This window comes from Silene latifolia, chromosome 6 (assembly GCF_048544455.1).
Source record: "Silene latifolia isolate original U9 population chromosome 6, ASM4854445v1, whole genome shotgun sequence".
NCBI lineage: Eukaryota > Viridiplantae > Streptophyta > Magnoliopsida > Caryophyllales > Caryophyllaceae > Silene > Silene latifolia.
In genome coordinates, this window is record NC_133531.1 from 3,695,291 (window position 1) to 3,838,266 (window position 142,976).

The following is a 142,976-nucleotide window of genomic DNA, read 5'->3' on the forward strand; positions in this document are numbered from 1 at the left end:
TGGGTCAAGTGATGATACAAACCTCCAGCAAATTCAAGAGAGTAATGATCGAATCCTAGCCGCGATAACCCAAATGCAAATCACTCAAGAACAAACCTATGACCGCCTTGAGCTTATCGAAGGCCGCATCTTTGATGTAGAGGGAAAGCTGCCTCCCATTTAAAGTGAAGTACTAGGTTTTTCCGATGACGAGTCCAAAGATGAGAATCCTCTCATGGGGACAACCGCAGCTGAGAAAAGACTCCAATACCTAGAGGAGCAATTGATGTACCTTAAGGGGGATGACATTTACAGGGAGAACAATCGAAAGTATGAGGCCGTCAATTCCAAATTGCCCACTAACTTTAGCATGACGGATATCCCTAAGTTTAAAGGACATGAGAACCCTTTGAACCACATCCGCGCCTTCAAGGACTACATGTCTATCAAAGGCATCAAACCCGAGATGTTCTCAAGGATCTTTCCTTCATCTCTTGACACCATCCCAAAGCAATGGTTCTACACTTTAGATCACAAAAAGGTCGCTACTTGGGAAGACGCCGCCATTGAGTTCTCGAAACAATACGCGGATAATGCCGAGATCCAAGTCAACATGCGCACTCTAGAGGTTCTTACCCAAAATGACAAGGAAGGATTCACCGACTTTCTAAGTAGGTGGAGGAAGACTAGTACTCAACTAGTAGAACGCCCAGATGAGGCCACTCTTGTGGAGAAATTCGTGGACAATCTCAAGCCCATATATGCCAACCATTTGAGATATCAAAACATCAAGACTTTCAAAGATTTAACCGTGTTGGGGACACGAATTGAAGATGACATCCGCAAAGGGCTCTTGTCCAAAACGGTAGGTCGAGGATATCAAGGGTCCACAAGTCGTTCATACGGCTCTACTAGCAAGACCGACGAAGTTAACCTTCTCGAGCCATCCAAGAAAACTAGCCCACCAAGGAAGTTCACAAACCTTGGGGACACGTACTCAATGCTCGAAAAGGCTAATGAAGCAAGGCAAACTCCAACCCATTGGACCTACTCCCGAACCCGAAAGGAAGTCCAAGTTTTGGGATGAAAATTCCCTTGTGAATACCATAGGGGCAAGGGGCACGACACGAAAAAATGCTACAAATTGAAACATGTGCTTCAAGATATGATTGAAGATGGTCGGCTTCCAATTCCACCAGGAGGTAAGCCCAACAACACTCAGAATCCTCTTGGAGTTCTAGTGATTACAAGTGACGAATCTACCTTAGATTGCTCACATCTCATTTCTCCCACCGAAAATGAAATTCATGCAATTGAGAAAGAAAGACTCTACTCTACCATCTCCCCTACCATTTCCGACTTCATCGCATGGGCAAGGAGTGTAGATAGACAAGTGTGGGAACTAGAAAACATGGTAATGATCTTACGCGATCCCAAGGCAACGCCTAAAGAACGCATACCATTGACCTTCTCTCAAAATGCCACTATGCAAGAAGTAGTCACCGTGGTCGACAAGCTAGTCGATCAAATCATACAACTAGAAAGCGACATCATGAGAATGAGGGAACTAGCCGCAATCAATGGGGTTTGGGCCGATGACGATGAAGACGAATACCTCATTGAAAACTCTTTGGTAAAAGAGATAGTCCAAAATGGCGAAGACCAAGATGTGGATCACCTAACTCGCTCGGGCCGTCCATACCAAAGTACTACTCAAAACAGTCCAACCAATGTCATCACACCAAATGACAACGAAGACGACCCCACCGACCATTTGCTCAAGCAATTACAAAGAACCAAGGCTGATCTTTCAGTCTGGCAACTAGTGGCAAGCTCATTTCCACACCGCCAAGCTTTACTGCAAGCTTTGGCCAAATTGAATGTAGCGCATAACTCTACTCCCGAAGATGTAGTCAACTTGGTCTTCCAAGAATCACCGAAGTTAAGTAATCCTATTACTTTCTCAGACGAAGACTTGCCACCTTTTGGCGGTAGTCACAACCTTGCTCTATACATCACTGTCATCTGTCTAAAGAAAAATGTGCCAATGACCTTGGTAGATGATGGCTCCGCGGTCAACGTCATACCCCTCAAAACGGCATATAAACTAGGCATGAAAGAGTCGGATTGGACCCCTACAAGTCAAGGCGTACGCGCATATGACGGTACGCGACGAAAAGTGGTTGGACTTGCTAGCCTAACCATAGCCACGGGACCAATCGAGCGAAAGGTCAACTTCCAAATAGTGGACATCGAAGCTTCATTCAACATACTTCTGGGAAGGCCTTGGATTCATGCTTCCAAAGCGGTAACATCCACCCTTCACCAAAAGATCAAGATCCCACTCAATGGCAAAGTTGTGACAATCACTTCGTCGCCTATCAAGGCAATAATCGAGAAACAGTCAAGCAATCAAGTCCTTGCGGATCCCATATACGAACTTGGGGGCTTCCAAAGTGTAAGTGTCATAGAAAGCGAGTTGGCACCCTTATACTACAATCCCTACTCTAACTTGGTGGTCAATCACATACTCAAGAATCAGGGATACTTCCCTGGAATGCCTTTGAACCCAATTCGGAAGAACACCTTCGCGCCATACAAGAAAGGCAACTCATCAAGAATACCACTTGGACTAGGGTACAAACCCCACAGTGAAGAAGTTCTCGAAATGCTTGCTCAAGTCCAAAATCGCAAGTATGTAGGAGTCCAAATGAGGCCATATCTCCCCACCTTAAATGGATACTTCGTTCAAGAAGGAAGTTCGGAACTCTATCACGGGTTTCCCGAACCTTGGCATTACCTCGAGAGGAAGTTAGCCGGAATCGAGATCTTTCACGATTGCTACTTTATCCCTCCAGAAACGGTCCCTACCGTCAAAACCCGTCAAGCACCTTGCTTAGACGAACAAGCTGTTAGCCTCCTGTTTGGGGAGGACCGATTTGTTAAGGCGCGCAGATGAGATCATTACTACAATACTTCAAGACGATCGCTTCAACCCCACCGCGTTAATCACGTAAATCGATACAAAGCAGCAGAAAGGATGGAGAAAATCAATCAAATGGACCAACAATCAAGGAAAACTCTTCAAGCTCACCTTTGGAGAAGGAGAGATGTTCAAAGAAGAGCCGAAGACGACGAGTTCGAATCGAGTCGGAGTCGGAGTCGAGTCGAGTCTAGAGAAGTCATTAGAGAGTCTACTCCCGTCGTCATCCCCACTCCTTTCGTTTCTCCTAGCTTACTTTCAAGTAGTCACAGTAGTTCGGGAAATGCCCCAACTATCGTTTTTGCCGCCACCGACCATGGATCGGTTGGCTTCTTTGTTTCAACTTTACTCAAATCTTAATATGAATAAATCGGGTTCTGCTTACTCTTTGCGTTATCTTGAGTGCAATTCTGTTTATGATGATACCGAGGATGACCAAAACCCAGAGTTGACCGAAATACCTCCCTACGTAGCCAAAGAAATACTACAGAAAGGGAAGGGGGACCAGAATTGAGGACACCGAACCCATCAATGTAGGAACCGAACTAGAACCCAAAGAACTTAGGATAGGGACTACCTTGAGCTCTACCGAACGGGCCGACTTCATAGACCTCCTAAATGAATTCAAAGACGTTTTCGCTTGGTCCTACAAAGACATGCCAGGGATCGATAGGGATATCGCCGAACATAGAATTCGATTAAGCCTGGTTTCAAGCCCGTAAAACAGAAGCTTCGACGGATGAGAACAGAATGGGCCCTAAAGATCAAGGAAGAAGTTGATAAGCAATTCAAAGCCGGGTTCATCAAGGTTTCCGAGTATTCTGACTGGGTGGCTAACATAGTACCCGTACCCAAAAAGGATGGGAGAATTCGAGTTTGTGTTGACTTTAGAGATTTGAACAAAGCAAGTCCGAAAGACGACTTTCCTCTACCCCACATCGACATATTGGTGGACAACACTGCAGACCACGCTTTGCTATCCTTCATGGATGGATATGCGGGTTATAACCAAATCAAAATGGCCATGGAAGACATGCACAAGACCGCGTTCGTCACCCAATGGGGAACCTATTGCCATACAAGAATGCCATTCGGATTGATCAACGCCGGAGCTACATACCAACGCACCGCAACTACACTCTTACATGACATGATGCACAAAGAAGTTGAGGTATACGTAGATGACATGATCGTCAAATCCAAAGAGAGAGAGGGACATATTGCGAACCTTCGCAAGTTCTTCGCAAGGCTACGGAAGTACAACATGAGACTCAATCCTCAGAAATGCACATTTGGGGTAACATCTGGCAAACTCCTAGGATACGTCGTTAGCCAACGAGGTATAGAAATAGATCCCTCGAAAATCAAAGCTCTGATTGAAATGCCACAACCTCAAACAGAAAAAGAAGTCAGAGGATTCCTGGGAAAAGTTCAATACATAAGTCGATTCATATCGAAACTTACAATGATTTGCGAGCCTATCTTCAAGAAACTCAAGAAGACAGACCACACCATGTGGGATGATGATTGTCAAAAGGCGTTCGACAGAATCAAGGAGATATTGGCTAAACCACCAATGCTCATGCCACCACAACAAGATCAACCTCTTGGTTTGTATCTCACGGTAGAATCAAAACCGCCATGGGTGCCATGCTAGCTCAAACCGTAGGAAGTGAAGAAAGAGCTATTTACTATCTAAGTAAGAAGTTCTTGGAATACGAGTGCAAATACTCACAACTCGAAAAGACATGCCTCGCTCTTGTGTGGGCAACAAAGAAGCTACGCCACTACATGCTTAGCTACTCCGTCAAAATATTCTCCAAGATGGATCCAGTCAAATACCTCTTCGAGAAACCTGTCCTCAATGGACGCCTAGCAAGATGGACCATGATGCTCTCAGAATTTGACCTCAAATACGTGCCACTAAAAGTAATAAAGGGTCGCGCCGTCGCCGAATTCTTCGCAGAAAATCCCATCAACGACGCACAAGCCATCGATACTTGGTCATTTCCCGACGAGGATATACTTCAAACAGATGTAGACTCCTGGGACCTATACTTTGATGGAGCATCAAACCTAAGAGGATTTGGGATAGGAGTGTTGCTCATTTCTCCCGAAGGTGAGCATACACCGATCTTTGTCAAACTCGACTTCGAGGTGACAAACAACGCCGCAGAGTATGAGGCTTGTTTAATTGGACTACAAGCGGCAGTAAGCTTAGGCATCAAAAACCTCCGAGTGCATGGAGATTCGTCACTAATCATCAACCAAGTTACGGGATCTTGGAAAATCCGAAGCGAAAGCCTAGCACCCTATCAAGCTAGGATTGACCAAGTCGCTCAATTCTTTGATCACGTAACCTACTTGCACCTACCTCGGGAGGAAAATCAATTTGCAGACGCTCTTGCGAAACTTGCATCTTTGATAAATATGCCGGATTACATGATGGAAATGCCTTTGTGTATCGAACGACGGTCGAGCCGCTTATGTCCATCAAATTACCGATGAAGAAGAAATCGCACAGGAACCCTGGTTCCAAGCAATCCTGAACTTCAAGCTTAATGGTACCTATCCACCAGATATGGACAAAAGGGGACAACGAGCTATACGCCTACTAGCTTCACAATACGTCCTCATGCAAGGAGAATTATACAAAAGAACACCTCTTGGTGTAGTCCTACGTTGCCTTGATCATTCACAGGCACGAAAAGTGATGGAAGAAGTCCACGACGGAGAATGCGGTCCTCATATGAGTGGACCTATGATGGCAAAGAAAATCACACGTCTAGGATACTATTGGACCACAATGGAATCCGATTGCATCAAATATGTGAGGCATTGCCACAACTGTCAAATCTTCGGGAACGTACAACACGTCCCTCCTTCGTTGCTCTACACAATGACATCTCCTTGGCCATTCTCCGCGTGGGGAATCGACATAATCGGGAAAATAACCCCAGCAGGAACAGGAGGTCACTGTTTCATCCTAGTAGCAATTGACTACTTCACCAAATGGGTAGAAGCGGCTTCCTACACCGCTCTCACGGCCAAAAATGTAGCCAAGTTCATACAAAATAACATCATCTGCCGATATGGTTGCCCACATGAGATCATCAGCGATAATGGGTCCCACTTCCAAGCCGAAACCGAACAGTTGCTAGCCAAGTACAAGATCAAGCATCATCACTCATCGCCCTATAGACCACAGACTAACGGCGCGGTAGAAGCGGCTAACAAGAACGTCGTCACAATCCTCAAGAAAATGACCGACAATTATAGAGATTGGCCAAGCAAAATACCCTTCGCTTTGTGGGGGTATCGAACATCCGTCAGGACGCCCACTGGGGCTACTCCTTTCTATTTAACTTACGGCATGGAAGCCGTACAACCAGTCGAGCTAGAAATACCATCCTTGCGCATCCTACTAGAGAGTCAGATCCCTGAAGCCGATTGGAAGAAAGATAGATACGAAGAACTCATCCTCTTGGATGAACGTAGGCTTCGTGCCTTACATAATGTCCAAACATATCAAGCACGTATCAAACGAGCTTTCAACAAAAGGGTTAGGCCAAGAAACATCAAAGAAGGAGATTTGGTTCTCAAATCGGTCAGAGCTCTTTTACCTGTCGACCCAAGGGGGAAATTCAAACCTAATCGGGCCGGACCATATCTAGTCAAATCCATACTCCTGGGGGTGCGGTTAGAATCACAGACCTAGATGGGAATGAATTCTCAAACCCCACAAATCTCGACCAATCGAAACGATACTATGCCTAGGATAGAAGAAACGCGCCTCGCGTAAACCCGCGTGTCGCTCTTGCGGCACTAAATAAGCGGCCCCTGGCCCTTTTGAATGTCACTATGCTCTTGCATTTTGGTAAACTTGTCATCCTCGTATCATCAAACAAACTAAATTCGCACCTCCAGAGTAAGCAAAAGCTCATGCTTATTTTCTATGTTCATTACGAGCTCTTGCTTCGAACAATTATTCTTTTACATTTACTCGAACTACGCGCAAGGGTTTGATTTCACTTTTAAGTGAATACGTAGGCAATCCTTCACGGGATTCAACCCACCATTTTATTTAAAATGTAAATAGAAGGACATTTGCATTGCATTTGAAATTCGACAAGAATAATTAAAGAAAATCACAACGGTTTCGTAACCACTTAACCTTTTGTATTTCATTCAATTGCTAATAATAATAATACGACAAATAATAAAAATCGACTAGGCTAGGATTCTAAAAATCCCTCCTTTTATTACAACAATAATAATAATAATCAAATAATAATAATAAGACTTGGGCTATTCCTCCATCTTTCCCTTGCCTTTGTCGTTCTTGTCATATTTCTTGTCACGACCTCGAGCCGGCGCCTCGCACCACTTCAGACCTAATCACCAACGGTCTTTCTCGAGGCCCGACTCTTCCATTCTTGCCAACCACCACCTCTGCGACAGGAGTAGTCTTCGATTTCTTCGAAGGATGAATGACTTGGAACCCGGCTTCCTCTTCTCCTTGATCGATGCTTCTCCTTCTCTTTCTCTCCCTCGCGCACTTTGTAGTCAACGGGCTCGCGCTTCCTCGATCTTTCGCGCTCTTCCGAAGTTGCGGCCTTCCTCCACCTCAGATAAGAATCCGACACCCACAAGGCATTGGAGGAGAAGCTCAAGAACCACATATTTCTTTGGGCCCATTTCATAGCCCACTCTCTTCGGCTCTCTGTAGTAAGCGCCATAGCGATCATGGGAACGGTGTCAAGCACGGGAATCATCCGCTTCAACCCGACTTGCCTCATCAATCTCTCGGGAAGATGAATACCATGAACTCCAATCCGGGGGATGCGCACGGACCTAGTAGGATCCAAAGAAGACACTCCAGAGACGGACTTGAGGTGCCACCACGGACAACCCACCGATCAAAGGGCCATCATCAGTCTTCAGCTTGTTCTTCCAATAATCGCAGACCCGGGTAAAATCCACCATGTACAGCCGTGTCCTCATCGAAATCATACGGGCATGATAGGAAAGTGCATGAACTGGGGGCTCGAGCAATCGGAGACGTTCCATAAGCCAAACCTACCAAAACAGGTATTAGACACCCAAAAAAAAAAAAAAAAAAAAAAAAAAAAAAAAAAAAAAAAAAAAAAAAACGAAAAAAAAAAAAAAAAAAAAAAAAAAAAAAAAAAAAAAAAAAAAAAGAAAAAAGGAGGGTGTCTTTTTACCTGTAAGATGACGGGACTCCCCAAAAATGGAAGATCGCGGTTGGATTTCCTATTATCCAAGCCCAAGATAATCTCCCCTAAGCACAAGCAAGCTGGGCTCCTGCGCAGCTCCATTTGCTCAACGAGACCCAATAGGCGGGGATCACCTCTCAAATCTTCATCAACATGTCCCCGAAAGACGTAAACGTGAAGCAAACAGAAGCCAAATGCTCTCCTTCTAGCGACATAAAGAGACAGAGGGTCGGCCCCGTTGATGAATCGATCCATAAAGTCCAAAGCATCCGCACGCCTTTCGAAGTAACAAGACGATCTACCTCAAGCCTAGTAAGTCCAAGCAAATCTCTAAACTTGCTCTTATACCCTTGTGAAGTGGAAGGGATGGCGGGGTAGATGTTCGGGGTCCCACCCGCCAATAGCAGCAATTTCCTCTGGAAAAGGACAAATATCACCTCCGGGAACGCGAAAACATGATAAATTTGGATCCCAATAATCAAGACATGCATCTAAGAACGGTTTTACTACCTTAATGAGTTTCAAACTCAACAAAGACCCAAGGTTGTAAGCACCCATGTCATGTTTCTCAATATTCGAAAACTCGTTAGTCCATTCCTTCAAGCGAATTTCTAGGGTATTCATGATGATAATTTTCTCTTGAAAATTTATGGGGAGTTTTATATGTGAATCGACGAAGAAGAGAAGGAAGAATCGTATGATTTAAAGCTTCATCGACGCTTCTATTTATACTAATTCTTTGTTTCCAAAATCATCGTAACCGACTGCTTGGGAACAGGCGCGGCACTCTTTGCGCCTCTTCAAAGAGACGCGGCTCGTCTTGCGCCTCTTCCCTAGCATCACTTCGTGATTTCGCGTTTGGATCTTTCCTAATTCTATAACCGAATAATTTCCTATTCCTACGGGATTTTATTTTGGTAAATCCGCGAAATTTACCATGCTCCAGGTTTCCTTGATCCATGAACGCGCATTTCGAGGCGACGTCGGCATTTTCGGCCATTTTTTCTCACACTTTTATATTTAGTTTTCATTTTAATTCCTTTCTTTGATTCTTTTCTTTTTCATTTTCACTTTTATTTAATCATTTCACTTCTATTTTCTTCATTTTCTAACTTATATATTTCTTTTTTCTTTTTTTTGCGGGGGTAACCCTCCCTATCGTCCGGTCATTTCCGACAAATTTTTTTGCATTTTCGCGTCCTTTTCGAGTCTCATTTTGCACCAATTAAAGGCCTTATGCGTATATAAAAATGTAAATGAATGTGTTTTTCTATGTGAATTTTAGAAAGCATGACGGTGCAAACCGTTGTCTACCAAACTTGTCCAAAAGCTAACTCGAGATACAAAAAAACACAACCCAGCAGCAAAAGGCACTCAGGCCATCGTATATACAACAAAAAAGCAAATGTACGAGCAAACTGGGGGCTTCGCCCCAAACAAATCCAAGTCTAAACAAACTGGGGGCTTCGCCCCAAACAAGTCCAAAAATGTTCAAAATCAAGACTACAAAGACCACGCAGACATTCTGCGAGCACCCTCCAACTCGGCAACCCTCGCCATAAGAGCGGCAATCTCGGCGTCCCGAAACTCGAGCTCCCTCGACAAACGAGCCGTCTCCTCCCGGGACTGGGCTAGCTCTCGCTCCAGCTCACGATCGGCCTGAGAACAGCAACAAGTTGGCTCATGTCAACCAATTCAAACAAAACTGGAAATCAAAAAGTCAAAAGAGATCCAACAAGGTTCATACCTGACGACCTCGACCGCCGACAAGTGCCTCGATGGCTGTAGCTCGTAGCCGGTTGGCCACCCTCCATAGTGCCACGAACCGAGATGGCGCGACTGCGTTTCAAAAGCTTCTCGAAGAACCGAACAAGTTTAATCAAATGTGTTCTTACACAAAAAAAAAAAAAAAAAACTATGCAAAGTAAAAGCTCACCCTCCGAATCGATCGCCGGTCGTCTAGGCCAAAGATCCGTCACGGCTCACGTCAAAATCACGCAACTCGGAGATCGTCGTCCTCCCGGTCGCGTCGGTGTACTCGAGGGTCTCGGGATACACTGGGGGCTCGATGCCCGCCGCCTCAACCTCCTGCAAAGACAAGTAAGCTTTCATTAATCGATGATCCTTCATCGTAATTCCCGAAGCCAATCAAAGAGAAATAAAAGGATACTCACCACTACCGCCGACGCCAACCTCCCGTAAAGGAACGCGAGTAGTCCTCACCAGCGCAGAAGGAGGTCATCGCCACCGGCACCAGCCAAGTCTGCCTCCCTCTCAGCCTCAGAAGGCTCCCTGAACATCGTCCTCGGAGGGTCAATAGGAACCGTCAATGCACCCCGAGAGCACTGACGAGCCAAACGCTCGCCTAAGTACCACACCGGACCCATCGACGTCCACAACAACAGCCGACTCGGGCTCCTAGGTCGAAGGACCTCAGCAACAAAAGGAGGTGCCTCGGCATACTCCGCCCAAGGTCTGGGCACCCACTGTGACAAGATAAAGACAGAGATCATTCCTATGATCAGATGAAGGGAAAGAAGTAAATGCATACAAACGGGATACTCACGCTGCTCAGCTGAAGGGCGTTCACATCCCGCCGGTAAACATTGTGAGAAGAACGCTTGCTCTTCGTCCGGCACATGACCCAATCCCTCACCACGGGATAGGCCCTCTCCAGCGGCTCCGTCCTCTTGGGCGCGAGGCCCGGGAAGTAAGAGTACACCCACGCCTGTAAAACGGGATAACCAATGACGATCTTTCGATCTTTGATAAAAGAAAGGAATTTATTTTGGTCCAAAGGAAGGTTCATACCTCCAACAGTAGCCCAGTCCGACGGCGCGGGAGAAGTCCCCTTCTCCATCAACTCCGGACGAACCATGGCCCTCATGAAGCGGATGAGGACCGCAAAACCAGCGGTGACCCAGTCCCAACGCCCTAGGGAGCTCAGGTCAGCAAGAAAGGGAAGAAGCTTCGTCGACAGCCTCTCACCCTTGTCTCCGAGGTAAATCGAAGACAAGAACCACCAAAGCCACAGACGAGCCCTCTGCTCAGCTGTACAAGGAGGAGGAGCCGTCTCCCTCCCATCGATCACCACCGATCTGGGGTCTTCCCGCGAAGTAATCTCGAACATAGGTACGGGTACCAAACCCGCATCGCAACAGCCTTCGGCGACAGGTTCCAGCCGATCAACCTCCTCGCCTCGGCCGAATCCGCTCTCATGCCAGTCTCCGGCCACACCATCTCCTCAGTCCCGCACGGCAGACCAGAAATCATGCCGTAATCCTCCAAGGTGACTCCCACCTCACCAAAAGGCAGGTGAAACGTGGAAGTCGTATCCCAAAATCGATCCAGGAAAGCGCGGACCAGGCTAAGGTTGGCCCGCAACTTCCTCTTCACGATATCCCTCCAGGACACTGAACGGAGGAGGACCGAACGCTCCACGCTCAATCATGGCCCTCTCCTCCTCCGACAGCCGCTCGTAGTGCTCCATCGCCGTCGTGTACCCCGAGAACGACCGGATATTCCCGGCCTCCTATTATGATTCGAAATAAAGCTATCTTTAGTTCTGAAGTGAATTTGAAGGAAATTTGAACGAAAAACAGAAAGAGGATAAGTAATGAGTTAGGGAATTCCTATTTACCAAGCTCTTTCGTCCGTAGGACAAGTGACCCTCTGCAGCCCACACAAGGTGTCTACTCTCCCAAGTCTCAGCCCACGCGGGAGCTCCTCTCAGCTGACGACCCCCTCGTCCGAGGTGGGCCCGTCGCGGAATCTCCTCCTCATCAGCAACCTCCTCCTCAGGAACCTCGTCTGCAGCAGCCATCACCGCGTCGGCGAAAGTCTGCTCCAAAGCCTCCTCAACCGTACTGGCGTCAACCTCCATGGGAGTCCTCCCGGAAGTGGAAGCATCATCACCTGCAACATTAAAGCAAGTCCAGGCCGCATCACGTGATGGCAAGCCTTTGTTAAGTAGCTATTTCGAGCCTTCAAGGCCCGGAAGTCGCCCATTTCTGGCCATCCTTGGCCATATTCTCACCAATTCAAGCACTCATGTGACAAGTTGGGTCAAGCCAAGTCAAAGTCAAAGCCTAGTTCCGGGTTCGAGTCGAAAATTCGGCAGCATTTCGCTATAATGGCGGTTATGCCCTAGAAAGGTGCCCTGCAAAAGTTGTCACCAACCAAAATTCCGAGATGACAGGAAGTTTACCCGTCACCCAAGGGTCCCAAATATCAAGTTTCATCACAAATGGGCAATCCTAAGGCCATTTTCGAAGCCATTTTCGATCTAGCTGTGAAACCGTCTTAAAATTCGCTCAAGGGCTCAAAACTCGATGAAAATTCAAAGTGAATACATGGTTATGTTCCTAACATTGCCTACTATCCATTTCTAGCATCAATTTGGCAAAGCAAATCCATTTGGGGGAAAAGCCCCAAATTTTCGAGTAAAAGGGTCGAAAACCCTAATGTTTGCGGCTCAAAATTCGACAAATACGGGTGATTAACGCAAGATTAAAACACATACCTCGATTAGTCATATTTCAAGCAAGCTTTTGAATCTAACCTTGACGGAAATGGTGAAGATTTGAGAGAGAAATTGAAAGATTTGTGTTTCGAAATAATGAGATAAAACCCTCTGATTTCGCGTTTTTACGCAAGAATTGTCAAATTGGGGAAAGGACGCAGCAGGCGCTGCGCCTCTTCCAAGAGACGCAGCTCTTGCTGCGCCTCTTCCTTTTGTTCCCTCCTTACGAATTTTCGAAAATTCGTTATGAGTTCGTTATTTGTGGGCCCATCTTTGGTGCGCCTCTTCCTCGATGACATTTTGTATCATTTTGGTCCGTTTCGACGATTTTTCTTCGTTCCGGCCCGCATTTTATCCAGCGCGACAATATTTTGCAGTATCGTCCAAATTCATTTTATCCCTCGCAGCAGTATTTTGCAGTATTGCTCATTTTGTTTCGGCGCAGTGGTATTTTGCAGTACCGCTCACTCAAGACCTTCTTCCCCGACGATCAAGATGTCCCTAATCGTCGGTGTATTCCCCAACGAGAGTTTGTTTGAGACCAACGCAAGCAACTTCAACCTCAAGTTTTCTTGCCTGAGTTCGCTTGAGACCAACGCAAGCGGATTCCCCCCAGCAGTTTCTACCGACGTCCTGCTGCTTTCAACATTTCTTGTTTCCCCGCGAAGTTCGATTAAGTCTCAGGTATGGTCTCTTCCTATGGCTGGCGAGCTTCCTTACGTAGTCTAATGGACTTTAAACGACCCTCCCCGATAGTCGACAGACTCTAAAATGTTCCCGACGACAGGTCCTTGGCTCAGACCCCTTGAGCCGCCTCGCGTCGCCATAGTCGTCAGGTTGTAATCTTCGATTGACCTGATGGCTATACTTTGACTTTCGCCTTGTCCAAGCCTCAGTCAAAGTGGGGGCTCTGTAGACACCTCGTTTCTGCACCCCTCGCAAACCACCCGGTGATGATTGGGCCGCATGTTTGGTTCGCGGAACGATTAGTGACAGTTCGTAAGATTATCGTCAAGTGATTGCTCAAAAATTAATGTCAGCCTCTTAGTTGTCATCCACGTCCCGATACGGTCGTTTTGTGAGAATTAGAGTACATTCGAGTCCGGTCAAAAACCGTCTCCATTTTTTCGATATGTTTGTAAAATCCCGAGTCAGAATGTTCTGGAATGTTCCGGATATTTCTATTCCATATTTCTCAAATTTTATCTTTTGGCAAATAATATCCCGTAATATTCAAAAGATAATCGAATTAAATCCGTCCTACCATAACTAAAACACGGAAATCTTTCTTAAACAGGAGGAAACCTCCTGGGAATAGACGCAAGCAGTGTCTTTGCGCCTCTTCCAAGAGACGCAGTGGGCCGCGCCTCTTCCCAGGCCCTTCTTTGCATGATTTACGTATCTTTTTTTATATCTTTCCGAGATTCACTTCCAAAGAGTCTCCGAAACCCTATTCCTCCGTGTGATTAGTATAAATAGGAGCTTTCGTTCCTCATATTTCTCACGCGAGTGTCCGCCCTTCTCTTCTCCCTTTGCATTCTAGACTTTGTTCTTACTAATTGGCGCCTACGTGCTTGAACATTCGACCACGTAAGCTCGGATCTTCCGGTACCACCTCTCCGTTGCATGACCGACCAATTTGACCACTACACTTAATCAATCTAATTAATCAATTTGTTCAATCGTTTTCCTCTTACGAGGGCACTCTTTCCTTGCATTCGCGTCGAGCATCACTAATCGATCTTCTTAGTTCTTCTCGTTTCGTCAACATGTAAGTCTGAGGGTGTATAATTCTCTTTATTTATTGTATTTTGTTTATCGTATAACAATTGTAAGATTTATGTCGAACACACCATTAAAACCGATTTCTAAAAACCATCTTTAAAACCTTTTTACGGATTTCGGTGAGATGAGACGAAGAGAAAAGACGCAAGAATCGCTGCGCCTCTTGAAGGAGCGCAAAGACACTGCCGCGCCTCTTCGTGAGGCCGCGCAGATTCTCGCTTCTTTTCTTCTTCTCCGTCCTCTCGTAATTCGTGTTTGTGTTTGTTTTATTTGTTTCTTTTTGTTCATTAATTCGTTCATCATAATAACATATCAATTCACATGTATATAATTGTTCATTCATCATTAATATGCTTAATTCATCATTGTTCCGACTTAAATCCTAGATAATCAATATTTACGGGTTTTCGTCATTAATATTCAAATCTGGGTTTTAGAAGTTCAATTTCGTTCATATTGAGTTTCTGGAATTCATCGTTGATATATTTGCATCCATATTCATTGATAATTCGTCATGTTTAGTTTCATTCACCGATGTCACTAATTAATCGTTCATTAACATCGACCCTTCACATAATTAATCCGTCTAATTTCCGTCTCATTCATGTTTCATTGTTTATTGCTTTCATGACCATCATTCATATGTAAATAACATGCTAATCACTTTCATCCGAGTAATTATTGTCGTAATCAATCATTAAATTAACAATTGACATTAACGGTTCATATTCGCTTCACCAGAACTCACCCTTGGAACAGACGCAAAGAATCGCCGCGCCTCTTCCAAAGGGCGCAGATTCCGCCGCGCTTTGTTCCGGATGAGTTCTGTCTCTGAACTTCCTTTCTGCCTTGACCTATTTAGTTTACGTATTAATCAACTAATATTCGTATGATCACGCTAATATCTGTTCGTTAATTATTTCTTTTATTCCTTTCTCTCAAATTATCCGTTTTAAAGGTATTTTCGACATAAATCGCCTATTCCGATGTAATTAATGTAATTTTCATTATTGCAATTCATAGTTATTGTATTTCTCTTATTTGTATGTTTTCACATGTAAATCAAATATTAAATCCAACTTCGACCCAATTGTGTGCTAATTACGTGTCAACCGACTTAGTCTAATTCTCACATGTTAGGATTAAAACTTGGATGTTGCATTGCATGCATATAGCCGACGATATATCAAGTACGAATAAACTCCCTAATCATTAGTAGAGGCCGCTATCGAGGCGGGCGGGATTAGGTGTTCGATCAAAAGAGCTTCCTAATACGTACCCTCACCCCTTACTCCAGATCTCCGTGAGCACCCGTGTTCATTGGCATCCACGAGAGTCATTCTAGACATAGAATGCTAAGGGTAACGATTGCTTAGTGTTCATGTCACTACTTTGTGTCCTGACATGACACGAGGTATTCGAACGGTTCCAATTTCCCATAAAAATTGGTGGCGACTCCTTACAAAATGCAAACGCTTGTTTTCGAGCCCCTTCGTCCCAAGCGCCCCCGTGGGCGGCCCGCTGTCCACACCTCCCTGCCATCCTTTTGGCGCTTCATGTCTTAATGTTGTAATTTTTGTTGTTCCTTCTTTTTTGTTAAACTTTGGTAGGTTGAGCTTAGGCTATCCCTATGGGGACGGCCGTCGACTTTATTTTGTCTCACTTGTAAACATTTTCAATGAAGTTTGTTTATTTGCCTTCGGCTTGGCCGAGGCTTTGATCTCATCCTCCATTCAGTTGTCTTCTTACGTTTTTAAACATATTGAGCGTTTTTTTTCGTTTTACCTTCGGCTTGGCCAAGGCAATTAGATTGCGTATCTCAACTGTACTTAAACGTTTTTTAGCATATTGGTCGTGCCCTCTGCTGCACCTGAACAGGCCGAGGTAGCAAGATTCACGTTTCCCAATTTGCTCAGCAACATGTTGGCATGTCGATCGCTTCCTCCTCCGCTCTCGGTCTGGCCGAGGCGGTCAGATTTGCGCTTTCCACCTGCTGTTGTAAACATGTTAGCATATCGGTCGTTTCCCCCGTCACTCCCGGCTTTGGCCGAGGCAATCAAGGTTACGGCTCGACTACATTCGTATCTATAGACATATTGATCGCTTCCTCTGCAACTCCCGGATTGGCCGAGGCGATCAGTTGCGTTTCTGTTGTACTTATACGTTCTTAAGCATGTTGGTCGCTTTCGCGAGTATCAACTGCATTTGTAGTGACTGCCCGGCTTTGGCCGTGGCGTCTACTTTGGTACGACTACGGAGGGGACAAGTATTTCGATGGAAAACTTGGATCACTCTTCATAAGGTATAATCACGCGTTGGGGTGCCCACAACAGTCTCGGACACCTCCGCCGCTATACGAAATATTTCCTAAGGTTGTCTGTGTTCCAATGGCTCATTAAAGGCACACCCTCCATGTCTGTCAGCCGGTATGTCCCCGGCCCCATTTCTTCAACCACCCTGTAGGGTCCCTCCCAGTTGGCCGTCATCTTACCATGGATGTTTCCTTTGTTGGTTGCGACCGACTTTCTCAGGACTAGATCTCCTACTCTCAAGTCCCTTTTGTGGACCCTACGGTTGTAGGCTCTTCTCATTCGGTTTTGATATACTGCCAAGTTGAGCCGTGCCGTATCTCGACTTTCTTCGACCAGGTCTAGGGAGGCTCTCATGCCTTCTTCATTAATTTTCGACTGGGTTAAAGGTTTGCGTTCTGAATGTCGGCACCGCTGCTTCAATTGGCAGGACGGCCTCAGACCAATAGACTAGGTGGAATGGGTGCACCTGTTGCTTCTTTCTCCGTGGTTCGAAGGGACCACGGGACGCCGGGTAATTCATCAGCCCATCTTCCCTTTAGATCTTCAACCTTCTTCTTCAACCCGTTCAGTATTGTTTTATTAGCTGCCTCCTTTGCCCCGTTGCTCTGAGGGTGGCAGACGGAGGAGTATGCAAATTTGATACCGAGCTCTTCCAACCTTTTCATCACCATGTCGCTCCAAAACTCTCGGCCGTGGTCAAATACAATGACTTGGGGTAACCCAAAACGAGTTATGATGTTCTCCCAAATCACCTTTCTTACGGCCGCCGTGGTCTTGGCAGTACCGCGACATGCCTCGACCCATTTGGTGAAGTAGTCAACGGCGACAATCGGGTACTTCCTTCCTCCGGAGGCCGTCGGAAATGGTCCTAATAAATCCATCCCCCACTGTGCAAATGGTAGGGGATTAAGTACTAGTTGCGGAGTCTCGGGAAGGTGCATGTACACGGAGCATGCATCGACAATTCTTGCACTTCTTGGTTTTTGCCCGGAATCTTTCAAGCATGGTAGGCCGTAACGCCCGTAAGTAGCCGGCTCGGAGAGCTTTGTGGGCTAGCGTTTCGCCCCATGTGATGTCCGCAGATGCCTTCGTGAATCTCTGTCAAGTATAAGCCGCGTACCGGGCCGACACATTTCAAGAGTGGTCTTATTACGGACCTTTCCGTACAATTCTCCTTCGAACACTAAGTACCTTGCAGCGATCCTTCTTATCTTTCGAGACAGATCGCGGTCCTCCGGCAACTCTTTTGTCGCCTTGTATTTCATTATCGGAGTCATCCACGTCGTCTCGGCTCCGATGTCGCCCACCATGCCGACGGTCTCAGTGATGCTTTTAGCATTTTCGATATCCACCAAAGACGGTTCGACCGACATTTTTGATGCTTGAACTGGCAAGTTTTGAGAGAGCGTCGGCTCGGTTGTTCTCGGACACTGGGATGCACCTTTGTATTTGGAAAGATTTCAATTTTGAGGTGTCGCTTTTACCCTCTCCGGTACCTTACCATCCCATCGTCTCGAGTCTCATACTCTCCTCGGATTTGATTAGTCACTAAGAGCGAGTCTGTTTTCAACACAATATGCTCCGCCCCGGCAGCTCTAGCTAACTCGACTCCAGTTATCACCACCACATATTCGGAGTCGTTATTTGAGGCCGAGAAGGTAAACTTCAAGGCGTACTCAAACTCGTTTCCGTTAGGGCTGATGATAAGGATGCCGGCTCCTGAGCTGTTCGCCGTGGAGGACCCGTCGGTATACACTTCCCACACGCAGGGATGTGATTCTTCTTGATACGTGCACTCGGCCAGGAAGTCTGCAAGCGCTTGCCCCTTTATTAAAGGCCTCGGCTTGTACTGAATGGCAAAGCCGGAGAGCTCCACTGCCCATTTGATAAGTCTGCCGGATTTTTCGAATTTTTCTAATGCTTTCTCCAATGGCTGGTCGGTTAAGACCGTCACGGGATGTGCGTCGAAGTAGGGTTTTGACTTCCTTGCGGCAACGACGACGGCGAGGGTCGCCTTTTCGATTAGTGGGTAATTTCTTTCGGCGGCCAGCAGTGTATGGCTGATAAAGTAAATTGGGTATTGCCGCTTATTTTCTTCCCTGACGATTACGCAGACCGACCGTGGCCGAGGTAATCGCTAAGTATAGATATAGCGTCTCCCCAGCGTCGGCTGGACAGGGTCGCGCAGTGTCGAAGGTGGGCTTTCAGTTGCCTGAAAGCCGTGCTCTGTTCCTCCCCCCAGCTAAAGTTTTTATTCCCCTTCAGCACTTTAAAGAACGGAGTGCTCTTGTCGGCCGACCGAGAGATGAAGCGGGCGAGAGCCGCCATTCTTCCGGTCAGTGTCATAACCTCTTTTCGATTTCTCGGCTCCGGTAGGTCTAGTATTGCTTTGACTTTCTCCGGATTGGCATCAATTCCCCTGGCGCTGACAAGTACGCCGAGGAACTTGCCGGCCCGGACACCGAAGTTACATTTCTTTGGGTTAAGCTTCATTTTATATTTCCTTAGTGAACAAAATGTCTCGCCTAAATCGGTTAAGTGCTCGCTGTCAGACTTGCTTTTTACAATAGCATCGTCGACGTAAGCCTCGATGTTTCGCCCTTTTTAATTTTGGAACACTTTGTCCACCAACCTAGTGTAAGTTGCGCCAGCGTTCTTCAAACCAAACGGCATCATTTTATACATGAATGTGCCGTGACTGGTGATGAATGCGCATTTAGGCATATCTTCTTCGGCCATAAATACCTGATGATACCCTGAGAAGGCGTCTAGCAGGCTTAGCATAGTGTAGCCTGCCGTGGCGTCAATTAAACCATCTATTCGAGATAAGGGATAACAATCTTTAGGGCACGCTTTATTAAGATTGGTAAAATCAACACACATCCTCCACGCCTCTGACGATTTCCTCACCATTACAACATTTGCTAGCCACTCAGGGTAAGTACAAGGCATGATAAAGCCCGCCGCTAATAATTTGTCTATTTCAGCTTTGATGGCCTCATCCTTCTCGGCCGAGGAGTTCCTCATCTTCTCGCTTGACCGGCCGAGCGGTGGAGAGTACGTTCACCTTGTGAACGATCACCTCCCGGCTCACGCCCGACATCTCGGCACTGAGTATGCGAAGACATCTTTGTTCTTCCTCGCAGGTCTAGGATATCGGCCCTGAATTTTGGCTCCAGTTGTTGACACCGACGATTACGGTGCGCCCGGGTCAATTTCCACTTCCTCGGTCTCGGCTCCTTCGACCATGCCGACATTAGTATTCATCGGTTCGCCCTCCCGCCGCAAGGATGAGCTCTTCCCTTTCTCCGATTTCTTCGCCACTTTGAGGGATTGCATGTTGCACCCCCGGCGTACACTTGGATATTGACTATTTCATCTTTTTCGTCCTTTGAGACGAGCTTTTGTGCTTCCCCCCGGTCCGAGACGTACATCAATGTCGGGGCCCGGATGGACATCACTGCATCGGCCTCGCTCAAAGTGACCCGGCCTATGAGAACATTGTAGACAGACGAACCATCGATAACCACGAACTCAGATAAAACATTTTTAGCCGCATCCCCTAGGCCGAACATCACCCGGCATCTGATTGACCCCTGGGGTACCAGCCGGCCCCAGAGAAGTCAGTATAAGCGGGTTAATGCGAGGGCTCGGGTCTCCAATTTTCAGACCGAGATTAAGAAAGCACTCCCGAACATGATGTTCGTGTAGGCGCCGTGTCAATCAGGCACCTTTTGACCAAGTGGTTGGCTATATCCGGGTGGACTACAAGCGGGTCGTTTGTGCGGGGCGACTACTCCCTCGTAGTCCTTCTTTCCAATGGTTATATCGGGGATGGTGGAAGCGGGGATGTTTGTTTTAGGCACAAAATTGATGGCTTGGTATAACTCATTTAGGTGCCGTTTGTGCCCATTAGCTGACCCACCGTTCTCGTTTCCCTCGATGACAACCTGGATTACTCCCATCCGTTAGAAAAGCGATTTTCTATTCGCCCGTCGGCGCTTGTTCCTGGGCCTCCAGCTACATACTTGCTGAGGCCCCCTTTCGGATTAGCTCTTCGATGGCGTTCCTTAGATGTCGACAGTTGTCGTTTATGGCCGATGTGGTCGTGGTACTCGCAGAATCGGCTTGTGTCACCGTCCCCCTCGCCTTGGGGGCCTTGCCCACTTCTGTCCATCATTCTTGCTTAGGGTAAAGACCTCGGCTGGAGAGGCGACCGGGGGGTGAGACTCTGTACCGCTTCGGTAGTATGGTCCCAAACTCCTTTGGCGCCCGCCGAGTGTGTTTCCTATTATATCTCTCGGTAGCCGTGACCTATTCCCGTCACGACGACCTTCATCTATGTTGTCCGCGCTCTTCCTCTCTCGGGTGCCCCGGCTTCACGTGGCCTACCCAAGTTTTGTGATAGTCTTCCACCTTTACGGCTCGGTCGGCCATCTTTCTGGCGGAGTCTAAGTTGAGGTCTTCGCACTTGATCAGCTCGTTTTTGAACTCGCCTTTCGGGAGGCCTTTCATCGCCGCAAGGCCGCCGGTTCGGTGTTCACTCACGGATCTGCCGAACCTTAGCGTCAAATATTTTCACGTAGCTTCGGAGGGACTCGTCCTCCCCCTGTCGGATAGTTAGGAGATCTGATGTTTCCACGACCCTTCTCTTGTTGCAAGCATACTGGGCTATGAAATTGTCTCTCAGGTCGGCATAACAGTATACCGAGCCATTAGGTAGCCCCTTGTACCAACTCTGAGCCATCCCATGCAGGGTCGTTGGGAAGACTCGGCACCACACCTCATCAGGCTGCTCCCATACCGACATGTACGACTCGAAAGCCTCGGCATGGTCGGTCGGGTCGCTATCCCCTTTGTATGATAAGGGCGGCAGCTTCAGCTTAGTCGGCACAGGGATCTCTAGGACATAGGTACTGAGGGGCTGTCTGACCACGTGTCGAATGACACGCGGCGATCGGCTCCTTGCAACCTTTGTCCGGCTTATCTCCCTCTGGCGGGAAGGGCTTCTTGTCAGACTTTGGTGAGTCGGACTTCTTTCATTCCTTCGGGGCTGGCCTCGTTGTTGCCGCGGCGATGCTGTCCTCCCGCAAGTGGGGGAAGGACTCAGGTCTGCCACTGGCACCACGGGCTCTGCTGCCGTTCTAGCACGCCCAGCTCCTTGTATCGCTCCGGACAAGTTGTTCGGGGTCACTCTATGGGCCCTGGTCACCTGTGGATGCGCTGCCGTCCCCGTCGTCGTGACAGGGGTAACCGGCGTACTACCCATCAGGTCCAGGAATAGCTTTAATTTGGCCGCATCGACCACATGTTCCATGACAGTGACTTGGTCGGTAGGCAGCGGTGTTTCTGGCTCTTTCGGCATCCCGGGCGCCGTGTCAGTGACTCGGCCGGTGGGGGACTGCCCGATCTCGAGTACAGAACGTGTCATCCTGGAATAATGCAGTTCCTTCACTCACAATTTCTTGTTGCTTTGACATCTTCTTAGCTCGCTGAATGGTTTTTTTTTTTTTTTTTTTTTTGGTAATGTAGGTGACTAGCTTTTAGTACGTCTTCCCCACAGACGGCGCCAATTGTTCCGGGTGTAATTCCGGAGCAGGATTGTGACCACTTGAGCTTGTATAATGATGTCGTTGCTCGTCTCTTCCTTTCACTCTTTCTTGTAAAGATGAACAAACTGAGGGCTCGGCTTGGGGCCGAGCGTACTCACTCCGATGCTCAAGTCAGTAAACTTAGAGAGATAAGTTGTATGTTTAACTTGGCAAAGTATATTGTAGAGAGATAAGGGAGTTTTATACCAGATTTTCCAGTGTATTTCTCAATGAGAGATGTGGAGTATTTATAGACTTTCACCTTTTGTCACGTAGTGGCCAAGTGGCGTAGCAGGTGGAAAGACTATCTTACCCTCGGCCGAGGGACCCATGACAGGCCGGCAGGTCTGGTTGACTCCATGCCGAGGGGACTGGATGCGAGCATACGGATATGCCTCTCGGCCGGCTAGTTGCCGAGCCGAGACCCAAGTGACAGGCCGACAGGCTTTGTCGGTTAGGCCGTTTTTCTTTTGACTTGCTGTCTTTTAGCTTTGACCTTGGTCAATATGTTGACTTGGTCAGCGGGTGCAGAATATGTTCCATCAGTTTTAATTATTATAGTTTGTGTTTTAATTATTATAGAGATAGAGAATTATAATGTTTAGTTTTTGTTTAGTTTAATAGAATGTAATCATTTAATGGTTTAAATAACACCAAATTAATCATCAACAAATTTAGAGGTGATCAAACAGCCAAGCTAATCGACCCGATTCGGCCCAATTAATCCGTCTTATTTCAGTCCAATTGAAGCAAGACTTATTGCTTGATTTTAGTTACTTCATTTTTTCAAGCACACTCTTGACTGATGGTACCCTTCATTCCTCAAATAACAAGCTTATTAATGGTTTAAATAACACTAAATTGACATTCATCTTAATTATTTTTATTTAAAATTATAATTAGTACATCTACCCATTATTTAAACATAAAATTACCATTTAAAACTAATTATAAAAAAAAAATATGTTGATAACCTGACCCGACACTGACCCGCTAATAACCCGACCCGACTTGCCACCCGTTGATGACCCGACCCGAGGATGACATAATATGAACCGACCCAACCCGAAGCCGTCATTCACCCGACCCGAGGATGACATCACATTCCAAAAAAATAGAAAAGCTTTTAGACTGTTAGATCCTGCTGTCCAATCGGACAAATGACCACTCATTTTTTCTTGTGGGTGTTGATTTTCGCAGTACGCATTTTACTCATCGTAGTACACCATTGACAATTATACCCCTTTTATTTTTCCTTCCATTTTCACTCTCTAACTTCACTCTAATATATTCTCTCTAATTTCATAAACCTACTATTGAGACGGATGTTGTCAACTTTGAAGGAGGGGATATGTCGCTGCCACTGGGGATCCAGTGGTGGTGTTGCACTGGTGGGCCACGGTGGTTGTGTGGGATGATGCCATTGCATTGGTCACGGTGTTAGGTGTTCTACTCACTACATTGGAAAAAAAAAATTGAGATATAAATTCGTTCTTCGCTCATCTGCAACTTTTCCATACTAAAATCATAATGGTGCATTAATTGGGAAAGCTTTGGTGCATTACGTACTGAATTCTTGATTGAGAAAGTTTTAGCATTACCAAATAGAAAAATCAAACCATGTACTACATACCAGACATATTGTAAATTGAATAAAAATGAAGAAAAATCCAACTATGTACTATGCAACAACCAACAAACCCAATCATGTCACACTAAGTAGCCTTTAATCAATTTAGACATAAACCCTAATTAAAAAGGAATAAAACTATAAGAAAGAGCAAATTAAATTACAATAGGAGATTAATGAATTAAATACTTGATATTCATTCGAATAATCGTTCTTAACTGAAAAGTTTTAAGGAGATTTGAAGAAGGTTAAGGTTTCAACAATAGAGAGAAGGTAGAGAAAATTAGGTTTGATGATTTTTTAGTTAAGGGTAGACAAATGGAAAGTTTAGTGCAAAAAGTACTACCATGAGTAAAAATCGTACTGCGAAAATATATTACGTTTCTTGTTTGTTTATTTTTGAACATTTTTCACGTGACCTACAATTTATGTGGTCAAAATAAGAGCTCAAACATGTGAAATGCTGATGCTGGACTTAATGAGTATGAATTGAGCACATGTACACACGGTAGTGGCGGCCGATTACGAATTTTTTTGACAAGCTTATTGACATTTTTGGGATTATTTCAAAATTATTGAGGACAATGAATTTATGTTATCATTTTGATAGATTTGAGTGAAAGTCGTTATTTGAAATAGCGGCTTCAGTCATAAGTAAAATTTTGAAGGAGTCATGGGGTTACCATAAGATACTAGGTTTGAGCCCTAAGTAGTGATACTAAAAATAAACACAGATGCTTATGGTGGGAATTGAACCCTAAGGGTCCGTTTGGATTGAAGGAATTGGAGAGAAGGGGAGGGGAGGGAAAGGGAGGGATTTAATTTACTTTGTTTGGATAAAAAATATGGGAGAAAGGAAATGGAGGGGGAGAGAAATGAGAGGACTTATTTTCTCTCCTATAGAACAAACTATAATCTTTCCAATGGTGACAAGATTTGGAAAGAAAACATTATTTGAACCTCTAATTATATCACTAGCATCCTTCAATCCTCCATCCATTCTTCATCTCCCTCCTTCCTCCCCTTCCATTTCCCTTCATAATTTTTGTTATCCAAACATCCACGTTCCATTTGCCCTCCCCTTCTATCCCCTCCCTTCACCTCCCCTCACTCCCCCTCCCCTCCTAAAATTGTATCCAAACGGACCCTAAAGCTTACCTATTGAATTAAAAGTCTTAACCACACAGGTGACTTTTTATGACGCTACCTGATCATGGAAAGTCACTACTTAATTTTATCTAAAAAAAAAAATTGCTGACGTGGAACCGTTGGCCCCAATAAATTTGAAACAAACCCAAAATACCAATAAGTTCGTCAAATAGCCATATAATTAAGGCCAAAACATTCATCCATACACAACTACTTAAACCATTTAAGTTAAGTGGTTGGGATATTCTCACAATTATTTTTTAAAATATGAAAATTGTACGATATAAAAATTATTTTTATGATCATATATGAAGATGATGCAAGTGAGGTAAATGTGTGGCTGAAATAAAATGAAAGTCAGATATTAAAAGGTAATTTAGAAACAAATAAAATGTGAAAAATGAAATATGTTATTTTGGATAATAATAGGGTGCCACCAAATGACGTTAAGATTGGGTGTCACCCTCCCACATGCATATTTTATTAAACAGATTCCCACTTATTGCATGTGAAAAGGTGGCGCCAAGATTTCCAAGTGTTTTGTCCTCAAACTTGAGTCTATCCTTATATGGACTATATAAGGGCTTTTATTGATCTAAATTCAATAGGTTTGAAACTTATTTTTATAGCTTTTATAACAATGGAACCTTACATCTTATCTCTAATTCTCATTTCTACAATTTTCATCATCTTTTTCGTCCTCAAAATTTGTCAAAAACCTACTACATCCAAACTACCTCCAGGTCCTAAAGCATGGCCTATCATAGGCAACATACACCAGCTCAGCAACAGACCACATTATTCTGTCGCCGAGCTATCAAAAAAGTATGGTCCCATAATGACTCTCAAATTAGGGACTATGACGACTATAGTAATATCATCCCCTGAAGTAGCAAAAGAAATGTTCCTTAAGCACGACTTTACATTTTCTAGTAGATCACTCCCGGATGCGGGTAGGGTATCGAACCATCATAAGCATTCCATGGTTTTTCTCCCTGTAGGACCGAAATGGCGTGACCTTAGGAAAATCGCGGTGGTTCAAGTATTCACTAACCATCGACTTGATTCAACCCAGTGTTTAAGGCAAGAGAAAGTACGTGAACTAGTTGATCATGTACGACATTGTTGTGAGAAAGGCCAAGTTGTCAATCTAGGCGAGGCCGCGTTTACTACAACGTTGAATTTATTGTCCAACACGTTTTTCTCGATCGATTTAGGTAGCCATGATTCATCTAGTTTGCTAGATTTTAAGGACATTGTTTGGCCTCTATTAGAATTAACCGGGAAGCCGAATGTTTCGGATTTTTTCCCGTTAATTAGGCACTTGGATTTGCAAGGTGTGTTGCGAAAGATGTTGGTTTATTATAACAAGATGCACCAAGTTTTCAATAGGATTATTGAGAAAAGATTGAGTGATGGTATTGCCCTAAAAGATGATGTTCTTGGCACTTTACTTAAGTTGGTTGAAGATAATGAGTTGAGCCTTGAAGATGTCATGCATATGCTCATGGTAATTTACCTATCACTTTACTCCCTCCATTTCGGTCATTTTAAGGTGTCTCCGTTAATTGTTTACTTTTTAGTTGTTAGGTTTGTGCCTTGATTCTGTTAGTCGTCGTTCGAACGACGATGGGGTTCGGGGGCAACGCTCCCGAAACTTAAACGGTATCCGTATCTGTTATTGGGCTAGGTTTGTCTTGGGCCTTTATTAGGTCATTCTGTATTAGGTCTTAGAGAGTATTATATAAACTCTCTAAGCCTCTACCTAGATCATACCGTCTCGAATCAGAATCAAAACTCCTCACATATCAATAAAACTCTCTCCCTTCTGTCCTGTGGACGTAGCTAACACACCGTTAGTGAACCATGTAAATCTGTGCGTTTGTCTCTTTATTGTTCTTTTATTAGTTTTTTCTTGCTTCTGTTATAACATTAGTTTGCAAGCTTGTTGCTAAAACAGAGAAAACTATGGGTTAATACGACGAATAAACTTGATTACCCAATCTGAACCCCAAATGATTCGATCCACAATTACCCGATCAGAACATAACCCGATTTGAGTCCAAACGACCCAAATGAATTGATTATAAACAAAAACCTAATTGATTTACAACGACCTAAGTGACTTGAATAGAAAATTACCCGACTCAAGCTAACCTGTACCAGAAGTGACTCGATAACATCATGTTCCGATTAAAAGTGTCTGGCCCGAATGACCCGTTTGCCAGGTTTTGCAAGTGTCATATTTTAATGGAGCATAATACACATACATCCCCTCTTCTCATATATACTTTTGTTGTGTAACAGGATCTATTTATAGCTGGGACGGACACAACCTCTAACACATTAGAATGGGCAATGACAGAATTACTGCGCAACCCAGAAAAATTGGCAAAAGCACAAGATGAACTAGACCAAATAATTGGCAAGAATACCACAACAATTCAAGAATCTGACATCTCAAAGTTACCGTATATTCAAGCAGTAGTGAAAGAGACACTAAGGTTACACCCACCAGCTCCGTTCTTAATACCCCATAAAACCGAAAAGGATGTACAACTCTGCGGGTTCTCTATACCCAAGGATGCACAAATATGGGTAAATGTATGGTCCATTGGTCGCGATTCAAGCGTATGGCCAAATGCTCTTTCATTTTTGCCCGAAAGGTTTATGGAAAGTGAAGTCGATTTTAAGGGCAGAAATTTTGAGCTAATACCATTCGGAGCAGGAAGAAGAATATGTCCCGGCATGCCAGTGGCTCATAGGATGGTGCATCTAATGTTAGCAACTCTTCTTCATTCTTTCAATTGGAAACATGCTCATGGGTTACGTCCTGAAGATATAGAGGTCGATGAAAAGTTCGGACTTACTCTACAAAAAGCGGAGCCACTTCAAGCTATACCCCTTATGAGATGATCCACGTAACCGAGTTTTTTTATGTAGAAAAATTAATAAATAACCGTCTTATAATTTTTATGTCCGTGGATAAACTTCTTGGTTTTCATTTAAGGCATCCATGAATGAACTTTCCACTTGTAATATTTCTTACGGAGTACTCGTGTTATTTATGTTATTTTTGATCAATATGGACGATTGTGAGTTGTGACATGTACATCTTTTAGCGACTTATGAGCAAAACTTACCAAGAGAGTTGTTATGCTATTGGGTTGTTGAATGAGACTTGTATAGATGAGACAAAACTTTTGTTAATTTCAATGCATTCTGTTCACACAAGAATTGCAATTTCCTAGTTAGAGTTAGCCAAATGTACAGTCAGTCCGACCCGACCCACGACTCAGGGTCAGCATTTCCCAGGCTCGGCCAGCCCACCCCTCGACCCAGTATGACCCGTGAACTGCCCGGGCTAGTTCAAGGTCGACGAACATGGACCCGCCCTGCCCTTGACTCGTCAAAAACAAAAAGAAAACAAAAAAAATACACTAAACCTGTGACCCGGCCCATCCATGACCCGCCCAAGGGCCGATGCCGGGTTGGCCTTCCCTTGAACAGGCCCGACCCAGCCATCCTGCCCTACCCCCAAGGGTCGGTTCAGGGTCGAGTTTTGTGAACGCACCCCGACCCAAGGCAAGCCCGGCCCGTGGCCACCTCTAGTGCAAAGATAAAATGTTTACCCTCGGTTTTTTCAGCTTGACCATAAATCTCGGTATTCAAACTGCGGTAATGCAACAATGTAACTCATGAGAAAGAATTTTACCGTATCACCTAGTGGTACTAACTACTAACTACTAGCCGGCTCGAATTTTAACAGCCTTTATTCGAATGTTGTTCACTCGAGCTTTCAAGCGACTACGAGGAGCCCAAATCTTCAAACTCCATTAATTAGGTAATCTAACTTGGATTTGATCAATCATCCTTACTTAAAATAACTGTTAGGAATTTGTATCTTTGCTCGATTAATTGTTCAATTATTTGTTTGAATTATCGGATTTTTGCTCTTAATCTTTGCTTCACTCATCTATTTTAATGATTTGACTGAAGATTAATTGCACATCACCTGTTTGTTAAAATGCGCGTTAATTTTGAACTTCGTTATTAACAATCAATCAAAATAATTAACTTGCTTAGATAGTTGTTGGTTAAATTGCATGTAATTGATGTGTATTTTAGGTGAATTGTTTGATTCTTTTCATGTTAATGTAATGTGATTGGTTATGCGCTAGTCGTTGGAAACCTACCGCAATTCTTCTCCTGTATTGGCTGTATACATTGTATTATATCGCAATATCGGTCGTGATCACTCTAAGGGTGTGTTTGGATTGAGAGAATTAGAGGGAAAGGGAGGGGAGGGAAAGGGAGGGGTTTAATTTCCTTTGTTTGATTACAATATACGGAAGGAGGGAAATGGAAGGGGAGGGGAATGAGAGGATTTAATTTCCCTCCTTTAGACCGAACTAAAATCTTTCCATCGTTGGCAAGATTTGGAAGGAAATTTTTTTTGGCTCTCATCATTTTTGTTATCCAAACAACCATAATTTATTTTCCCTCCCCTCCCCAGTCCCCTACCTTTCCTTTCCTTCCCCTCCCTCCCCCTCCCTCCCTTTCCCTCCTAAAATGGTATCCAAACACACCCTAACGGTCACTGAGATGCGTACAGTGTCATGGTTTATTACGTCTTTATTGATCTTTTATCAGCCGTATTGGTCTAGTTATGTCTCTATTAGCCTTGCAGCCAAGTAACTATGTAGCTACGTATTGGTCAGAGATTGGCTATTAGCCTTGTATATGCCGTATTGGTATAGTTTCGTCTTTGTACCACTCATAAAAGCCTTATTGGTCTAGTTACGTCTTTATTGGCCTTGTATCAGCCAAGTGCCATAATGTTTGGGCTTCATTTGCCGGTGCATTTCCCGACACAATCAACATATAGTCAGAAACAACATCTCTATCTAACAGACTGGTAATGTCACAATCCTATTCACCTGACTCCCCAGTCCCCCTTACCTTCTCATTTGTAGGAGACTAGGAGTCGTTGAGGCATGAGGTAATGTTGTTGTGGCATAATAAAAAAAAAAGGCAGTCATAAAAATTTATGGAAACTTCTGACAGGCTCTACAGCTAATTTCTTTGGCTTGTATTACATTGTTTTTGATGTTTCTGTTTTATAGTTGTATGTCTTTGGCTTTTTAAAAACAGAAACTGATTATTGATTTATTATAATTGGAATTTTACATCTAGTTTTTACATCTGTTTAATAAAACATTTTTCTGTTGTCAATTGGCCAATTGGGTGATGTCTGTGATACATTTCGTAAGGCTACTTCCACCATTTGCAGAAGCCCTAGAGGGATTGGGGTAATGTTCTTGGTAGTTTGATACAACCTTTATCTACATGTAACTATGTAAGGCTACGTACGTTTGAGCCCTTACCCTGGTATCATGCAGATGCCTTTGAGTCACTTGTGTATCAAGGTGATGTTTGTTGTGGCGTCAATAGGGGAAAACTTAAGAGTTATTTTGCCTGTGCTTGTTTTGATTTGTGTGGTTTATCACCGGTTAGAGCCTAGAGGCGATTTCTTGGCAGATTGGAGCATAGCATAGCTTGTATAGTTGCAGGATAGCTAGTGTGAGAAAGAAGAAAATAAGTATATTGAATTTGCTGTAATTGAATGCGGTGAATCTTTTTCTTTTTACCAGGATCTGTTTGCAGCAGGGACAGATACAACCTCTAGCACATTAGAGTGGGCATTCACAGAACTACTATGCAATCCTGAAAAACTGGCTACTGCTCAAAATGAAATAGACCAGATAATTGGGAAGCATAACGGACCAATTCAAGAATCTGACATCTCAAAATTATCATATATCAAGGCTGTGGTGAAAGAAACCTTGATGTTACATCCACCTATCCGTTTCTACTACCACATTAAGCCGAAAAGGATGTAGAACTATATGGGTATTTTGTCCCCAAGAATGCAGAAAATATGGGTTAATGTGTGGGCAACCAGTCCTGAGACGAGCGTGTGGCCGAATGCACTTTCGTTTTCGCCTGAAAGGTTTTTTGGACAGTGAAGTCGATGTCAAAAGTAGAGATTTTGATCTGATTCCCTTTGAAGCAGGAAGAAGGGTGTGCCCCTGGCATGCCCTGGCTCATAGGATGGTGCATCTTATGTTAGCACATCATCTTTCAAGCTATACCCCTTAGAAGATGATCCAAGTACCCGACAACCAGGCAAGTAACTCCTTTGCTTTATGCATAAATACCGTCTTATATTTCCTCTGTCCAATAAAACTTATTGGTTTTCATTTAAAGCGTCCATGAATGAACTTCCTGCTTGTGATATATCTTCTTTTTTTATGTTATTTGCCATCAATATGGTTCGTGACGTCACATCGTTTTAGCAATCAATCTATATTTCCGTTCAGATCTTAGTATCTTACTATGTGCGTCATGGTCTGCTATGCTTTTTGGTTGCTGAAATGAAAGAGTGATAAATTTCAACTCAGACTTATATAGAGTGTGTTGAAATTGAGCATCACTATGATCGGTGTTGTTTTGAGGGCTTAAAGGTGCTTGAATAAGATTAGTATTTTTTTGCCAACAGTATTACTTTCGTGTGTGGTTTAAGTACAAATAGTTTTTCACAAATTATGTGCCGTACTGTAGTAGAGTTGAGTTGAACTGTGTAAGAGTTTGTTGGCGGAAGAGCAAGAAGGCACGACACAGAGAGAGGCCGGCCGTGGGTGAAAGTTCTTACTTGTATCAGCACAAGTATATCAGTAACATGTCGAGGAAAGTGAAAATTTACAACAGATACGGGAGCCATTAATCTTAGTGACCCCAAATAATAATATACATAAGGAAGAAATATGCGAAAATTTAAATATGAACACTGTACAAGGTAAATAAAAGCTTTATTAGTGGACAAAGGGAGTAAAATATGAACTAAGAAACGAGGTATTAAGAAGTATGATTGTTCTTTGAATTGTTGGAAAAAGAGGTGTCTATTTGTATTGTTTCTCAAATTTAATTAACTTTTAATTATTTACTCTCGTAAAACACTTGATTTTAGTTATTTTGTTAAGCACACTCTTGACTGATGGTACCCTTCATTCCTCAAATAACAACAAAATATTGATAATTTTTTTTTTAGACGGATTTATATTTGAAGTTTAATAAGACTAATATAATTAGTTTGAATATTGTCTTTTAGCATATTTGAAGTTTAATAATATCAATACTATTGTTCTGCTACTCCGATTCTGTGAAATTGCATCACTTGTTCAAAACCCCCTATTTTTTTTTGACAAATCGTGGAGGTTTTAGACTGTTAGATCCTCCTATCCAGTCTGACAAGTGACCACACGTATTTTTTCTAGTTTTTTTTTTTTTTTTTTTTTTTTTAATATTTTGCATCTAGGCCTATCATTTATGTGGTCAAAATAAAGACACTAACTGTTTAGACGTTGATACTTCAATTAATGAGTATGAATTGAGCAAATACACGGCAGAGTTGGCCGATTACACTAAAACTACCTAAACAAGAAGTTGAAGTGTTGTGATATTCTCAAAATTACTTTCCAAAATACGAAAGTTGTACGATTTAAGGGCTATAAATATAAACAATAAGGACCATATATGATGATGTTAGTGGAGTAAATGTGTGGTTGAGATGAAATGCTAGTGAGATATTGGAAGGTAATTTAAAAACAGCGAAAAAGTGAAAAATGAAAGTTATTTTAGAGACGGGGGAGTATATTCTAACATGCATTGTGATATTTCAACCAAAACCTTAGATGATGGTTGAGGCCCAATCAATGACCTTAACATGTTTTTTGTGCTCAAAATTGAGTAATATGACTAATATCCCTGTGGTCTATATAAGGGTTTCTATGGATCTAGATTTAATAGGTATGAAACTTATTTTATAAAGTTTTTATAACAATGGAACCTTACATCCTATCTCTAATTCTCATCTCTATAATCTTCTTCATCTTTTTCGTCATCAAAATTTGTCAAAAATCTACTGTATCCGAACTTCCTCCAGGTCCTAAAGCATGGCCTATCATAGGCAACATACACCAGCTAGGCGACAGGCCGCATTGTTCTGTCACCGAGTTATCAAAAAAGTATGGTTCCATAATGACTCTCAAGTTAGGGACTATTACGACTATAGTAATATCATCCCCTGAAGTAGCGAGAGAAATGTTCCTTAAGCACGACTTAACATTTTCTAGTCGAGCATTCCCAGATGGGGCTACTGTATCCAACCATCATAAGCATTCCATGGTTTGGCTCCCAGTAGGACCGAAATGGCGGGAGTTTAGGAAAATCGCGGTGGTTCAGCTATTCACAAACCATCGACTTGATTCAAGCCAGGGTTTAAGGCAATAGAAAGTACGCGAGTTAGTTGATCATGTACAACGTTGTTGTGAAAAGGGCCAGGCTGTCAGCCTAGGCGAGGCAGTGTTTACTACCACGTTGAATTTATTGGGCAACACATTTTCCTCGATCGATCTAGGTAGCTATGATTCGTCGAGTCTGCAAGAGTTTAAGGACATTGTTTGGCCTGTGTTAGAATTAGCTGGGAAGCCAAATGTTTCGGATTTTTTCCCGTTAGTTAGGCACTTGGATTTGCAAGGAGTGTTGCGAAAGATTTCGGTTTATTATAAGAAGACTCTCGAAGTTTTCAATAGGATTATTGAGAAAAGATTGAGGGATGGTATCACCGTTAAAGATGATGTTCTTGGTACTCTGCTTAAGCTGGTTGAAGATAATGAGTTGAGCCTTAAAGATGTCATACATATGCTCATGGTAAGACTTCTGTTTTCCGAGCATATATTTACGGAGTAATTAGCAATTTATTTTCAGTGCAATTATATGTATTAATGTATATTTTTATGGGTTATCTTAGAACACCATTTAAAAAAGATTGCATGTCTGCTCCCTACCTCTCCTTAGGCAAGAAGTCCTTGTAGATTGCTACACAATTAACTACTATGCCAAATTAGTCCCTAGCTTTTTGCTGAAACAGAGAAAACTATGGGTCATTAATGCAAGTAAATGTGATGAATGATGACCCAATCCCGATTCCCAAACGGTCTGATCCACGATTACCTGATCAGAACGTAACCGTATTTGCCTCCAGACGACCCAAGTGAATTGATTTCAAACAAAAACCTAACTGTTTCACGACGACCCAAATGACTTGAACTGAAAATTACCCGACCCAAATGACGTGAACTGAATATTACCTGACCCAAGCTGACCCATACCCATGAGCATACTTGAATGTGGCCGTAAATTTAGAATTGATGGAACCTAACACACAGTGAGAGTTTATGATCCGGAAATGACAGTTTTTATACAATTTCATTATGAATAATGTACAATCTATACTAAATGGGTGAGACTGCATACACTTGACACCTTATCCCGCCATTGGGGCAATGGCCAATGGGCATATAAAACCCTAATATATCTTGATCACATGCACCACCTCTTCTCATATTACTTTTGGTGTGTATCAGGATCTATTTATAGCCGGGACGGACACAACCTCTAGCACATTAGAATGGGTAATGACAGAATTAATGCGCAACCCAGAAAAAATAGCAAAAGCTCAAGATGAACTAGACCAAATTATTTGAAGGAATACTGCAGCAATTCAAGAATCTGACATTTCAAAGTTACCATATATTCAAGCAGTGGTGAAAGAGACATTCAGGTTACATCCACCAGCTCCATTCTTAATACCCCATAAAGCCGAAAAGGATGTACAGTTATGCGGGTTCTCCATACCCAAGGATGCACAAATATGGGTCTATGTATGGTCCATTGGTCGTGATTCAAGCGTATGGCCAAATGCTCTTTCATTTATGCCCGAAAGGTTTATGGATAGTGAAGTCAATTTTAAGGGCAGAAGTTTCGAGCTAATACCATTCGGAGCAGGAAGAAGAATGTGTCCCGGCATGCCACTGGCTCATAGGATGGTGCATCTAATGCTAGCAACTCTTCTTCATTCTTTCAATTGGAAACATGCTCATGGATTATGTCCTAAAGATATAGACGTGGAGGAAAAGTTCGGACTTACTCTACAAAAAGCTCAGCCACTTCAAGCTATACCCCTTATAAGATAATCCAAGTATTCAACTACACAGCAGGCAAGTAACCGAGTTCTTTTATGCATTAAAATTTATAAATAACCGTCTTATAATTCCTCGGTCCGTGGATAAACTTCTTGGTTTTCATTCAAAGCGGCCATGATTGAATTTCCCACTTATGAGCAAAATGTACCAGGAAGTTTATTCGCAAACTTATGGAGTAAAACCTTTGTAATTGTCTGCTGTGCTTTTTGGTTGCTGAAATGAGACTTATATGGATTATGGAGTGTGTTTAAAATGAGCTTCCACTATGATCAGTATTGTTTTGGAGGCTTAAAGATGCTTGAATAAGATTAGTCTTGTTTTTGTGTGGAATTTATGTACATATAGTTTTTCACCAATTATGTGTAGTATTGTAGTCGAGTTGAACTGTTTTAGAGTTTGTTGGCGAAAGAGCAAGAAGGAACAACACAGAGACTCAGAGAGATGCATTGGGAATGTTCTTACTTGTATGGGCATAACTATCATTAACATGTCGAGGGAAATGAAAGTCGATAAAAGATATGGAGTCGTTTATTTCAGTGACCCTAAATAATTAACCGAAGGAAGAAATTAAATATTATATGTAGGAACTTTAAATGTGAGCGTTGTACGAGGAAAGTAAGAGCCGTATTAGTGGACAAAGGGTGTAAAATATCAAGAACACGGGAGCGAGCTATTAAGAAGTATGATGAAATAAAGTAAAATGATTTCTTAAACTGGTCGAACTTCTTTTTATTGTGAAAAAGTAATCCTTACATGCAGTTCTCGCTGCAATTTTTGATTTTTTTTTGTTGGCCTATTCAGAAACCGTTTATTTTGTGTGTACTGTTTTTCAATTGTAGTTTTAATGTGGAGTAATTTCTAGTTCTATTTGTTATTGATGTTTAATAATTGTCGAGTCCGACAGCTTTTTTTTTTTTGAATTTTTTGTTTTTGTAGTCAAAAAAAGGACACAAACTTTTATGAGTATTAATTGAGCAAAATGTACACACGGCTGAGTTGGCCAATTAAATTAAAACTACCTAGTACTTTTATTGTCCGTATTGTATATTTCAAAGTGCTTTGTGAATTTTCTAGTTGTCTTATCCTTTTGTATAAAGGGTTATTATGGATCTAGTTTTGATGGTAAACTTGTTTGACAAAGTTTCTACAACAATGGAACCTTACACCATATCTCTAATTCTCATCACTATAATCTTCGTCATCTTTTTCATCATCAAAATTTGTCGAAATTCTACTAAATCCAAACTTCCTCCGGGACCTAAAGCATGGCCTATCATAGGCAACATACACCACTCGGCTGACGAGAGACCACATCGTTCGCCGCCGAGCTATCAAAAAAGTATGGACCCATAATGTCCCTCAAATTAGGGACTATGACGATTATAGTAATATCATCCCCTGAAGTAGCTAAAGAAATGTTCCTTAAACACGACTTAACATTTTCTTCTAGAACATTCCCGGAAGCGATTAGGAAGTCGAACCATCATAAGCATTCCATGGTTTGGCTCCCAGTAGGACCGAAATGGCGTGACCTTAGAAAAATCGCGATTGTTCAACTATTTACAACCCAACGACTCGATTCAAGCCAGGGTTTAAGGCAGCGGAAAGTTGGTGAGTTAGTTGATCATGTTCGATATTGTTGCGAGAATGGGCAGGTTGTTAGCGTAGGCAAGGCCGCGTTTACTACTTCGTTGAATTTGTTGTCTAACACGATATTCTCGATTGATTTAGTTAATCATGATTCGTCGAGTTTGCAGGAGTTTAAGGACATTATTTCGGCTTTGTTGGAATTAAGTGCAAAGCCAAATGTTTCGGATTTTTTCCCATTGGTTAAGTACTTGGATTTGCAAGGAATTTCGAGCAAGTGTTCGGTTTGTTTTGATAAGATTTTCGGAGTTTTCGATAGGATTATTGAGAAAAGATTGAGTGATGGTATCGGCGTAAAAGATGATGTTCTTGGTACTTTACTTAAGTTGGTTGAAGATAATGAGTTGAGCCTTGAAGATGTCAGACATTTGCTCATGGTAAGCATCTAATCACTGTTTTTTAAGTAAATAATTAAGGAATGAGTCTAGGGGTGTAAATGATCCGAGCCGGGCTCGACAAGCCTTCGGAACGAGCTCGAGCCGAGCTCGGCTCGTGCTCGGTCAAAACGAGCTCGAGCCAAAGCTTGGCTCGGACGCTCGTATAGGCTCGTTTATATTTTTTTTGTATAATTTATATATTTAATATTAATGTTATTTAAATTATATGTTATTTAGCCATTTAAAAGTATATTATAACATAATGTTTTTTTAGTATTTTATAATCTTATTTGTTTTTTAAAAATATTTATATTTAGTTAGATTCAATAAGCGAAAAAGTGAATAATATAAAGACAAAACGAGCTCGATTCGAACTCGAGCCGAGCTCGAGCTTTTTTCGAGCCGATCTCGAGTTTCAATTTTTTAGGCTCGACGAGCTTCGAGCTGGGCCCGAGCTCGAGCTAAAAATTTCGAGCCAAGCTCGAGCTCAATTCGGCTCATTTCTAGCACTGGGAATGACTAGCAATTTTTTCTATTTTCAAATGAAGCTATGTTCAATATAAACCGGAGAAAATTCCAGATGACCCAATCCGAACCTGAAATGATCCGATTCAGAATTACCCCGACACCCCGACCAGAGCAACCTAATCTGACTCTAAACAAACTGAAAGACTCGAACCGAAAATGATTCGATTGAAGCTGACCCATACCCAAAATGACCCGATAACATGCTAGTATTAGTATATCTTAATCACATGTATCACTTCTCATGTATACTTTTGGTATGTATTAGGATCTATTTATAGGCGGGACACATACAACCTCTGTCACATTAGAATGGGCAATGACAGAGTTATTGCGCAACCCAGAAAAAATGGCAAAAGCTCAAGATGAACTAGACCAAATAATTGGCAAGAATACAGCAGCAATTCAAGAATCCGATATCTCAAAGTTACCATATATTCAAGCAGTGGTTAAAGAAACATTCAGGCTGCACCCACCAGGTCCACTCTTAGTACCTCATAAAGCCGAAAAGGATGTGAAACTATGTGGGTTCTCTGTACCCAAGGATGCACTAGTATGGGTCAATGTATGGTCTATGGGTCGCGATTCAAGCATATGGCCAAACGCTCTTTCATTTTTGCCTGAAAGGTTTATGGAAAGTGAAGTCGATTTTAAGGGCAGAAATTTCGAGTTATTACCATTCGGAGCAGGAAGAAGAATATGTCCTGCTATACCACTGGCTTATAGGATGGTGCATCTAATGTTAGCAACTCTTCTTCATTCTTTCAATTGGAAACATGCTCATGGGTTACGTCCTGAAGATATAGAGGTCGAGGAAAAGTTCGGAGTTACTCTACAAAAAGCTGAGCCACTTCGAACTATACCCCTTATAAGATGATCCAAGTAACCGAGTTTCTTTATGTATAAAAATGAATAAATAACCGTCTTATAAATTCTATGTCCATGGATAAACTTCTTGGTTTTCATTTAAGGCGTTCATGAATGAACTTCCCACTTGTAATATTTCTTACGGAGTACAGTACTCGTGTTATTTATGTTATTTTATCAATGGGTTGTGAGTTGTGACCGTCACATCTTTTAGCGACTTATGGGCAAAATATACCACGAAGTTTATTTGCAGATTGATGGAGTAACACTGTAACACTTTTGTAATGGTCTCCAATGCTTTCTGGTAGTTGAAATTTAAGAGTATGTTGAAAATGAGCTTCACTATGATCAGTATTGTTTTGGGGGCTTAAAGTTGCTTGAATAAGATTAGCATTTTCACAAATTCTTATTTCAGACGGCCAACAAGAATACTTGTGTGTGTGGAAATTAATAGGAATAAATAATAGTAATTGGACATAAACCATTACTTTAAGATTTTAGTTGAGATGGTTCATCTATTATGGTATTAGAGACTTACAATAACTTATGAAGTGGAATTTCACCCCATGGTATGGAACCGGTAGACCTGGCAAAACGGGTCAACGGGTCGGGTTCGGGTCGGGTCAATTCGGATCGTGTTAGTTCGGGTTTCTCATTGATTTCGGGTTAACTTGGGTCGGGACGGGTCATTTCGGGTTTTGGGTTTGCTGGTCGGGTCAGTTTCGGGTCAAGCGGGTCGGGCCATTTTCGGGTCAATGAAAAATAGAGAAATTGTCATTTCAAGTCTATCAGTTCAATTAGAGTTATATTTTGTCAGGTCATTTTCGGGTTTGGTGGTTTCAGAACGGGTCATTTTCGGGTCAGGCCAGTTCGGATCAAGAAAGCTAGGGTCATGTTCGGGTCGGGTCGGGTCAATTCGGGTTTTCGGGTCACATCCGGGTGATGTAGTTCGGGGCACTTCGGGTCTCGGGTCAATCGGGTCGGGTTGCTTTTGTCAGGTCTATATGAGGAGTCTATGCATTAACCACTCTTCAAGCCAATGAGCATTCGAGTGAGAGGGCGTAATAAGAATGAATATAATAGTTGGCCATCAACCATCACGTCCAATGAGTATTCGAGTGAAAGAGCGTAATAGGAATAAATATAATAGTTGAGTCTCAACCATCACCTTAGAACATCTCCAATGGTCTGGTTTAGAGACTTGCTTGCAATTTCATAAAATTGCAAACTAGTAACTCAACCATTAGAGTCGACCATATAGACTAGGTTTGCCCAATATTTTTTAAGCTAGTAGCTACATGAAGCTACTTGTTTAAATGGACCCAGAAGTGGAATTTAACCCGATCTCATTAATAAAGTTTTAATTTTTTGTTGAAAATTTGGAATTTGAACAATTAAATAGAGGAGTATATTAAGTGGGTCCATTCAAGCTAGTAATAAGTTGGCTAAACTATTTGAGTAAATTGTAGCTTGAAATTGTTATAGCTTAAAAAAATGATGTGACAAAGGTAAGCTAGTGGCAACTTGCTTAACATAGGAAATGCCCTTAGTCATTAAACTCAATGAAACTATGAAACTAAATAGGTACTCCGTCTGTTTTGTTTATACGTCATTCTTATTTTTGAATCACTCTCTTTTCTCTTTAATAACTCTCAAACTATTAGATAAAATATTATAAAATGTGTACTTATATAAAAGCTCTTATCATAAAGAATTTAAAGTTATAATTTTTATAATTTTTGAACTAAATATATTTTTTAAAAAATTAAGTCAAAGGATCATATCGAAAAACAAAAAAGCCATATAAACAAAAAACGGAGGGAGTATAAAATATTCCCTCTGTCCTGGTTAATAGTTTACACATTTCTTTTTGGGAAATGATAAATACAACCCACTGGGTTATATTTAAACATTTAATACCCTTCTATATTTGGTATTAATTTAGAAATTAGAGAATAAATTACACATAAATCAATGCAATTAATGCATATATTAACTATTTATTTCCTCTTTTAATTGTTTAAATACAACCCACTGGGTTGTATTTATCAAAACCCTTTCTTTTTTAGGTATTTCAGTCAATAATTTACACTTTCATTTTCTAGTAAAAAACCAACCCATATAGGTGGGGTCGTGGGGACTATTACATAATTACATTTCCTCTAAAGCTGATCACGGGCCGGGCTCGGATGATAAAAATCGCTCATATGTGCGGGCGGGGACGGGACAGGCCAAATGAGTGGCCTATTTAATGAGCTCAAACCCAGCCCCTATGGCGGGCTTAAATGGGCTTTTCGGGCTCTAAAATGTACGACTTATCAAACGAGATAAGTAGCATTATACCTTCAACAAGCACTTTAATAACGTAATTAGTTTATAAAATCGTACAAAATATGATGAAGTCCATATGAATTAATTTCCAAAAATATAAGAAAGACAACTATCGACACATTAGAATGCTTAATCACGTCTAGTAGATAGGAGTATAATTTAGGCTATGTAAACTTCGCTTTTAAATCTCGATAAATATATACACGAGTTTTTAACGAGTTATTTATTACTTTAACGCTACTTAAACAAACTTAATAAGAAAAAAATATTCCTTAATTAAATAATATCGGCCGGGCCGGGCCAAGATTTGGGCTAAACGCTCGGCCCAAACGTGGCCTAAAACTCTAAAAGTACTTTTAGCTTTTTTGGGCCGATCCATGGGTTTTATGGGCCAAAATAAAAGGCCCAAACCTTTCAAAAAATTGGACCGGGCTGGGTCGATTGGCTTGGCTGTTTGATCACCTCTAAATTTTCCTCCTCCTTTCAAGTTGCTGTTCATTTTTTTAAATAATTATAAACTCTAATTGGTCTCCCTTGTGACGGGTTACCATTTGTGACGGATATTTTGTAAGATAAAATGGTAACAAAATGGGTTAGTGGAGAAAGGGGACCACATGAACAGTGTTGCAGAGAGAGAAAAAGTGGGTACTTTATGAGGTAAAATGGTATCCGTCACTCCAAAGTGAAGGATATTGTTGGTCACAAATGAGATTTTGTGTATAAACTCATTCCTCTTTCGTTACCTTAATAATTATGTAAGAAACAATTGTAAACTATTGATCGGGACATAGAGAGTATACATAAGGAAGAAGTATGATTGTTCTTTGAATGGTTGGAAAAAGTGGTGTCTATTTGTATTATTTCTCAAATTTAATATTAACTTATAATTATTACTCCTTATTTGCCAATTCACAAATATGGCAGGTAAACACTTGATTTTAGTTACTTCATTTTAGGGGGGTTCAGAATAAACCGAACCGTAATAATCGAACCGAAAAATCGAAAAACCGTCCATTTTTAAGGTTTGATTAACCACCGTTTCGACAAAGCGGTTCGTTGAACCGAACCGTTAACTTTATTATGGAAACGGTTCGGTTAAGGTTCGCAATTTTAGATAACTTGATTAACGCGAACCAACGTTTCACAAAAAAGTAAGCAAAAAATTAAAATATTATATAAAAAACTTTTTTTTGTTTAGTTTTCTTAGTGTATCCAAATTTAAATTTTTTTAAATTGATTAATGCTAAAGTTTTGCTAATTAACTTTATTGTTGAGTACACTCTTAACTGATGGTACCCTTCATTCCTGAAATACGATCACTTGTTAGACTAGACTGGAGGATCTAACAGTCTAAATCACGTTCCAAAAAAATCGAAAATCTTTTAGACTGTTAGATCTGCTGTCCAATCGGACAAATGACCACTCATTTTTTCTTGTTTGTTTATTTTTGAATACTAGTTTGTGTCCGCACCCTACCGGCCGCGGTATTCTATTTGTTTCCGAAATTATTTCATGCCTTCCAATTTAGTCTAACTGTTTTCCCATATATGTAAGTGGCTTAAATGTTGTATATAACAAATTCCGTTTGTAATTAATTTGCTCATGTTTCGACAAGAAGAACAAACCAAATTCATATAGTTACATAACACATGAACACAACTATGAAAATATGAGTAACCTAAAGATAGTTTTGAAACGTTATGACATGCCAGTGACATAGTGAGCAATCATAGGAATGGGCAGTGTTGGAACCCGTGCTTGTGTCAAATTTTAAAAAGCACTAACCCACCAACTTTCTGTAAATACGACCTTTACCTTCTCTCAATCTCTCCTTTTCAATCTTTTTCAATGACTACCTCTGGTGTCTCCTTCCCAAATCCTCACGAACCAAACTCACTTTTCATCCTTATCAATTTCACTGCTTGGACTAACTTACCCCACAAACATATCAGTTATGGAAAACGCAAGTTGGTGACATCCTCCACGGTTTCGATCTGCTTAAGTTTGTCAATGGCTCTCATCCTCTCCCTGCTGAAACCATCACTGCCAATCCCGCCCACTATACCTGGAAGCGCCAGAATAATCTCATCAAAGGGGCTCTCCTCGGCACTCATCATCCCTCTTGTTCTCAAGGCTACTTCATCTCGTTATGTATGGATTATCCTTGAGAAAATATATTGTTCCGGGTGTAATTCCAGAGCAAGTATCGTTACCACCCGTGGCTCGTAGAATAATGTCTTGAGTTGGATTCCTCGCGTCTCTATCGTTCCTCTCGGCCTCTCCTGCAACAATGAACAGGCGAGGGCTTGGCTTTGTGCCAAGCGTACTCACTCCGACGCTCAAGTCAGTAAACTCAAAGGATTAAGCTGTGTTACTTGGCTAGATACGTTGTAGAGAGATAAGGGAGATATTACCAGATGAATAGTGTATTTAGGTTCAGTTTCTTGGATCCTTTCCTCAATGAAGGTTGAGGAGTATTTATAGGCTTTCACCTTTTGTCACGTAGTGGCCAAGTGGCTAACAGGTGGAAAGACCGATCTACCCCTCGGCCGAGGGACCCATGGCAGGCCGGCGGGCCATGTTGACTCACCGCCGAGGGGTCTTGGATATGAGTACGCGGATATGTGTCCCGGCGACTAGTTGTCACGCCGAGACCCAGGCTAATGAGCCGATGGGTCGCATCGGCTAAATTTGTCTAAGTTGTTGACTTCTTTGTGGATATCTTTGACCTTGCTCGGTGTGTTGACTTGGTCGTGGTGCGAGAATATGCCCCATCAATTTGCCCCCGGCGTAGTCATCCGTGGTATGGGCTCCGATGTACTTTTGAGCGTATATTCTGCGCAAGTAACTTTCACAAATTTTCTGTATCGGCTTCTTCTTGTGTACCGGCGTGGCTCTTGGTAGGCCGTACCGTATACCATATCCCCCCTCCACATGGGTGCATAAAGGGTATCCGATGTGGAAAAGAACATGACGTTGGCGAGACCGGTGAGAGTCTTAGGTTGATTTTGATTGCCCCGTACGTGCTCCCTAGCTTGGTTGATCGGGTGGCGGCGGAGACTAGATACCTAGGAATTTGTTGAGGAAGATGATCAGTCGAAGAGATGTGAATAGGCGTGTTGAAGACGCTTGGTCCTTTGTTGCATTGATTGACGTTCGACTGTTGCAACGATTGACATCCCACGGTTGCATGTTTGACACGTGTATGTTCGCTGATTGGTTGACGCTTCATGGGCTGTGCCCTGATTGGTCCTTCTTCATGGGCTTTTCTCTATAAATAGGTCAGTTATTCCGTGATTTTGGCCTCCATTTTATTTTCGAAAATTTTTCTCCAAAATCTTCATCTCTCCAAACTTTCAAGGGTTGTCTTCGTCTTCTTAATCTTCGGAGTATTTGATCCGGCGAGTGTTTTTCTTTAAGGTAAACAAGCAAACTTTTATTTTTCTTGCTAGTAATTTGTTGTGAATCATGTCCTCTGATGCCGGGATTGGTACTTCTGCGCCGGGGGGTTCCCCGTCGCGTCTTGATGAGGAGGAGGGACTGGAGGCCATCCCGCTAAGGTTTGGGGGCCCTAGGTCTCCTTCTCCCGTAGCTGATCTGCCCCTCCTGGAGGAGTTGGAGGGTGAGGATGATGCTGATGATGATGAGGGGGCTCCCGGTGATGGTGGGAGGATTACTATTCCGGATCGTGGTGAGGGGGCTCCCGTTGATGGTGGGAGGACGACTGTTCCGGATCATGGTGAGGCCTGCACGACTGGCCTCGACCGTGTCTGGACAAATAAATTCGCAAGCAGCTCCGGAGAAACTCTTTTCGGAGATCATTTCTTCCTTGGTGAGGGGTATAAAATTGTTTTCCCTGGGGAGGGTCAGGCGGTCTGTCTTTGTCCTCCCCGGGTCATATCGGCGTGTACATCGGCATTTGGAGTACGGGCTCCGGTTTCCTTTGAACGAACACGTCATGGCCATCATCAAAGCTATGAATCTTGCCGTGGCCCAACTGCATCCGTTGGCCATGAGGACGATAATCGGCTTTGTGTGGCTCTGTCTCTTCAAAGGGGAGGTCCCTACGGTCAACTTATTCCGCCGACTTCATAGTCTTCGGCCGTCATTCGCCCGAAAGGTGGGGTGGTACAGCGTGCAGACGGAGCCAGGATATGTCTCCGTAAACAAGCTTACTTCTGCAAAGGCGGCAAGAGCGATGGGTGTACGTCCAAGTGCTTGGGAGGACTACCCGTTGCCTCGGTCTTTTCGAGCCCCGTTCACTTACGGTGTGAGACCCGGAAGAGTATGAGAAACACGTCTCCGGGGTAGCAAGGTTAAGATGGATGCTTCTTTTGTCCCCCTTACTGCGGATGAGAAGCGGGCAATGCGGCTATTTGATCTTTGAGGAGGGATGGCTGCCCCAGGACTCGGATTATTCTTCAAGACGAGCCGCTATGCCGCGTCGGCCTCATACCGGCCCTCAACTGGGGTGAGTGGGGTCGGTGTGAGGCCCACCTTTGCTTGTTATGTTCCTTTTCGGAGCCTTGTTTTACTTCCTTTATGTAACTCTTGTTTGATTTCTTGCAGATCGGTTTGGGCGGGGTCTGTCTGAGAAGGACTTGAAGAGGCTAGGGCTTGACAAGGACGGGAAGGTTGTCCAGCGGCGTCCTACGGTTGAGTTGAAAGATCGCCGACTGTCCCCTAACGAACTCATGGACAAACAGACGAGGGCGTTGGATCCGGAGACGGCTCAAGCACGGGTTCTTGGTGGCGTGCCGAAGAGAACAAGGAAGGCGACGTCCAAATCGGCGGCGGTCAGTATCAATGGCAACTCCTCTTCGACCCCGGTGGTCGAAAAGGGTCATGTGGAGGTGATCAACATTGCGAGGGGGAGGTGACCGTTGCTAAGGTCCCTTCTCCGAAGAAGAGGAAAGACCCACCGTCCGCTTCCACCGTTGCCGCGGAGAAACTTTGTTTCCACCGGACCCTCCAACTAAGAGGATTCGAACTGGTACGGATTTAACCCGTGGTTCGGATTTAGCCGGCTCGTTGGACATTCCTGACGACAGGCTTTTCGACGTGTCAATGCATGGTGACATGGATGCTCGTGTAAATTTCTTGTAGATCCACCGTCGGCCTGCCATTCTCACTGATCGGCAAGTAGGGAAGCAGCCTGAGAAGGCGATTGAGAAGGCGGGTGGCCAAAACGTCGTCATGGACTCTTCACCCCAGAAGGTTACTCCCACCGAGCTCGTGGCGGAGGGCGAGAGAATATATAAGAGGCTGGGGAGATGGAGTCGTCTAGCCGCCTCCCTCATCATAGAGCAGGAAAAGGCCACGGCCCAATCTGGGCCGCCGATTGCAAGGCTCAAGCTTGATCTCTCTGCGCGAGGGGGGAAGCCGGGAAGGCTAAGCTGGATCTTCTTCTTTGCCAAGGGGCGTGCGGAGGAAGCGAGAAGCTGCCGAGGGCCGAGAGGGCCAAAGTTGAGGATCTTGATGGCGCCACGGCCAAGATGATGGAGGAGCGGGACGGTATAAAGGTGCCTATGACGCCGTGTGGTTGCCAAGAGGGACGAGTGGGAGGATCGGTTCGAAGCGGCGGAGGTGCTCGGGGACATGCGAGGCTATCCTTGCTCAAAAAGAGAAGGATATTGAAATGCTTCAAGATGATCTCCTCCCAAAATGTGCGTCCGATTCGGGACCAGGCCGAGAAGGCGGCCAGGGAGGCAATCGAAGGGCTGTCCCCGACGATTCCTTCCGTGGGATAAATTCGACCAGCTCTGGATGAGATAGCCGATCTTTGCGAGCGGCTACAACGAAGGCGGAGACAGCGAAGGCGGCTCAGGTAGATGAGGCCAAGGAGTTGCTTGGAGATGGTCAGCCTTCCTCAAAGCCGGCTACCGAAGATGCTGTTGCTACCGATGGAGGGCTACAACAAGCATAGGGAGACGGGCGGTCGTCACCAGACTCACCCGGCGTCTCGGATAGCTTCAGCTGTTCGGGGGCCAATTATTGAGCCTTCTCTCCCTGCCATCCTTTTGGCGCTTCAAATCCCAAGTCTGTAATCTTTTGCTTTTTTGCTTCTTCGCTTTTTTGTAAAGCTTTGGTAGGTAGAGTTTAGGCTACCCTCACGGGGACGGCCGTCGTTTGTACTCTCCTTGCAGTCAATTTTAATGAAGTTTTATCTATTTGGTCCTCGGCTTGGCCGGGACTCTGATCACGATCCTTTACTCTTCTTGTGTTATCAACTGTCTTCGTTTTTACACTCGTCATGACCGAGGCGGTTTGAATGCATGTCTCAACTGTGTCTAACGTCTTTAGCATTCGTAACTGTGTAGGCATATTGACCGCTAGATTGGCGTCTCAATTGCACTGAGTATACGTTTCTTTTTAGCGTATCGGCCGACGTGTTCCCCGTCGCTCTCGGTTTTGGCCGAGGTAATCGGGGTTGCGGCTTCGATAGCGTTAAATGAATGTGTAGGCATATTGACCGCTAGATTGGCGTCTCAATTGCACTGAGTATACGTTTCTTTTTAGCGTATCGGCCGACGTGTTCCCCGTCGCTCTCGGTTTTGGTCGAGGTAATCGGGGTTGCGGCTTCGATAGCGTTCGTAACTGTGTAGGCATATTGACCGCTAGATTGGCGTCTCAATTGCACTGAGTATACGTTTCTTTTTAGCGTATCGGCCGACGTGTTCCCCGTCGCTCTCGGTTTTGGCCGAGGTAATCGGGGTTGCGGCCGATAGCGTTAAATAGCTGTGTAGGCATATTGACCGCTAGATTGGCGTCTCAATTGCACTGAGTATACGTTTCTTTTTAGCGTATCGGCCGACGTGTTCCCCGTCGCTCTCGGTTTTGGTCGAGGTAATCGGGGTTGCGGCCGATAGCGTTAAGAATCGTGTAGGCATATTGACCGCTAGATTGGCGTCTCAATTGCACTGAGTATACGTTTCTTTTTAGCGTATCGGCCGACGTGTTCCCCGTCGCTCTCGGTTTTGGCCGAGGTAATCGGGGTTGCGGCTTCGATAAGCGTTAAGAATCGTGTAGGCATATTGACCGCTAGATTGGCGTCTCAATTGCACCGAGTATACGTTTCTTTTCAGCGTATCGGCCGACGTGTTCCCCGTCGCTCTCGGTTTTGGTCGAGGTAATCGGGGTTGCGGCTTCGATAGCGTTAAGAATGTGTAGGCATATTGACCGCTAGATTGGCGTCTCAATGCGACCGAGTATACGTTTCTTTTTAGCGTATCGCCGACGTGTTCCCGTCGCTCTCGGTTTTGGCCGAGGTAATCGGGGTTGCGGCCGATAGCGTTCGAATCTGTGTAGGCATATTGACCGCTAGATTGGCGTCTCGGTGCACCGAGTATACGTTTCTTTTTAGCGTATCGGCCGACGTGTTCCCCGTCGCTCTCGGTTTTTGGCCGAGGTAATCGGGGTTGCGGCCGATAGCGTTAAAGAATCGTGTAGGCATATTGACCGCTAGATTGGCGTCTCAATTGCACCGAGTATACGTTTCTTTTTAGCGTATCGGCCGACGTGTTCCCAGTCGCTCTCGGTTTTGGCCGAGGTAATCGGGGTTGCGGCCGATAGCGTTCAGAATCGTGTAGGCATATTGACCGCTAGATTGGCGTCTCAATTGCACCGAGTATACGTTTCTTTTTAGCGTATCGGCCGACGTGTTCCCAGTCGCTCTCGGTTTTGGCCGAGGTAATCGGGGTTGCGGCCGATAGCGATTCTTCCTTCGAGTTTCCGTCGGTGGCGAATTGTGTAGGGGACAGACACTTTGATGGAGAACTTGGACGATTCATTTGTTTGTCATGATCGTGCGTTGGGGTGTCCACAATGGGTTTGGACACCTCCGCCGCTATACAAAGTATTTTCTCAGGTTATCGGTGTTCCAATGGCTCATCAAGGGCACACCTCCCATGTCTGTCAGCCGGTATGTACCCGGCTTCATCTCTTCGACCACTTTGTAGGGACCCTCCTAGTTGGCCGTCAGTTTGCCGTGAATATTTCCTTTGTTGGTGGCAGCCGACTTCCTTAGGACTAGGTCTCCTATTGTTAAGTCCCTTTTGTGGACTCTTCGGTTGTAGGCTCTATTCATCCGGTTCTGATATACGGCCAAGTTGAGGCGTGCCGTGTCTCGGCTTTCTTCGACCAGGTCTAGGGAAGCTCTTAGGCCCTCCTCGTTTTCAATTGGGTCAAAAGTGGCCGTTCGAATGTCGGCACGTCGCCGATCGGCAAGACCGCTTCGGAGCCGTAGACTAGGTGGAAGGGGGTGTATCCCGTTGCTTCTTTCTCCGTGGTTCGAAGGGACCACGGACGCCGGTAGTTCATCGGCCCACCTTCCCTTAAGATCTTCAACCGTCTTCTTCAAACCGTTGAGGATGGTTTTGTTTCGCTCCCTCACTTTGCCGTTACTGCGGGTGGCGGACGGAGGAATACGCAAACTTGATGCCAAGCTCCTCTAACGAGTTCATTATCGGTCGCTCCAAAACTCTCGGCCGTGGTCAAATACCACAACTTGGGGTAATCCGAAGCGGGTTATAACGTTTTCCCAGTTACCTTTCGACGGGTGTGGTCTTCATTGTATGCTGCTACGGCTTCAACCCATTTGGTGAAGTAGTCAACGGCGACGATTAAGAACTTCCTTCCTCCGGAGGCCGTTGGGAATGGCCCTAGCATGTCCATCCCCCATTGTGCGAAGGAAAGGGGACTAAGCACCGGGTTGTAGGTCTCGGAGGGAGCGTGTATCACCGGGGCATGCATCGGACGTTCGTGCACTTCTTGGTCTTCGTTACGGAATCTTGAAGCATGGTGGGCGAAGTAGCCAGCTCGGAGAGCTTTGTGGGCTAGTGTTCTTGCCCCCATGTGATGTCCCGAGATGCCTTCGTGGATTTTTCGATGCTCGATTCTGCGTCGGCCGGACCGACACACTTCAAGAGTGGTCTTATTACGGATCTTCTGTACAGTTCCCCTTCGAATACCAGGTACCTGGCGGCGATCCTTTTTATTTTGGCCGAGGGATTGCGGCCCTCCGGCAATTCACCTGTAAGCTTGTATCTCATTATCGGAGTCATCCACGTTGTCTCGGTCTCTATGTTACCCACTATGCCGACGGTCTCAGTGATGCTTTTCGCGTTCCTGATGTCTACCAGTACGGTTCGGCTGACATTCTTGATGGTTGGTGGCGGTTTGGAGAGAGCGTCGGCCGGTTGTTCTCGGATCTGGGAACGCACTGGATTTGGAAGGATTTTAATTTTGCTACGTCGGCTTTTACCCTCTCTAGGTACCTTACCATTCCGTCGTCCCGAGCCTCATACTCCCCTCTGATTTGGTTGGTAACCAACAGTGAGTCTGTCTTCAACACAATGTGTTCTGCTCCGGCAGCCCTAGCTAGCTCGACTCCGGTTATCACCGCCTCGTATTCGGACTCATTGTTCGAGGCCGAGAAGGTGAATTTCAAGGCGTACTCAAACTCGTCTCCGTTTGGGCTGATGATAAGGATGCCGGCGCCTGAGCTATTCGTCGTGGAGGAGCCGTCGGTGTAGACCTCCCATATGCCTGGGTTTGGCTCTTCCCGATATGTGCATTCGGCCGGAAATCGCAAGCGCTTGCCCCTTTATCGAAGGCCTTGGTTTTTGTCTTGAATGCCGAAACCGGAGAGCTCCATTGCCCATTTGATGAGCTGCCGGATTGTTCGAATTTTTCCAAGGATTTCTCCAATGGCTGATCGGTTAGGACCGTCACGGGGTGTGCGTCGAAGTAGGGTTTTAACTTCCTTGTGGCGACGACGGCGAAGGCGCTTTTTCGATTAGTGGGTAATTTTCTCGGCGGGCAGCGGTGTATGGTGACAAAGTAGATTGGGTGTTCTTTGTTTGTCTTCTTCCCTGATGATCACGGCACTGACCGTGGCCGAGGTTACTGCTATGTATAGGTATAGCGTCTCCCCCAATATCGGCCTGGACAGAGTTGGGAGAGTCTGAAGATGAGCTTTCAGTTGTTTGAAAGCCGTGCTCTGTTCCTCCCCCCAGCTGAAATCTTTATTTCCTTTCAACACTTTGAAGAATGGTGTGCTCTTGTCGGCTGACCGAGAGATGAAACGGGCGAGAGCCGCCATCCTTCTGGTCAGCATCATAACCTCTTTCCGATTCCTTGGTTCCGGCAGGTCTAGGATTGCTTGGACTTTGTCTGGATTGGCATCTATGCCTCTGGCGCTGACAAGTACTCCTAGAAATTTTCTGCCGGACACCGAAGTTGCATTTCATTGGGTTGAGCTTCATCTTGTATTTCCTTAGTGAACAAAATGTCTCGTGTAAATCGCCGGATGCTCATTTGTCGGACTTGCTTTTTACAATAGCATCGTCGACGTATGCCTCAATGTTTCGTCCTTTTTGATTTTGAAACACTTTGTCCACCAGCCTCGTATACGTTGCTCCGGCGTTCTTCAAACCAAACGGCATCATTTTGTACATGTATGTGCCGTTGGCGGTGATAAATGCGCATTTAGGCATGTCTTCCTCGGCCATGAACACTTGGTGATACCCGAGAAGGCGTCCGGCAGGCTTAGCATGGTGTAGCTGCCGTGGCGTCGATTAAGCTATCTATCCGAGGCAAGGGATAACAATCTTTGGGGCATGCTTTATTAAGGTTGGTAAAGTCTACACACATTCTCCATGCTCCCGATGATTTCTTCACCATTACAACATTGGCTAACCACTCAGGATAAGTACAAGGCATGATGAAACCTGCCGCTAGTAATTTATCTACTTCGGCTTTGATGGCCTCGTCCTTCTCGACCGAGGAGTTCCTCATTCTCTCGCTTGTTGGGCGGCGGTGGGGAGTACGTTCGACTTGTGAACAATCACCTCCCGATTCACGCCGCATCTCGGCCGCCGAGTATGCGAAAACATCTTTGTTCTTCCTCGGCGGAGTCCGGGAGGTCGGCTCGAATTCTGGTTCCGGTTGTTGACACCGACGGTTACGGTGCGGCCGGATCAATCTCTACTTCCTCGGTCTCTGCTCCTTCGACCATGCCGATGGTCCGGTCGTTCCCGGATCTGGGGGTGTACTGTATCCGGAACGAGTCCAGTTCTGAAGCGACAGCTCTCACCCTTACTAGATACCTTATTGTCTCGTAGTCCTGGGCTTCACACTCTCCTCTAACCTGGTTGGTCACGAGGAGCGAATCTGTCTTTACCATGATACGTTACGCCGCGGCGGCTCTAGCTAGCTCAATTCCGGTTATCATCGCCTCGTACTTGGACTCCTTGTTGGAGGCCAATGAGGTAAGCTTCAAGGCGTGCTCGGATACATCCCCGTTTGGGCTGATGATAACGATATCGGCCCTCGAGCCATTCGTCGCGGAGGGGCCGTTAGCGTGAACCTCCCACAAACCGGGATCTCCCTCTTTTTTCGAGATGAGCTTATGTGCCTCCCTCCGGTCCGAGACATATATCAATGTCAGGGCCCGGATGGATATTACAGCGTCGATTTCGCTCAAAGTGATCCGGCCTATGAGTACATCGTAGGCAGGCGTGCCGTCGATGACTACGAATTTAGACATAACGTTCTTGGCTGCACCTCCCTCGCCGAACCTCACCGGCAAACTGATTGACCCCAGGGGTACCAGGCCGGCCCCAGAAAAGCTGTATAACGGGTTGGTGCAGGGGCTCAAATTTTCAATCCTCAGACCGAGGCCGAGAAAGCATTCTCTGTTCATAACATTCGTGTAGGCGCCTGTGTCAATCAGGCATCCCTTCACCAGGTGGTTGGCTATGTCTCAGGCGGGTGTAAGTGGGTCGCTATGAAGAGCGGCGACTCCATCGTAGTCCCTTTGTCCGATGGTCATGTCCGGGATCTTTGGGAGCGGGGTTCTTTGTGTTGGGAACAAAGTTGATGGCCGGATAAGGTTCATCCGGGGCCGTTTTGCGCTCATGAGCGGACCACCTGCTCTCTTTGTCCACGATGACGACATTGACTACTCCTACCCGCTCGAGGCGGACTTGCTATTCGATCCGCCGGCATCGGTTTTGGCCTCTGGCGACATATTTGCCGAGGCTCCCCATCCGGATTAGCTCTTCAATGGCATCCTTCAGGTGTCGGCAATCGTTGGTTAAGTGTCCGGTGTGGCCGTGGTACTTACAGTACTGGCTCGTGTCACCGTCACTCCTCGGCCTAGGGGGTCTTTCCCATTTCTGGCCCTCGTTCTTGCTCAAAGCGAAGACCTCGGCGGCCGACACGACTAGGGGGGTGTGATCATCGTACCGTTTTTTGTAGTACGTCCCCGAGCTCCCCCCGGCATTCGCCGAGCTTTGTTTTCTGGCAGACTTTTCTGACCGTGGCCTATTACTCTCACGGCGTCTTTCATCAGACCGTGACCCGTTGTTGTCACGGCGTTTTTCATTCGGGTTATCCTCCCGGCGGCTCTTCCTTTCTCGGTTGCTCGGCCTCGTGGGCCTACCCAGGTCTTGTGGTAGTCTTCTACCTTGATGGCTTGGTCAGCCAACTTCCTGGCGGCGTCCAAACCTAGGCCTCCGCACTTGATGAGCTCGTTTTTTAAATCTCCCCTTGGGAGGCCCTTCATCAGTGCGAAGGCCGCCAGTTCGGGATTGATTTCTCGAATCTGCTGGACCTTTCCGTCGAACCTCTTCACATAGTTTCGTAGAGACTCGTCTCCCTCCTGTTTGATAGTTAGGAGGTCAGATGTCTCTACGGCCCTCCTCTTGTTGCAAGAGTACTGGGCTAGGAAGGCGTCCTTTAGGTCGGCGTAATAGTACACCGAGCCGTCGGGAAGCCCTTTGTACCAGCTCTGAGCCATCCCATGCAAAGTTGTTGGGAAAATTCGGCACCAGACCTCATCGGGCTGCTCCCATACCGACATGTAAGACTCGAAAGCCTCGGCTGGTCGGGGTGGATCACTATCTCCCTTGTATGACAGAGGTGGCAACTTGAGCTTATGCGGCACCGGGACTTCCAGGACGTAGGCGTTGAGGGGCTGCCTAACCACGTGTCGAACGACACGCGGCGATCGGCTCCTTGCATCCCTAACCTGGCTCCTCCCCCCGTAGCGGGAGGGGCTCCTTCTTCGACTCGGACTTCTTCTCCAACTCTGCTGAGTCGGACTCCTCTGGCTCCTTTGGGGTAAGCCTCGTTCGTGCGGCGGGGGGCTTTGTCCTCCCGCGAGTGCGGGAAGGACTTAGGTCTACCGCGCCCACTTTGGGCTCCCGGCGTCTTGGTGGGTCGGCTTCTCCTAGTGCCCCGTTCAAATTTCTCGGAGTCACGTTTTGGGCCCTAGCCTCTGGGACGATTTCCGCCGCTCTTGTCGGCGTGACAAAGTGTGAGCGGGCGTATTGCGATTAGGTCGGGAGCATTTTCGGCTTTGCTACGTCAACCACCTGTCCCATGATGGTGACCTGGTTGGCTGGCACCGGTGTGTCGGGTATTATTGGCATCCCGAATTCTGGTTGGATTACTCCGCCGGTGGAGGGTTGCACGACTCCAGATTTGTGGACGGTATCATCGTGGTAAAATTCGGTTTCGTCCGTCACGAATACCTCTTGTTGTTTCGACATTTTCTTAGCTTTTTGGGTGGGTTTTTGTTGATTTGTTTTTTTTTGTTTGGGAATGAATGTGACTAGCTTCTAGTGTCTATTTCCCACAGACGGCGCCAATTGTTCCGGGTGTAATTCCAGAGCAAGTATCGTTACCACCCGTGGCTCGTAGAATAATGTCTTGAGTTGATTCCTCGCGTCTCTATCGTTCCTCTCGGCCTCTCCGCAACAATGAATGAAGGCGGGGCTTGGCTTTGTGCCAAGCGTACTCACTCCGACGCTCAAGTCGATAAACTCAAAGGATTAGCTTTGTGTTACTTGGCTAGATACGTTGTAGAGAGATAAGGGAGATATTACGGATGAATAGTGTATTTAGGTTCGATTTCTTGGATCCTTTCCTCAATGAAGGTTGAGGAGTATTTATAGGCTTTCACCTTTTGTCACGTAGTGGCCAAGTGGCTAACAAGTGGAAAGACCGATCTACCCCTCGGCCGAGGGACCCATGGCAGGCCGGCGGGCCATGTTGACTCACCGCCGAGGGGTCTTGGATATGAGTACGCGGATATGTGTCCCGGCGACTAGTTGTCACGCCGAGACCCAGGCTAATGAGCCGATGGGCTGCGATCGGCTAAGTCATCTAAGTTGTTGACTTGCTGTGGATATCTTTGACCTTGCTCAGTGTGTTGACTTGGTCAGCGGTGCAGAATATGCCCCATCATATATGTTAACCCCTCTAGGGGTCATCTCCTTCAAATCAAGAATAACCGTCTTGATAGCATTTGCAAAACCGATCAATTTGTGACCGAATACATATAAGCTATCAATACGTGTGTGACTGAGCTTGCTGTTCTTGGAAAGACGATGGATGCTAAAGATGTTGTGGAAAAAGTCGGTTTCGAGTCTAAAAAGAAAGAGCCTAACTCATGAGAAAAAGTTTTTTACCACATCATCACCTAGTGGGCTAGTGCTAGAGATGGCAATCCGGGTCGGACTAAGGCGGGATGCATGGGCACGACACGAGTCCAACACGGCCACGACATGGCACAGATGAACATTACTGACGACACGAACGGGTTGGAGGCGGGACGCGGCTGTATTTTTTGGGAATTTTCGTGCCCAAGCACGGCACGGTCCGACCCGAGATTTGGCCCGTTTCTTAATTATTTAATTAAATTCTTTTTTTTAAATATCGTTTTTTAAATTAAATTAAATCTAGTATATTAAAAATACAAGTAATCAACTAATCAAGACATCAAGTACATTAATATTTTAAAAAATATATACTTAAATCATTAATATTCATTATTTATATAAATAAAAATGTATTTAGAAAAAAAATACTAAGGCTATTGGGCCAGGCACGACCCGAGCACGAAACTGGGCGTGTCAGGAGCGGGCCGCGGCCGGTGGTTTGAGTGAGTGGGCCAGACACGACACGACACGATTCACCCAATATCCGTGCCTAGGCCGGGCCTTTTTTGGGAGAAGGCCCGATGGGCCGGCCTAGCACGGCCCAATGCCAACTCTAGCCTAGTGGTACTAACTACTAACCGGCTCGAAATTTTACTGCCTTTATTCGAATGTTGTTCACTCAAAGCTTTCAAGAAACACAAAATACTAGGAGCCCAAAGCTTCAAACTCCATTAATTAGGTAATCTAACTTGGATTTGATCAATCATCCTTACTTCAAATAATTGTTAGGAATTCGTATCTTTGCTCGATTAATTGTTCAATTAATTGTTTGAATTATCGGATTTTTACTCTCAATCTTTGCTGCATTCTTTTTTTTTTAATGATTAATTGCACATCACCTGTTTGTTGAAATGCGCGTAAATTTTGAAGTTCGTTATTGTATTTATATGATCCAACATGAAACAATTAATCAAATAATTAACTTGATTAGATAGTTGGTGGTTATATTACATGCAATTGATGTGGGTTTTAGGTGAATTGTTTGATTCTTTTCATGTTAATGTAATGTGATTGGTTATACGCTAGTCGTCGGAAACCTACCGCAATTCTTCTCCAATACTGGCTGTATACATTGTATTATATCGCAATATCGGCCATGATCACTCTAACGGTCACTGAGGTGTGTACAGTGTCATGGTTTACTATGTCTTTTTGTATCACTTAAAATCGTATTGGTTTAGTTACGTCTTTATTGACCTTTTATCACCCGGATGCCCGTATTGGTCTAGTTACGTCTTTATTAGCCTTGTATCAGCCAAGTAACTGTGTAGCTACGCATTGGTCAGAGATTGGCTATTAGCCTTGTATATGCCGTATTGGTATATAAGCCTTATCAGTCTAGTTATGTCTTTATTGGCCTTGTATCAGCCAAGTAACCTGTAGCTACGTATTGGTCAGAGATTGGCTATTAGCCTTGTATAAGCCGTATTGGTATAGTTACGTCTTTATACCACTCATAAAAGCCTTATTGGTTTAGTTACGTCTTTATTGGCCTTGTATCAGCCAAGTGCCATAATGTTTGGGCTTCATTTGCCGGTGCATTTCTCGACACAATCAACATATAGTCAGAAACAACATCTCTATCTAACAGACCGGTAATGTCACAATCCTATTTTCACTTGACTCCCCCTCACCTCCTCATTTGTAGGAGACTAGGAGTCGTTGAGGCATGAGGTAATGTTGTGGCATAATAACAAAAAAAAGGCAGTCATAAAAATTTATGGAAACTTCTGACAGGCTCTACAGCTAATGAGTAATGTCCACAAACAGATATTTTATGCCTCTTAATATTATCAATCTTTGAACACTGAAGTTGTAGTTGCAACCCATACATCCCTTCTAAATCTGCCAATGCTACAAGAAGTACATAATTATATGGGTTGTTTGAACACATGACACCGTTTTATACAAGTCGCTGATATTTTTTTCGTATTAATGATATGTGTTGTTTGTTTCTACTGCTGGTGTGAAATGTCGTCTCAATCATTTGTTTACCTTTTTTATTCTTTTGTGAGGGGTATTAAATCAAAGGTAAACAAATGATTGAAATGGAGTGAGTACGTAAATTCTAAGGACAAACTAAATCATTAGTAGTTCCTATATATATCCGCTGCCAACATCAGAACTCCAGGAGCATTCCTACATACCAAGAGAGGAATATATATATAGGAGAGTGCACGGAATAGTTCTTTCAGTTCTTAATCCATGGATTATCACAACATAACATTTGTTCTCTTCCCATCTTAACTTTCGTTTTCTTACTTACGCTCTTTTCAAGATCTGGCAAATCAAAACTTCCTCCTGGACCGAAACCATGGCTTATCATAGGAGACATTCACCTGTTTGGCGACAAGCTTCATCAGTCTGTCACCAATCTTTCTAAGGCTTACGGACCGATAATGTCTCTTAAGTGAGGAAGCATTACCACTATTGTTATCTCATCCCCGAAAATAGCCAAAGATATGCTCCTCAAGCATGACTTAGCCCTCTCTTGTAGGAAGAAGTCAGATGCCATTAGGGTATTAAATCCTGATAAATTTTCCATGGCTTGGCTCCCAGTATGTCCGAAGTGGCGGAATTTAAGGAAGATTGTAAGTTTGTAACCATCCAAATATTCACGAACCAATGACTTGATGCCACCCGAGTTATAAGGCTAGAAAAGGTCAACGAGTTACTTGAGCATGCATGATGGTATTGTAAAAATGACCTGACTGTTGACATAGGCAAAGCCAGGTTCACTGCTTCGCTAAACTTGTTGTCCAATACGTTGTTCGCTGTGGATTTGTCTAGTCACGAGTCTTCATTTTCAAAAGATTTTAAGGATCTTGTTTGGCATATAATGGAGGCTACTGGAATTCCTAACATCTCAGATTTTTTTCCTATAGTCAGGCACTTGGACTTGCAAGGTGTGCGGAAAAGGATTGAGGGTCTTTTGGTCAAGATGACGGGGACTTTTGAGCAGATCATTAATCAAAGAAGGAACGAGGAGGGGGGTGTTAAAAGGTGATGTTCTAGACACTCTCCTCAAGCTTGTAGAAGATAGCAATTTTCAGTTAATTTTTTTGATGTTTCTGTTTTATAGTTGCATGTCTTTGGCTTTTTAAAAACAAAAACTGATTATTGATTGATTATAATTGGAATTTTACATCTGTTAAACAAAACATTTCTCTGTCGTCAATTGGCCAATTGGGGGATGTCTGTGATATATTTCGTAGTCGCGGTAGCATGATCAATCATTGATTCGAGTAAGTTTTTAATGAAATTGCGTTGTATTACATTGACCGACTGACTGCTGCTTGTATTTTTTTTCTGGTAATGGATGGTGAGTTGACGCAATTTTCAATTTTGGTCGTCTAAAAAACACACCGGGGAAAGCTACTTCCAGTAGTCTTCCACCATTTGCAGAAGCCCTTGAGGGATTGGGGTAATGTTCTTGGTAGTTTGAAACAACCTTTATCTACACTTAAGGCTACACACGTTTGAGCCCTTACCCTGGTATCATGCAGATGCCTTTGAGTCACTTGTGCATCAAGGTGATGTTTGTTGTGGCGTCAATAGGAGAAAACTTAGAGTTATTTTGCCTGTGCTTGTTTTGATTTGTGTGGTTTATCACTAGTTAGAGCCTAGAGGTGATCTCTTAGCAGATTGGAACATAGCGTAGCTTGTATAGTTGCAGGATAGCTAGTGTGAGAAGAAGAAAATAAGTATATTGAATTTGCTGTAATTGAATGCGGTGAATCTTTTTCTTTTCACGAGGATCTGTTTGCAGCAGGGACAGATACAACCTCTAGCACATTAGAGTGGGCATTCACAGAACTACTATGCAATCCTGAAAAACTGGCTACTGCTCAAAATGAAATAGACCAGATAATTGGGAAGCACAACGGACCAATTCAATAATCTGACATCTCAAAATTATCATATATCAAGGCTGTGGTGAAAGAAACCTTGAGGTTACATCCACCTATCCGTTTCTACTACCACATTAAGCCGAAAAGGATGTAGAACTATATGGGTATTTTGTCCCCAAGAATGCAGAAAATATGGGTTAATGTGTGGGCAACCAGTCCTGAGCCGAGCGTGTGGCCGAATGCACTTTCGTTTTCGCCTGAAAGGTTTTTTGGACAGTGAAGTCGATGTCAAAAGTAGAGATTTTGATCTGATTCCCTTTGAAGCAGGAAGAAGGGTGTGCCCCTGGCATGCCCTGGCTCATAGGATGGTGCATCTTATGTTAGCACATCTTCTTTCAAGCTATACCCCTTAGAAGATGATCCAAGTACCCGACAACCAGGCAAGTAACTCCTTTGCTTTATGCATAAAAAGGAATAAATACCGTCTTATATTTCCTCTGTCCAATAAATCTTATTGGTTTTCATTTAAAGCGTCCATGAATGAACTTCCTACTTGTGATATATCTTCTTTTTTTATGTTATTTGCCATCAATATGGTTCGTGACGTCACATCATTTTAGCAATCAATCTATATTTCCGCTCAGATCTTAGTATCTTACTATGTGCGTCATGGTCTGCTATGCTTTTTGGTTGCTGAAATGAAAGAGTGATAAATTTCAACTCAGACTTATATAGAGTGTGTTGAAATTGAGCATCACCATGATCGGTGTTGTTGAGGGCTTAAAGGTGCTTGAATAAGATTAGTATTTTTTGGCCAACAGTATTACTTTCGTGTGTGGTTTAAGTACAAATATTTTTTCACAAATTATGTGCCGTACTGTAGTATAGTTGAATTGTGTAAGAGTTTGTTGGCGGAAGAGCACGACACAGAGAGAGGCCGGCCGTGGGTGAAAGTTCTTACTTGTGTCAGCAAAAGTATATCAGTAACATGTCGAGGAAAGTGAAAATTTACAACAGATACGGAGCCATTAATCTTAGTGACCCTAAATAATAATATACATAAGGAAGAAATATGCGAAAATTTAAATATGAACACTGTACAAGGTAAATAAAAGCTTTATTAGTGGACAAAGGGAGTAAAATATGAACTAAGAAACGAGGTATTAAGAAGTATGATTGTTCTTTGAATTGTTGGAAAAAGAGGTGTCTATTTGTATTGTTTCTCAAATTTAATTAACTTTTAATTATTTACTCTCGTAAAACACTTGATTTTAGTTATTTTGTTAAGCACACTCTTGACTGATGGTACCCTTCATTCCTCAAATAACAACAAAATATTGATAAATTTTTTTTTAGACGGATTTATATTTGAAGTTTAATAAGACTAATATAATTAGTTTCATAATTAGTTTGAATATTGTCTTTTAACATATTTGAAGTTTAATAATATCAATACTATTGTTCTGCTACTTCGATTCTGTGAAATTGCGTCACTTGTTCAAAATCCCCTATTTTTTTTTTGACAAATCGTGGAGGTTTTAGACTGTTAGATCCTCCTATGACCTATCCAGTCTGACAAGTGACCACTAACGACACTTTTTTTTTTTTTTTTTTTTTTTTTTTTTTTTTTTTTTTGCCTCTGTATTTCTAACACAAGAGTAAGGCTGCGTACATCCGATCCCCCCTTACCCTGCAATTTGCGGGAGCCATTGAGGCACTGGGGTAATGTTGTTGTTGTTGTTGTTGTTGTTGTTGTTGTTGTTGTATTTTGCATCTAGGCCTACCATTTATGTGGTCAAAATAAAGACACTAACTGTTTAGACGTGATACTTCAATTAATGAATATGAATTGAGCAAATACATGGCAGAGTTGGCCGATTACACTAAAACTACCTAAACAAGAAGTTCACGTGTTGTGATATTAGTAGACAAAGGGTGTAAAATATCAAGAACTCAGGAGCGAGCTATTAAGAAGTAGGATGAAATAAAGTAAAATGATTTCTTAAATTGGTTGAGCTTCTTTTTATTGTGAAAAAGTAATCTTTAGATGCAGTTCTCGCTGCAATTTTTTTTTTTGTTGACCTATTTAGAAACAGTTTATTTTGTGTGTATTGTTTTTCAATTGTAGTTTTAATACGGAGTAATTTCTAGTTCTATTTGTTATTGATGTTTAATAATTGTCGAGTCCGACAGCTTTTTTTTTTTTTGAATTTTTTGTTTTTGTAGTCAAAAAAAGGACACAAACTTTTATGAGTATTAATTGAGCAAAATGTACACACGGCAGAGTTGGCCAATTAAATTAAAACTACGTAGTTCTTTTATTGTCCGTATTGTATATTTCAACGTGCTTTGTGAATTTTCTAGTTGTCTTATCCTTTTGTATAAAGGGTTATTATGGATCTAGTTTTGATGGTAAACTTGTTTGACAAAGTTTCTACAACAATGGAACCTTACACCATATCTCTAATTCTCATCACCATAATCTTCGTCATCTTTTTCATCATCAAAATTTGTCGAAATTCTACTAAATCCAAACTTCCTCCGGGACCTAAAGCATGGCCTATCATAGGCAACATACACCAGCTCGGCGACAGACCACATCGTTCTGCCGCCGAGCTATCAAAAAAATATGGTCCCATAATGTCTCTCAAGTTAGGGACTATTACGACTGTAGTAATATCATCCGCTGAAGTAGCAAAAGAAATGTTCATTAAGCACGACTTGACATTTTCTGGTAGAGCATTCCCGGATGCGACTAGGGTATCGAACCATCATAAGCATTCCATGGTTTTTCTCCCAGTAGGACAGAAATGGCGTAACCTAAGGAAAATCGCGGTGGTTCAGGTATTCACTAACCATCGTCTGGATTCGAGTGAGGGTTTAAGGCAAGAGAAAGTAAGGGAGCTAGTTGATCATGTACGAGATTGTTGTGAGAAAGGCCAGGTTGTCTTCCTAGGCAAGGCTGCTTTTACTACTTCGCTGAATTTATTGTCCAACACGTTTTTCTCAATCGATCTAGGTAGCCATGATTCGTCGAGTCTGCAAGAGTTTAAAGACAATGTTTGGCATGTGTTAGAATTATTTGGGAAGCCAAATGTTTCAGATTTTTTCCCGTTGGTTAGACACTTGGATTTGCAAGGTGTGTTGCGAAAGAATTCGGTTTATTATAATAAGGTGCTGGAAGTTTTTAATAGGATTATCGAGAAAAGATTGAGGGATGGTATCGCGGTTAAAGATGATGTTCTTGGTACTCTACTTAAGCTGGTTGAAGACAATGAGTTGAGCCTTGAAGATGTCAGACATATGCTCATGGTAAGCTTTCTGATACTCCCTTCGTCTCAATCATTTGTTTTATTTTGATTAAAATGCCTCTCCTAAGAATAAAAAAAAGGTAACAAATGATCGGGATAGATTGAATAATTAAGAAGTGATTAGCAACTTTTTACAATTTGAGGTGCTTTCTTATTTCCAAATGTAGTTATACTCAATATTGTCTTTTGAATTAGAGTAGATTCTGTGTCCTATTTTATGTTTCATTGTATTTTCCTCGTGACACATGATGATAGTATCACAAGATAAAGGTAATGGAATAGAAGATGGGACAAAAAGTGGATAGATATGTCGATTCCTTTTGAATACCATATAATTGAGATTTAAGATAGTGAGACTATATTATGAACAGGTCGTCTCCTTTAAGACTGTGTTATCATAAATGGTCTGACTCAAGCTGACGTGTATCCGAGATGACCTGATAACAACACACCGTACCAGGACAGGACTTGAACTTCGACTCAAAGTGACCCGACCAATAACAACACATTGGGGTAATGGGAATTTAACACGCTAATATATCTTGATCACATGTATCACTTCTCATATTTACTTTTGGTGTGTATCAGGATCTATTTGGAGCCGGGACAGACACAACATCTAGCACATTAGAATGGGCAATGACAGAGTTACTGCGTAACCCAGAAAAAATGGCAAAAGCTCAAGAAGAACTAGACCAAATAATTGGCAAGAATACTGCAGCAATTCAAGAATCCGACATCTCAAAGTTACCATATATTCAAGCAGTGGTGAAAGAAACATTCAGGTTACACCCACCAACTCCATTGTTAGTACCCCGTAAAGCCGAAAAGGATGTAAAACTCTGTGGTTTCTTCGTTCCCAAGGATGCACAAATATGGGTCAACGTATGGTCCATGGGACGCGATTCAAGTGTATGGCCAAACGCTCTTTCATTTTTGCCTGAAAGGTTTATGGAAAGTGAAGTCGATTTTAAGGGCAGAAATTTCGAGTTAATACCATTTGGAGCAGGAAGAAGAATGTGTCCCGGCATACCACTGGCTCATAGGATGGTGCATCTAATGCTAGCAACTCTTATTCATTCTTTCAATTGGAAACATGCTCATGGATTATGTCCTAAAGATATAGATTTGGAGGAAAACTTCGGACTTACTCTACAAAAAGCTCAGCCACTTCAAGCTATACCCCTTATAAGATGATCCAAGTATTCGACTACACAGCTGACAAGTAACCGGGTTCTTTTATGCATTAAAATTTATAAATAACCGTCTTATAATTCCTCTGTCCGTCGATAAACTTCTTGGTTTTCATTCAAGGCGTCCATGATTGAATTTCCCACTTATGAGCAAAATGTACCAGGAAGTTTATTCGCAAACTTATGGAAGTAAAACCTTTGAAATGAGACTTATATGGAGTGTGTTTAAAATGAGCTTTCACTATGATCAGTATTGTTTTGGAGGCTTAAAAATGCTTAATAAGATTAGTCTTGTTTTTGAGTGGAATTTATGTACATATAGTTTTTCACCAATTATGTGTAGTATTGTAGTCGAGCTGAACTGTTTTAGAGTTTGTTGGCGAAAGAGCAAGAAGGAACAACACAGAGACTCAGAGAGATGCATTGGGAATGTTCTTACTTGTATGGGCATAACTATCATTAACATGTCGAGGGAAATGAAAGTCGATAAAAGATATGGAGTCGTTTATTTCAGTGACCATAAATAATAAACCGAAGGAAGAAATTAAATATTAGATGTAGGAACTTTAAATGTGAACGTTGTACGAGGAAAGTAAGCCCCTTATTAGTGGACAAAGGGTGTAAAATATGAACAACTCAGAAGCGAGCTATTAAGAAGTATGATGAAATAAAGTAAAATGACTTCTAAAATTGGTCGAACTTCTTTTTATTGTGAAAAAGTAATCCTTAGATGCAGTTCTCGCTGCAATTTTTTTTTGTTGGGTTATTCAAAAACAGTTTATTTTGTATGTAATGTTTTTCATTTGTAGTTTTAATACGGAGTAATTTCTAGTTCTAATTGTTATTGATGTTTAATAATTGTCGAGTCCGACAGCTATTTTTTTTTGAATTTTTTGTTTTTGTGGTCAAAAAAAGGACACAAATTTATGGTCTTAAAACTTAACTTTATGAGTATTAATTGAGCAAAACTTCCTACACAAGAAGTCGTGCATTGTGAATTTTCTAGTTGTCTTATCCTTTAGTAGTGTATAAAGGGTTATTATGGATCTAGTTTTGATGGTAAACTTGTTTGATAAAGTTTCTACAACAATGGAACCTTACACCATATCTCTATTTCTCATCTCCGTAATCTTCGTCATCTTTTTCGTCCTCAAAATCTGTCGAAATTCTACTAAATCCAAACTTCCTCCGGGACCTAAAGCATGGCCAATCATAGGCAACATACATCAGCTCGGCGACAAACCACATCGTTCTGTCGCCGAGCTATCAAAAAAGTATGGTCCCATAATGACTCTCAAATTGGGGACTATGACAATTATAGTAATATCATCCGCTGAAGTAGCAAAAGAAATGTTCCTTAAGCACGACTTGACATTTTCTGGTAGAGCATTCCCGGATGCGACTAGGGTATCGAACCATCATAAGCATTCCATGGCTTTCCTGTCAGTAGGACAAAAATGGCGTTACCTTAGGAAAATCGCGGTAGTTCAGGTATTCACTAATCATCGACTTGATTTGAGCCAGGGTTTAAGGCAGAGGAAAGTAGGTGAACTAGTTGATCATGTACGACATTGTTGTGAGACAGGGAAGGTTGTTAGTGTAGGTAAGGCCGCGTTTACTACAACGGTGAATTTATTGTCCAACACGTTTTTCTCAATTGATCTAGGTAGCCATGATTCGTTGAGTCTGGAAGAGTTTAAGGACAATGTTTGGCATGTCTTAGAATTATTTGGGAAGCCAAATGTTTCGGATTTTTTCCCGTTGGTTAGGCATTTGGATTTGCAAGGTGTTTTGCGAAAGGTTTCAGTTTATTATAATAAGGTGATCGAAGTTTTCGATAGGATTATTGAGAAAAGATTGAGGGATGGTTTCGCCGTAAAAGATGATGTTCTTGGTACTCTACTTAAGCTGGTTGAAGACAATGAGTTGAGCCTTGAAGATATCAGACATTTTCTCATGGTAAGCTTCCTGATACGCTTTTTGTCTCAATCATTTGTTTGACTTTGATTATAATACCTTTTACAATAATAATAATAATAATAATAATAATAATAATAATAATAATAATAATAATAAGTAAACAAATGATCGGATAAATTGAATAACGGTTTTTCTAACCTATGCTCACTCGGCATAGGATAAGAAATCAAAAAAAGAAAAAAATTAAATGCTATTTTCATGGGAAATTGTAATATCTCATCACTTTTACTTTTATTTACAAGAAACACATTTAATTCTTTTTTTTTTTTCTTATTCTATGCCTAGTGGATATAGGTTAGAAAAAATCCATTGAATAATTAAGATGTGATTAGCAACGTTTTTACCAATTTGAGGTGCTTTCTTATTTCCAAATGTAGCTATACTCAATATTGTCTTTTGAATTAGAGCAGATTATTCTCTGTCAAATTTTATGTTTTATTGTATTTTCCTTGTGACACATGATGTGTAGCAAGATAAAGGTAATGAGATAGAAAATGGGACACAGAAGTGGAGAGATATCTCGAGTCCTTTTGAATACCATGCTCCCTTCTATCCATCCTTTTTTTCCCCTTTGAAGTGGGCACGGAGATTAAGGGTGAGGAGTATAATATTGATAAATATATGAGTGAGGTTTGATAATTGGAGAGAGAAATTCTAATTATGATTAAATATTAATAAAGGAGATGCGTGTGGTTTGGTTATTGGAAAGAGGTAGAAATAATTAGAATTAAATATTAATAAAGTATATAGTGGGGTTTGATGAGGGGAAAGAGGTAAGAGTATAATATTAATAAAAACTTTCTCAAAAAGGAAAGGGGAAGAAACCTGAATAATCCGTTTTAGGAAATAGGGAAGAAAAGAGTGGATAGGAGGGAGTATAATTTAATGATAAAATGCTATCTTAAATCTCAATAAGAGATTTAAGATAATGACTATATGAATAGGTCTCCTTTCAGACCGTGTTATCTTAAATCAGAAAATATCAATATTTTTTCTACATAATAGAAAGTAATCATTTAATGATAAAATGTTATAAATAAGGTATTTTCTAACAAAAAAAAAATTGATGTTAATTGTAACACCCCCGTACACCAGAACGCCTTACCAAGGACCATTCCAGTATATGACGGTGTCACCATCTCGGTTTCCCGAGGAGGTAGATCAAATTAGACAATACAAGAACAATATTATATCATTAGAGAATCATTACAATACCAATCTATTCAAGTTCCTAGAACACGGTTCAATTACAACACTTGTGATTCTACATCTCTAGACCCGATAGCGTGATGACTCGATCCCTCCAATCCCCGGTAATCAACAATACTGCTTAAGTCAACTGCTCACCATCCCCGAATGGATCACCGCAGATACCACAAAACAACACGGGGTCAGTACTGACTAATCAAATAAAAGATAAGACAATAAAGTAAATAGCTGATCATTCACTATCCCAACTCACCACCTCGTACACACACCGACTACACACGAAGTGCGTAGTCCTGCCAGATTACCCATCGCAACAGGTAATCCTCGCCGCCAGTGGGTGACCGCAGCCCATCCCCACCTAGTCCAGCTCCTCAACGAGCGACTAACAGTCCCTGTCCCTTAATGTGCACATCCCCTCCCGTGGCGGGTTCCACGGAGGGCGAACTAGGGTGTGAAGCCACTCCCGCAAGTGACTCCACCACAATCTCAATCCCAACATCACAGCTGTCACACGACAACGTCAACATTACCACAACCACTATACTCCAAAGATCAGCGGATAGCCATGATTCACAATACAATCATAAAATTCAATTCAATTAACAGTAGACTGAGTAGGGAGACCCTACCTCATAACAAAGCATGAAAGACTTCCATTCATAGCCACGCGCGACTCCATTAAGCACCCTAACAATGGTAACCATGTCCTATTACACACTATACTCAAATAATCACACAAAAGAACCCAAGGCAGCAACTTACCTAACCTTGCACATCGATGACGACATAGACAACCACCATTCACGACCTCTTTGCTCCGCGAGTCCCGACGTTCCCATGGTAGGGTTAGGCTAACTTCTTAGAGGTATGAGGCTATGGAGTGATAGAAAAAGGGATGGTCTAGGGTTAGAGAAAGAGGAACTGTCGAGGAAATGAGAAAATAGAAATGAATCTCGCGAACTCGCATTTATAATAACGCGTCGACGACAGGGTCATACTCGGTCGAGTATAGGAATACTCGGCCGAGTAGACTCCACTCGGTCGAGTATTGGTGGTACTCGGCCGAGTGGCCTCCGCTAGGTCGAGTAACCAATCAAAATGTCTCCTATCACCAGTCTGATCTCTCACCAATCATTCCTAAGGTCTGTTTAGTCAACATGGTCAGTCAACAACGCTCCTACAAATCCTGGGTGTTACAGTCTTCCCCCCTTAAAAGAACTTCGTCCCCGAAGTTCAGCCCGCACAACACTCCCCGCAAGATTACGTACCATGACCTTAACCACCTTCACAAAGGTACACAAATTCACACTATCCATACATTACCATTAGCCATCTTACTCCACAACAATCACCTATCACAGCTACCTTCGTAAACATTAACCTATTCACAAAACAGTATTCGCCCTATACCTACACAAATATGCAATTGCAACACTTTACACAATGTAAGAAAATCATACACACTTGTACTACCACGTTCCATACGTTTATATTAAATACACGAATGCAAGGCGATACACCATTGCGAAGCACATAAATACACCATGACCACATTCCGAACACGTATATCATTTATCATCAATTGAATCGAATTTTCATATTACTTGATACCCTTGCGCCATAAAACTTTTCATATTAATTGAATCCAGCATAGATGCAGCTTAAAAAAAACATAGTTGTAAACCAGTAATCCCGAATGTGAGCGTACCTAACATACATATGATTCTAAATATTTCATAAAATTAACTACTTATACATAATTAAGATACATTTTTCATAAATAAAGTACTTGTCATAACACTTGAGTTGAGACCCCCGTGTATAGTATAATCTTTATATTACTCGAATACCACATAGCTATCGCTTCAAGGAAACATCGACATAAATTTCGAATGCTAACTAGTATAACTAAACACACATCTTACATAATTAAATACTTAATTCTGCGACATTACTCTTCCCCTCTTAAAGGAACTTCGTCCCCGAAGTTCACTATTAACTAAGGCTAACGCGCACCCCATGACGGTGACATTACTCATAGACCCTTGTAGCATACCCCAGATTATGACACTACATACTCGTGACTCATAAGGACCAAAACATTACAGCAACCTAATAACGTATGACACGGTCCGTATAATTAATGAGAAATGGCAGTGTGACGCGAAAATCGTTGAGGTAATTATCACTGTAACCAAACATATCTCCATATAAAACTTATTACAACCACTACGCTGGTTGCGTAAGGTGTTACCTTTCACATAATTTCAATGGTTCGAGTCTTCCTCCCTGAAACCACTCCAGTTCCTGACAACCAAGCAACGTCGTAACACAAAACATTCTCAATCACGTATCCATGGTATAACTATCATTCACCTATGTGGATTATTATGGTATAAAATAACGTGATAAGACATGGACCACTCCTCTATACAGTTATCATATAAACTTCACATGTGCCTTCTGTTACCTCAACATTCGGCCGAGTATGAGGGCTACTCGGTCGAGTAAGCAAAACTCGGTCGAGTGAATTTGTTTACTCGACCGAGTGAGCTCTACTCGGTCGAGTACGGCGTATACTCGGCCGAGTTTTCATATCCAGAGGGCGTTTGAACGATTTTACATAGTGTATTTACCGTCAACCTGCATCACACTCATTACAGTAATATAAAACACATCTAAATCCCAACATACACATCATTTAACATGTCTCCGCACGATAATTAAGTAGCTAACGGCCTTATGGCCAAATACAGTCATCCAACGAGAAGTACCAAATTTCGAAAGCAACATCTAAAGAAGAGGCAATAAATCCGACACCACAAAACAAATCCATCACCACTAAATAAATCTAACATCCCAGAAATCAACTAAATAATAGTAACATCCAAGATCAGCAATGAGGACCCTCCTCCATGTCATCACCGCCACCTGCGCCAGAGGTACCTGCACCTGAACTCCCTGCACCTGGAAAACCTGCTGCTGCTGAGTAGTCCCCTCCCGGTGATCTGCCGGAGTTGGCTCCCACGGTCCGCGAGGTAGCAAACTCGGTCTCCTCCGGAGGTCTCCGAAACTCGGGTCCACCCCAGAATCGTGGAACACTCCCGTATCCACTCCCGGTCCTCTCCACCATACGGTGAGCAAATCGGTCCCGATGCCCGACTAAGGGTCATCTCGTGAAGGTTACGGAGCACCAAAGTAGAAGAGATCCGCTCGGCCCGGTTCATGAGGCCGCATCCTAGGGTCATGCACCGTAGGGTACGACGAATGCGATAAGGATGGTAAGGGTAGGAGTCGGGGGCAGAGTAAGAGGGCTCGGACACAACTGGGTCTACCCTAGGGTCGCCTAACGCCACGACGCTCCCTAGGTGGGGGAGGTGCTGCTGCTTTGTCCCTCGTGCACGGTGACGGGCTCGAGGTAAGTCCAGGAGAATCCGAGGGTCGATCGAGTAAGGCGGGGCTCAGTCAGGGATGCCACAAGGCTCCCACTCGGCCAAGTGATCAACAACGGGGAGATGAGTCGGGTCAGGAAGCACCATGCACATAGTCCCTCTCACCCTCCAAGCATACGACCCATCATCCATCTTCCTCAACCATCGGTTCTGACGCCAATACTGGGCGTCCATGGTAGGTACAACCTCAACATACTCATTCCCTTCAGGAGGTGGGGCCTCAAAGTCGGCCGATCGGCCGAGCTAGGCGGGTCACTATGGCCCCGCAAGCAATAAATCGGGTCTCGGATCGTGCCATGCGCTCCGGACTAGAGCACACTATACCAGGAGCACTTTGTAGTAAAACGGTTTCCGGCGGTGGAGGTTAAGGTAGGACACAAGGAGCATAACTTCGTGAGAATTGAGCTTACTCACGTCCTCTCTCGAGTAAAGCAGACAGGTCAACATCCTTAGAAACATACGAAGGGAAACGTGTTGGATATCATTAATCAACATGGCACTGACGGTAGGGGCGGGTCGCTACGGTCAAATAAGGAAGTAATCGAGGTGCGCCAACGTTCTTGGCCACGTCACTAAGGTAGTCATCCTCCTCACCTCTAAACCTAAATGGTCACCAACTCATCCAGGGTAAGCTCATGATCCTTATTCATGAGACGAAAAGAGACGGTCTTTCCCTTCTTATCATACACAAAAGAACTCAAAAACTCTAGGGTCAAGTGAGGGTATGATTTCTTTCTCAAGTGATACAACCCCTCCATGCCCAAAATCTTGAAAATGTGAACTATGTCTTCCTTAATCCCCAGAGTCTCAAGAATACTAGGGTTGACACAACGGGTGGGGCGAAAAGGACGACGCATAAGAGCCACGAAAGCCTTACGGTGATCAAAGTTAGCGAAAATTACTGATGGATGAGCCGCCACCGGCGGTACAACCGGTCCACTGCTACCTTGCCCAACCTCAAGTTGGACCTCCGCGCGAGGTCTCTTGTTGGGTAAACCTCTAGTTTTCACCCATACCGCAAGAAAAACATTTTTAACAAAGGATTGACACTTGAAAGTTCTTAACACAAAAGACGGACTGTTCTACTTGTATATCAATTTTGGAATAAGCTTTGGAAGATAAACTATCAGAAATCACCATGTATTTTACAATTCACCTAGTTTTAAGTTTTCAAATTGCTTCAAATCAGGAAATACTCATCAACAATTAAGAAGAATTTCGTTTTGCTAACCCTAGAATTCAGAAAGTGAATTTTACCTCATGAAATCAATCAACCAAAGATGTACACAAGTTCTATATGTGTTCACATTCGAAAATCAAATAGTTTAGGACAAGATTCAGATTGTTTTTAACAAGAAATCGAAATATAGCATGTTGATACACAAAGTCTTTGAAAACAATAAGGAATTTTGAGTTTGGGTCTTACCTTAAACTGATTATTGGCAACTAAGGACAAGTGTGGCACCAAGATTTCACCCAAAAACTTGAGAGAAGAGGAGTATGGAGTTTTAGAGAGAAGAAAAGATGAAGATGGGAGGCGGAAATAAGAAAGAAAGGCACGAATTTAGGGTTTTTGTATAACCCGCAATTGGCCTGCTACAGCAACACTCGGTCGAGTGTTGGGAATACTCGGCCGAGTGTTCACTACTCGGTCGAGTGCTTACGATACTCGGCCGAGTGTGCAATACTCGGTCGAGTACCATTCTTACTCGGTCGAGTTTTGAGGACCAGAATAGATTATTATTCTAACAAAATGGGCACTTGGTTATGTAACCTGACACTCGGCCGAGTTTGGTCCACTCGGTCGAGTACTCTCATCTACTCCATCTAATTTTTGAAATAAGGAAGGAGTCGTAACTTTTCACTGTTCCTGCAAAACCAAATAACATCGTTCGGAGTTCCGGGATTCCGGCTCGTCACAATTAAAGCTGATTCCTACCACGTAAACACACAACAACACGTATATCTGCACATTCATCTCCAAACAATCATTTCTTTCACTTTATCCCTCACTATACCAATAAACTATTTTACTGTACCCATAAGGCACATGCCACAATCCAATTATGGTAATTACTAGGTTTAGCTCTATATCACATCATTTCCACTTCTGCTAAACACCAAACATACACCTTATTCACATTTGTAATACAATAATTCCACACCTAACACGTCCCAAACGAAACAAAGTGATTAAGTTGTCATTGATCACACATTGCAATAATTCCATATTCACTTCCACTTTTCTACACATTTAACTAACACATATCACTCTAGTAATAGATGCACACACAATGGTTGCACACAGCACGCAACACTTAGCAACCCACGACTCACACTAGCTACCCTTTTCCCGTGTCTGGCTTAAGTCCGATGGGGCCATGATTTTGAAATGAGGGCGCCTACTCACCCAAAATCTAGCATCGGCTGGGGCTCCCAACGTACATACACCAGGTTCATTTTAATTGACACCCTATGTTCATTATTTTCCTTAGTTCAGGTTCCAAAATCGTCGGCTCTGATACCACTTTGTAACACCCCGTACACCGTAACGCCTTACCAAGGACCATTCCAGTATATGACGGTGTCACCATCTCGGTTTCCCGAGGAGGTAGATCAAATTAGACAATACAAGAACAATATTATATCATTAGAGAATCTGTTACAATACCAATCTATTCAAGTTCCCTAGAACACAGTTCAATTACAACACTTGTGATTCTACATCTCTAGACCAGTAGCGTGATGACTCGATCCCTCCAATCCCAGCAGCGGTAATCAACAATACCTGCTAAGTCAACTGCTCACCATCCCCGAATGGATCACCGCAGATACCACAAAACAACACGGGGTCAGTACTGACTAATCAAATAAAAGATAAGACAATAAAGTAAATAGCTGATCATTCACTATCCCAACTCACCACCTCGTACACACACACCGACTACACACGAAGTGCGTAGTCCCGCCATTACCCATCGCAACAGGTAATCCTCGCCTTGATGGGTGACCGCAGCCCATCCCCACCTAGTCCGGCTCCTCAACGAGCGACTAACGATCCCTGTCCCTTAATGTGCACATCCCCTCCCGTGGCGGGTTCCACGGAGGGCGAACTAGGGTGTGAAGCCACTCCCGCAAGTGACTCCACCACAATCTCAATCCCAACATCACAGCTGTCACACGACAACGTCAACATTACCACAACCACTATACTCCAAAGATCAGCGGATAGCCATGATTCACAATACAATCATAAAATTCAATTCAATTAACAGTAGACTGAGTAGGGAGACCCTACCTCATAACAAAGCATGAAAGACTTCCATTCATAGCCACGCGCGACTTCATTAAGCACCCTAACAATGGTAACCATGTCCTATTACACACTATACTCAAATAATCACACAAAAGAACCCAAGGCAGCAACTTACCTAACCTTGCACATCGATGACGACATAGACAACCACCATTCACGACCTCCTTGCTCCGCGAGTCCCGACGTTCCCATGGTAGGGTTAGGCTAACTTCTTAGAGGTATGAGGCTATGGAGTGATAGAAAAAGGGATGGTCTAGGGTTAGAGAAAGAGGAACTGTCGAGGAAATGAGAAAATAGAAATGAATCTCGCGAACTCGCATTTATAATAACGCGTCGACAGCCGTCATACTCGGTCGAGTATAGGAATACTCGGCCGAGTAGACTCCACTCGGTCGAGTATTGGTGGTACTCGGCCGAGTGGCCTCCGCTAGGTCGAGTAACCAATCAAAATGTCTCCTATCACCAGTCTGATCTCTCACCAATCATTCCTAAGGTCTGTTTAGTCAACATGGTCAGTCAACAACGCTCCTACAAATCCTGGGTGTTACATTAATATTTTCTAACACGTTGAAGCAGTAGCTGCTAGCTGCTAGCTACTAGCTGGATTGTTACTAAAACAAAGAAAATTTTGGGTCTTTTCGCAACTAAACCGCATGTCTCGATCCAAACCCGAAATGGTGTGTTCCACAATTACCCGACCAGAAATGACCCGATGTTACTTTAAACGGCCCGAAAGACTCGAACCAAAAATGGTCCGACTCAAGCTAACCTGTATCCGAAATGACCTGATAACAACACAATGTACCTGGACACGACTTGAACTTTGACTCAAAGTGACCCCACTGATAACAAGACATTGGGGCACTGTAATTTAACACGCTAATATATCTTGATGTGTATCAGGATCTATTTATAGCCGGGACAGACACAACATCTAGCACGTTAGAATGGGCAATGACAGAGTTACTACGCAACCCTGAAAAAATGGCAAAAGCTCAAGAAGAACTAGACCAAGTAATTGGCACTGCACCAGTTAAAGAATCGGACATCTCAAAGTTACCATATATTCAAGCTGTGGTAAAAGAAACATTCAGGTTACACCCACCAACTCCATTATTAGTGCCCCATAAAGCCGAAAAGGATGTAAAACTCTATGGGTTCTCCATACCCAAGAATGCACTAATATGGGTCAATGTATGGTCTATGGGTCTAGGGGTGTTAACGAGCCGAGCCGAGCCCGAGCTTGGCCTTGCTCGGCTTGTGCTCAAGAACAAAAATTCGATCTCGAGCCGATCTCGAGCTTACCCGAGCTTGAAAAAAATGTGCTCGTTATCAAGCTTGCGAGCTTTAACGCGAGCTCGAGCCAAATTCGAGCTCAAATCGAGCCCATATATAATTGCTAATTAATTCTCATTTGTGACCTGCAATATCCGTCACTTTGGAGTGACGGATACCATTTTACCTCACAAAGTACCCACTTTTTCTCTCTCTGCAACACTGTTCATGTGGTCCCCTTTCTCCACTAACCCATTTTGTTACCATTTTATCTCACAAAATATCCGCCACAAATGGTAACCCGTCACAAGGGAGACCAATTGTTGCTAATTAATTACAAGGCTCAAAAAGTTATATGTAAGAATATTTGACAAATCGATGAGACATTTGATATGTATGATACAAAGATATAATTATGATAAAATATTTTTACTACATATGAGGAATATCTTATCTAATCACACATGTTCGAGCTGCTCGCGAGCTTTTCGAGTCGAGCCAGCGTTTGCTCGGCTTGACTCGTTATGCTCTCGAGCCGAGCCCGATCCCGAGTCGAGCTCGCACGAGCCGAGCTTTGACCGAGCTTTGACCGAGCCGATCTCGAGTTGCTCGCGAGCTGTCTCGGCTCATTAACACCCCTATATGGGTCGCGATTCAAGCGTATGGCCAAACGCTCTTTCATTTTTGCCCGAAAGGTTTATGGAAAGTGATGTAGATTTTAAGGGCAGAAATTTTGAGTTATTACCATTCGGAGCAGGAAGAAGAATATGTCCCGCTATACCACTGGTCGATAGAATGGTGCATCTAATGTTGGCAACTCTTATTCATTCTTTCAATTGGAAACATGCTCATGGCTTACGTCCTGAAGATATAGATGTTGAGGAAAAGTTCGGACTTACTCTACAAAAAGCTCAACCACTTCAAACTATACCCCTTATAAGATGATCCAAGTAACCGAGTTTTTTTATGTATAAAAATTAATAAATAATCATCTTATAATTCTTATGTCCGCGGATAAGCTTTCGTGGTTTTCATTCAAACTTGTAATATTTCTTACGGAGTACTCATGTTATTTATGTTATTTTTGATTTATATGGGTTGTGAGTTGTGACATGTACATTTATATGAGTTCGCCAAATGGTCGGGTCAGCCCGACCCGACCCACCACTCGGGGGTTAACATCTCCCAGACTCGGCCAGCTCGCCCTCGACCCAGTATGATCCGTGAACTGCCCGGGCTAGTTTAGGGTCGACGAAAATGGACTTGCCCCATCCTTGACTCGTCACAAACAAAAAGAAATAAAAAAAAATACACTAAACCTTTGACCTGGCCCATGCATGACCTTCCCTTGAACAGGCCCGACCCAATGCAAGCCCGGCCCGTGGCCACCTCTAGTGCAAAGATAAAATGTTTACCCTCAATTTTTTCAGCTTAACCATAGATTTCGGATTCGAACCGCGAGAATTCAACAATGTTACATGAGAAAGAGTTTTATTGTGTTTATTCCAATGTTGTTCACTCAAGCTTTCAATCAAGTATCAACTACTACGAGGAGCCCAAAGCTTCAAACTCCATTAATTAGGTAATCTAACTTGGATTTGATCAATCTTCAAATAATTGTTAGGAATTCGTATCTTTGCTCGATTAATTGTTCAATTAATTTGTTGAATTATCGGATTTTTACTCTCAATCTTTGCTTCATTCATTTTTTTTAATGATTAATTGCACATCACCTGTTTGTTGAAATGCGCGTAAATTTTGAAGTTCGTTATTGTATTTATATGATCCAACATGAAACAATTAATCAAAATAATTAACTTGATTAGATATAGTTGTTGGTTATATTACATGTAATTGATGTGTATTTTAGGTGAATTGTTTGATTCTTTTCATGTTAATGTAATGTGATTGGTTATACGCTAGTCGTCGGAAACCTACCGCAATCCTTCTCCTGTATTGGCTGTATACATTGTATTATATCGCAATATCGGTCGTGATCACTCTAACGGTCACTGAGATTCGTACAGTGTCATGGTTTACTATGTCTTTTTGTATCACTTAAAAGTCGTATTGGTGTAGTTACGTCTTTATTGACCTTTTATCAGCCGTATTGGTCTAGTTACGTCTTTATTTGCCTTGTATCAGCCAAGTAACTGTGTAGCTACGTATTGGTGAGAGATTGGCTATTAGCCTTGTATATGCCGTATTGGTATATAAGCCTTATCAGTCTAGTTATGTCTTTATTGGCCTTGTATCAGCCAAGTAACTATGTAGCTACGTATTGGTCAGAGATTGGCTAGTAGCCTTGTATAAGCCGTATTGGTATAGTTACGTCTTTGTACCACTCATAAAAGCCTTATTGGTCTAGTTACGTCTTTATTGGCCTTGTATTAGCTAAGGGCCATAATGTTTGGGCTTCATTTGCCGGTGCATTTCTCGACACAATCAACATATAGTCAGAAACAACATCTCTATCTAACAGACCGGTATTGTCACAATCTTATTTTCACTTGACTCCCCCTTACCTCCTCATTTTTTAATGTTGTTGTAAAAAAAAAAAAAAAAAAGGCAGTCATAAAAATTTATGGAAACTTCTGACAGGCTCTACAGCTATTGTCTTTGGCTTGTATTACATTGTTTTTTATGTTATGTTTTATAGTTGTATGTCTTTGGCTTTTTAAAAACAGAAACTGATTATTGATTTATTATAATTGGAATTTTACATCTAGTTTGTACATCTGTTTAATAAAACATTTCTCTGTTGTCAATTGGCCAATTGGGTGATGTCTGTGATACATTTCGTAGTCGTGGTAGCATGATCAATCATTGATTCGGGTAAGTTTTAATGAAATTGCGTTGTATTACATTGACCGACTGCCGCTTGTATTTTTTTTTTCTGGTAATGGATGGTGAGTTGACGTAATTTTCATTTTTGGTCTTCTAAAAAACAAACCGGGGAAAGCTACTTCCACCATTTGCAGAATTGCCCTTATAAGATGATCCAAGTATTCGACTACACAGGCAAGTAACCGAGTTCTTTTATGCATTAAAATTAATAAATAACCGTCTTATAATTCCTGTCCGTGGATAAACTTCTTGGTTTTCATTCAAGGCGTCCATGATTTAATTTCCCACTTATGAGCAAAATGTACCAGGAAGTTTATTCGCAAATTTATGAAGTAAAACCTTTGTAATTGTCTGCTGTGCTTTTTGGTTGCTGAAATGAGACTTATATGGAGTGTGTTTAAAATGAGCTTGCACTATGATCAGTATTGTTTTGGAGGCTTAAAGATGCTTAATAAGATTAGTCTTGTATGTCCAAAAGGAGTACTTTTGTAGTTTTTCACCAATTATGTGTAGTACTGTAGTTGAGTTGAACTGTTTTAGAGTTTGTTGGCGAAAGAGCAAGAAGGAACAACACAGAGACTCGGAGAGATGCATTGGTGAATGTTCCTAGTTCTTACTTGTATGGGCATAACTATCAATAACATGTCGAGGGAAATGAAAGTCGATAAAAGATATGGAGTCGTTTATTTCAGTGACCCTAAATAATAAACCGAAGGAAGAAATTAAATATTAGATGTAGGAACTTTAAATGTGAACGTTGTACGAGGAAAGTAAGAGCCTTATTAGTGGACAAAGGGTGTAAAATATCAAGAACTCAGGAGCGAGCTATTAAGAAGTATGATGAAATAAAGTAAAATGACTTCTTAAATTGGTCGAGCTTCTTTTTATTGTGAAAAAGTAATCCTTAGATGCAGTTCTCGCTGCAATTTTTTTTTGTTGGGTTATTCAGAAACAGTTTATTTTGTGTGTACTGTTTTTCAATTGTAGTTTTAATACGGAGTAATTTCTAGTTCTAATTGTTATTGATGTTTAATAATTGTCGAGTCCGACAGCTATTTTTTGTTGAATTTTTTTGTTTTTGTGATAAAAAAAAGGACACAAACTTATGGTCTTAAAACTTAACTTTATTAGTATTAATGGAGCAAAATGTACACACAGCAGAGTTGGCCAATTAAATTAAAACTACCGACTACTTTTATTATCCGTATTCTATATTTCAACGTGCATTGTGAATTTTCTAGTTGTCTTATCCTTTTGTACTGTATAAAGGGTTATTATGGATCTAGTTTTGATGTTAAACTTGTTTGACAAAGTTTCTACAACAATGGAACCTTTCACCATATCTCTAGTTCTCATCTCCGTAGTCTTCGTCATCTTTTTCGTCCTCAAAATCTGTCGAAATTCTACTAAATTCAAACTTCCTCCGGGACCTAAAGCATGGCCTATAATAGGCAACATACATCAGCTCGGCGATAAACCACATCGTTCTGTCGCCGAGCTATCAAAAAAGTATGGTCCCATAATGTCTCTCAAGTTAGGGACTATTACGACTGTAGTAATATCATCCCCTGAATTAGCCAAGGAAATGTTCCTTAAGCACGACTTATCATTTTCTAGTAGAACATTCCCGGACGCGGCAAGGGTGTCGAACCATTATAAGCATTCCATGGTTTGGCTCCCAGTAGGCCCGAAATGGCGTGACCTTAGGAAAATCGCGGTGGTTCAGGTATTCACCAATCACCGACTGGATTCGAGCCAGGGTTTGAGGCAGAGGAAAGTAGCCGAGCTAGTTGATCATGTACGCCATTGTTGTGAGACAGGGAAGGTTGTTAGTGTAGGCAAGGCCGCGTTTAGTACAACGTTGAATTTATTGTCCAACACGTTTTTCTCGATCGATCTAGGTAGCCATGATTCGTCGAGTTTGCAGGAGTTCAAGGACATTGTTTGGGCTTCGATGGAATTAGGTGCAAAGCCAAATGTTTCGGATTTTTTCCCGTTGGTTAGGCACTTTGATTTGCAAGGAGTGTTTAAAAAGACTTCGGTTTATTTTGAAAAGATGATCGGAGTTTTCGATAGGATTATTGGGAAAAGATTGAGTGATGGAATCGCCGTAAAAGATGATGTTCTTGGTACTCTACTTAAGCAGGTTGAAGATAATGAGCTGAGCCTTGAAGATCTCAGACATTTGCTCTTTGTAAGCTTCCTGTTTTTTTAAGCAAATAATTAATAAGTGATTAGCATTTCATTGCCAATTTGAGGTGCTTTTCTTTTTCTAAATGGAGCTCTATACTCAGTATTCTGTTTTTTCAATTATCTACTCTTTCCGTCTTAGTCATTTGTTTACCTTTTGTATTCATTACGATGGTTATTTTAATCAAAGGTAAAAAATATTTGGAATGGGAGAAGTATTTTTTATGGGTCGTCTTTAAACATCATCAGAAAAAAGAGTTCATCGTCTGCTCCCTACCGCCTCCATAGGCAAGACTCAGGAACTCCTGGTAGATTGCAATATAAATTAACTAGTATGTTGTTGAAACAGCAGCTAGATTGTTGCTAAAACAGAGAAAATTATGTGTCTTTTGGCAACAAAACCGGATGACCCGACCCAAACCCAAGATTGTGTGAACCACAATTACCCGGCCAGAAAATGACTTTGCTGTAAATGGCCCGAAATATTCGAACCCAAAATGATTCTACTCAACCTGACTCGTACACAAAATGACCCGATAATAGCACACCACACCTGAAGATGACCACAAATTCAGCTCAAAGTGACCCGACTGATAATAGCATTCTGCGCGCTAATATATTCTTAATCACGTGTGTTTTGTCATATATGCTTTTGGTGTGTATTAGGATCTATTTGTTGCCGGGACAGACACAACCTCGAGCACATTAGAATGGGCAATGACAGAATTACTACGCAATCCAGAAAAAATGGCAAAAGCTCAAGAAGAACTAGACCAAATCATTGGCAAGAATACTACAACAATTCAAGAATCTGACATCTCAAAGTTACCATATACTCGAGCAGTGGTGAAAGAAACTTTAAGGTTACACCCACCAGGTCCATTCTTAGTACCCCATAAAGCCGAAAAGGATGTACAACTCTGTGGGTTCTCCATACCCAAGGATGCACAAATATGGGTAAATGTATGGTCCATTGGTCGTGATTCAAGCGTATGGCCGAATGCTCAATCATTTTTGCCCGAAAGGTTTTTGGAAAGTGAAGTCGATTTTAAGGGCCAAAGTTTTGAGCTACTACCATTCGGTGCAGGAAGAAGAATGTGTCCCGGCATGCCACTGGCTTACAGGATGTTGCATCTAATGTTAGCGACTCTTCTTCATTCGTTTAATTGGAAACATGCTCATGGGTTAAGTCCTGAAGATATAGATATGGAAGAAAAATTTGGAATTACATTGCAAAAAGCTCAGCCACTTCAAGCTATTCCCCTTATAAGATGATTATCCAAGTATTCGACTACATAGCAATGTAGCAGGCATGTAACTGAGTTCTTTTATGCATAAAAATTAATAAAAAAATAAAACCGTCTTATAATTTCTATGTCCGTGGATGAAGTTTAAGAGAGATGTATTTCAAATCAAAGATGCTTAAAGATGCTTGAATAAGATTAGTTCCATAATTAATTTGAATATCCTCTTTTAGCACATTTGAAGTATCACAAATTACTGTTTCAGACAGTTTTAAGTAGAGCTGGCAAACAATGACACGACACGAAAACACGACACAAACCCGACACGAACCCGACACGAAATTAACGGGTTTGGGTTGAGGCTTAATGACCCATTTATGTAGGTGGGTCGACACGAACACGACACGATATTTAATTGTGTTGGGTTTGGGTTGAGCTCTCTAAACACGAACCCGACACGAAAGATCTGTTTACTAAATTAATCCTAATTTTTCTTGATCTTTCATCACATAAATATACTTAAACTTTCCAAATATGGACAAGACACGAAAACACGACCCGAACCTGACACGAAATTAATGGGTTAGGGTTGAGGTTTGATGACCCATTAATGTAAGTGGGTCGAAAAGAACACGACACGAAATTTAATTGGGTCGGGTTTGGGTTGGAGGGTCTATGATCCGTTTACATGTGGCACGAACACGAACCCGACACGACACGATCTGTTTGCCAGGTTTAGTTTTAAGTTACGTACTCACAATTAATTTAAATAACATTAAAATGAAATGGAAATTATGTGAGGTCTTACGTCAAAATGGATCCTCTCCATTTTTTTCTCTCAATTTCCTTTCCATTTCTTCTCTTAAACTCATTTAATAATATTTTTTTAACCAAATCTCATTATCCCTTTATTTTTACCCATAAATTTTGAGCCGTTCGATGATACCAGAATACAATCTGGACCACCGAAAGGAAATGGTCTCTCCATTATACAATTAAATTTGAACCACCCAAACACTTAATAAAAAATAGAAATAGGGAAGTTGTTGTAAATTGACGGGAAAGAAAATAGGAAAGGTTTATTTAGAATTGAAGGGAGTATAATTTTTTGCTTCTCCTTGAGCAAATATTAGATGTAGGAACTTTAATTGTGAACGTCATTCTAGGAAAATAAGAGCCTTATTGGTTGAAAAGGGGTAAAAGATGAAGAATTAAGAAGTGAGGTATTAATTAAGAAGTACATGGAATAAAGTAAAATGACTTATTAAGCTGGTTGAGCTTCTTTGTATTGTAAGGAAGTAATCCTTTGATGCAATTCTCGTGCAATTTTTATCTTAGTCATTCGAAAATTGTCTCTTTGTTTTGCTAACACAAAAGTAAGGATGCGTATATTCGATATCCACCTTACTCTGCAATTTACGGGAGTCATTGAAGCACTGGAGTAATGTTAATGTATTAAGAAGTGTGATTATTCTTTGGATAGTCAGAAAAACTAGTTGCTTGTATTGTTATTGGCTTATTGCCAATATCAAAACAAGACTTAGATCCTATTTGGTATTCAACAGATTATTATAAGCACAAGCAGATTCGTAAATAGATTATAAATGACAGATTTAATTGACATGTTGATTAGTAAATTCAATTAACTGATTTAGTAGTAGTGTTTGCTAATTAGCGGATTTAGTTTAATAAATTATTGTATTTATTTGTAAATGATTGATGGATTCATTTATTACAACCCGGTAGCAGGCCACACATATTTTTCCAATTTTTCTATTTTTTTTTTTTTAATATTTTGCATCTGTGCCTAAAACATATGTGGTCGAAAAATGGACACAAACTTATGTGCCTAAACTTAACTTCATGTGTATTAATTGAGCAAAATGTACTACACACGGCATAGTTGGCCGATTACATTAAAACTACCTAAAACCACAAATTGATGGTAAACTTAGTTTGATAAAGCTTCTACAACAATGGAACCTTACACCATATCTCTAATTCTCATCTCCATAATCTTCGTCATCAAAATTTATCAAAATTCTACTAAATCCGAACTTCCTCCGGGACCTAAACCTTGGCCTATCATAGGCAACATACACCAGCTTGGCGACAGAACACATTGTTCTGTCGCCGAGCTATCAAAAAAGTATGGTCCCATAATGTCCCTCAAATTAGGAACTATGACGACTATAGTAATATCATCCTCTGAAGTAGCCAAAGAAATGTTCCTTAAGCACGACTTAACATTTTCTAGTAGAACATTTCCGGATGCTGCTAGGGTTTCGAACCATCATAAACATTCCATGGTTTGGCTCCCAGTCGGTCCAAAATGGCGTGACCTTAGGAAAATCGCGGTGGTTCAGGTATTCACGAACCATCGACTTGATTTGAGCCAGAGTCTGAGGCAGAGTAAAATAGGTGAACTAGTTGATCATGTCCGACATTGTTGTGAGACAGGGAAGGTTGTTAGAATAGGCAAGGCCGCGTTTACTACAACGTTGAATTTATTGTCTAACACGTTTTTCTCAATCGATCTAGGTAACCATGATTCGTCGAGTTTGCAAGAGTTCAAGGACATTTTTTGGGAAGTGTCGGAATTAAGTGCAAAGCCAAATGTTTCGGATTTTTTCCCGTTGGTTAGGCACTTTGATTTGCAAGGACTGTTTAAAAAGACTTCGGTTTCTTTTGATAAGATGCTCCGAGTTTTCGATAGGATTATCGAGAAAAGATTGAGTGACGGTATTGCGGTAAAAGATGATGTTCTTGGTACTTTACTTAAGTTGGTTGAAGATAATGAGTTCAGCCTCGAAGATGTCAGACATTTGCTCATTGTAAGCTTCCTGTTTTTTAAGCATCTCCCTTTATTCTCAAAGTTTTCCCTCCAAACTCCATTTACTTATTACATGAATTTTTCATTAAGTTCTAAAATATAATTTTAATGTTTTAATCAAAATAAAATAAAAGGGGTATAAAATTATAAAATACAAAATTGCTAATTTTTCTTAGAAAATGACTTGATACATAGTAACAGTATAAAACAATAAAACAAAAAAATGAAATCATTAACTTTGTGATAAAAAAAAAAAAAAAAAAAAAAAAAAAGATTTCATGACATGCTTAATTTTTTTTATTAGTTTTGAAGTTTTTTTTTTCTCATATTAAAATACAATGAGATGAAATATGAAAATATTAAGGTATATTGGAATGTTATAAATAATAAACTAAAAAGTAAAAACTTTATAAATACCGCGCATTTATTGTGCGAGTTCTATACTAATTTAGAAATTACAAGCATTTTTTTTACCAAAATTGAGGTGCGTTTCTATTTCGAAATGAAGCTATACTCGAGTTTCTGTCTTTTGAATACGAAATAATTGAGATTTTAGTAAGTAAACGTCCTGCAATCTTTCTAAAGCGCTAACGAGCATGAAAACTAAAGTAACAAGCGAGACACTGCCGTAGTTAGCCCCCCGTAGGGAGAACTCTAGTCGTAGGCTCGTAGCTATCCACATTTACCCGACCAAATAATGACCCGATGTTATCTAAACAAACGACCTGAAAGACTCAAACTGGAAATTATCTTAATCAAGCTTACCCGTACCTGAAATGACCCGATAGCTGTCGAGGAGAAGAGAGCGTCCACTTTACAAGTTCAAGGAGGTTCCATCCCAAAACCAATTGGCAATGGGAGGAGTAGCCCCTTGAGTTATAAACTAGATCACTCTTCTATATCTCCGATGTGGGAGATCTACATGTGATTCTTCACAATAGCAACACACCATACCTGAAGATCACCAGATCTTGGGCTCAAAGTGACCCGGCTGATAATAGCACACATTGGGGCAATGGGCATTTTACGCGCTAATATATCTTGATCACATGTATCACTTCTATAGATGTCATATATACTTTTGGTGTGTATCAGGATCTATTTGTAGCCGGCACAGACACAACCTCTAGCACATTAGAATGGGCGATGACAGAATTACTGCGCAACCAAGAAAAAATGGCAAAAGCGCAGGATGAACTAGACCAAATAATCGGCAAGAATACTACCGTTCAAGAATCTGACATCTCAAAGTTACCATATATTCAAGCCATAGTGAAAGAGACATTTAGGTTACACCCACCAGCTCCATTCTTAATACCTCGTAAGTCCGAAAAGGATGTACAACTCTTCGGGTTCTCTGTACCCAAGGATGCACAAATATGGGTCAACGTATGGTCCATTGGCCGTGATTCAAGCGTATGGCCAAATGCTCTTTCATTTTTGCCCGAAAGGTTTAAGGAAAGTGAAGTCGATTTTAAGGGCCAAAGTTTTGAGCTACTACCATTCGGTGCAGGAAGAAGGATATGTCCCGGCGTGCCTCTGGCTTACAGGATGGTTCATCTAATGTTAGCGACACTTCTTCATTCGTTTAATTGGAAACATGCTCATGGGTTAAGTCCTGAAGATATTGACATGGAAGAAAAGTTTGGCGTTACACTACAGAAAGTTCAGCCACTTCAAGCTATTCCCTTCATTAGATAATCTTATCAATTAGCTTGTCAAGTTCTTGGTTTACTCTGTAAAATGTCGAGAAAATTCTTATATATACTGATCGTACTCCCTATCTAATGAAAAATAAATAATAAACTAGAATCTTATAGTATTATATTAGTAGAATAAAATTAAAGTTTATCATTGGTTAAGGTGTACATCAGGCGTATCTTAGAACTTTTCGTAAAATGGCGACCCTTGATGACATTTAGAAGCAAATCTGCTCCGGCCGAGAAATAGATCTCTCGTTTCTTACATCTTCTAATGCTGAGTGTATCAAAAAGTTTTATTTTATAAAACCTTTTGGTACACTCATTCATAACAAGATTCCACGAGTAACAGTTTCATTTTATCAACTAAGTTAACTAAACATAACAACAATCCGTATTAAATTGAGACCGATCCGACTCCCGAGTGAGAGCAAAGTCAAGGATTAATGTTGGAGGAAGTCAATCTTATATTCTTAACTAATGTACGAGTATTATTTTAATAAAACCAAATTAAACAAGGTCACGATTATTACACTAATAAAAAGTCAACCAAGAAGTTGTTGACTTTGTTGCATTACTAAGCACATCCACATTTCCTTGCTACTCCTTACAGCAATTTGTCCGATCCATTCTTAATGTCAAATGTGTAAGTTTACGTAATTTATTTTCGCAGTATATTTTTTTACTTATTGCAGTACCTTTTGCAACAAGTAAAATGCCTAGTGCAAAAATCATAACCTTTACTTTATTGTTTGTAGGCATTTTTTTGTTTTATAATTATTTGAAGAAAAAATGGAGTTGATGATGATGAGGGGAATGATGCTTGGGATTACAGTTGGAATTACATTGATGGCTGGTTGGAAGATATCGATGCAACGCAGGAGCAAGTATCGTACCTCTAAGGTATATATTTATTTCACTATTCAAATCCGTATACAAATACTCCTCCGTATTACCTAAGAGATGAGAATTCGTATTACTCAGTAGGCTGGTCATTTAAATCTTTATAATGAGGTTATTACTAAGTGTAATTTTATCGACCTTCTTTTTTCTACCATTTCTCTTTTTAATATAATCATAAAATAAAAACATAATTTTTTGACTTGTATCGATAGAGAATAGATAAAATTTATATTGCTCGTGAGACGGAAAGATTAGAGAATAACGGTAACATAACTCTTCAGAAGAATATGCATTACTAGCTAACATAAATAGTTGTTGAATTGTCGATGAAGGCAGCGGAGGTAAAGGCACTTGCATCACTTGGCAGAGACGAGTTGAACAAAATTTTGGGTGATAGTTTCCCAAGCTGGATATCTTTTCCAGATTTTGAACAGGTCTATATCATTTTTCTTCAGTTATTGTGAAACCGTCTCATAAAAATTAGTGATCTTAGTTAAATGTGAACGTACACCTATGTTTTGAGATAAAACATTAAAACCGTCTCATAAAAATCAGTTTTATACAAAAACATGCGCGAAAACATGAGAAGTTAGTATTAATTTGGATAAAACCGTCTTACTGAATAATTTGTGTTTTACGTATCATGGTGGTTTATTTCAGGCAGATTGGGTTAACATGCAGCTGACCAAGTTGTGGCCGTACATAGGCGATGTAAGCATCAATAATACAAAAGGTTCATAACAATTTGTACAGTGTTTCATTATGTGACCAATGCTCTCGTGTTAGAATATAAACTGATCATGAAATTCCAACCATCAGCTTAAGGTTCGAATTCCACCGCCTCAATTCTACAGTGGACGTGGAATATTAGCATCGGGTAGCTTTTGGTTGAGATGATTTCCTGACAGTTTGGTAGTTGGTACAGTGGTAGTCGGAAATCCAAAAATCGCTAAATTTTCATTGAAACAATAATATTGACGGTTGTTCCTTTAGATTTTTGAAATTGTCTGATCTCTGATATAGTGAACCGTTTCGAAATCTGAAATTTGCAATTCATGTAATGTCAGGCAGCAGATTTTGTGATTAGGGAAAGTGTTGAGCCTTTACTTGAAGACTATAGATCTCCTGGAATCTCTTCTCTTAAATTAAAGGAATTCAGTCTTGGCAATGTTGCCCCTAAAATTGAAGGTATTGTGTTTTTGTCTCATCTATCCTATTGACTCGTTTTAAGTTTAAGATGGATATGTCCGTCTTAAACAGGAATTTGTGAACTTCAGACTATTATATCTGCTTTGATGTTAGATTATTTGCTGAGTGCTTACGCAGCCAACATTAGATTATTTTTAGTGATTCACACGACCACCGCTTGTCAGGTATTCGTGTTCAGACTCCACTGAAGAGTCAAATAATGATGGATATCGACCTTCGATGGGGTGGTGACCCGAGTATCATCTTAAATGTTGAAGCTGCAGATGTTGCTACAATACCTCTTCAGGCCTGTCTCTCTAATGACTTACTAATAATTCTATATATCATCTTCGACGTGTCAATTACATGTCTAATTCTTTCGACATTGGTTGGTTGGTGACTGCAGTTAAAAGATCTTGAAGTTTTCACTGTCATCCGTCTTATATTCCAACTCTCTGAAGTGATTCCTTGCATCTCTGCAGTTGCAGTTTCTCTACTTGCAGATGTAAAAATTATCGCTTTCTTCTTTACTTCTGATTGTACCGTGTCTTTTCTAATGTATGATTATACTAATATTGTTTCCTATAACCAGCCAGAACCTCGGATTGATTTTACTGTAAAAGCAGTCGGCGGAAGCCTAACTGCTCTTCCTGGCATCTCTGATATGATTGATGTAAGCAAATTCTGTAATATAAAATGATCTTGTTGCGACTTTTGTTTATGATGCTCTGACTTGGTTACAGGGTTTAGTGTTCGAGTAACTGGCTTTCTAGTAGTCTAAGAAACTCGAGTACTCCTATGTTTGTATTGTAAACTTGGTTTTAAAAAAAAAAAAAAAAATTGGTAGATGTAATTAGAGAATAGTTGTTTCCCTTTGTCGCGTTAATCTGAATAGTCTAAGAGTCCGTCATGATCTGTGGTGTGAGGCGGTGAGCTATGTTATTATGAAATTTCATAATTTGAAACGGTTTGTTAAAATAGTTCTGTCGACAGGCAACCTGGTCCGACAGTTTTCTTTTGGCCTTTTGCAGGAAACTGTGAAATCAATCATTACTGACCAGCTTCAATGGCCGCAGAGGATTATAATCCCAATTACTGATCCGGTTGATGCTAGGTAGTCGATCAAATCCCGAATCTGTCTGCCTTAAATCCTTAATATCATCAATGCACAGGTTTTTGAAATGCCGGTTTCCTGAGGTCAAATTCAAAATTTAGCGTCTTTTACTCCGTACTAGTTTTACATTGTTGCCATCTCTAAGACTGTTTTATCCATGACAGGTAAAATCACTGTTTTTTTTCCTTTGGATTTTACCCGTCATGGATAAAACAGTTTTTTTAAAAATGCTGGTTCCGTACTAGTTTACATTGTTGCCATTTCAAAGACTGTTTTATCCATGACGGGTAAAATAACTGTTTTTACAGTTTGGTTTCGACTTCACTGTTTCTGTAATGTAAATTGTAATATACTGCTAATTTTGGTTTACTATGCAGTGCCTTGGAGCTTAAACCTCAAGGCAAACTGACTGTGACAATAGTGAAAGCTAATGATTTACAGAACAAGGATTTGGTTGGGAAGTCGGATCCTTATGCCGTCATATATATCAGGCCGCGTTTTAAGGTTAAAACGAAGGTGGTCGATGACAATCTGAACCCATTTTGGAATGAAACTTTTGATGTGATTGTACAAGATCAGGAAACGCAGTCACTTATCATTCAGGTTTGGATTTGTTTCCTCCATCTCCCGCTTTTTTTCTTCGTTTTTCACAAAAAAACTGACCGACAATAATTCTTTGTTACAAGTTCAGAAAACGGTAATTTTTTTTTCAAACCAATTATCTGGTTAAGGCCTTGAATTTGAAAAAAAAAAAAAATTCACCGCTTTTTGAACTCGTAGCCGGTAGTTATGGTTGGTCAAACCTTTTTTAACGAATAAACTTTGACCGACCATAATTCCCGACTACGAGTTGAGACGTCGGCGAATTCTTTTTCAAACTGAAGACCTCTTAAAGACGGTCAGTTTGAAAAAAAAGTATTGTATTCTGAACTTGTAGTCAATATTTATTGACGGTCAAAGTTTTTTTTTTTTGCAAGAAAACGGGTAATCTTAGAAAATGAAAAAGTTGAGGGTACACGAGAGAATATACATTTTTTTTTACGTCATGGAACGTATTAAGCGTGCTATCAACTGGAGCGAGCTGCATCACAATGGTCCAGAGTTTCAGGATTACTGCATGCCTGGCTGTGATTATTATTCCATTGATTGCGCTTCTGTACATGCAGGTCTTTGACAAGGATCCTGGGTACGACCAAAAACTGGGCATCACGAAATTGCGTCTAAATGATTTAGTTTCTGATACTCCCACGGAATTCCTCCAACTGAAGTTAGGCCCATCGCTCCATAACACTTATGTTAAGCACAAGAAAGACAGTGGAACTATTACAATCAAGGTGCATCCATTTTCGCTTGATTAATAAGTCTTGTATGAGACGGTCTTGTCTAAGAGACCACCCCAAGTCTAATGTATTCCTCATTTGATCGTAGAATTAATGGGTTAGTCATTAGTGTTACCCGTAAGACCGTCTCAGATAAGTTTGTATTACTTTACGAGCTTATATTGCTGAAGCTAGGGCTGAGCACCGGTCCAAAACCGCACCGGACCGGACCGGAATCGTCAAAAATCTCGGACCGGATTATAAAAAATCCGGACGGGACCGGACCTGAAAAATTCCGGTCCAAGACCGGACCGGGCCGGTTGGGCCGGAATTATTTTACATGCCCACTTTTTCAAATTCCGGTCCATAAATCCCGACCGGATTGGACCGGATTAAGTAGGCCTTCAATGTATTTTTAATTAATATTTCAAGGAAAAAATAAAATAAAAATAATTCCGGTCTTTCCGGCCGAACCGGAAAATACCGGTCCAAGACCGGAGCGGACCGGAATCTTAAAAAATGGTGGACCAGGAACCGGACCAGAATTTTTAATTCCGGTCCGGACCGGATGTTGCCCACCCCTAGCTGAAGCAATGATGAAGGTGTCTTGTATTAACAAGTCTTGTAGGAGACGGTCATAGAATTAATGAGTTAGTCTTACGTGTAAGAATGTCTCAGATAAGTTTGTGTTAATTGACGAGCTTATATAATTTATATTGCTTGGATTAATCTGTAGGTAGTTTATCATGTATTCAACAAAGACGAACAAAATGCTGCATGGGAAGCGGAAAAGAAGATGATTATAGAAGCGGGTTTGAAAAGAAGCTCAAGGAGTGCGCTTAATGGAGCTGCATCACTGGTTGGCTCGGGTATTGGAATGGTAGGAAGCGGCATAGGAACTGGTGTTGGGTTAATTGGGTCGGGCCTGGGGGCTGTTGGTAGCGGACTTAGTAAAGCCGGAAAATTTTCCGGTAGGTTGTCTATTACCGGCCGCTCAAGATCGAAGCGAAGCGAGTGAAGTAATCCTATCCTGCAGAATGGTATATAACACATTAACATCCCAGTAACGTTTGTATATGCAGCCAGAGCCAGTTAGTGAGTTATTTTATTTCAATTTAACCTGTGTTTTATATCGTCTTTCGCGGTTAATTTTCTGGAAAATTGGTTGTAAAATTCTTATTTTTGTCAAGTCGTCTTTTATTAATTTAATGATTTGTAATTAAATCCCAAAGATTAATTTTAGATCAATTCTTATTTAAGACGAGATATCCTTCTAATTTTAAGACGGGTCAAGTAATATGTATAAGTCAACGTAATTATAATTCATACAAATAAATTTTAAATGGTAAATTTAGGTTGTGGGCGAACCCTTACCAACCTTAAGATGCCATTTTGTAATTTTCCAAAAAGACGGGATTTTGATAACATTTTATAGTTAAATATGATCATTTTTCTAAAATAAGTTACCATAAGCTGATATAAAACTAGCTGTATCCAGGGGCGATTCTAGGATTTGATAGATGGGCGTGCGTAAAAAAATTTTACAACAAAAAATCGAGATGTACATTAAAAAATCTTATTTAATTGGGCAAAATATATGGTGAAAGAACATTAAAAAAAATTGCTCCTTGTAAGGTAAGAAAAATTATCACAAACCACTAGATAAACATAATTAATACGGAGTATGATCTTTTACCAATCAAATTTGTATTTATTTTTGGCAAAGGGGTACAGATGAATCCCCTGCACCCCGTCAGAAACGCCTCCTATAATAGTACTTATACTAGTATTGGTGCCCGGCTTCGCCCGGGCTACCTCTACCTACCATTATTTTTTTTCATTAAATAAAATTACTTAAAGTTGCATAACCCATAAATTTATCATTAATATATTTTTCTATGATATATCATAAAATTACGATGAAATAACTTTTGAGACAAATTCACTACTCCCACTATTAATATTTTACACTTATTAATGAAACAATAGTAATAACATTTCACTACTTGCCCGTAATCATTGTTACTTTCACTACTCCCGCCGTAATTATTGTTACTGTCACTACTGCCGCATTAATATTGATAATTTCACTACTCCCGCCGTAGTTATTGTTACTTTCTATATTGCCGCATTAATATTGATTATTTCACTACTCTCGTTGTTGTTTCTACCACTTATACTAATCTCGCTGATAATATTGTTACTTTTACTATTCAAATGAGTGATTACTATCATATAACTATATCCAATGTTACTACAATTCTTTTCTTTACTGACGAAATTACTTTTACTACTTAGACATGCAATTTTAAGAGGATTATATATTTATATAAATATATTACATATATGCATTAAATCAAATCGAAAGAATTATGCAATATTATATATTATGAAATCTAACTTAATTATTTATAACCTACTTATATTATATTTTTGTATGTTAAATAATTAACATCTCTATACATCTAATAAACTATAAATTTTAATAAAATTGCATAGATTTTAAATTTAATATATACTTTTATGATGAAAATAATTAATAGCATAAGTGTACATGTTTATACTATTTAATTATTTTATTTTAAGGAAATTGACTATCTACTAGTCTTCTATAAGTATTTAGGAAAATTACCAAGCATCTTTTTTCATTTAGTCTCCTTGAAATTGACCATCTTATTTAATTATTTTATTTTAAGGAAATTGACCATCTTAATTAATTATTTTATTTTAAGGAAGTTGACCATGTTTTAGTCTCTTACAAATGTTTAGTAAAATTACCAATCTTCTATATAATTTAATTTTAACCCAAACTATATAATATTTGCATTGAGATCCTTTAATCGGGTCCATCACACAATGCTAGTGATTTAAAATCATATAGTATAATTAATTTGTATAACTTTCTTTAATTACATTGAAGTCCCTTGGTTTCTGGATTTAATATATAGTATTGATTTGCGTAAGTTTATACAGTACTCTGTGTAATCTAATGGGAAATGGGCCTCTCCATTTTCTTTCTCTACATTTCCTCACATAATCTATTTGAATAATAGTTACTCATTTCATTCCTATTTTCACTTCATTTCTATGCCTAAATTTTGAATTGTTAAATGTTACCAAAATATTATTTATACCATTAATATAAATTTGCCTCTCCATTACTTTTGAGAAAATGAAGAGAAAATGGAGAAAAAATGGGGTTTTGAGGAAATGGAGAGAATCTGGATCGAAATCTAATGAATTTAAATCCTCTCCATTATCTTCTCTCCATTTCCTCTCTAATACAATTATATTTTAATATATTTTCTCTTACTATCCATTAAACCGAAATAATTACAAGCGTTGGATTATCACAATATTTGATTCGGACCGTTGATAAGAAATGGATGTCCATTTCTTTTGAGGAAATGGAGAGAATCCGGATCGAAATCTAATGCTGTGTGCCTGTGCACTTACCACATCACATGTATCAGTAGCTAGTACGTTAAAATATGTGGGGCCGTCAACGTGGTTTTGACACGATGGGCATTTTGACTTGTGAAAAGTGAGGCACGTGATATCTTGGCTCAGTAATCAAAATCTTACCACCCCGAGCCTCTTGGGTTTGTGATTCAAACCACGGTCTGTCGGTGCTCCAAGCAAGGCAACCCTTTTGTTAAAATCGAACAAATTTTGCCGAGTAATAATTATTACTCCTTCTGTCCCGGTCATTTGTTGTCATTTTTCATTTTAGGGTATCTCAGTGATTTGTTATCCTATTTATTTTAAGAATGAACTTGATGAGTAATTTGATCATTCTCATTCAATTTGTTCCACTTGTCATTTAGTTATTAATTTTTTCCTCATTCTTTGGTCTTTGTGCCAAAACGAAAGGACAACAATTGATCGGGACGGAGGGAGTATGAAATTTGTAAACGGAATTTTTGAACTATGGTTTTTTTAATGTGTATTTTAAAGTTACACATTAATAAACGTGGAAAAATATTTTATAAATTTTACTACATTTAGATTACCAATGTGTGTCCTTACTTCTAGTATGTACGACTAACTTGATTGTTATGAGAAAATTTACTTGAAATTTCTCCAAATCTACTAATCGACATATATTCCACAAAATATAAAATTTGTTGGTTTAATCTTGATTAAGAATTCGCCTAGGATTCTGTAAGTATAATACTGTAACACCCCCATTTATTTAAGGGCCTGAACTAGGACTCCTCAGATAAAGAAGGGCGTTACCATCTCGGGAATCCGAGGCAGTAGATAACAAAGAGAAAGATAACAGTACTTTAAATTAAAAGGTTATAAGGTTTACAACGGAAATAACACATGTCTTAAATAAAAATAAAGTCTGACAACTAAACAAAATAAAGGTGAGCTAGCTCTAAGTCAGGTGATCCATGCTCTCTCCCTGCCAGCTCCCAATGTCTCAACAACCTGTCAATCTGCTCCCCATAAAAGGATCATCACAGGCATACACGAATACACAGGGTCAACCGCGAGGTTGAGTAGGCAATACGATATAATAAAGAATGCAATGCTATGCTCCTCCAATCAACTCCATCACACACATCCCAAGACGCCCGACCATACCGATCCCGGTAGACTATATATATCGACCGTAGTCGATCCGCCCTTCATAGCGGAGGACACCAGGGCAAGTCTGCGTAGACCCGCACTGGGCCTTAATCACAACCATCTCATCTCCTCCAACTCCAACTCCAACTCCAATGCGATGTATGAAATATATGAAACAAAATGCTCAACAGGATAAATAAGATAGCCAGGTATGTCATATAATCCCAAACATGTCAACTCATTAGAAATCATAAAATTCAATCAGTGTATTCCCTACCTCGATTGCGAGTCAAAAGTCGGGTGCTTAGTAATATTCCACAACAAATTCGCCTACGAAAGACAATAAATAATAAACAATTACTTAAACCATTCCCTTCCCAAAATAGAAAGTTACTAAAATTAGAACTTCTTAAAATGGAAAGTTTCCTTAAATGGAAACTTTCCCGATCTAGCAGTTTTCTATTTTACCAACCCGACTCAACCCGTCTCTAAACATTTAAATAACTCGGGAATTAATTAGCTAAACAAGGGTACGATATATTAAATGATAAACAAGTTTTTACATTTAAAGGAATTAAAAACAATACTCGCTAACATTACCAACCCGCCTTTACAACCCGCGCCTTCGCACTCCCTCACAACCCTCACGCGCCACCCTAAACCACCACGAACACCACCTGGCTTGCTCCCTCTTCGACCCCCCACCAAAACCGACCCCGGCCCACTGTCGATCGCCGCCGGTGAGTCGAACCGAGCCGTCATTTGGCCTGGTTCACCACCGTGCCTCACCAAACACCCCCTTCCTCGACACACGGCCACCGCAGCCAACCCCTACCTCGCCCAAACCACCACGATCCTGGACACCGTCGCCCCACGCACCCAGACACCGTGACACCACCATTTCGACCTCCCCGAGTTCACGGTGGTGCCACCCCTACCTAAGCATCTAAAACCCGCCTGAAAACCCCCCGCAAAGACCCGTGTGATCTACCCCCGTCAACAACCCCTTTCGCCGCCAATTCTGCCGCCAACAACCTCCCTAAACGCCACCAAAAGGGACGACCCAAACCACCCAGTACCATATCCCCGACACCAGACACCCACACCCCTTCCCTGAGTCACGACAACACCAATAAAAAACTGACAGAAAACGAAATAAAAGAAGGAGTTGCACCCATACCTTTTTCCGCCACCTAAACAGCCACCACGGCTAACTGTGGACGTCGACAACCACCCTAGGACCCTCCTTGCTGCTCCGACAATACTCGCCCTCACTCTCCCTCTCTCGATCTGTGTGTTTGTTGGGGAAATGTGCCGCTGAAATGGGGGTAGGCGTGTGAGGGGAATGGGGTTTTGTAGGGTTAGGGTAGAATTAGGTTAAATGTTTAATTGGGTCATGGTAAATGGTAAATGGGCTAGGGTCAACGTGGTAAATGGGCTAGGGTCAACGGAAGGTCAATGGGTAAATAGGTAAGTGTAGAAAAGGAATTAGGTTACGTGATTCGCTCAATTAACCCGTCTTGACAAGTTTACGCTAACTCGATCGTACGATATCAATATAACTAAACAACTAACTCGACTCAATTGACGATATAAAATACGGAGTATTACAGTCTTCCCCCCTTAAAATGAACTTCGTCCCGAAGTTCACTCACCTAGCAAGCCCCCACACGCATCGATGTGGGTCCCAAAACAAATCCCCTGAGGTAAAAGACACATGAATCTAGGCCGGAAACAAAATGTTACATTCTACCCTCCTAAAAAGAAAGTTACATCCCGGAACTTACCTCATGTAAAAAGATGTGGATAGCTTTCCCTCATGGAAGCCTCAGTCTCCCATGTAGCTTCCTCAACATTGTGGTTAGTCCACAAGACTTTCACCAACGTCTCCCATTTCTCGGTCTTTCTCACCTTTCCGTCGAGAATCTCCTTGGGTGTCTCTAAATAGGACAATCTGCTCATCCACCTCGATCACCTCGGGACTCAACACATGTGATGGATCGCTCGGTACCTCCGCAATCGGGAAACATGAAAGACATTGTGAACTCGGCTAACGCTGGTGACAAAGCTAAACGATAGGCCACCTCTCCAACTCTGTCCAAAATCTCATAAGGTCCGATGAATTTCGACTCGCCTTCCCTCTCTTCCCGAACCTCATGACTCCCTTCATTGGCGACACTTTGAGTAGTACCTTCTCTCCCACCTCGAAAGAGATCTCACTTCTTCTAGTGTCAGCATAGCTTTTCTCGTCGTCGTCCCGAGAGGCTCTCATCTTTTGCTCGATGATCCGCACTGTTCAACCATCTGCTGAATCATCTCTGGCCCCAAAACGACAGCGTCTGATCTATCATCCCAACACACAGGGCTCCTGCATTTCCTACCATAAAGTGCCTCAAAAGGTGCCATCCCGATGCTAGCATGATAACTATTGTTGTAAGAAAACTCGATCAATCCCAGTCTGTCCTCCCACGATCCGCCAAACTGTAGAACACAAGCTCTCAACATATCCTCGAGGGTCTGAATAGTCCTCTCCGTCTGACCGTCGGTAGCAGGATGAAAAGCGGTGCTCATCTTCGATTGAGTACCCATCAAAGAGCGTAATTCTGCGTAATTTGGATAGAAACCTGGAATCTCGTCGGAGACGATATCCTTAGGCACACCGTGCAACTTGACCACGTACTGAACATAAGCTTTAGCCAACTCAGCCTTACTTCAAGTATCTTTCATGGGAATAAAGTGAGCTGACTTAGTCAGTCTGTCGACGATCACCCAAATCATGTTGTTACCTTTCTGAGTTCGAGGCAACCCCACAATGAAATCCATAGAAATGCTCTCCCACTTCCACTCCGGGACATCTAATGGTTGAACCTTCCCTTGCGGTCTCTTATGTTCACCCTTCACTCTCTGACACGTCAAGCATCGAGCTACGAACTCAGCAACTTCCCTCTTCATATTCGGACACCAAAAGGTCTTCTTGAGATCCTTGTACAACTTATCTCCCCCAGGATGAACCGAGTATGGTGTAGCGTGTGCCTCGGTAAGAATCTTCCTCTTGACTCCTCATTATCCAGGAACACACCACCGACCTCCAAACCTCGGACTACCATCGCATGGATAACAAACCCGGAATCATCCCCGGATTCTCGCCTGTTCTCTTGTGTTGCGCCACTTCGAATTCTAGCATCGGCTTTTCAGTAACTCTCGATCTCCTCATATAACTCCGGCTCAACGGTCGGCTCCCAAGAACCTCTCCTCTCCGGATCATGTGGATTCCCATCTCCATGACTCATCATGCGGCCTCACCCTAGATCAGCGCACCGCTTTCAAAGCATGGATGGATTTCCGCTTAACGCATCCGCTACGACATTCGCTTTCCCTTCATGATAAAGTATCTCCATGTCATAGTCACCAATCAATTCGATCCATCTCCTCTGTCTCATGTTCAACTCCTTTTGTGTGTAAATGTACTTTAAGCTCTTGTGATCGGAAAACACTTTGAAGGTAGCCCCATAAAGATAATGTCGCCATAGTTTGAGCGCAAACACCACTGCCCCCAACTCCAGATCATGAGTAGGGTAATTCTCCTCATAGGTCTTCAATTGTCGAGAAGCGTAAGCGATTACTTTCCCGTTTTGCATCAATACGCACCTTTTGGACCCTTCTTGGAAGCATCAGTATACACCTCGAAATTATCATTCCCATCGGGTAGAGCAAGTATAGGAGCTGTAGTGAGACGTTCTTTGAGGGTTAGAAACGCCTCCTCACAACTCTCATCCCAAACAAACTTGTTCTCCTTCCGCATTAATGACGTCAATGGCTTTGCGATCTTTGAGAAGTCCTTGACAAATCTTCGATAATAACCTGCTAGCCCCAAGAAGCTTCAGATCTCACCCACATTCTTAGGACTCTGCCATTTCGTCACTGCCTCGATTTTACTAGGATCAACCGACACCCCTTCCTTGGAAATCACATGTCCCAGAAAAGCAACTTTCTTCAACCAGAACTCGCACTTGCTCAGCTTGGCATATAACTGGTTCTCCTCCAAAGTTTTCAAGACTAACCTTAGATGTTCCTCATGTTCTTCCTCATTCTTGGAGTACACCAGGATATCATCGATGAACACAACCACGAACTTGTCCGGATAAGGGTGAACACTCGATTCATCAAGTCCATGAACATCTTTGGCGCATTAGTTAACCCAAATGGCATGACCACGAACTCATAGTGCCCATACCTTGTTTCGAAAGCGGTCTTAGGTATATCCTCGTTCTTAATTCTCAATGGTGATAACACGACCTCAGATCGATCTTAGAGAAAACTCCGGCTCCACTCAATTGATCAAACAAATCATCGATCCTTGGCAAAGGATAACGGTTCTTGATGGTCACATTGTTCAACTCACGGTAATCCACGCAAAGTCTCAAGCTTCCATCTTTCTTCTTGACAAACAACACTGGTGCTCCCCAAGGTGAAACACTAGGCCGTATGTAACCTTTCTCTGCTAGCTCATCCAACTGCTTCTTTAGTTCCTCCATCTCCTTTGGTCCCATACGGTAAGGTGGTTTAGAAATCGGCCCCTGTTCCGCTTTGAGATCAATGGAAAAGTCCACCTCTCTCTTCGGTGGTAACCCTGGAATGTCCTCCGGAAATACACTCTCGAACTCCCTCACCACTGGAATCTCAGACACCTTAGGGGTCTCCGCCTCATTATCCCACATCTGACACAAGATTAACTGATCCCCTTTCCTCAGACTCGACTTTAGGGTATTAACGGATATGAATTTGACTCTTGGCTTGACCACATACCCCTTATAAGACACCCTAGCTCCCTTAGGTCCCCTCAAAGAGATTTTCTTCTGATAGCAGTCGATAAAAGCCTTGTACTTCCCTAACCAGTCCATCCCCAGAATCACCTCAAAACCCCCCAAGGGAAACTCTATAAGGTCACCGTGAAACACAACCTCTCCGATCTGGATTGGTACCCCAGTGTAGACTCTATCACAAGACACCGACTCCCCCGAAGGTACCACTACCGAATCAACAATTCTATCATATGACTTAAAATTTAAGACTCGGCATGTTCCGAGATATAAAAGAATGTGTAGCTCCGGAATCAAACAACACAAAGGTGGGTTTAGAGTTAACAGGAAAAGTACCAGTCACAACATGTGCATCCTCCTTTGCTGCTTCCTTCCCCATGGCAAAGAGCTTGCCACTGGACTTAGCTCCAGACTGACTCGATGAAGCGGTATTGGGTTGCTTGTTCCCCTCGTTCTGGTTCCTCTGGAAATTACCACCCCCCGGACTGGTTTTTGCGCTACGGTTCGCTCGTAGTTGTTGTAGCTTCCTTGGTAAGCATTACTTGCCCCAGATCGGGCACCTCCTCCATAGCCAGTGTTAGGAGTACGGTAGCTGCTGTATCCTGGTCCCACTGTCCGAGACCCACTGAACCCAGATGTAGGTGTCCGGAAGTCCCCTGATTGGTTTCCTCCAGAACTGCGGCACTCAAACTTCCTGTGTCCCAGCTTCCCACACCCGAAACAAGTGATCCCGGACGCATTACCTCCAAGACTAGCACCTCCGAAACCGCCTCCGCTTTGGTTCCTCATCCCCCAGAGCACTATTGGTGGAGTATCCACTGAACTTGCCTGAATTTGGCTTCTTGGCCCCCGTATTATCACTGACAGTTTCCGACTTCCTCTTCTCAGTTTTTCCTTTCTTGTCCTCTTTGATCTGCTCGGAGAGCCTTTCAGCAGCACCAGCTCTCAGATAGATATCCTGAACGGTGGTAGGTGGAGCTGCCGTGAGCCTCTTTTTGATATCCACCGTCAATCCCCTCTCAAACCTCATAGCCAGCATGGTCACGTTCTTTGCAAATTCATCGATGTATGATGCCAACAATCGGAACTTCCTATGGTATGTTTCACCTTTGTCATGTCCTCTGTCATCTTAAACGTATCAAACTCCTCCCTCGCCTTAGCTTTCCGAACTACGGCATGAACCGATCCGTTAATATCACTTGAAATTCTAACCAAGACACGTATCCTTCCTCAATGTCCCTGGCAACATGTCGAATCTCCGCCTTGTTCCTATTCCACCACTCCCCAGCTGTAGCCCTGAGGTAGTGTGCAGCTTGGTCTACTTGCAGCTCTTCAGGACAAGCTATCAGCTCGAATAGGTTGGTGAACTCCCGACACCAATCTCCCAACAAGTGAGGTTCCCCCTCTCCGGTGAAGATGGTTGGGTTATGCCTCGCCACTATTGTACTCATCTTAGCAGGGTCCATTCTTTTGGCCTTTAGGGCCTCATTCTCGGCCATAGAGCGGTCTAACTCTTCCGGGTGATGTTTCTGACCGTGTTCCTTCTTGGAGGCATGACTACAAGAGAATTTAGGAATTAGCTGCAACACAAAACACCTTGGCAATTCTAGCCAATTCTATTACTCTTATCTTACTTGTCTACATGGCTTAGGGATCACATAACCGCATATCACTAGACATAGCCTTCTGACACAACTTTATAGATGTATAAGTATAAATCAACCGTAAAACATGCAAAGTATTATGCCACAACCTCCTACCAACTCTTTATGCAACAATTATCATATCAATCAGTTAATACTTAGGCAATAATATATGGAGTTATGCTCAATATCATGCAACTTCTCTACCCTTCCTCTCATATGCACTCAGGGTTCCCGGGTCAAACTGAGAGGGCCAATGGTTCGGTGTGAGGGGGCCCCTAACTCATCCCTTACCTTTAGTGTGCTCCTAACAGTTTTGTCCCGGGGTTCATTTTATTTAGACTCTTCCTATATTCATTGGATTCATTGGTTTAGGCACATGTAGATCGTTCGCTCCGATACCACTTTGTAACACCCCCATTTATTTAAGGGCACGAACTAGGACTCCTCGGATAAAGAAGGGCGTTACCATCTCGGGAATCCGAGGCAAGTAGATAACAAAGAGAAAGATAACAGTACTTTAAATTAAAAGGTTATAAGGTTTACAACGGAAATAACACATGTCTTAAATAAAAATAAAGTCTGACAACTAAACAAAATAAAGGTGAGCTAGCTCTAAGTCAGGTGATCCATGCTCTCTCCCCCGGCTCCCAATGTCTCAACAACTGTCAATCTGCTCCCATAAAAGGATCATCACAGGCATACACGAATACACGGGGTCAACCGCGAGGTTGAGTAGGCAATACGATATAATAAAGAATGCAATGCTATGCTCCTCCAATCAACTCCATCACACACATCCCCGCACGCCTTGATCATACCGATCCCCGGTAGACTATATATATCGACCGTAGTCGATCCGCCCTTCGCGACGGAGGACACCAGGGCAAGTCTGCGAGAACCCGCCCTGGGCCTTAATCACAACCATCTCATCTCCTCCAACTCCAACTCCAATGCAAATGCGATGTATGAAATATATGAAACAAAATGCTCAACAGGATAAATAAGATAGCCAGGTATGTCATATAATCCCAAACATGTCAACTCATTAGAAATCATAAAATTCAATCGAGTGTATTCCCTACCTCTCGATTGCGGTCAAAAGTCGGGTGCTTAGTAATATTCCACAACAAATTCGCCCTACGAAAGACAATAAATAATAAACAATTACTTAAACCATTCCCTTCCCAAAATAGAAAGTTACTAAAATTAGAACTTCTTAAAATGGAAAGTTTCCTTAAATGGAAACTTTCCCGATCTAGATTTTCTATTTTACCAACCCGACTCAACCCGTCTCTAAACATTTAAATAACTCGGGAATTAATTAGCTAAACAAGGGTACGATATATTAAATGATAAACAAGTTTTTACATTTAAAGGAATTAAAAACAATACTCGCTAACATTACCAACCCGCCTTTACAACCCGCACCTTCGCACTCCCTCACAACCCTCACGCGCCACCCTAAACCACCACGAACACCACCTGGCTTGCTCCCCTCTTCGACCCCACCACCAACAGCCGACCCGTACTGTCGATCGTCGCGCCGTGAGTCGAACGAGCCGTCATTTGGCACGGTTCACCACCGTGCCTCACCAAACACCCCCTTCCTCGACACACACCCACCGCACCAACCCCTACCTCTCGCCCAAACCACCACGATCCTGGACACCGTCGGCCCACGCACCCGGACACCGTGACACCACCATTTCGACCTCCCCGAGTCCACGGTGGTGTCACCCCAACCTAAGCATCTAAAACCCTTTGAAACCCCCCGCAAAGACCCGTGTGATCTACCCCGTCAACAACCCCTTTCGCCGCCAACCCCGCCGCCAACAACCTCCCTAAACGCCACCAAAAGGGACGACCCAAACCACCCAGTACCATATCCCCGACACCAGACACCCACACCCCTTCCCTGAGTCACGACAACACCAATAAAAATCGTGTAAAACGAAATAAAAGAAGGAGTTGCACCCATACCTTTTTCCGCCACCTAAACGACCACCACGGCTAATCGTGGACGTCGACAACCACCCTAGGACCCTCCTTCTTTGCTCCGACAATACTCGCCCTCACTCTCCCTCCCTCGATCTGTGTGTTTGTTGGGAAATGTGCATTGAAATGGGGGTAGGCGTGTGAGGGGAATGGGGTTTTGTAGGGTTAGGGTAGAATTAGGTTAAATGTTTAATTGGGTCATGGTAAATGGGCTAGGGTCAACGTGGTAAATGGGCTAGGGTCAACGGAAGGTCAATGGGTAAATAGGTAAGTGTAGAAAAGGAATTAGGTTACGTGATTCGCTCAATTAACCCGTCTTGACAAGTTTACGCTAACTCGATCGTACGATATCAATATAACTAAACAATTAACTCGACTCAATTGACGATATAAAATACGGAGTATTACAAATACGATATTCGAGATCAGGATAATGAAAAACAGGGGAAAAATGTTTGTCGTGCAGGGACATATATGAAAATACATTACCTTAATTTAATTTAATCTTCAATACGAGTTCTCAATAATCTTTTCTTCACTGTAAAACGAAAATAATAATAATTATTATTATTATTATTATTTTGTAGTTTGAATCTCATCGTTTGTATTTACGTAAACGTTGCTCAAACACCACAAAAATCCTAAAATTTTATTCAAAATTTACCACTTTTTCACCTACAATTCCAAAATATACTAAAAATCAACAACCAAAGAAAATAAAGCAAACAAACAAAACATATTAATTCCTCACCTAAATCCAAAGGAGTATAAATTAGCAATGTCAAAACTAGCCAAATCAAAACCCATTTAATACTCTTCATACCATTTATATCATCTAAATTGTAACAATATCATCAATATATGAGTGGTTCTAACTTTATTAGAGATCTTGAGTTCAAACCTTGTAAAATAGTGTTAAAATTCAAGAAGGAGAGTTTGATTGTCCTAATAATTCTACCCGTCTTAAATTGGAATAAAACTAAATGGTAAATAAAAAACAGTAGGTCTTATGAGAGACCGTCTCTCACTAATTTAGTGAGAGATATAATAGGAAAAAAAAATGATGTGGGCCCCTCACCCCATCATGAGAGAGGTCTCTCAATAACGCTATTGAGATATCGTCTCTCGGAAGTTTTTGTGAATAAAAAAAACGAGATAAAAATTTCGAAACAAAACTTAAACCGCAAAAGTGGAACAAATAATCCTGACTTATCCCCAGACCCCATTCTAGGGGTGTTAACGAGTCGAGCCGAGCCCGAGTTTGTGCTAAAGAACCAAAACTTGAGCCCGAGCCAATCTCGAACTTATCCGAGCCTGAAAAAAATGTGCTCGTTATCAACCGTGCGAGCTTTAATGCGAGCTCGAGCCAAACGCGAGCTCAGATCGAGCCTATATATAATTGCTAATTTTTTGATGTTTTTTTATTTCTGATATTTTCAATAGGAAGGCTCGAAGGTTATATGTAAAAAATATTTGGCAAACAAGTGAGACATTTGATACGTGTAATATAAATATATAATCATGATAGAATATTTTTATAACGTATGAGCAATATCTTATCTAATCACGCAAGTTTGAGTGGCTCGCGAGCTTTTCGAGTCGAGCCAGCATTTGCTCGGCTTGACTCGTTAAGCTCTCGAGCCGAGACCGAGTCCGAGTCGAGCTCGCACGAGCCGAGCTGTGACCGAGCCTTGAACGACCCGATCTCGAGTTGCTCGCGAGCTGTCTCGTTTCATTAACACCTCTACCCCATTCCTATTAAACCTGACAAAATTGACTCGAATATTTATTGTTGCAAACTGAATGTATTAACCATAAATAACTCGATAATAGTTAACCCGAATCCGAAATAACCCAACCCGACAAACCTAAATCGTCCAAACCGAAATAACCCAAACCCGACCGACCTGATTGACCCGTTTGACAGGTCGAATCCCCAGTCCCCACCCCATACTAAAACAAAAAAGAAAACGCATCCAATGCATATACAACTATAAACACTGAGAGACTGTCACCTTTACCTCACCTGCATCCTGCCAATCTGCCATCCATCAGTCCATCACCTTAAACTAATAAAAGTCTCCTCAAAACTTCAACACTACACTACACTACCGTGACTCACCACCCCCATCCCTCACTTATGAAACTTCACCCCTAAACTTCCTTTTATTTACCACCATGCCATCCCGCATCCTTACACCGTCTCCACCGCCGTACCACCACCGCACCAACCACCTCGTCGCACCGCTCACCGTCGCCGGAATTTCTTTATCTTTTCTCGTTTTCTTCGCCTTCCTCTACCGTAAACTCACCCGCAGCCGCACCGCCCCCGCCCCAAACTCCACACCGGAGAGAGAACGAGAAAATATATTCGCCGGAGATTCGCCGGAAAAATATCTCCGACGGTTTAGGTTCTCTCAGCTGAAGAAAGCGACGTCGTTTTTCTCCGAATCGAACCGGCTCGGTCAAGGCGGTTTCGGTTCGGTTTACCGAGCTGATTTTGTGAAAACCGGTGAATCGTTCGCTGTTAAGGTTATGGACGCCATTGGAAGTATTCAAGGTGAGCGCGAGTTTCGCAACGAGCTTGCGTTCGCTGATGCCGTCAGCAATGGCGGAGGATGTCGTCATCTTGTTTCTGTCATAGGTTATGCCACGTCGGAGAGATGTAGCGAGAGGAAGGTTCTAGTGTATGAGCTTATGTGTAATGGAAGCTTGCAGGAGAAGCTTCTAGATAGTAAGTCTCTTGAGTTGTGTGTTTGGGAGAAACGGATGAAAATCATTGTTGATATTGCTAAAGCATTGCGATTTCTGCATTTCAATTGCGGAAATACACCGATTGTTCATGGCGATGTTAAACCGAGTAATGTTCTTCTTGACGACAAATTTAATGCGAAATTAGGTGATTTCGGTTTAGCTAAGGTGTTGGATGAGGTTGAGGAATTGAAAGAGGGTGAAATTAGGGTTTTGGTTGAAGGTGACGGCGGGGGCGGCGGCGGCGGCGAGAGTAATAATTTTAATGATAGAAAGAATAAGAAGAATAGTTGTAATGATGAGGTTGAATCAATTGTTGAGGAGGAGGCGGAGGCGGTGGCGGTGAGTGGATCGCCTTCGGATGGGTTGGAGAGGGCGAGTAGTATGGCGGAGAGTTGGGGAGATAAGATGAGTGTGGAGAGTGTGAAGAAGAAAGGGTGGGGTTCAGGGAGGGATTATTGGTGGTGGAAACAAGGTGGTGATGATTCGTCGTCCGGAAGAGTTAAGGATTATGTTATGGAATGGATTGGTAGTGAAATCAACAAGGAAATTCCGAAAACTAGTTCAATTAATGGTAAGAATCTTGGTGATGATGTTGTTAATGGTAATGGTAATGTTAACGGAGCGAAAATCGAGAAGAAGAAGAAAAAGAAGAGGTTAGATTGGTGGTGGGGGTCATTAGATGAGGAAGAGAAGTTGAGGAAGAAGGGTAGGAAGCCTAGGGAATGGTGGAAGGAAGAGTTTTGTGAGGAGTTGAATAAGAAGAACAATAAATTGAAAACCAAATCAAAGTCGAAATGCATTTCGAAGACGAGTATTGCGGTGGAGGGACCGGAGTTGTGGTGGCAGAGGGATGAGGATTTTGTTGGGCCTGAGAGGAAGAAGAGGAGGAAAAGTAGGGGAAAGATGAGTTTTGGGAGTATTGATTGGTGGTTGGATGGGTTGAGTGGTGAGCTTCGGAGTGGCGGGATTGGCCGGAGGAATAGTCAGGATTGGGGGGCGGGTTGTGGTGGCGGTGGTGGTGGGGAAGTGCCCAAGAGTGGTGGGATTAGTAGTACTCCTAGTATGAGAGGTACTGTCTGTTACATTGCTCCTGAATACGGTGGTGGTGGGCAGTTATCGGAAAAATGTGATGTGTATAGTTTCGGGGTTTTGGTATTAGTTGTGATTTCGGGGAGGCGGCCGTTGCAGGTATTGGCCTCCCCAATGTCGGAATTTGAGAGGGCCAATTTGGTTTCGTGGGCCCGGCAATTGGCTTACAGTGGGAAGTTATTAGATCTTGTGGATACCTCAATTCAGTTATTGGATAAGGAGCAAGTAATGGTTTGTATCACAATTGCATTGTTGTGTTTACAGAGATCACCGAGTAAACGTCCGAACATGAAAGAGATTGTAGAGATGCTAACGGGCGTGGCGGATCCACCTCATTTGCCTTTCGAGTTTTCCCCGTCACCACCCTCGGGTTTTCCGTTCAAGTCTAGGAAGAAGGGTAGGTGAGTTTCCACTTATTTAATTGTAGCATTACTGTTTATTATTCTTAATCTAATGTTTGATAGTACTGTAGCATTTTCTTTGACAATAGATTGAATTGTATGTGAATTATGATGTGTATGACAATTTTCGATGTAATCATCATCTGTAGTAGAGATTAAGGCAAAAGGAAAGGGAAAATGTTACTGTACTACTGTTTATTATTATTAGGACCTTGTTAATCTAATGTTCAGTGACATCATTTTCGTTGACATTAGTGTGAACTGTATGTAATCATCATCTGTGGAATTTATTTAATCCACTAGAAGCAAAAGTAAAGATCTTTCTTGATTTCAGTCCTGTAAACTGTTCCTTGTGTAATCAATGAAGTCTTTACGTAATAATGAGACGGGGTTTATGTTCCTTTGATGCTTCACTTAGCCTGTTTATCGTGTGTTAGACACTCTATTATCCTCACACAACACGACACTTGTACACTTCATTTAGATCAGAATATGAAACTTTTATGAAAATCTGTCTCCGACATTTTGCCACTCCCCCACCCCACAGACACCTTGTTGGACTGACATGGTTACAGGATTCGCTATAAATACGCCCTTACAAATTCGCGATTTGCTCTTATGGAATGTGTGTTATTTATTTTCAGTAAGTACAAACAACAACATTACCCCAGTGCCTCAATGGCTCCCGCAAATTACGGGGTAAGGGAGGGTCGGATGTACGCAGCCTTACCCTTGTGCTAGAAACACAAAGACAAGATAAAATTCGCTCTTAACCATTCACGGTTCGTAGGGTACCTGAGCGAATCCGGTAACCTTGACCCGCCTTTATGCCTCATTATGAACTAAAAAAGAATATTCACTGTGTGCTTAGCAAGTTGGGTTTGTTGAGGCCCTACGAATGACATTATAACGTGCCTTCACCTGAAACATGATTAGGAACTGAAATTCTATCCAAGAAGCTGTTTATTAGCAATATAGCATTAAGGAATCCCATGCATAGTTGTGAGTGTAAAGTCATGGGGACATTGTCTTTCGCTTTTCTAGTGGTTAGGACACAATCATCAAGCAACATACTCCCTATCTTTTAGTGCTGAGGGACCTGGATTTGATTAACCCTTCTTTAATGTATGACCAATGTTATTTGGGCCCTCATGAATTGTCCTTTTTCTTTTGTTGTCTGATATAATTGATAACCTTTGGAAAGTAAAGCCATCTTTTTGCTTAATTATCGTTTAATTCGGTTAGTTAGACTGTTCTCTCTTGGCCCGTCAAACGCCTAAACTTATCGATAAATCATATGCATTGTTCTTTCTAAGTACTGTATTAGCTTAAGCTTAAAGCATTGTACTGACTGCTCTGCTTTGTGGTCCAGATCTGGAATTTTCATTAAGTCACTTAGGATAATCCAAGCAAAGTCATTTTTATGCTTAATTATTGTTCGATTCAGTTAGTTAGACTGTTCAATCTTGCCCCATCGAATACCTAAACTAGTCGATAAATTAGTAAGCACTGTTCTTTCTAAGTACTGTATTAGCTTGAGCTTAAAGCATTGTACTGCTTTGCTTTCTGGTCCAAATGTGGAATTTTCAACAAGTCACTTAGGATAATCCAAGCAAAGTCATATTTGTGCTTGATTATCGTTTAGTTCGGTTTTAGTTAGACTGTTCAATCTTGGCCCATCGAACGCCCGAATTATAGGTAAATTATATGCATTGTTCTTTCTAAGTACTGTATTAGCTTAAGCTTAAAGTATTGTACTGTTCTGCTTTGTGGTCCAAATCTGGATTTTTCAATAAGTCACTTAGAATAATCCAAGGCATGTGTTTGAACATTACTCATGTTGTGTTCTGGTTGTTGCTAAATGAATTTTTTTTTGTTACTTGTCATTAGTTTATGTCTTTTTCTTAATAATTTATATTTTTATATAATATTAACTTACAGCTCTCCCAAAGAGATATTTTGTAGCCTTTCAAATACAGCTAACATGTAAGGACAGTAGGACACCTAGAATGGTCTGAGGAAAATATCCATGTATTCATTAGGTGCATTGCTTTAGCCACTATGTACCGAGCTTGGATCCTCTCCATTCCCTAAAAGAAATGGAGAAATGGTCTAAATTTCATTCCGTGGCTATCTAGTGGTCCAAGTTTCATCTTCAAATGTAATGAAAAGATAAAATTAAAAGAGAAAAATAATGTAATCATGGCTTAGTATCTTTCTGCTCCAAATTAATCATGATTTTCCAGTTCCTTTAATAATATTCTCCAACCAAGTGATTAGTGTGTTGACAACTGGAATCTGACACCCTAATAGATAAATCAATTTCTTGATAATATATGTTTTTTTTTTGCTTTTAAAGAGGTAGAACTTAGAAGGGTACTTTTGATGCTGAATCAATTCCAACGTAGATCAGGATTATATGACCCCTCGTGGTTTTGTCCTAGCTCCTAAGGTGTACGGTGTACGGTGTACTGAGTGGTCAGTGTTGGTGTCAGTTCACATTGGGTTTGAATTTGGTTATTCTTGCAATGACAACTGCAAGGCATTGTACCATTTGGTTAATTGGTGCCTTGAATAATGCTGGTTTACTTCAGATGTGTAGGGAATAATTACCTCTTTACAGCTTATGAGCAGAGGTCAATTTCAAGAATTTATGATGGTCAGTATTGGTTACTCTGTCCTATATGAACCTATATTGAGGTGGAGACGTGGAGTTAGTAAAACACTGAACTCCGTGTTTGTTTCCCATGTATTCTCGTTGAAATGTTAGAACATGTTCGGGGAAGGGATGATCATCTGTTCTTTTGGTGGCTATGTTAGTCCGATACCCACCACGAGTGCCGGATGCAAGACACGGCAACATTGTGATATTGTTTCACACCTTTTGACCTTAGATTGTGTCAAAATGTCTCGGCGTGTCAAATTGTGTTGGACAGAGGACATTCTACTTAAGTGAAGTGTTGAAGTAACATAAGTACATAACATGGTGGTGTACAGGGAATATTTGAAAGTAGCTGCAGTTGTCGTTTCTTGTGCAACTGTCTGAGCGTCTCTCCCAGTAGCAGGCCACCAGTCACACAAGTGATTCTATTCCTGTGAAACAGAGATGAGAATACATCATTTTTGTCAAGTGATTAACCCTTATCTATGTCAAGACTTGAAAATTTTGCAACGCTAATTTCATAAGAATAATGTTCAGATTTCTGGCCCCTGCAACTTATGCTTAGGTTCTTTCACGTTAGGAGTATTACCAGTACAATACCCAGTAATGTTTGTGGTGTTTTCACGAAGCCCAATGGAAAATGCCCGGGAAGGGCTTGATCAAGAAGCTTTCGATCCTGACGTCTGACTTGTTGCCCATCTTGGTTTGTCAACTCTACTGGTAATTTCCTTCTTCCTTTGATTGTGTTTTTTCCGCTTGTTATCGTTGTGTACTTGTGTTTATACTGTTTTGAACTATTGATTACTGCACTCGTTAAGGTATGCATGTAGTCATGTAGATGCCCTGAGCTTGTTATGGCAACATGTCTTGGTAAGGGACCGCTTCAATTCGGGGCTCAAATTTACCTTGTATTATTTTTTTTTCCGGTTAGGTGAGTTTGGCTCAAATTGTACTTACGGTTAGCTTTGAATCTACATATTGCAGTATTTATTGTGTAAGATCATTGTACATTGTATCACGGTTCTTTTGTACGTTAAATACCTCAATGCCTCATTTGTTTACAAGACGGTTTTATTCTATAACTTGTGTGTGTACTGGTTTACTGTGTTCATGTGTTATTAAGTCTCATCTGTTTTTTTCTGGTCTTTTACTCTCTGTGTACAGACCAAGAGTGAATGTGAAAATCTGAGCCACAAGATATGAAATTAGTTGAGCTTTTATTGCAGAATGGCACACCAGAGGCTAATTTACTTCTGGTGGTCCATGACAGCAACTACCTACATTGTATTAAATGCTTTTTTCAGTCTTTGATCCCAGAATTCTTCGTAACGGCTAAATTCTCGGTCATGAGACTCATGATACCCTTAAATTTAGTCGATACGACCTCAAAATACAGTTTTAGTCCCTCATCTGTGCCTCGTCAACATATAGCTAATTCAGCAACAGTGTAAGTTTCATTTCTTTCTGAAATAATGTGAAAACTCGCCTATAACACAGCTACTACATCACCTAAACAATGCAGAAAGATCGTGTTGAACTTTTTTCTCTTATTGTTAACTTTTGTTGACATTTACTAGTAGTTCCGCTGATAAACTTATTGAGGACTGGTACTCGTGACCTGGTCCGTACCCTATTGACAGGAAATCATCCTTGAGACTAACTATTCATAATTTCTTTTTGCATATATTATTGCATACTGTATTAACCTAATAACCTTGCAGAGTTGCAGGGATCATGCAGGATGAGTTACTCCGCAAACTTTTCGTACCCGAAATTCAGCATTCATCAATTTAATGCACCCAAAAATTAGCTCTACCTGTCCTCAATCTTTACATGCCCTATCTTCCACTCAAAACCCACTATAACTTACCCTTTTACTATAAAAACATTTTAACCTCTTTATCCCTATACTTAAAAACTTCATATTTTTCAACTTCATATTCTTCAATTTCTATCCATGGATCCTTACAAATTCCTCAAAATCTCACCAAACCCTGATGGCAGCATCACTAGGCTTATTCCCCTCGTCCCCGTACCCCCAACCGAAAATCCACCACCACCACAAGGAGTCGTTAACGACACTGCAACTCAACCCAACACACCACCAACAATTGCCTTGTCTAAGGACATTCCTTTGAACCCAACCAAAAACACCTTTCTCCGAATTTACCGTCCTTTATCCCCACCTGATTCTACCACCAAATTGCCTGTCATTATTTACTTCCATGGTGGCGGCTTTGTCTTTTACTCGGCCGCCTCCTCCTACTTCCATCAGTCATGCAACCGCATCTCGGCTGACATCCCTGCTGTCATTGTGTCCGTTGATTACCGATTGGCTCCAGAGAGCCGCCTTCCGGCTGCCTATGAGGATGCTATGGAGGCTATCTTGTGGGTCCGAGACCAAGCTTTGAGTTGTGCTAATAGTGGTCAAGGGGCTGATCCTTGGTTGAGCCAGTTTGCTGATTTTACTCGCTGTTTTCTGATGGGTAGTAGCTCTGGTGGCAACATTACTTACAATGCAGGTCAGATTTTGTTATTCTTATTATGCATATACAAGTTAAGATGATAGATTTCCTGTATTATATGAGTAGAACAGTAATACAGTTTGCCTTGCTTAAGACCGCCTTAAATTAAACGTCTCACAATCTTTTATGTTTGCCAAGTTTAAATCGGTTGTGAGTGTCGTCTTACCTTATGGCGGTCTTAACCAAGATTTTGTGCGACTAGAATTAGAGATGAAATACCGGGAAAGGCGGAAAGGTTATGTGCAAAATGGAACAACAGATTCACTCTTACTTGTACTCGTTTGTCTTGCAACTCAAAAACTCGAAATTTTGGAGGTCTGTTTATGACATTTATCGTTCAACCCAAATGTATGAGATACTGAGACAACCCTACAAACGTACACGTACCCTGACTCCATTCATTATGGTATTTTCGAGAGTGGATTTATAACAGAAACCCGAAATCAACTGTTGCATTATATGCAGGTTTACGTGCATTAGATCTGGATTTGTCACCGATGAAAATCGAAGGACTGATAATAAACCAAGCGTATTTTGGAGGAGAAAATAGGACTGATTCCGAGTTACGTTTAGCCGACGACAAAGTCGTCCCATTACCAGCCAACGATGTTATGTGGTCCCTCGCCTTGCCCAAGGGAGCCAACCGTGATCACGAATACTCCAATCCAATGGTCGGGATGAGTTCTCTCATCGGTAAGATCAAACAACTACCAAGGTGTTTTGTCAACAGGTATGGAGGGGACCCGCTAGTTGACAGGCAGAAGGAATTTGCGAGCATGCTCGAGTCGTGTGGGGTCGACGTGGTTGCCATCTTTGATGAAGGAGGGTTCCATGCTTGCGAATTGTTTGAGCCTCAAAGGGCTCTCAATTTGGTTAATAATATTAGGCATTTTATTCACTCTACTCTTCCTAAGTCCTCTATTTGAAGACACTAGTATAATAAGGGTATCGTTTGAGTTTTCCGTTCCTGACATGGCTGACATTGTCGTTCAGGTATCGGTGTTAAGCTAATGTATGCACGGGAGTACGACGTAGGATACATTACTACTATGATTGCAATAATGTTGTACTAACCCTATCTTTAATTTTACGGAAATTTCTCATGGTATCCCTCTATTTTGACAGATTTTCCATGATATCCATGCTTAGGAATATCTATCTATTCATAATGCCCTTGAGGTTCCCTTTTTATGTCGATAGTACCTCTTATTGTAACCGCCTTTAAAGAGACGTTAAATTTTAATGACGTGACAATATTAATTAGGGTATTCATGGATTAGTTTGTTGTGAAAATCAATTTAATATACATCATTTGTTGAAAAAAAATAAAAGTTTGTACATTTTTCACAGTAGCGCTGTGATTTATACATTCTTCCCCAAATATCCCTTAGAGTGAGATTATCAGTAAGACTCTCCCAAGTCTTAACACTCTGCCACATCAGCTTTCCACTAACTTTTATTATTTCTTTATTGTTCAGACTCACCTCAGACTTTATACATTATTCGTCAGACTAATCTCATACTCTACTTTCCCACTTTACTCCTTTTTTTCACAAAAAAAATGACACATGTTATTCACTCATTGGTTAATTTCCCTTTAAGTTAGGGTCAAGACTCACTCAAAGTCTTAAGTTGAGTCTTGGATTTCCAAGACTCAACTTAAGACTTTGTTAAGACTAAGGGTAAGATTATTGGTAGTCTTGAGACAAGATTTTGGTAAGTCTTGAGACAAGACTCACTTAAGACTACCAATAATCTATCTTAGTCTTGACAAAGTCTTAATAAAGTCTTAAGTTGAGTCTTAGAAATCCAAGACTCAACTTAAGACTTTGGATGAGTCTTGACCCCACTTTAAAGAAAAATTATCCAATGGGTGGGCAACATGTGTCCTTTCTTTTTGTTAAAAAAATAAAGTGGAGTGGAAAAGTAGAGTCTAAGGTGAGTCTGACGGATAATGTATAAAGTCTGAGGTAAGTCTAAGATGAGTTTGAATAATAAAAGTTAGTGGAAAGCTGATGTGGCAGAGTCTTAAGACTTGGGAGAGTCTGATTGATAATCTCACCCTAAGGTAGATTATTGGTAGTCTTGAGTGAATTTTGTCTTAAGACTACCAATAATCTTACCCTTAAGATGTAACAATTTCCCATGGTATCTTTGACTTTATACAGTTTTCCCACTAACTCCTGATTTGAGCAATGTAATAGCTTGATAAGGGGATCATATTGCTATCATTCTATGTATCATCTCGATTTACTCGTATTCAACATCCACGTAGATAATCAATGTTACTTTTACGTTAATTAAAATATACGATTTTGGACATAATTTTCATATTTGCCTGTATGTCATCATCATTAACTTTATTCTTCAAATCTTTTTTTACCTAACATAGTCATGTTGGACATTTGTGGAGCTTCATCTACTGAATTAACATAGTCAAGTCAGCCAAGATTTATTTTCTACAAAAAATCTTTTTTGGTTCGTGAGTTGTAATGCTAGAACATGATGCTTCTTTTTTACTCCTATAACTTAAGATATTTGGGCAAAAATGTATAAAATAAAGGGGTACTATGAGAAATATTTAAATTTTTATTTTTATTTCATACTGTATTTATTATTAATTTTTAATTACTAATTATTGCCACATCATCAAAATTTAACGTCCCTTCACCAGGGGTTACGTTAACATCTTTAGAGGGAGGAGGGGTATTCTCAGCATCAGTAGGGGTGATAGGCTTAGGCGGGTCACTAAATAAAACGTAATCAATTTGTAGCTGCTCGAAATACATCAATAATTTCTGGGACCAGCGCTTATAATTGTGACCGTCTAAAGACTCGAGTTTCGACATATCAGGAACAATTTTCGATATAACAGACATAGTTACAGCAACTAAATAGTTTTCAAATTGTTATTCGAAAGATGCAGAAACAGAAGAAGAATAGAAATACCAGTCGAAGACGAGACTATAAGCGAAGAGAAATTAAACCCGAATGTAGTGCCGTGTAAACCACTGCCTTGAAAACTATTTCTCCGGTACGACCGTGGTGGCGATCAGCTAGTGCCGGTAGTTCCCCAAGGTTAACACTACAGTCCCCACGCAGTTCCGCCCACTCGGAACTGTGAGACTTGGAACGATATTATAACAGTACCCAGAAACTTTATAGAGCAGAGAAGAGAAAGGATAGAAGAGAACGAGTTTTTTGTTGTATGTTTTGAGAAGCAGATCAGAGGCTATAAATAGCCTGATCAGAGAGCCAAAACCGACTGCAGCAAAGTAGGAGTCAAGGGCTGGAAACGTGGAGTGATACTCTCACCCACTAACAGCATTTGACTAAAACTAACTGACTGCTAGGTTTAACAAAACAGAAGCAAAAAACAACAACTCGGTCCAGACCCAAAAAGATAGGCACAGCCCGCCGCAGGCGATTGCCGAATCCCGAATCCCGAATCCGGATCCGGGCCGGGCTCGGGCACGGGCACGGCGCGCGCGCGCGTGTGCGAGCTGAATTAAGCACCTCGCAAGGCTTCTACAAAAGCCTCCCTTGACCCACTAGTGATAGTGTAAGGTAAGAGGTCATATATAAATACATGAAACTCTCTTTTCCTCACCAATGTGGGACAATTGGAAAAAGGAGAGAAGCCTCACTAAGCCCCTATTTCCAACAATCCCCCACTAGGGGCGCCAGAGACAAGAAGAAAAGAATTCTGGGTAAAGGAAGGATTGGATACTTAGGTATCAATATCTTTCGATTTGAATTGACACTTTAGTGCAATGAGAAAACAACTTACTTACAGCGAGAGAATATCTTGCGATTTGAATTCCTAGCTGAGCTTCGGTCGATACCCCCCACAACACATATCATACCTTCAGATTAAGATCGTTCCGCGAAAGTGCAACGAGCTCTTTTAGAGCTATGCGTTTACCTCGGTACTAATAGATGTGTTCAGAAGACTTCTCATAGTCTAATGATCGTTACACCTACGTAGGTGACTCAAGTGCTTCTCAATAGCACTTCTCACATGAGTCATTAAGGACCTAAGTCCAACCTGGTGTATGATTCATCAAGTGCGTCTCAAAAGCACCACCATAGAGGCTATGAATCATACAACGCCATAGAAATAGAAGCTTTAGACCTAGTCAGGTCTCACTCTTGACCTAAGGACTTAAGCCCCATTCCCCTCGACGTATCAACGACTAGTCTCCTAGCCGACCCTTTAGTAAAGGGATCAAGAAGATTGTTTCGGACTTCACATAGTCCAAAGCAATCACTCCGTTGTCTTGGAGTTGTCTAAGCTCGCAGCGTGCCTTATTCGAATGTGTCTCTTCTTTGAATTGTAGACACTATTCTTTGCAACACCAATAGCGACTGCGAGTCACGAGTGTAGGGAGACCGGTGTTAGCCGTCCGCCCCACACCGGTATATCGCTAAAAGGTTTCTCAACCATTCGGCCTCTTGTCTCGCCAACTCAAGAGCTATGAACTCGATTCCATGGTAGAGCGTGCGATACAAGTCTGTTTGGAGGACTTCCACGATATAGCACCTCCACCCATGGTAAAGACATAACCACTAGTAGAACAGATCTCATCGTTACCTGCAACCCAGTTCGCATCACAATATCCCTCTAACACAGCAGGAAATTTACTATAATGCAAACATAATTCAACTGTTCCTTTTAGGTATTTTAGTAAACGACGAAGAGCATTCCAATGTTCATTACTAGGGTTATGTGTATAACGACTCAGTCTACTAACTGCATAAGCAATATCTGGTCGAGTACAGTTCATTAAAAACATCACACTGCCTAGGATTTTAGCATACTCTTCTTGGGAAACACTCTTACCCAAGTTTTTACACAAGTGTACACTAGGATCATAGGGTGTTCTAGCAGGCACATCATCAAAGCAGTTAAACTTTCTCAACACTTTTTCAACATAATGAGATTGACTTAGACAGATTCCATTGGGGTTTCGGATGACCTTAACTCCTAGGATAACATCAGCTTCTCCTAAGTCCTTCATCTCAAAATGTGATGACAAAAATTCTTTGGTTCTAATTATCACCTCTAAATTATTACCAAGTATTAACATGTCATCAACATAAAGGCATATAAGTACACAATCAGATTCTATTACTTTTGAATAAACACATGAATCAGAATTGTTAACCACATAGCCATTACTTATCAAAGTGTTGTTAAATTTCTCATACCACTGTTTATGTGCTTGTTTTAGTCCATAGAGTGACTTGTTCAGTTTACACACTTTACTCTCTTGACCCTCAATCACAAAACCTTCAGGTTGAGACATATAGATCTCTTCCCTTAGTTCACCATTCAAAAGGCGTTTTAACATCCATCGATGTATAACAAGGTTATGAATAGCAGCTAAGGCGACAAGAGTCCTAATGGTCGAAATTTTGGTCACAGGAGAGTAAGTATCAAAGTAATCAATACCCTTCTTTTGTGTAAAGCCTCTAACTACAAGTCTAGCTTTGAACCTCTCTATTGTACCGTCAGGTCTCATTTTCTTTTTAAAGATCCATTTACTTGTAATGGGTTTACTACCTTTAGGTAAATCAGTCAACTCCCAAGTCTGATTTGACACAATAGAGTCAAGTTCACTTTTAATAGCATCTTTCCAAAAATTAGCATCAATGGATTTCATTGCCTCACTATAGGTTTTTGGGTCATCTTCTATTAAAAGGTGAAACAAACTCATCACTAGCACAAACAGTGTATCCTAGTTCGAGACAACATAGTTGTATCATAATCATCACCAAAGTTCTTTGGGCATCTAGGTCTTTTACTTCTTCTAGGTTCAACGAAACATCACTAGAAGTGCTAGCACTAGCATGTGAAGACATATCGGAAGATGCAATGGTAAACTAGGAGATGGTACAACAGTTTTATGAAAAGGAAAAACATGCTCAAAAAATTCGGCATCTCTAGCCTCAGATATAGAACGGTCACTCAAAGACATAAATCTATAAGCAGAGCTATTTTGAGCATAACCTATAAACACACAATCATAGGTCTTAGGTCCAACGGTAGGTCTCCTAAAATCAGGTAAGCCCACTTTAGCCAAACACCCCCACACTCTAAGGTAACTTAGGTTAGGAGGATAGCCCTTCCAAATCTCATAGGGGGTCTTGTCAATTTTCTTATGAGGTACACGGTTAAGAATGTGACAAGCAGAAAGTATTGCTTCCCCCCACATATCGTCAGATAGGCCAGAACTTAAAAGCATAGCATTCATCATTTCTTTTAAGGTTCTATTTTTACGTTCAGCTACACCATTGGATTGGGGTAAATAAGGTGGACTAGTCTCATGTATTAAACCGTTTGCAGCACAAAAGTCAGCTAGATAACTGGATTTATACTCACCACCTCTATCAGATCTTACCCTTTTACTTTTTCTGTCAAGTTGGTTCTCAACTTCATTCTTAAAGTTTATAAAAGAGTGTTCAGCTTCATCTTTAGTCTTAAGCAAATAGACACGGGTGTATCTAGAACAGTCATCTATAAACGTAACATAGTAATTCTTGCCACCTCTACTTGCAACATTTTTGAAGTCAGCTAGGTCGGTGTGAATTAATTCAAGAAGACTCGTGTTCCTAGTAGTCACAGGTTTACTAGGTTTCTTTGTAAACTTAGCCTCAACACAGCTAGCACATTTAGAGAATTCTTGACTCGTCAAACTCGGAATTAAACTCATAGTTCTAAGTTTTTTAATATAATCCACATTCACATGACCTAACCTACCATGCCAAATATCAATAGACTCAGCGATATAAGCAGAAGAAGATGCAATATTATTAATAGCGAGAATCGAGTTCAATACAAAAGACCCCAGGAAAGATAACCCTTGCCCACAAATTCCCCATTACGCGACATTACCACCTTGTCGGCCTCAAAAACAAGTTTCAAACCGACTTTGTTTAATAAGGCACGAGACACAAGGTTTCGATGCAATGAGGGTACAAATAAAACATTACTGAGAGCAAGTGTTTTCCCTGAGGTGAGTTTGAGAAAGATCTTGCCTTTGCTCGTGATCTTTGCGGATGAAGAATTAACCATGTAGACGCATTCCCCATCAGCAACTTCCTCGAACTCAACAAATAAACCCCTATCGCACATAGGTGTCTCGAAGCTCCGATATCAAGACCCATTCGGCTACATTACCCACCAGATTAGCTTCCACAACCACAAATTTGCAATAACATCATCATCACAACAACATTGGCCTCGGCAGATTTCTTCTCGAGAACATTGGTAGGCTTTGTGACCAGCTTTTCCGCACACATAGCAGACAATAGGACCCTTAGCAGCGACTTTGAATCTTAGGAACCGGTTTGGTATGCTTCCCTGGACCATTCTTCTTAGCAGGACCCTGGTTCTTTCCCTGACCAACCTTGGCCTTACCCTTACCCTTATATTTCAAAGATAAGACGGACCACCGGACTCAACCAGATTAGCTTTTACGGCGGCAACGGCGGGAGAGCGATCACGGATTGACTAGCGGGGAAGGTCTTTAAGGCGATTAGCCTCCTCGGTCCTCATATGTCCTATAAGTTCCTTAAGGGACAGGTCTTTCTTTTTGTGCTTAAGTTGGTTTTGTAATCGGACCGGGAGGGAGGGAATTTCTCTAGCGAACATTAGCTACGAAAATATCATCAAGTTTCATGCCTTCATTCACAACATCAAGACATAAGTTCTCATAGACATGGACTTGATCCATTATAGGTTTCCGTCGACCATTTGAAATCCCAACCATTTTCCCACAACATATTTCTTTTTCCCGCGTCATCAGCCCCGTACTTGGTTTCTAAAGCCTCCCAAATAAACTTAGCCGATTTATTAACAGCAAATAAATCGAACAAGGTGTTTGTCATATTATTCAGAATGTGACACCTAGCAGTTTTGTTGTCCTTAACAAATTTTGCAATATTCTCTTCATTGGACTTAACATCTTTAGAGGGAGGAGGGGTATTCTCAGCATCAGTAGGGGTGATAGGCTTAGGCGGGTCACTAAATAAAACGTAATCAATTTGTAGCTGCTCGAAATACATCAATAATTTCTGGGACCAGCGCTTATAATTGTGACCGTCTAAAGACTCGAGTTTCGACATATCAGGAACAATTTTCGATATAACAGACATAGTGATAGTGTAAGGTAAGAGGTCATATATAAATACATGAAACTCTCTTTTCCTCACCAATGTGGGACAATTGGAAAAAGGAGAGAAGCCTCACTAAGCCCCTATTTCCAACATTTATGACCGAAACCCGAAATCAACTGTTGTACTATGCAGGTTTACGTGCATTAGATCTTGATTTATCGCCCATGAAAATCGAAGGACTAATATTAAACCAAGCATTTTTCGGAGGAGAAAAGAGGACTAATTCGGAGTTGCGGTTAGCTAACGACAAAATTGCCCCATTACCGTCCATGGACGTCAACTGGTCCCTCGTCCTTCCGGTTGGAGCTAACCGTGATCACGAATTCTCCAATCCAATGGTTGGGATGAGTTCTCACGTCGATAAAATCACACGCCTACCAAGGTGCCTCGTTAACATGTACGGAGGCGACCCACTTTTGGACAGGCAGAAGGAGTTTGCCAAAATGCTTGAGTCATGCGGAGTGCACGTGGTTTCCATATTTGATGAAGGAGGGTTCCATGCTTGCGAATATTTTGAGCCTCAGAGGGCTCTCAATTTGGTTAATAATATTAAGTATTTTATTAACCCTCCTTTTCTTAAGTCCTCTCTTTAAGGACACTAGTATATTACTCCCTCCCAGTCGTTATAATGTTCCCCTTTGATAATGGCACGATACTTAAGGAAAAGTATTAAAATAGGAGTAAAAGAGTTGTGTGGGGTTGGTGATAGGAGAGAGGGATGAATTATTAAGAGTTAAATAATGAATTGTGGGGCCAAAACATAAAGGAAAGTAATAAAATAGGAGTAAAAGAGTTGTGTGGGGTTTGGTGATAGGAGAGAGGAATGAATAAAATAAGAGTAAAAGTTTCTAAAAATAGAAAGGGGAACATTACTTGAATAATCCGTTTTGGGAAAGAGGGAACATTATAGTGACTGGGAGGGAGTATATAAGGATTTAAGGGTATCGTGTGAGTTTTCCGTTCCTTACATTGTTGTTCATGCTTTAATTTGTACGGGTATTAAAATAAATATATATGTACGGACTACTTCATAAGAGACATTATTACTCCCTCTGCTGTTCTCGTGAATAGTTTACACTTTTGTCAGGGGAAAATAAAGTAACTGTAAACTATTGATTGGGACAGAGGAAGTACTATGATTATAATTATGTTTGGGTTCGTAACTCTATCTTCAATTTTATTTTTGTTAAGTTCGTGAAGATATTAGCTGGTTTAACGATCAAAGTTGTTATAAATGTGGTATCCGCTACTAAAATGATTAGAAAGTCGTAATATTAATATTGTCGATCGGGACTTATATTAAGCAAAATTAAAGAAATCGATTATATTTTATTTAGAGAATTAATTGACAATTTGACATCACAACTTTGGACATTGATTTTTCAAAAAAAAAAAAAAAATTGGACATTGCTAAAAATAAGGAACACTTGAGAATTAAGATTTAAGATGTGGTATAAAGTAAATTCCTCCATAAACTTCGATAATTTTTGTTAATTGTGCTTTTTTAGCAACAAAAAAAAACCGTAAATTGTGCTTAGTCACTTAATTAATTGTTGTTAATTGTTGTTAATACTAAAAAGAAGATTATGTAAAATTAAAGTTTCAAAAAAAAAAAAAGATTATGTAGGTGATCTCAACATAATTATCAACGTCAATTATTGAGGTACGAGCCGATTTTTTTTTTTTGGTGAAAAACCATGGCGAAATTCGATCCTTACCATCATCTTAAACTAATTCTAAAGCCTGACGGAACGCTACAACGTTCTGTCATCGCTCAAGTGTCAGCCAATCCAAACCCGACCCAAGGTGAACTAGTCGCATCTAAAGATGTGACCATAGATACTCAAAAAAATATATGGGTTCGAATTTATTGTCCTACGAAATTACCGGCTAATGATCGGTGTGTTGCTAGGCTACCGCTAGTAATGTACTTCCATTCCGGAGGTTTTATCGATCATAGTGTGTCTGATATCGTGTACCATGAACGATGTAATTTATTGTCTAAGAATATTCCCGCGATAGTTGTTTCCCTTGAGTATCGATTAGCACCTGAACATAGACTCCCGGCACAATATGAAGACGCGATGGATGCAATTTTGTGGGTACAAAAACAAGCGTCGAGTCAAAGTGGTGAGCAATGGCTAAGGGAATACGCGGATTTTTCAAGGTGTTATTTAATGGGACGCGCAAATGGTGCTAATATTGCGTATAACGCGTCCCTTAGGGCCGTTGATATTGATCTTAAGCCGTTAAGGATATGTGGAGCGATATTGAATCAGCCTATGTTTAGTGGAAAACATAGGACTAAATCTGAGTTGAAATATGCTTGTGACGAATTAATGCCATTACCAGTATGGGATTTAATGTGGGAATTGGCATTGCCTAAGGGCGCGGATAGGGATCATCGATTTTGTAACCCTATGAAGGATAATTTTGCTAAACAAAGTAAAATTGGGAAGATTGGGAAGTGTTTGGTGATAGGGTATGGTATGGATGCAATGGTTGATAGACAACAAGAGTTTGTGACAATGTTGGTGAGTTGTGGTGCAAGAGTTGAAGCACATTTTGATGATATTGGGTTTCATAATATTGATATTGTTGATTCTAAAAGAGGAGCTTATAATTTGCATCTTGTTAGAGAATTTGTTAATTAGTTGCTTTGTTACTAGAGAATACAATTGGTTTTGGGTTCGAACCCCTTTTTTATATATTGTACTGGCGTTGCGTCTCATCTCGCACCCAAAAAAATGTATTCTTTCTATTTTATTTTTTATTAATGGGTCATTAGAGGGTCTTCTATGATGTTGCAAGGAAGACAAGGTTGATTATAGTCAAATGGTGGGATTTGAGGAGAAAATTTTAGTTGTTTGGGCTCATTAGTTAGAGGTAGAGTATAGACATTGGTTAGTGAATGATTTTTATTGGGAGGGTAGGATAATGTGGTACATTTGATGGATTTCTTAAAAAAGAATAATCATGAATTGTTACCTTTTAACAATCATATATTGATGAAAATTGCGATTGTATAAGTAAAATTTACAAAAAAAAATAATGTGTTATTATGATTGTATAAGTAAAATTTACAAAAAAAATTAATTGTGAATTTATAACTTATATATCCATCTTTTTCATTCCATTTCTATTGATATTAGCCAATTATGTTACTATTTCTAATAGGCATATTTTTTAAATAATTTTATAGCAAAATAAATTTGAACTTTGAGATTTACTCATCAATTTGAACTCGTTTAAGTGAATCGAATTGATCATATATTCGTATGTTAATTTTAAACTAAATTGGAAAATGTGTTTTTATAAGGCATCGGAGAAATTATCCATTAAAAATACATGTGAATTAAAAGAACCAGAATAGATGAAGGTTATTCAATTGATTATGAACGTGTTGTACAAAACTAGGTTATATAGTCTACAATATGCAACTAATATTATTCTCCTTCCTGTTATATCTCCTAACTTATAGCAACTAATAATACACTTTCTATCCTAAGACAATACGTATCATACAAATATTTACTGAATAATCTCAACCATATTGTGACACCCCTCGATGAGGCATCAAAAGAACTATTAAATCTAAGCGGAAAATAAGGGATTTTTAAAACCTTTAAAGTTTAAAGTGTGAAATCCACCATAAGTGATCAAACGAAAATGAAAAGTAAAATGAATAAGTTTTACAATTAAAAACGAAGTGCGTTGGGGAAAAGATATCCCACGAATAAACACAAGTCTAACGATAGGTGAATCTAAGCAAACTATAACTAAGGTCCAAGGTTCAACGTTCTCGCTAGCTCACACGTCTTCCCCATAATCTGCATCACAAACCTGTCATTCATGTAAACATGAACGCCACAATCAGTGGGGAGTAACTCAGGGTTCTCCCAGCCACAATATGTCAAAATGCACATAAGCAAGAACTTAATTAAACATATTGATCATGCATCATACTTGAATAATATGAACAAGGGAATATAAATGATAATCATAATGAGATAGGCACATTGCATTCTTAATGAGATAGGCATGGTACATTATATTAAACATGCATTCAAGGTAACCAAAACATGGATATGAGATTAGGCATCGAATCATATGAAGAAGGTAAACAACGGATCAGTTGAATAGAAAATACATGGATGGAAACCAATAGCCATTACTTGAAAACCTCTTAACAACCATAGCACGGGACGTGGCTACTAATGTCACATTCATACTTATGGCTTGCATCTCACCATAAGAACGGATGGGAACATCAATCCGACGATCATATCGCAACTAGAGGCTTGCATCTCACCACTAGTATCCGATAGGACCAAGACTCTCACAAACAATCATATAAGACGTGCACTCTCGTATATAAGAACACGCCAATGACCGTAACAAGCAAGACATTTACAAAGGATTGACTCAAAACAAGACAAACCCCTAGACTCCAACCTCCTGGTAGGACGACGCTCATAATACGGTCCTAGTCTAAATCGCCGAGACTCTCGGGATGGACGACACCCGATTCGACATACAATCCCAAATCGTATCCAAGACTCGATCCATGACACCTAGCCGTGCCCCAAGGTCGAGTAACCCCAAATCGGAACAATGGTACCTAGCCGTACCCCAAAGTCCGAAGAGGCGGAAGGAAGATAGCCCAACTCGGAAACAATGGCACCTAATCGTGACCCAATGTCCGAGGGCAAATAAATAAGGAATGTCGAGTAGTCACACAATGTAAACCGTCACACTCCGGTCACAAATACGAGTAACAACAATAATTCGCATTATCATAACATAAACAAATCCTAAATTGACCATTTACCAATCATAAGAAGGATGCGTAATTAAATAAATGATTAATAGAAGTTATAAGTGAAGAGAAACCATAAGAGAACTCCCAGTAGGGTGGGGACCAAACCCGCGCCATTTATGAGCATTGGAACAAAGAGTAAGAAGCATATGAAGTAAATCGTGCAACATAACGTATAAAAACACTTAACTTAACCAAGTAGATGGTCACTTGATAAGAAAACAACCTTAAAATGAATGTTGTCCACAATGAGCTGAAGCTCAAACTTTACAAAGATTTAAAATGTCACTTCCCAAAAATTCATCAAGGATGAGCTTCGGCTCATTTGCACCGAAATTTAAATAACACCATTATAATGAATAAATTCAACCAACACACCACCAATTTTACCCAAAGTTGCTTCAACATCATTGTTGGACACATAATCAACCTCCAAGTATCAATTATACAATTAAAAACAAGAATCCACAACATACAACATTCATAAATTACTCCATGTTCATGAATAAGACTTAATAAGGTAAACTCAACATAAAGATTCCATCTTTTTCACTCAAAAGCTTAGATCTCAACATATCCACATACTAAATCACCATTTAAGACATATTTCAAAACAACCATACTACCAACTTCATCATTTACAATATTAATCCAATAAATAATCTCATGACACAATTAAACATGTCAACTAAGCATGATTAAGACGGATTTTTCTCTAATTAACATATGTAAACAACCCATTTAATCCAATTGAACAAACATGTGACAAAAGACTAGAAATTCCTCAAACAACCATAAGACGGTTTCACAAACTAATTTATCTAACAATGAACATGTGAAACATGTAAAGATTCATACTTTAACAAACACAAGAATAAACCACAACATATAAACACATTAAATTGACATAATGTCGAGTAACCCATCACCGTTACCTTTTTGCACTTAAATCAACAAAATACTCGTCTACCTTTCAAGAATCCACTTCCGGGTCAACTAAAACTTCTCCTAAACATAAGAAAACACAAAATAAGACTAAGAATCAAAATTAGAAAAAGGGTACCATGTATAAAACGGCTCGACAGCCCTATATAAGGAGGAAAGTCGGTGTCTTTCTTACCTAGAAAGATGGAGGGCGATGAGAGGAAGAGATAGACGCGAAAATCACTTGATTTGGACAAGAATTGAGCAAGTTATGGTGTTTTGAAGGTTTGTAAGAGGAGAGTATGAAAATGTTGTTTGTGTTTGTGGTGGTGTTGCTGAAAATGTGAGGAAGGAGGAGGGGTTAGGGTTTCCCTCATTATTTTGATGAGGAGGAAGGAGTATTAGGTGAGTCCATTGGTCATACTAGGCCCAATAAGCAAAATTGAGTCGATATACACATGAATTTACGTCTCAAGCCCACTACAACTCAAGACGGAGAATATTATTATTATTATCATTATTATCCGACCAAAATATTTATTTTGTATAACTTAAGCTTTAAAAATATAATATTTATAAAAATCATGTTTAATAATGAAATTAATTAAATTAAATAATTTAAAATATAAATAAGACCATAGAATGGTTAATTAAATTATAAATGTCAAAATGGAAAATTCGCGGGTGTTACACATATCATATCTTCAATACTATACTTTAACATTCCCCCTTAAGTTGGAGCTCGTGGAACACCGAGTCCCAACTTAAACTGTAAATGATCGAAGATTTCTCCGCCTAAAGCCTTTGTAAATAGGTCCGAAATTTGCTCCTTGCTTCTCACGTGCGATGCCTTGACTTCCTTCGATACAATATGTTGTCGCACAAAATGACAATCTATTTCTATATGTTTTGTTCTATCGTGGAACACCGGATTCTTAGCTATATGAATAGCCGCTTGATTATCGCAAAACAATTCCATCGAATCAGTATGAAATACACCCAAAGAAGCAAGAAACGATTTTACCCATATTAGCTCACTCACGGCAGCTCCCATGGCTCTATATTCGGCCTCGACGGTTGATTTTGCCACGGTCACCTGTTTCTTAGCTCGCCAAGAGATAGGTGATTCTCCTAACGAAACGAAATAACCACTTATCGATCTCCTTGTCAATGGGCAGCTAGCATAGTCCGACTCACAGTATCCTTTAAGTCGTAAGTCACATCCTTTCTTCATCGTGATTCCCTTGCTAGGATTTCTCTTTATGTACCTTACTACTCTCAATGCCGCTTCCCAATGCTCCTTTCTAGGCTCGTTCACATATTGAGAAAGTATATGGACTGTATATACCAAATCCGGTCTCGTGATCGTTAAATAAACTAGCCTTCCAACAAGTCTTCTATACTTCATAATATCCTTCAACACATAGCCTTTTGCTAATGATAAATCGTGTCTCTGTCGAATTGGTGTATATGCTGTTTTTGCACCTTGCATTCCCGTTTCTTCTATGATACTCATTGCATATTTCCGTTGGTTTAAGAACAGCCCATTTTTTCCATGAGCAACCTCTATTCCTAGGAAGTATTTCAACTTTCCTAGATCTTTGATTCCGAAGCTTTCATCGAGAAATGCTTTGAATTTTGCACAAGACACTTTATCATTGCTCATCACGCTCAATCCAAGTCTTCAAAGTCAGGTACTCGTTATCCTCTTGATAAGTATGTTATAACAAATTGTTTTTCAAATACTCATAAAGCTTTTCTAGCCATTATTGACAAAGAGCAAGAGCCCTTTCGTTATAGTGAAGCAGCAAAGGAGGAAAAATGGAGAAAAGCTATCAGTAAGGAGATTGAAGCTTTAGAGAAGAACAAAACTTGGGAGATTGTCACATTGCCAAAAGGAAAAAAACCCATAGGATGCAAGTGGGTGTATAAAATCAAGTACAAAGCAGATGGCACCATTGAAAGATACAAGGCTCGATTAGTGGCCCAAGGTTTTACTCAAGTGGAAGGGGTAGACTTTCACGAAACCTATGCACCGGTAGCAAAGATGACGAGTGTAAGGTGTATGCTCGTTGTTGCCGTGTCAAAGAGTTGGTTCATAGAACAATTAGATGTGAACAACGCTTTTCTGCACGGAGAACTTGAAGAAGAAGTATACATGAGAGTCCCACAAGGATTCGAAAGAGGAGGTGAGAACAAGGTATGTAAATTACTCAAATAAATTTACGGTTTAAAGCAAGCTTCACGTAATTGGTTTGCGAAATTGACAAGTGCAATGAAACCGTGGTATAATTGTTTCTTCCTGTTCCGCTATGATATTTTACAGACATCGCAGCATCATTTCGTTCCTCTTTCACTTTGGTGAATGAGGCATGTCTTTCTTCTCTGAGTACCAAAGCATAGACACGATTCAGGTCAGCGATGGGATCCTCCATCAGCAGATTGGTTCGAACCTGTCCATATAGCTTCGCATCCAAGCCCATCAAAAATTGATGTACTTTTTCTTCTTCTTTCTCTTTTGCTATGGAAACGGCTGCTCCGCAATTACAGTTTTTGATTTTACTGTATTTTGCTAACTCGTCCCATATAATCTTCAGTTTTGTGTAGTATTCAACCACCGTCTCTTGGCCTTGTTTGCACTCATTCAACACGCCTTTGAGTTGATGGACTCTGGGAGCATTCCCGGCAGAGTATCTCCCCCGTAGCTCTTCCCAAACATCTTCAATTGGTTGAGCAAAGGTGATACTCGGGTGTAACTTCGGATCTATCACGTTCCTAAGCCACGATCGCAACATCGCGTTGCACTGTCGCCACGCTACGCCTTCTAGGCTCTCTTCTTCTTCATCGCTCACTGGTTTCTTTACCTTGCCTTCAAGGAATGCGAGTTTATTTTTTGCATCCAATCCGTTCTTCACGGCATCGGACCACATATCATAGTTTGTGCCATCGAATATTATTTGCGTGACATTCAAACTAGGACTGTCGGAAGGATGAAGATATAGAGGAGACGTCATGGGAATTGTCTTTGGACCACTCTCGCCTCCTTTCGATTTTGCATCGTCTCCAGTCATGATTGAGCAATGTGATTTTAATATTTTCGTTGTGAATGTTTTTGAAAAAAAAAATTGGCTCAAGATACCATGTGAATTAAAAGAACCAGAATAGATGAAGGTTATTCAATTGATTATGAACGTGCTGTACAAAACTAGGTTATATAGTCTACAATATGCAACTAATATTATTCTCCTTCCTATTATATCTCCTAACTTATAGCAACTAATAATACACTTTCTATCCTAAGACAATACGTATCATACAAATATTTACTGAATAATCTCAACCATATCATATCTTCAATACTATACTTTAACAATACACAAACCTTATCATAAATCAAGATGATTATAAAATTTCTTATAAGATGATTTACGAGGAAAACACAATATAGGGGTTGTTTGGTTTACCATGGGAAGATGAAGTTCCTAGAAACTTAAATTCACATGAATTTGTAACTTTTGTGAATTGCAAAATGTTGTTTGGTTGTCATGGGGAAATGAGTTCATGTGTTCCTAGGAACTTAAATTCACATGAATTTGTTACATAAATTCAGATGAAGTTCCTAAGAACTTAAATTCACATGAATTTCTTATAAGATTTTTTTTGGTACATAGAATTTCTTATAAGATGATGTACGAGGAAAATACAATAGAGGGGTTATTTGGTTTACTATATAAGCCCTCTTAGGGGGTGTTTGGTTCACGCGTGGGTATGGGTTTGGAATCGGGAATCATACCTGGGTGGTATCGGGTTGGAACTTGATACCTCAAACCTTGTGGTTTGGTTCAATTTTTGGAGTATGAGGTTAGAAATCAATCAAAGCAAAAAAAAAAAAAAAAAATCAAAATACAATATTTTTAAGAGAAAATTGTTGATTACAGCCTTTTAAAAATCACTTTTTGAAAATTACAGCCTTATATAATTTTTTTTGTAAATTACATCCAAAATATTACTCCCTCCTATTCTCAATAAATGTCCCATTTGGAGGAGGGCACAAATATTAAGGAATAATGATAAACAATGAAATGTTAAAGGTATGGGTAAGATTATAGGAGAGAGGGTGTTATAATTAAGAGGGGTAATTTGATAATGAAATGCTAATGATTCCCTCCTTTTTTACACACCAACTGATTTCCCACCAAAACGAACCAAACTTGGCTGAAATTTTGTTTTTTCATTACACGGTTGCGATATACAGACGGTTTCGCTTACAAATAAAATGACATTATAATTATTACACATTCTATTTTCTAATTAAATTACCTAATAAAATTACATTACCTTGAAATAAAATTACAGCACACTTAAAATAAAATTACATTAACTCGGGAAAAAATTACAGCACACTTAAAATAAAATTACATTAACTCGGGAAAAATTACAGATCCAACTTGAAAGATCGAAAGAGAAAATTGGACTTCAGATTAACTTCAACTTATCTTGATTGGCGTGTCTTAGTTGTTCCATAAGCCAAGTAAACTCAAATTGTCAGTCCAAATGTAAATATCCAACTCACCAACATTGAAATTTGGCACCAAAATTGAAATATGGAGCCAAAATACAAAGAGGGAAATATTTGCGCCAAAACCGAAAATTCAAAAGAGTGCAAAGTTCTTTTGTCTATAAATAGCAGGCGTGAAACAAAAAATTCATTTACTAACTTCAGTCCAAAAAACATCTTTAAAACATAGAGCTATCAAACAAAAAATTCACCAACATTCAATGAAGAATCTGACCAACTTAGAAAGATCAAAAATAAATGAAACACTATTGAATAACAGTATAAATGGAAAACCAAGACATGGTATTATCAATGAAGTGGCAGCAAGGTTTTCAGTCGACAGGAAACAATAACAAGGTTATGGATGGCAGCACAAAAACAGAGAGCATCATCCTTACCAGTGAATGTGAGCAGCAAAAAGAAAGGCAGCAAAAAGGTGGGAAGAGCAATTTTAGATGAGGAGAAGCTCAAATCAATTGACCTACTGGATAGGTCAACACAACACTCATTGGCCACGCACTTAGGTGTAAGCCAATCAACCGTTTCAAGATGGGTGATGTCAAAACAAATCAGGTCACACACAAATGCACTCAAACCAGGTTTGACTGATAAAAACAAACTTGCTAGATTAATTTTCAGTCTACAACATTTAGTATATCATGAACACACTAAAAGAATTGTTTTCAAAGATCAAAGCAATATTATTCACATGGATGAGAAATTGTTTTCTAAAACTAAACCTACTACAAGGTTTTATTTGGCTAAAGGTGAAACTGACCCACATAGATGTGTACAATCAAAGAGTTTCATCGAAAAGGTGATGTTCATGTGTGCTGTAGGTAGACCATTATATGGGTCAAATGGTGAATTAATTTTTGATGGCAAAATAGGAATATGGTCATTTGTTGTTGAAATACCAGCACAACGAAGCTAAAAAAATAGAGTAGCAGGAACAATGGAAACCAAGTGTATTGAGTGTATAAACAAGCAAGTAACAAAAGACATGATAATAAATCGTGTGTTGCCAGCTATAAAGGCTAAATGGCCTTCTAATGTTAGTAAACGCATAATCATTCAACAAGATAATGCCCGTCCCCATTTTAGCAATGATGATCTTGATTTTAAAAGGGTAGCAACATCAGATGGATGGCTGATTGAATTGGCCTATCAAACACCCAATTCACCAGATTTGAATGTCTTGGATTTGGGATTTTTTAGGTCAATGCAATCTCTCCAACAAAAAAAAAGGCAATCAAATTGGATGAGTTAATCAGCAACACAATCAAGGCATATGAAGAACAAGATGCACTAAAGCTGAAGTATGTATGGATAACATTGCAAGCATGTATGGTAGAAGTAATGAAAAAAAAGGTGGCATAGACTACCCAATTCCACATATGCATAAGACAAAACTAGCAGCAGAAGGATATGTTATCAAAGTCAATTTTTTTGCGCAGATCAAACAAGAAACAAGCAAATCAAACAATCAAGAAGGTCACACTGAAGAAGATGTTATGACTGTATTCAGTTTTAATGTAGAACTTTGCAACTCTTTTGTAATATTCAGTCATTGACACTAATATGGATATGAACTTCAGAAATGATCAAATGAGTACAATAAGCTTTTGTAAACAAAACTCTTCAATTTTGATGTACATACACAACCTCATCACTACAAAAGGTGGTGGCAATGTATACGAACATCAAAAATGATAACCAACCAACTACCCTCAACATTAGATCACTGGGTAGATAAAATAAGATGAAACAGAGTATATACGGCCGAAAAAGTTATCATCACTAGTCCATTAAAAAAAAAACAGTTTAAAAATTAAATACAGGATATAAGAAATCAACCTCAAAACGGTTCGTCTTCCTGTGTAGGATCAAAACCAGGCCAATACTTAGAAAGCTCCTTTATAAACCAACTAGTAATAACTGCATTTTTTCGTACAACCTCCGGATCTAATACCAGATCTGAATTTGAAGGATCATCATTTTTACATGCAACATCAAATGATTGTTCCTTCGCCTTCTCCTCATATTCATATTCCAATAAAACCCCAAACTGAGGCCAGATTCTACAAAGTTCTTCCATAAACCGCATTCTTTTCTTTAGATACCCATGCTTTTCCAACCACTGCTCAATCTCTTCATCAACGATTGTTTCAGGCACGATTGAGGGACATGCAGCAATGTCAGACGATCTTTCACCAACTTCTTCATCTTCCATCTCCATCTCACCCTCATTTAGATAGAAATCTTCATAGATCTTCTCCATTTTACGAAGATCAAAATCACCAGAAAAAGGTTTAGATTTTTCCATTTTTTTTAAAATTAATCAAAGGCGAAGACAAAATTTTGTGAATCACATCATTTTTTTGATGAAGATTAAAAGAGGACATGCAAATTTGATGAAGAAATTAAAACATTTCACGGATTTGATGAAGAATCAGATCATTTTGATGAAGAAATTATAGCCGTTCACATATTTGATGAAGAATCAGATCGTTTTTTTGATCAAGATTAAAAAGGAGATGCAAATTAGATGAAGAATCAGATCCGTGAGCATATTTGATGAAGAATATGAGAGGATTTGAGAGACGGATGAGAGATAAGGAGGGGACTTGTGAGGCGGACGAGAGAGAATTAGGGTTTCAGGGGGGAATGGATCACAATATAAGGTGGGAGCTATTAGGGATTGGGCTGGGTTAATTAGGGGAAGGGATGATTAATGGGCTTGGGTTAGTATATTAATAGGTTGGGTTAGGGATGGTATGGGTTGCAAATAAACAAAAAAGCAAAGGGTAGAAACGTCATTATTCATGTCCAAAAAAGGCAAATGGGACAGTTATGTGAATAGACGAAAATGGCAAATGGGACATTTATTGAGAATAGGAGGGAGTACTTTTCTTCTAAAATTGCACCAACTTGAGGATTTCGGTGATTTTTGATGATGTTTTTATGTTGTTTGGGGTGATTAATTGGTTTGTGTTAAGGAGAGGTAAGAAATCTGGGTAAGTAGGCTCTCAAATAATAAAGGGTATATCGAAAAAACATCATCAAAATTCACCGAAATCCTCAAGTTGGTGCAATTTTAGAAGAAAAGTAATATTTTGGATGTAATTTACAAAAAAAATTATATAAGGCTGTAATTTTCAAAAAGTGATTTTTAAAAGGCTGTAATCAACAATTTTCTCTATTTTTAATAGTAATTTTTATATTATTAAATCATGTAGATAAAATTTAATCAAATAAATATATAAAAAGATTTGTTTACAATTGTTTTTATCACTTTTTAATATTTCTAATTTGATACCATAATCTCATACCCACCCATTCCCCGGGTATGAGAAACCCATACCTAATGGGTTTGAGGTATGAGTATGAAACCTTCATTTTCGTCAAACAAACACATGGTATAAGTTTGGTTCATTCCAAACTCATACCTCATACCTATATTAGGTGAACCAAACACCCCTTACCCTCTATTTAATCCAATTGTACTCAATTTAAGTGGCGAACATTTCAACAACTTTTACAAATAAGATTTGAACTCAAATGAGACAATTTTTGTTTTTTGTTTTCTTTTACTGTTGTATCAGATTTACCTTCTCCTGAAATAGTCTTGGTAATTTATTACTAACAAAGTAACAATTTCTTTGGTTCTCAATTACAACCAAGCCGCTTTTTTTGTTAAAGTCGTAAATTAAGCTCCCTATAATATTTGAGTTCATACTAATTGTTGTAGATACATCTACTTACGACGCCAACAAGATCCACATTTCGCACAATGGCTTATGACAAAAGTCGTCCATTGATCTAGCTCCTTTAGGTGTCACACAAAACGCTGCCAAACACATAAACAACGTGACTAAGGGCTAAAACCGTTTATTCAACGAGCAACTCCCCTTGAAATCGTGCTTTCTCGCAATAGTTTTCACCAATCACACATGAAATACACGGAGTACAATAAATAGTATCTATTTAAACATTAACACTTGCATATCATAAGGAATATGGTTTAATTTAAAAAATCTTAAAAAATCTTTCTATATAAGTAATTTTTTTTCCTAGTCACAATGTGAACATTGTTGTATGTATCAGTTTTGTGAACTGCTCTCAACTTAAGACAAAAAAAAAAAAAATTATGCTATTTGTTGCTGTCAAAAAAAAAAAAAAGTTTTGTGAACTGCTCTCAACTTAAGACAAAGGTATTATAAACTAAAGGTTGATCGATGTAATTAGACATGTGAAAGAAATCAAGGTATTTGATAGATAAGACAGACGTATTATGGATAACAGATGTTCAGATGTTAGAAATTAAACTATCTACGAAGTATCATTTTAGATTTGAGTTCATACTAATATTTGTAGATATATCTACGTAGGATCGACAACAAAATCCACGTTTCCTACAATGTCTTTTGACTAAAGACGTTGGTTGAACTAGCCCCTTTAAATAACACGTTAAATCACATACACAAAGCGCTACCAGTCACAAAAACAACATGACTAAAGACTAAAATCGTTTGTTCACTAAGCAACTTCCCTTAAAATCATGCTTTATCACAACAAATATTTTTTACATTAAAGAGAGTAAGATAAACAATTTCCATTTAAACCTTAAAACAACATATTATATACTCCCTCCAATCCACACCAAACTCCCCATTCACTTTTTGGAGGTCAAACTTGGAAAAGTTTGACCGGTAATTCACTCAAAACTATAAATCATTGAAAAATAAAAATTACATATTTAGTTTTGTTATGAAAATATCTTTCACAAAATTATATTTTTTGTGAAAAATTTCTATGTTTAAAGGACGAAAACTACGGTCAAAGCGTCGCCTCGAAGACCACCCAAAAGCAAATGGGGAGTTTGGTGTGGATTGGAGGGAGTATTATATTATATATTTGAATATACTTCTATTTTCGTTTTGTACAAATGGACTTACAAGGGTAATATATCATTATATTGTATACGAAATTCGAATCCAGAACATAAATATTACTCCTTATCATTTAACCGTTAAACTAGCTGATATCTACATATATAGTACTTCGTATAAATCTACGAGATCATGAATCTATGGTCGATATTTTAGAAAGTACAGTCCGTCTTGCTTCAGACCGCCTTATTTCAGACCACAATAAGACCTCTCACAAGTGGGAAGCACATGACCCCATGTGCTTTCCCACTCACACCCTAAATGAGTTTTTTTGTGAGAGAAAATGGTATCTATCTGACTATTTTAGACGGATATGACGAACTGAAATAAGAATTTGTGTAGAAAGTAAAAGGAATCTTAATTCTCGTGACTAAAAAGGGATGTATAGTGGGTTCGATGAAAAAAAACGAACCTGAAGACAATAACAACAGTTAAAAACCCAACACAACACAAACACATTTGACCGTTCATATTATCAACAAATTCATCACTTCCCTCTCTCTTAACTTCCCTCCATGACCGGCGGCGGCGGTCCTTACGACCTTACGCCACCGCAACAACCACCGTCCGACGGCGAATTCCTCCTCCGCCTTCTCCAAAGCCACCGAAACAACCAGCGTCAACCACCGCAACAACCACCGTATAATCTCACCCTCGATCCCGCCGTCTCCGCCGTCGGCCCTTCTCTCTCCATCCCCTCCCAAAACCCTAATTTTCAACAACAATTACAACAACAACAACAATTGCAACAATTACAACAATTACAGCAACAACAACAACAACAACAACACGGGTCTTTGTTTTCGTCACCTCCATGGCCCCACCACCTCTCTCCTTCCCCTCAAACGGCGCCGTTTCGCTCTGCTCCTCACCAACACTTCCGCCAACAACAACCACAGCAACAACAACAAGGGTTTGGTAATGGTATGAAAGATTCAAACTTTGATCAGGGTTTTGATTTGTTTAAGGAACGGGAATTGGGTTTTAATCGAGGAAGTATTACACGAAATGGGTTCGATCCGAATCGTAGAATTGACCCGAGAGTGAACTGGGTTCCTAATCATGGTTCGCCTCCCAATTCGAGGCAGTCCGGTTCTGGTTCTGGTTCCGGTTCCAGTTCAGGTCCTCCCCCAGGGTTTCCAGGGAGTAATTTGAACCAAATTCGGAACCGGGGTGACTTGTATAATGTAGGTGGCAGGGAATCAAGCAGTAGTTATAGGAGTTTGAGTGGGGTTAATGGAAAGGAGTATGAGAAAGAGGGGCGGTTTTCGAGAGGAGACAATGGGGTTGGGTTTGGAGGAGGTGGTGGTGGTGGAGGTGGAGGTGGGCTTAGTGGGCAGGTTGATCACCCTGGTTTGCCAGCTGGGAGTGCTCTTAATTCGGTTTTGGGTTCGGATGTTGAGCAGTCATTGAAGGTGTTACATGGTGGAGAGAGTGATAATGGGGTTAGTCAGGATGAAATTGATGAGTTGAGTGAGTATCTTGTCGATTCGGTTCTTGAGGAGGAGCCTTCTACTGAGAAGAGTGAGGCCAGTGATCAGAAGAAACCCCGTGACAAGGTAGTAATATTTGGATGTGTTTTACTTCTGTTTTGATGTTTAAAGTTGTGCACTTTGATTCGTTTGCGCGTTTGGTAGTTGTTTGAACTTTGGAATGGTAGCGAATGTTAGGTTGGTTTGTTTAGGTGCGAGTAATATGTCTACTAGAAGCTTGAACATATATTGGATACACTTTGTTATGAATACCTATATGTGGAAGTTGCTCTATGTAAACGTCAAAGGAATCATCATAAGTAGCTTACCATGTACTCCCTCCGCCGCGGTCATTTGTTGTCCTTTGGTTTTGGCACAAAGACCAAGGAAAGAGGATTAGGCCAGTTACTAGATGACAAGTGGATTAAGTTGAGTGTGAACGATCAAATTAATCATCAAATTCATTCTTAAAATAGAAAGGACAACAAATGACTGAGACACCCAAAAATAAAAAAGGACAACAAATGACCGGGACAGAGGGAGTATTATGTTGCATTCAGATTTTTAAACTGTTGTGCGTTTGGTAGATGTTCCCAATGGACGCCTATCTTACGTTGATTTGGTGTAAGTGCAGCTGTGCAAGTAATGTCTCTTATAAAACAGATATCAGTATGCTGTGTTATGGTTTCCTGTATATGGAAGTCACCCTGAATTAGCTAAAAAGGAATCATCATAACGAGCTTACTCTTTTGTATGGGTGCATTGACTGTTTGTTAATGTTGTGTGTGTTTCAAATTTTCAGTGGTGATTCTGTTAACATAATTGATTTGTGATTATATCCATTGGTGCGCACCAAATTATTTACGGTGTCCACAAATGGAAAGCATTAAAACTGTCTACGTCTCGTATTTTTAACATAAAGGGGTGCCGCATTTGATATCTTTGAGTTATAGTGTTGACCTGGGAGGCTGGGGCATGGGTGCATGGCATTAATACATTTTTTTAAGAAAAGGCTAGGTATAAGCTTATAAGTCTCAAATAGTTTTGAGACTTATAGAAACATCCCCACATTTTTAAAACTATATATATATAGGCTAAGTAGGCTGGCATGGCATTAACACAATTTTTTTGAAACTTGTAGAAAAAATTAGGTATAAGCTAAGTAAGCTCAAATAATCAACCAACCATGGCTATCTGCCATTCCTCCTTAAATTATGCCAACTTTGCAAGGATTATCAGTGATGAAGGGGCCTATATAAATGTGGGCTAGCAACTTGTTAAGGGTCACTAACAGTCATTGGTTAGGGGATGAGTGATAATAGGAGGGAGGGATAACAATTATTAACGGTCTTTGAATAAGGAGCGTCTGGTTTTATGAGCTGCAGCATAATCTTGTATGGGGGTTGTGTCATATACTCATATCCGACTTTCCCCAAGGAGGATACTAGAGAGAAGCTAGGAGTGGTGATGGTATGGACCTGGCTATGTAGATGGCACTCTAGTTATTTATTTCCAAAGATGGTGGCTATAAAAGTAATATTCTCGTTTGTGGTACAGAGTTTTCTGTGTTTGCTATGGCAGCATCAATTCTATCCGTGGATTTTCATCTATTAGTGGTTTATGGTTGAGTAAATTTTGCAAGACAGGAAAGAGGCAGGTTTATTTTTGTTAAATTTTTGTTCTATTGCTGTAGCGAAATTGCGTGTGTAATTTTGCAGTATAAAGGCCCTGAAGCAATATGCGAGCTACATTGTTTCTTCTTTTCTTATATCCCACTGTTAGACATCATGTTGTCACAGTTTTGTTCCGTGACTTCTTTGACCAGTAAGAGTTAATATTAGCTTGCAAGTTGCAATCACAATGCGTTTTTATTTGTTTTATGAAATATCCCTTTTGTGTTGTGCCTTCATCTAGGATTTCAGATCAGATGCCAGAGGAAAATGGATCCTTCCCCAAAGGACAAGGAACTCTAAAAAAATGATTGAGTGCAGGAGAGATATACATAGATTGGCAGTCCCGTTCCTTGAAATTTACAAATCCCTAATACCACCAGAGGAGGAAAAGTTAAAGCAAAAGCAGTTGATGTCGTTGCTGGAGAAACTTGTATGCAAAGAATGGCCACATGCTAAGCTGTATTTGTATGGTTCATGTGCCAATTCCTTTGGAGTTTCAAAAAGTGATATTGATGTCTGCCTTGCCATTGCTGATCAAGATGTCAATAAAGCAGAAATATTGTTGAAACTCGCTGATATTTTAGAATCAGATAATCTCCAAAATGTGCAGGCGAGTCAAACTAGTTTCTTTGTTGCAATTTTGTCTTGATCTCTTCTACCGGTGATTTTATCGGTCCTCTATCAAGGGTCTGGATGTTTTCTTTACTCACTCACTCGCTCTTTCATTTTTTTCCTTTATCCTTGTTAGGCCACTCACGTCTAACCCCAGGCACATCGCACACACATCCATGTTTATTTGACACTTCACTATGTGGTTGTTTGCAAGTATTCAACTTTCAAAATAAACGTTTTTGAGATAGCAAAACACATTATAGACTTGTCCAGAGCTGTTATATTAGTAAAACTACGGGCTAGAATTGAATCATCAGGAATACATGTTTTTCCTTGAAAAGTACTGAAACTCTATTCGAGTTGGACAATAATGACTGGCTCTTATTCACTAATAAATGACCACTGAAGAGAAACTGTTATTTATCTCAAGGTTCTATTCCTCTTCTGTTTGCTGCATAATTTGGGGGGTTGTATATTTATTCCTCCAAAAATTCAAACTGAAGTTGATGAAGGAGCATTATTTACTTTCTTTGATACTTAAGTTGTGCTTCCAGTTGATATGTTCTTTGCTGATTAGTGATTACTTCTCTTGGATTGCAGGCATTGACCCGCGCACGGGTTCCCATAGTGAAACTTATGGATCCAGTTACCGGAATCTCGTGTGACATTTGCATTAACAATGTTTTGGCTGTTGTCAATACAAAGTTGCTCAGAGATTATGCAGAAATAGATGTGAGACTCAGGCAGTTGGCCTTTCTTGTCAAACATTGGGCAAAGTCCAGAGGCGTCAATGCAACATACCAAGGAACATTGTCGAGCTATGCGTGAGTTTTTCTAGAGTAATTGCTACCTTGCTGTATGACTGAATTTATGGAGTAGCTAATGGTTCAAAACGTTGCATTGTTCTGTTTGCACATCATTTTTTATACTTAAAACCACATACCTACGGGAAGAATTGCTTTCTTTGTTGTTCTGTCCTTAATGTTACCATTGATATGAACTTTAACTAGCGACCTAAAATTTTAAAGTGACAATACTATTTATTTTTTTATATGGCTTTGTTGGAGGGAAGACGTTAGTTGAGTCAAACGAGCCAGTGGTTGTCTACGCAACAATTATATACCTTTTCACTAGATTAAAACTAGTAGCTTAGTGTTTTCCATTTAGTGTAACAGTCTTTGTCAGTCATGTTGGCGCTACACTTGAACTTAGCTCTACACTTAAAACTCTCTCATGGCGGGTGGGAAGATTTATAATACGAGTATTTTCTTGTGATGTTGATATGTGCATCCACCATATATTTTTATGTGTCTTCTGCAATCAGAAACGGTTATGTGGTCGTTTTGGTAATTTTGAATTGGTTGTTTTAGATTGGGTCAGTTTTGGGCTTGAGTCATTTTGGGTCTGATTGTGGGGTTGGGTTACCTGTGCAAATGGTCAGTTCTGATAGGTGTAATTACCTGTGTACATGTATCTTTAAATATACAAGCATATAGTGATGTACTCCGTAATAATCAGTCGTAATTTACTTATGCAGGTATGTACTGATGTGCATTCACTTCTTGCAACAGCGAAATCCTCCTATCCTTCCATGCTTACAGGTTACATTTTCTAACTTGCTGATCACTTTTGTGTAATTGTTCTCTGTTGCTTTTTACTTGTTAGAGTATGTGGTTGGCTTATACTAGTTCTTCAACATGACTCGGAAACGAAATTGTGGAAACGTACCAACTATTTTTGGTAAATATCATTATTTTTTAGTTAGGTTGTACTCCCTCCATCCCATTTTTATTTTTATTGTCCCCCTTTGCATTTGGGATTATTTAAGAAAAGATGGTGAAATACCAATCCTACCCTTTGAATTTAAGGGAATGGGGATAATATCACTGGGATGAAGATGGTAGTAGCTAAATTATCTAGGGACAATATTGGGAGTTTACAACTTTTCCTAACTAGATTTAGAAAGGGGGAAATAATTATGGGATAAATTTTTAGAGGGAAGGGGACAATAAAAATGGGATAGAGAGAGTATTTCGGGAAAATGATTTATGCAAGTGCTTTGAATCATCCGATGTTATAGAAGGACTCGCAGAAGGATAGTCCCTTTTGCTTATTATTAATGGCCATGGGGATAAAAATGCATTTTTTAGAACTGCAGAAGCAAGAATTCTTGTGTACTCGATCTTTACCACATAATTCATTTTTACTTTGTATTTCATGGCAATTGAAAGGTTTCCAAGGTCATTGAGAGAAAAAATTGTTTTTCGAATAGGATACTTTTTGAATGTTTTTCGCTTTCAATCTCAAAATCAGTGGGAGTACTATCTATGAGGCTATGACGCAAGTTGTGTATTTAGTCTCTATTATAATCTCATTACTTGTGTCTCATAATTATCACTCCTTCGACTTAGAAATGCCTTCTATATTTTCACACTGGGTTGAATGTGAGCTCTTCAAATCTGTATAGTCGAAATTGATCATGCCTCGGGGCTCAGGCTTCCATGTCCTAGATTCATATTACAAGCAAATCCTATAATTGCTACCATGTCTTAGATTCGTATTAAATGCAAAATGTCTTCTATTGGACTTATGAAACTTCTCTTTAACATTAATATATTTCTCCTTCTTGAACGTAAACTGTTTTTGCTCGATTTCAGGGCATGAAGCCAACTTATGCTGTGACCATTGATCACATTGACTGCTCTTTCTTTGACCAAGTTGAGAAACTTCGCAATTTTGGGGCCCAAAATAAAGAAAATATTGCTCAACTTATGTGGGGGTTCTTTAGTTATTGGGCATATTGTCATGACTATGCAAATACAGTCGTATCCGTTCGAACTGG

The 142,976-nt window shown here is 41.0% G+C and overlaps 13 protein-coding genes, 1 long non-coding RNA gene and 2 pseudogenes across 16 annotated transcripts in view; 14 read left to right on the forward strand and 2 right to left on the reverse strand.

The window, feature by feature from the left end:
* The first annotated feature begins 25,828 nt into the window (after positions 1-25,828).
* Positions 25,829-28,335, forward strand: LOC141658477 (geraniol 8-hydroxylase-like). Its single transcript, XM_074465422.1, has 2 exons — positions 25,829-26,698; positions 27,496-28,335. The coding sequence occupies exons 1-2, from the start codon at positions 25,829-25,831 to the stop codon at positions 28,102-28,104; spliced, it is 1,479 nt and encodes a 492-aa protein (XP_074321523.1). The 3' UTR covers positions 28,105-28,335.
* A 549-nt stretch (positions 28,336-28,884) lies between these two features.
* On the forward strand, positions 28,885-39,043 carry LOC141586018 (cytochrome P450 76T24-like; annotated as a pseudogene).
* On the forward strand, positions 33,091-35,285 carry LOC141587011 (cytochrome P450 76T24-like). The gene is made up of 3 exons (XM_074408423.1): positions 33,091-33,526; positions 33,668-33,960; positions 34,836-35,285. Exons 1-3 carry the CDS (start codon positions 33,091-33,093, stop codon positions 35,283-35,285), a joined length of 1,179 nt encoding a protein of 392 aa, XP_074264524.1.
* A 19,065-nt stretch (positions 39,044-58,108) lies between the features above and the next one.
* On the forward strand, positions 58,109-62,642 carry LOC141587021 (cytochrome P450 76AD1-like; annotated as a pseudogene).
* LOC141586019 (cytochrome P450 76AD1-like) lies at positions 61,031-64,210 on the forward strand. Its single transcript, XM_074407114.1, has 2 exons — positions 61,031-62,711; positions 63,299-64,210. The coding sequence occupies exons 1-2, from the start codon at positions 61,794-61,796 to the stop codon at positions 63,905-63,907; spliced, it is 1,527 nt and encodes a 508-aa protein (XP_074263215.1). The 5' UTR covers positions 61,031-61,793; the 3' UTR covers positions 63,908-64,210.
* A 526-nt stretch (positions 64,211-64,736) lies between these two features.
* On the forward strand, positions 64,737-76,272 carry LOC141586022 (cytochrome P450 76T24-like). Its single transcript, XM_074407116.1, has 3 exons — positions 64,737-65,862; positions 74,764-75,062; positions 75,777-76,272. The coding sequence occupies exons 1-3, from the start codon at positions 64,945-64,947 to the stop codon at positions 76,078-76,080; spliced, it is 1,521 nt and encodes a 506-aa protein (XP_074263217.1). The 5' UTR covers positions 64,737-64,944; the 3' UTR covers positions 76,081-76,272.
* A 451-nt stretch (positions 76,273-76,723) lies between these two features.
* On the forward strand, positions 76,724-81,649 carry LOC141586020 (geraniol 8-hydroxylase-like). The gene is made up of 2 exons (XM_074407115.1): positions 76,724-80,176; positions 80,839-81,649. Exons 1-2 carry the CDS (start codon positions 79,259-79,261, stop codon positions 81,445-81,447), a joined length of 1,527 nt encoding a protein of 508 aa, XP_074263216.1. The 5' UTR covers positions 76,724-79,258; the 3' UTR covers positions 81,448-81,649.
* Positions 81,650-83,291: 1,642 nt separating this feature from the next.
* On the forward strand, positions 83,292-86,071 carry LOC141586023 (cytochrome P450 76AD1-like). The gene is made up of 2 exons (XM_074407117.1): positions 83,292-84,250; positions 85,345-86,071. The coding sequence occupies exons 1-2, from the start codon at positions 83,393-83,395 to the stop codon at positions 85,948-85,950; spliced, it is 1,464 nt and encodes a 487-aa protein (XP_074263218.1). The 5' UTR covers positions 83,292-83,392; the 3' UTR covers positions 85,951-86,071.
* Positions 84,154-91,682, forward strand: LOC141586024 (calcium-dependent lipid-binding protein-like). The gene is made up of 12 exons (XM_074407118.1): positions 84,154-84,250; positions 86,708-86,852; positions 87,185-87,286; positions 87,513-87,563; positions 87,920-88,040; positions 88,226-88,347; positions 88,447-88,545; positions 88,633-88,713; positions 89,072-89,154; positions 89,532-89,757; positions 90,321-90,488; positions 91,210-91,682. Exons 2-12 carry the CDS (start codon positions 86,742-86,744, stop codon positions 91,489-91,491), a joined length of 1,446 nt encoding a protein of 481 aa, XP_074263219.1. The 5' UTR covers positions 84,154-84,250; positions 86,708-86,741; the 3' UTR covers positions 91,492-91,682.
* Positions 91,683-105,500: 13,818 nt separating this feature from the next.
* On the forward strand, positions 105,501-108,089 carry LOC141586027 (receptor-like serine/threonine-protein kinase At2g45590). The gene has a single exon (XM_074407123.1). The coding sequence runs from the start codon at positions 105,691-105,693 to the stop codon at positions 107,758-107,760; it is 2,070 nt and encodes a 689-aa protein (XP_074263224.1). The 5' UTR covers positions 105,501-105,690; the 3' UTR covers positions 107,761-108,089.
* Positions 108,090-110,222: 2,133 nt separating this feature from the next.
* Positions 110,223-114,051, forward strand: LOC141586029 (putative carboxylesterase 8). Of its 3 annotated transcripts, XM_074407125.1 has the most exons (4): positions 110,807-111,138; positions 111,583-111,865; positions 112,148-112,940; positions 113,409-114,051. In XM_074407125.1, the coding sequence occupies exons 3-4, from the start codon at positions 112,376-112,378 to the stop codon at positions 113,867-113,869; spliced, it is 1,026 nt and encodes a 341-aa protein (XP_074263226.1). In that variant the 5' UTR covers positions 110,807-111,138; positions 111,583-111,865; positions 112,148-112,375; the 3' UTR covers positions 113,870-114,051. The 3 variants fall into 3 exon arrangements, with proteins under 3 accessions (XP_074263227.1, XP_074263226.1, XP_074263225.1); XM_074407126.1 differs by lacking the exon at positions 111,583-111,865 and having other exon boundaries at positions 110,223-111,138; XM_074407124.1 differs by lacking the exon at positions 110,807-111,138 and having other exon boundaries at positions 111,794-111,865; positions 112,140-112,940.
* A 7,111-nt stretch (positions 114,052-121,162) lies between these two features.
* LOC141587033 (putative carboxylesterase 8) lies at positions 121,163-121,717 on the forward strand. The gene has a single exon (XM_074408449.1). It carries the CDS (start codon positions 121,163-121,165, stop codon positions 121,715-121,717), a length of 555 nt encoding a protein of 184 aa, XP_074264550.1.
* A 1,009-nt stretch (positions 121,718-122,726) lies between these two features.
* LOC141658478 (putative carboxylesterase 9) lies at positions 122,727-124,122 on the forward strand. The gene has a single exon (XM_074465423.1). It carries the CDS (start codon positions 122,822-122,824, stop codon positions 123,776-123,778), a length of 957 nt encoding a protein of 318 aa, XP_074321524.1. The 5' UTR covers positions 122,727-122,821; the 3' UTR covers positions 123,779-124,122.
* A 607-nt stretch (positions 124,123-124,729) lies between these two features.
* Positions 124,730-127,219, reverse strand: LOC141658479 (uncharacterized). The gene is made up of 3 exons (XR_012549273.1): positions 127,064-127,219; positions 126,879-126,951; positions 124,730-124,967 (listed from the first exon to the last, which is right to left on the reverse strand). It is a non-coding gene; the product is annotated as an uncharacterized LOC141658479 (long non-coding RNA).
* Positions 127,220-129,080: 1,861 nt separating this feature from the next.
* Positions 129,081-129,938, reverse strand: LOC141587041 (uncharacterized). Its single transcript, XM_074408459.1, has one exon. The coding sequence runs from the start codon at positions 129,936-129,938 to the stop codon at positions 129,081-129,083; it is 858 nt and encodes a 285-aa protein (XP_074264560.1).
* A 6,781-nt stretch (positions 129,939-136,719) lies between these two features.
* Positions 136,720-142,976, forward strand: part of LOC141586025 (UTP:RNA uridylyltransferase 1) — a 7,638-nt gene continuing 1,381 nt past the window's right edge. Inside the window, exons 1-5 of the mRNA XM_074407120.1 lie at positions 136,720-137,936; positions 139,764-140,132; positions 140,735-140,958; positions 141,672-141,735; positions 142,792-142,976. The exon at positions 142,792-142,976 is cut by the window's right edge and continues 12 nt beyond it. Coding sequence (XP_074263221.1) covers positions 136,893-137,936; positions 139,764-140,132; positions 140,735-140,958; positions 141,672-141,735; positions 142,792-142,976 — 1,886 coding nt within the window. The 5' untranslated portion in view covers positions 136,720-136,892. The remainder of the gene's footprint in view (positions 137,937-139,763; positions 140,133-140,734; positions 140,959-141,671; positions 141,736-142,791) is intronic.

What these genes read in the sequence shown, in the direction of transcription:
- LOC141586023 (XM_074407117.1), top strand. Translation starts at nt 83,393, where the DNA reads ATGGAACCTTACACCATATCTCTAATTCTCATCTCCATAATCTTCGTC. An exon ending in ATGTCAGACATTTGCTCATT is followed by an intron (nt 84,251 to 85,344) that starts GTAAGCTTCCTG and finishes GGTGTGTATCAG; the next exon opens with GATCTATTTGTAGCCGGCAC.
- LOC141586024 (XM_074407118.1), top strand. Translation starts at nt 86,742, where the DNA reads ATGGAGTTGATGATGATGAGGGGAATGATGCTTGGGATTACAGTTGGA. An exon ending in GCAAGTATCGTACCTCTAAG is followed by an intron (nt 86,853 to 87,184) that starts GTATATATTTAT and finishes TTGTCGATGAAG; the next exon opens with GCAGCGGAGGTAAAGGCACT. An exon ending in CTTTTCCAGATTTTGAACAG is followed by an intron (nt 87,287 to 87,512) that starts GTCTATATCATT and finishes GGTTTATTTCAG; the next exon opens with GCAGATTGGGTTAACATGCA.
- LOC141658477 (XM_074465422.1), top strand. Translation starts at nt 25,829, where the DNA reads ATGGAACCTTACATCTTATCTCTAATTCTCATTTCTACAATTTTCATC. An exon ending in ATGTCATGCATATGCTCATG is followed by an intron (nt 26,699 to 27,495) that starts GTAATTTACCTA and finishes GTTGTGTAACAG; the next exon opens with GATCTATTTATAGCTGGGAC.
- LOC141658478 (XM_074465423.1), top strand. Translation starts at nt 122,822, where the DNA reads ATGGCGAAATTCGATCCTTACCATCATCTTAAACTAATTCTAAAGCCT.
- LOC141586027 (XM_074407123.1), top strand. Translation starts at nt 105,691, where the DNA reads ATGCCATCCCGCATCCTTACACCGTCTCCACCGCCGTACCACCACCGC.
- LOC141587011 (XM_074408423.1), top strand. Translation starts at nt 33,091, where the DNA reads ATGGAACCTTACATCCTATCTCTAATTCTCATCTCTATAATCTTCTTC. An exon ending in TCGACTTGATTCAAGCCAGG is followed by an intron (nt 33,527 to 33,667) that starts GTTTAAGGCAAT and finishes CGATCGATCTAG; the next exon opens with GTAGCTATGATTCGTCGAGT. An exon ending in ATGTCATACATATGCTCATG is followed by an intron (nt 33,961 to 34,835) that starts GTAAGACTTCTG and finishes GACATTTCAAAG; the next exon opens with TTACCATATATTCAAGCAGT.
- LOC141586029 (XM_074407126.1), top strand. Translation starts at nt 112,376, where the DNA reads ATGGATCCTTACAAATTCCTCAAAATCTCACCAAACCCTGATGGCAGC. An exon ending in CAACATTACTTACAATGCAG is followed by an intron (nt 112,941 to 113,408) that starts GTCAGATTTTGT and finishes CATTATATGCAG; the next exon opens with GTTTACGTGCATTAGATCTG.
- LOC141586019 (XM_074407114.1), top strand. Translation starts at nt 61,794, where the DNA reads ATGGATCTAGTTTTGATGGTAAACTTGTTTGACAAAGTTTCTACAACA. An exon ending in ATGTCAGACATATGCTCATG is followed by an intron (nt 62,712 to 63,298) that starts GTAAGCTTTCTG and finishes GGTGTGTATCAG; the next exon opens with GATCTATTTGGAGCCGGGAC.
- LOC141587033 (XM_074408449.1), top strand. Translation starts at nt 121,163, where the DNA reads ATGTGGGACAATTGGAAAAAGGAGAGAAGCCTCACTAAGCCCCTATTT.
- LOC141586020 (XM_074407115.1), top strand. Translation starts at nt 79,259, where the DNA reads ATGGATCTAGTTTTGATGTTAAACTTGTTTGACAAAGTTTCTACAACA. An exon ending in ATCTCAGACATTTGCTCTTT is followed by an intron (nt 80,177 to 80,838) that starts GTAAGCTTCCTG and finishes GGTGTGTATTAG; the next exon opens with GATCTATTTGTTGCCGGGAC.
- LOC141587041 (XM_074408459.1), bottom strand. Translation starts at nt 129,938, where the DNA reads ATGACTGGAGACGATGCAAAATCGAAAGGAGGCGAGAGTGGTCCAAAG.
- LOC141586022 (XM_074407116.1), top strand. Translation starts at nt 64,945, where the DNA reads ATGGATCTAGTTTTGATGGTAAACTTGTTTGATAAAGTTTCTACAACA. An exon ending in ATATCAGACATTTTCTCATG is followed by an intron (nt 65,863 to 74,763) that starts GTAAGCTTCCTG and finishes GATGTGTATCAG; the next exon opens with GATCTATTTATAGCCGGGAC. An exon ending in ATATGGGTCAATGTATGGTC is followed by an intron (nt 75,063 to 75,776) that starts TATGGGTCTAGG and finishes TTAACACCCCTA; the next exon opens with TATGGGTCGCGATTCAAGCG.